Source organism: Myotis myotis, unplaced genomic scaffold, assembly GCF_014108235.1.
Source record: "Myotis myotis isolate mMyoMyo1 unplaced genomic scaffold, mMyoMyo1.p scaffold_m19_p_8, whole genome shotgun sequence".
Taxonomy (NCBI): Eukaryota; Metazoa; Chordata; class Mammalia; order Chiroptera; family Vespertilionidae; genus Myotis; species Myotis myotis.
Window position 1 is genome coordinate 6960754 of NW_023416390.1, and position 109679 is coordinate 7070432.

At 45.7% G+C, this 109679-nt stretch overlaps 5 protein-coding genes across 6 annotated transcripts; 2 read left to right on the forward strand and 3 right to left on the reverse strand.

Moving 5' to 3' along the window:
* Positions 1–4210: 4210 nt before the first annotated feature.
* Positions 4211–17392, reverse strand: LOC118661359 (E3 ubiquitin-protein ligase SIAH1-like). The gene is made up of 2 exons (XM_036319350.1): positions 17295–17392; positions 4211–5191 (listed from the first exon to the last, which is right to left on the reverse strand). Exon 2 carries the CDS (start codon positions 5143–5145, stop codon positions 4267–4269), a length of 879 nt encoding a protein of 292 aa, XP_036175243.1. The 5' UTR covers positions 5146–5191; positions 17295–17392; the 3' UTR covers positions 4211–4266.
* LOC118661355 (bromodomain testis-specific protein-like) lies at positions 5756–8636 on the reverse strand. Its single transcript, XM_036319344.1, has one exon. The coding sequence runs from the start codon at positions 8619–8621 to the stop codon at positions 5853–5855; it is 2769 nt and encodes a 922-aa protein (XP_036175237.1). The 5' UTR covers positions 8622–8636; the 3' UTR covers positions 5756–5852.
* On the forward strand, positions 16159–36319 carry MOB4 (MOB family member 4, phocein). Of its 2 annotated transcripts, none has more exons than XM_036319351.1 (8): positions 16159–16311; positions 20777–20839; positions 25059–25159; positions 27868–27910; positions 28090–28176; positions 32997–33076; positions 34043–34154; positions 34284–36319. In XM_036319351.1, exons 1-8 carry the CDS (start codon positions 16252–16254, stop codon positions 34413–34415), a joined length of 678 nt encoding a protein of 225 aa, XP_036175244.1. In that variant the 5' UTR covers positions 16159–16251; the 3' UTR covers positions 34416–36319. The 2 variants fall into 2 exon arrangements, with proteins under 2 accessions (XP_036175244.1, XP_036175245.1); XM_036319352.1 differs by lacking the exon at positions 16159–16311 and adding an exon at positions 17416–17541.
* An 8485-nt stretch (positions 36320–44804) lies between these two features.
* Positions 44805–87378, reverse strand: RFTN2 (raftlin family member 2). The gene is made up of 9 exons (XM_036320275.1): positions 86846–87378; positions 78484–78667; positions 76710–76824; positions 71654–71927; positions 68561–68764; positions 62009–62130; positions 60245–60348; positions 51978–52056; positions 44805–46219 (listed from the first exon to the last, which is right to left on the reverse strand). The coding sequence occupies exons 1-9, from the start codon at positions 86982–86984 to the stop codon at positions 45980–45982; spliced, it is 1461 nt and encodes a 486-aa protein (XP_036176168.1). The 5' UTR covers positions 86985–87378; the 3' UTR covers positions 44805–45979.
* Positions 87379–94239: 6861 nt separating this feature from the next.
* On the forward strand, positions 94240–97225 carry MARS2 (methionyl-tRNA synthetase 2, mitochondrial). Its single transcript, XM_036320243.1, has one exon. It carries the CDS (start codon positions 94277–94279, stop codon positions 96062–96064), a length of 1788 nt encoding a protein of 595 aa, XP_036176136.1. The 5' UTR covers positions 94240–94276; the 3' UTR covers positions 96065–97225.
* Positions 97226–109679: the final 12454 nt, after the last annotated feature.

Genomic DNA, 109679 nt, shown 5'->3' on the forward strand with positions numbered 1-109679 from the left:
TATGAGATCTACCCTCAATAGATTTTTAAAAAAATCCTCACCAGAGGATATTTTTCCATTGCTTTTCAGAGAGAGCGGAAGGGAAAGAGGGAGGGACAGAGAGAGAGAGAAGCATAGATGTGAGAGACGCATCAACTGATTGCCTCCTGCACATGCCCCCTGACCAAAGGGATAGGGAGCAAACCAGAAACCCAGGCACGTGCCCTTGACCAGGAATTGAATTCGAGACTCTTCGGTGCAAGGGCTGACACTCTAACCATTGTGAAAAACTGGCCAGGGCTACCCTCAACAGATTTTTAACTGTAATATTGTTGATTATAGGCACATTGTTGTACAACAGATATCTAGAACTTTTTCATCTTGCTTAACTGAAACATTATGTCTGTTAATTAACTTTCTGTTTCCTCTCCCCCTTCTCTGGCAACCACCATTCTACTTTTTGCTTCTAAGAGTTTGACTATTTTATTTTTTTAATAAATTTTTTATTGATTTCAGTGAGGAAGGGAGAGGGAGAGAGAGATAGAAACATCAATGATGAGAGAGAATCATTGGTCGGCTGCTTCCTGCACAGCCCCCACTGGGGACCAAGCCCACAACCCAGGCATGTGCCCTGACCTCCTGTCACCATTCCATTGGTACATAGGTTGGCACTCAACCACTGAGCCACACCAGTCAGGCAAGAGTTTGACTATTTTAGATACTGACCTCACGTAAGTGTAATCATGCAGTATTTGACTTATGATTGGCTTTTTTCACTTAGCACAGTGTGCTCAAGGTTCATCCATGTTTTCACATGACAGGGTTTCATATATATTTCCCCTAAAATGTATACACACTTTAACAGCTGACAGCTCAATTTTGAAAATGAAATGTATTTTAATAGATACTGCCATTATAATTATTCAGTGTGTATACATTTTTTGGGGCACCGTATATATATATTGGTTGACTGTTGACTTATCTGTATATAAAAAGCCAGCGACCATAATGCTGTAATAACCATAATGACCGGTTGCTATGAGGCCCACTGTGGCCAGTGAACCAGCCCCATCAGGTACATATGTCTCTGTTTTTCCCCATTGACCCAAGAGCTCTCTATGTGGTTAGCTGAGGCTGATCCCTGGCCAGCACTGCAGCTTTACTTATTCCTCTGCTCAAACCTGCTCTTTTCCCATTCTTCCCAGTTACTGTTCTCAAAAGTATCCTTTAATAAGTACTGCCTACTACCGGACTCTCCCACCTGGATCAAGGGCAGGGCCGGCTGGCCAAATGCCCCACCCTCTTCCCCCCAATCAGCCCAGCCCCCCATTGGCCCACCAACCGAGATAGGCCTGCAGCCCCTCCCCGCCAGCCAGCCCCCTGATAGCTCCCCCCCTCCCCTGCCAATAGGGGGTGGGGCTGGCCAGCCAATCACCTATGGCCCGTCCCCCAGGCCACAGGTCCCGATCGGCACCCCTCACCCCATTTGGGGGCAGGGCCAGCTGGTTCCCCACCCATAGCCCCTCCCCATGGCTGGCCCCACCCCCATTGGCCCCCCAACCCCAATTGGGGGTGGGGCCCAGAGCCAATTGCCCAGGCCAATTCCCCCAGCCGGCCCTACCCTGATTGGCCCCAATCAGGACAGGCCAACCTCCCACCATCACCTCCTCCCAACAGGCTCAGCCCCGATCTGCCTCGATTGGGGCCAGGACAGCCAGACCCCACCTGTGCACGAATTTGTGCAATGGACCTCTAGTCTATATAATAAAGCCTAAGTGACCATTATGGTGGAACCACCAGAATGACCGGTTGCAATGATGTGCACTGACCACCAGGGGGCAGGCGCTGTGCACTGACCACCAGGGGGCAGACACTCAATATAGAAGCTGCCCCCTGGTGGTCAGTGTGCTCCCACAGGGGGAGCGCTGCTCAGCCAGAAGCTGGGGCTCAGGGCTGGCGAGCTCAGAGGTGGTAGCAGGAGCCTCTCCTGCCTCCGCGGCAGCACTAAGAAAGGAACAGCAAGCAGTAAGTAGCAAGGGGTCCCAGACTGCAAGAGGGATGTCTGAGTGCCGGCTTAGGCCCAACCCTTGAGGAGAGTGGGCCTAAGCTGGCAGTCGGACATCCCTCTCGCAGTCCGGAACCCCTCAGGGGATGTCCACCTGCTGGCTTAGGCCCACTCCCCGTAAGGATCGGGCCTAAGCCGGCACTCAGACATCCCTCTTGCAGTCTGGGACCCCTCTCTCCTTACTTCTTGCTGTTCCTTTCTTAGTGCTGCCGCGGAGGCAGGAGAAGCTCCCGCTACCACCACTGCGCTCGCCAGCCGTGAGCCCCAGCTTCTGGCTGAGCAGCGCTCCCCCTGTGGGAGCACACTGACCACCAGGGGGCAGCTCCTATATTGAGTGTCTGCCCCCTGGTGGTCAGTGCACATCATTGCAACCGGTCACTCTGGTGGTTCCACCATAATGGTCACTTAGGCTTTATTATATAGACTAGAGGTCCACTGCACAAATTCATGCACAGGTGGGGTCCGGCTGTCCCGGCCCCAATCGGGGCAGATCAGGGCTGAGCCTGTTGAGAGGAGGTGATGGTGGGAGGTTGGCCTGTCCCATTTGGGGCCAATCAGGGCAGGGCCGGCTGGGGGAATTGGACTGCCTAAGCTGGCAGTCGGACATCCCTCAAGGGGTCCTGGACTGCAAGAGGATGCAGGCCTGGCTGAAGGACCCACCCCCCAGTGCACGAAATTCCTGCACCGGGCCTCTAGTTTTATTTTTATTTATTTTTAAAATATATTTTATTGATTTTTTCACAGAGAAGAAGAGAGAGGGATAGAGAGTTAGAAACATCAATGAGAGAGAAACATCGATCAGCTGCCTCTTGCACACCTCCTACTGGGGATGTGCCCGCAACCAAGGTAGATGCCCTTGGCCGGAATGGAACCTGGGACCTTTCAGTCCGCAGGCCGACACTCTATCCACTGAGCCAAACCGGTCAGGGCTGGGGCCTCTAGTTTTAAATATATTAGTATTACTATGTGTTAGGCAGTTAGACATGAGCAGAGCAAGGAGCATGGGCCAAGTACAGAAGGTCACCAGGTGGAAAGCCCCGGGTGCCGAGGGGCAAAGTGGGAAAACAAGGACCTTGTCTCCAGGAAAACCTTTCTTTCCCTAGCATATTGGCGGTCATGAGGTTTAGATCCTCTGACCTTTCACATCACTGGTCATTCAGTTCAGACCCTCCCCTGACCTTTCCTCCCTGCCATGTTGCTAGTCATGTGGGTTAGACCCTTAGAGGGGGAACCAACAAGGAGGCCAGAAAATAGTCCATAAACATTGAGCCCCCAAGACAATGAGATGTGGACCCACATCAAATACATCTAGACCTCAGTTGTGTTTCAGCTGCAGGCCCAGAAAAGCAGCAAAACCAAAGAAGCCAGGCCATGGCTGACGTCAGGACCAGCTGCATTGCCTAGTGACCCCCTCCCTGTCCTGGTGTTGGTCAGTCAGTGATCCACAGTGATCCCGAAAGGGCACACCGGGAAAGCTGATACATACCCTATTGGGATCCTCCCCAGAGGCCTCCAGATACTCTCAAGGAGAACCGAGTGAGGCGATCTTTAAGGAACACTCCCGGCCTTTCTCCACCCCCTTCACCCAGGTGCCATTTCCTTGCCTCTCTCTTTCTCCTACACTCCAAGTGCCCTTCTTTTGCCTGTGTAACTTGTTTTCTGAAGCCCATTGCCTCTACCTCTGTGACTTTCTAAAAAGAAACTGGCATAGTTTTGAGTCTTGCCTCTGAATTCTTTCTTAGCCAGAACTCAAGTAGGGAGGTTGCTGAACCAAGCAGCCGTGGGCTAACTGCGGCCCGCGGGCCGGATCCGGCCCGTTTGAAATGAATAAAACTAAAAAACAAAAAGACCGTGCCCTTTTATGTAATGATGTTTACTTTGAATTTATATTAGTTCACACAAACACTCCATCCATGCTTTTGTTCCGGCCCTCCGGTCCAGTTTAAGAACCCATTGTGGCCCTGGAGTCAAAAAGTTTGCCCACCCCTCTGGTCTGACTCCACCACCTAACGGTTAGGTCCTAACCCTTGGTGCTGTTAGCGCCGCCGTAATAACTGCATGCAACTGTTTCCTGTATTTAACAGCCTTTCGTTTTATTTACATTCATGCGACTGGCTCCACCTTCCAAAAGTTTCAGGTGGGCAGGCAGAAGGGTGCCTATTCTCTGTGAAATTGAACGCAATGGTTTTAAACATCGGCCAGAAAAATGTGGGCTCGCCATTTCAACGCATAGAAATAGTGACATGGATGCCTAGATTGCCATTTTCGGCAAAAAGCTGTGCGATTCTGGTGTCAAAGATTAGACAGTCGCTACTCATAATGGCCGTTGCGATGCCCTCATGAATCGATCGGGGAGTGTCTTCCCAAGTCATCCGCCGCCTCTGGCCGTTCAGCTCGAGTCGGTAAGCAAACTTTTCCGCTTGCTTGCGCGTTCCCATCAGCTGGACGATCGCGAAGAACTGCTGGTGCCCGTCGCACTTCTCCTGCTTCTTCAGGACCAGCATGAAGTGGAAGCCGAAGCAGGACTGCATCATCACCCAGTCCACAGACCCGGGGAGGTTGATGTCGGTGGCGAGGAACACGATGTCCTCCCCCTGCAGGGTGGTGATGGACTTGTGGTGGTGCATCAGGTGGGGCAACACGGCATCCAGGGAGCCCTGCCACCGACAGGCCGCGCCGGGGCAGGGGCAGGCGTACAGCCGGAACGCACAGAGCTCTTCGTGGTCGGCCTTCTGGGTGTGCGGCAGAGTGATCTCACACCCCGAAATGGCGTGTTTGCAGGGGAACAGGACTGAGTTGGCCACCTTCTCCATGGCCAAGTTGCGGATGGTTCCCAAAGGGCCCCGACAGGTCGGACAGCAGGAGAGCTTGGGGCGACAGTTGCTGCAGACCAGGTGGCCGCTCTGACACTGCAGAGTGGGGGGGAGCGCGTAGTCAAAGCACACGGGACACTCAAAGAGACTGGCCAAGTCATTGTTGGCCGCGATGGCGCCCGGCAGGGTGGGCACCTTCTGGGAAGGGGTGCACTTGGAGGTCCCGGTGGGTAACGCGGTGGACGTCCGGCGGCTCATCTGCAGGAACGTGGCCCAGGTGTTCCACATCCTCAAGGTGTAAGTCTGGGGGAGTCGAGAGAGGACCCCAAAGTACCTGAGAAGCGAAGCCCGGGGAAACCGAGGCTTATCACCAAAGGCCCGAGCCTCCCGGCCCAGCCACAGGCGCAGCCTCCTCCCCAACGACATAAACAGGGGAGGAGGCTGCATTCTTGCCAGCGCACAATGCAGGCGCGGGCCGGGGCGGGTGGGAGAACGCGGGCACCCGGAACCGAGCGGCCCGCCCGAGCCGCGGGGCGGGGCTGCGGGAAACGGCAGGCGGCCCGCGCCCAGCTGAGCTCCGCCGCGGGAGCCGTGTACCGGGGTCCGCGCCCTCGCCCGTGGCTTCCTTTGTTTGTTTGTAATTAATCGGAATAATATATACTATATAGTATATCGGAATAATAGAAAATTTTGTAAGTTTATACCACATTTTTTAAAAATGTGTTTTTATTGATTTTTTTTACAGAGAGGAAGGAGAGGGATAGAGAGTTAGAAACATCCATGAGAGAGAAACATCGATCAGCTGCCTCCTGCACACCCCCTACTGGGGATGTGCCCGCAACCAAGGTACATGCCCTTGACCGGAATCGAACCCTGGACCCTTGAGTCCGCAGGCTGACACTCTATCCACTGAGCCAAACCGGCTAGGGTGCCATATGCATCTTAATCTTTTATATCATTCATTTTAAGTTGATGGTTAATTCAAAAACTGAGTTTTAATCAAAGCTGTTTTCAAACATTGTCATAATGTCACGTTGAAGAGTCATATCAATGGTACCAGCCGTTGCTTCTCTCCTCCTCCGCGCTTGCTCTCTCTCCCTTGCTAAATGACCGTCTTTGAGAAGCCCACGGCTACTGTTCTCTTGGGCTTCCAGTGACTGCTGATGTTCTTTCTGCTCGTCTCCAAGGCACTTGTTTGGCATCTTATTTGAAAAAGATTCTAGGGTGGAGCCAGGGTGCCTTTGATTTTCTTGAAATACTTTGGGTTCCTTTGTATTCTGTTCCAGATGTTTCTGTATTAGTTCCTGTGTTCGAGCTTTTACTTCCTTCTCTATTGCTGCTTTTCTAAACTGGTTGAAGAGCTCATCTGAGGATTTCCGTACACCTGAAGTTTTAACTGGTTCGCCCAAACTTTTCCAAGAGTCAGCATTCTTGATTTTTATATCCTTCTGCACAGAAACTCGACATTCAGACTCGACCACCATTGCGTCATCCCCAGACTGATGCATCACAGGTAGGCCATTCAAGTGATTTTCAGAACCACCTGAAAAAGGCAGGATTTGTAAAGGTGAAATGTTTTCCACACTCGGTTTATGTTCTAATTCTTGATGATTAATTGCTAACTGGTGGTGGTCTGGTGCGGTTCCACTTGAATGTGTAGTCTGATGAAAAAGGGCAGTAGTACTAGAGGTTGTATCTCGCATAGTAGATTGTATCTTTACTTTCTCTTTAGAAGGAGTTCCATTCTGTTTCACTTCAGTAAATTTAGGTAACATTTCTGATTCGGAATCACTGCTGTCTGAAGTAACTGAATCACCGCTACTACTTTCAGACTCTGACGAACTGCTGCTGCTGCTGTCACTCAATTGGGAATCAATTCCAACAACAGCCGTGGATGATGGCGTTTTCTCAGATTTTGTTTGGCGTTTCCTGGAATTTAACTGATTATTGACATCTAGTAATCGCTTTTCCAACTCCTGTGTTTTCTGTGCATAAGGTTCTCCATTTGACTTCGTTATTTTCTTACCACTAGGTTTTAGTGGTCTTTTTCTTAGACAGGCAGCAACATATTTTTCTAGCTCTCTCAGTGTTGTTGTTTTCAGTATTTTCATGTCTATCTCTATCTCCTCATGGCTGGAATTTCTCAGTGAAGGTTCTCTTGAATGTATTATATGAAGGACTTTTCCAAGTTTATCTACAGGGAGTTTGCTTATATTCAAACTTAACCGCCTTTTCTCATCATGGCTCATAGGTTCAGCATTATCTTCATCCTCAGATTTCAGAGCCAACTCTGATTGTTGCCTCTTCTTTGGATCATTGCTCTTAGATTTCTCCTTTAATTTCATTTGCTTAAACTTCTTTCTTGGATTTTCATCCGTGTTATTAACCTTTCCTTTTTTCTTTTCCCGTTTAGATTTGTCATTTTTTTTCTTTAGCTTATGGAGTGGTACTTGGGATAGAACCTGCAGGTGCTGATGAATAGCTTTAACCTGCTTCTGAAGCTTTGCAACACAGAGAACTTGGTCATCTTCAGAATCACCAGAAGAGTTATCTTCAGAGGAAGTTTCAGTACTGCTTTCTCTGCCAAGGGACTTTGCGGTATCTGTTTTGATATTATATACAGGCTTACTCTCAACAGGTTCCTCTGGGATCTTTGCAAAATGCATTTCAAACACATCCTGGAGCATTCTTGCCATTGTCACTACTTCATGATCTGGAGGATTGTATCTGTAGCAATTCATGAACATTAATCTCACATCTGCAGCAAATTCATATGCATCCTTATATTCTTGGTTGTCCATTTTTCTCTTGATAGTTCCAAGATCCATTGGATTTTCCACAATGTCATAGTAGTTATGGAGTCCCAATGCATTAACATCGACAGGATTATAAAAGGGCCATGCATATGAAAAGTGCTTCTTTGCAAACAGTTCTTTCAGAATCTCACTACAGTGCCTTAATGGTTCAGTTACTTTAACTTTATATTGTTGCTGAGAATTCGGCAAAACATTCTTCCGCCCACTTTCTTTTACGGGTGGCCTTTTGGCTGGGTCTTTTTCTGTAAGTGCTGGGGAAGGTTCACCACTTGCTTTAACGACTGAAGTTGTAGGAGTTGTTGTATCTCCTTTCCTCTTTACACCCTTTGTAACCTGGGCCACTGTTTGTGAGGTAGAGTTGGGTGGAGCACCTTGTGCCATATTTAAAGGAGAAGTAGATGATTCAGGAAATACAGAGGGACTCACTTGCGGCTTAAATACTTTTTCTGATCCTTTAGGAGACTGTTGTTCTTTAACAGAAGAAACTGCTACATTCTGTTGAGTGCCTTTCTTGATTCTTTCCTCACCACCCACAACTTGCTCTTCTTTTGGCATCTGTAATAATTTCTGTTTAAATAAATTCTCTAGAGCTTTTACCATAAGAACAATGTCATCTCCAGGCTTGTTGTATAAATAACAATTTGAGAACATTGTTCTGAAGTCTTCTATGCATTCTGAAGCCTCCACATAATACTTATTTTCCAAGCGCTTCTTAATTGTACTTAAATCCATTGGGTTTTTGATAATGGTGTAATAATCGGGCAACTCTAGTTTCACGGCATCCACAGGCTGCTGAAAAGGCCAGGAAAAACTATGCTTCCATAAAGCCTTCAAGACAACTTTTTGTAGATACTGCAGCTGATTTGTCAATCTCCCATTTTTCTTAGTATTTATATATTCTGGTGGTGGAGGGTTAATAATAGCTATTTGTCTTCTTGGCAGAGACATTCTTAATTGCTTCAAATTCTGATATTCTAATGTCTACAAATACATGTCCTTTTTCTATACAAGTACTAGAAGTTGTTTTGTTATGTATGCCTTAGTTTTGGATGATTTAGGTTATTTCAATCTTTCACAGTATTTCTGTTTTTCTAAGACACAAATTGACGTCTTAGCAGGAAAAGTCTGTAAGTTTGTCTTCTAAGAAGGATCTTGTCTGATCGTCCCCTGGAGCTTGCACAGGATAATATGCTGCAGGCAGCCGTTCTCCACCAACCGTCACCACCAGCTCTCACCTCGATGGTGGCTGTTCTTGGGCCAGTTGTTGGGGTCCAACCCCAGCAGGTCCAGGGGTTCCCAAAGGTGTGGATGGAGTCGGCGAAGAAGAAATGATACGGAGACAGCGTTCAGTTGATCAGCAGCCTAGCCAGGTTCTCCAGTCAAGTTCTCCAGCCAGGTTCTGTCTGTCTTCTCCTGTTACATCTGTATTTATACCAGTTGATTTTAATCCTATCCATTCTATTCCAAAGGTTAGGGCGTCTGTTATCTCCATTCCAAGGCTACAACTCTATTGTTCTGTTAAGCTACAAGGGAGTAATTGAAGGAGATTATCCTAAGTAAAGATTATGTAGCTTAAGGGTGATTGTTCCTAGTTAAAGTGATTGATTACCCGCCTGGCACTTAGTTAAGGGGTTTTACTGATTCCCTTCCTTAGTCCTGTTAATCCCTAACTCCAGGGAAAAATACCCACCTGGGGAAACAACCTTTCTCAGGGAGGTGGTCCTGTTTAAAACACATATGCCATATACGCCAGGTCCCTTGAAACATAAGCTGTGCAGATGTTTCTTCCCTGCAGTGACTGTGTCAAGCAGCAAGGGTGGACTGGCTTCCGGCAAATTTTCATACCAAGTAATTTTCAAATATGTTGAAAATATATGTATAAAATTTTATATAGAGACTAATTTGTTCAACTATGAATATACATCCCCACGCTTCCCTACTGCTTCGACTTTGCTTGGCCTGGAATGAAATCTCCTGCATCTCCGTGATGGTTGATGGAGTCCCAGACTCGGAAATGTTCAGTGGCCGGACAAAAAGGACTGCAAGAAATTCTTTCCCCAAAGTGCTCCATCAGATATCCTTTCGTATTTCTTTAGGCTAAATTGGAGTCACATGTTTATTCTTTAAAAAAGAACAAACACACCCTGATTTTGGAGGAAGGAAGGGAGTGGGGGAGAGAGAGAGAGAGAGAGAGAGAGAGAGAGAGAGAGAGAGAGAAACATCAATTTATTGTTCCACTTATTTATGCATTTGATGGTTGATTCTTGTATTATATATGCCCTGACTGGGGTTTGGACCCACATCTTTGGTATATGAGGACGACACTCTAACCAATTGAGCTATCTTGCCAGGGACATGTTTATTCTTTAATTGAATATTGGTTTACACCAGCAATTTTCAATCGGTGTGCCATGGCAAGAATTTGTAAAACTTGAAATACCTGACTATTTTCCCTTAGATTGTTGTCAAATAAAAAATGACAATAACCAATACAACAATAGCCGCCCCATATGAATGACTCAAAATTATACCTATATTTTTGGCAGATCAGCAAAAATTGTGTATATTGGTGTGCTGCAGAATTTAGTAGTTTATGTGCGCCATGAGGTGGAAAAGGTTGAAAATCACTGGCTTAGACCAATAGGGATTTATAATTCAGCTGGAGATGGGTATACCTATCCCAGGCCCTACAGGGAAAAATGGATATTGAGCAAGATCAAAGGGGAAGGATAGCAAGCAGGCAACCAACAAGGGCTGCTTCAATACCTAAGACATTTTGCTTTGTAGTATAGTAGTCTACCGCTCCCCCTTTCCCATTACTTTTTATTTTTTGAGGAAAGTACCTTATACTTCTTATTCATGTTTCTCAGCACCTGCTCAGTGCCTTACTACACATAATGGGCATTCACTATTTTATTTGGATTTAAAAATTCCCCCAAAGAATTTCATATTGATAGATATTTTTTATTGATTTCAGAGAGAGGAAGGGAGAGGGAGAGAGAGATAAAAACATCAATGATGAGGCCTGGCTGGTATAGCTCAGTGGTTCAGCTTCAACCTATGAATCAGGAGGTCAGGCCACATGCCCAGGTTGCAGGGCGTGTAGGAGGCAGCCAGTCAATGATTCTCTTTCATCATTGATGTTTCTCTCTCTCTTTCCTTCTCTCCCTTCATCTCTAAAATCAATAAAAATATATTTTAAAAATCACACACAAAAACCTCAAGGATGAGAGAGAATTATTGGGTTGCCTCCCATACTCCCCCCACTGGGGAATTGATCCAAAAATCCTGGCATATGCCCTGACCGGAATTGAACCGGGAATTGAACCATGACCTTCTGGTTCATGGGTCAACGCTTGACCACTGAACCACACTGGCTAGGCTGAATAGATATTTTTGAAATTCCTTATGATACTATGGATTTATAAAATATTTTTTTCTAAAACTCTAAGAGACTTCCAGGAATATTTACTTTTATATTTACTTTCATACTCTAAGAGGTAGAGAGAGAGAAGTGCTCTGAACTATTTTCATTAAAAAAAGAAACTTTTAGCCCTGACCAGGTAGCTCAGTTGGTTAGAGCATCGTCGCAAAACACCAAGGCTGTGGGTTCCATCTCTGATTAGGGCACATGCAAGAATCAACCAAGTGGGTGCATCAGTAAACCCTGGGTGCGCGAGGGTTTACTGAAATGGTCGCCATTGTGCAAGCTGGGTCAGCCCAAGTGGAACAATAAATTGATGTTCCTTTCTCTCCCTCTCCCTCCATCTAAAATCAATTAATCTTTTTTTAATAAAAAAGGAAACTTTTATTTGATAGCATGTTCAAAGTCTTCTGGTCAAGAGGCAAGATAATCTAGATTTTCTAGTCCCAGCCCAGAGTTATTTTAAATTTTCTATATTGCCTTTGAGAAGACTACTTCTCCTTTAACCAAAATATATCAGTTTTTACATTATTACATGTAACTTATTATTGATCATACTCTGTTTTTCTTTTTCTTCTTCGCCCTCCAAATTAACCTTGGTTATAGAAAGATTTTTGTTTAAAGGTCATAATCTGCAGACACAGAGGAAGTAAAATGTGAAGGTTATGAGCTAGAAATATTTCAACCCTAAAGAACAAGGTTTTTCCTCTGAACAAGGCCAGAGTCGACATCATATGCAACTTTATTGGACTTTTCAACGAGATGAATGTGTACTTTGTTCCTGAATTAAAAACCTACTTATTCCTTTTTTCTCTTGTTCTTTTTTTTTTTTTTTGGAAGCTCTAAAGAAGTCAATTAATGGTCTTCTCTTGTTCTTATCAGATGCGCTGAGACAGTATAACAAATATGGACGTAAGAAAATATTAAGGTGAGCCCCTCAAACATAGGTACCTGATATTTACTGCTCAGGGGCACAGAACATGACCAATTTTAATTGAATTCTTGGAGATGGGTTGTCCACAGACTGAGAGACCTACTTAGGACTCTGCTCTCACACCCACCCCATGTCTCTTTGGGAGACAACATACTTTGGATTCTCACTTGTCTTAGATTCTCACTGTATCTCCTAAGAGAACTGGTGATTTGCACATGTCCCATTGCTAGACACTGAGCAATTTCTGATTACGGACTGGGTCTTTGCATACTCCTGCTTTGGTGCTGAACACATAGTGGGGATTGATTAATAAATATTTGTTGAATGAATAAACCTCTTGTATCTAAAAGATGGTGATGAAATTAAGAATTAAGTCTTTGCTCTTGAAAAGTTACCAGTCTATACATCTTCAATGAAACAGGAATCTTACTTAAGGCAAAAAAACTTCCTACTGTTAAAACACTCAGAGCCAAAGTTCCAAGTATCTGACAGTTACTCAGTTTTGCACACACTCAGTTTAACCAACCTCTCCTCCAGCCCTCACACCTTTGGGTGATGTCTGTGACATGGTTCTCTCTGCATTCTCAATGTACCTTTTCGTGTATTTGATGGGGTAGCTGATGTTTTCTCTTGGAAGTCACCCTACTGTATGCACTCTTCACCCACTGTCTCCTCATTAGGTATCTATCCTAAGGCCTCTCCCATCCCAGATCAAAGATTTAAAGTTTCTAAGCAGGGAACAAAAAAAAAGTTTGCCGCCTTGGCCGGTTTGGCTCAGTGGATAGGGCGTTGGCCTGAGACCTGAAGGGTCCTGGGTTCGATTCCCGTCAGGGGCACGTACCCGAGTTGTGGGCTCGACCCCCCAGTGGGGGACTTGCAGGAGGCGGCCGATCCATGATTCTCTCTCATCATGGATGTTTCTATCTCTCTCTCCGTCTTCCTTCTTCTCTGAAATCAATAAAAAAAAATTATATATATATTTAATATATTTTATTTATTTTTTACAGAGAGGAAGGGAGAGGGATAAAGAACTAGAAACATCAATGAGAGAGAAACATCGATCAGCTGCCTCCTGCTCACCTCCCACTGGGGATGTGCCCGCAACCAAGGTACATGCCCTTGACTGGAATCGAACCTGGGACCCTTGAGTCCACAGGCTGACTCTCTATCCACTGAGCCAAACCGGCTAGGGCAGAAATCAATAAAAATATATTAAAAAAAAAAAAAGTTTGGAGAAAACCAAGATGGCGGCACAGGTAAACACCGGAGATTGCTGCCTCGCACAACCACTTCAAAAATACAACTAAAAGACGGAATGGACATCACCCAGAACCACAGGAAGGCTGGCTGAGGGGAAATTCTACAACTAGAAGGAAAGAGAAAAGCATACCGAGACTCAGAGGAGGCGCGGTGCTGAAGTAAAATACAAAGGTGCGGAGTTACGTGCCAAGCAGGCTGGCGGCTGAGGGTGCAGCTGTCTGTTTCAATTGGGAGGGAGTCTCAGGCTCTGGGCTCCAGTTCCGGGCAAGTCTCTGGGGACCAAGACTCAAACGGGAGAAGTGGGACTGTCTGGCATCAGTCGGAACTCAAGGGCAGCTTTCTCTCTGAGGTTTGCAGTGGTTGCTGGGACTCTGAGAGGCAGAGCCTCTGGGCCGGGACTGAGAGCCACCATAACTGCTCGCTTGGCCCGCCCTGTTGATCCCCTGAAACCCGCCCTGCCCAAGCCTTGCACAGAGGCATTTTCGGGATAGCCTCAGGCAAAGGCTAGAATAGCACCTCCCTAGAGGACAGAAGATCTCCCACTGCAGACACAGCCAATTCTCACAGCCAGTTGGCCGGGAGGTCAAATCTCCCCCAGTATTACCCACAACAATCAAGGCTTAACTACAACAAGACTGCACACAAAGACCACAAGGGGTTGCACCAAAAAAGCATAAAAAATGCGGAGACAAAGAAACAGGACACAAAAGACAGAAATGCAGGATATAGAGTTCAAAACCACACTTTTAAGGCCTCTCAAGAACTGTCTAGAAGCCGCCGATAAATTTAGTAAGGCCCTCGAAAAGACTGGTGAGACCGCCGATAAATATAGTGAGATCTTCAAGAAATCTAATGAGACCCTCAATGTTGTGATAAAGGACCAACTAGAAATTAAGCATACACTGACTGAAATAAAGAATATTATACAGACTCCCAACAGCAGACCAGAGGAGCGCAAGAATCAAGTCAAAGATTTGAAATGCGAAGAAGCAAAAAACACCCAACCAGAAAAGCAAAATGAAAAAAGAATCCGAAAATAAGAAGATAGTGTAAGGAGCCTTTGGGACAGCTTCAAGCGTACCAACATCAGAATTATAGGGGTGCCAGAAGATGAGAGAAAGCAAGATATTGAAAACCTATTTGAAGAAATAATGACAGAAAAATTCCCCTACATGGTGAAAGAAATAGACTTACAAGTCCAGGAAGCGCAGAGAACCCCAAACAAAAGGAATCCAAAGAGGACCACACCAAGACACATCATCATTAAAATGCCAAGAGCAAAAGACAAAGAGAGAATATTAAAAGCAGCAAGAGAAAGAAACTCAGTTGTCTACAAGGGAGTACCCATATGACTGTCAGCGGATTTCTCAACAGAAACTTTGCAGGCCCTAAGGGAGTGACAAGAAATGTTCAAAGTGATGAATGCCAAGAACCTACAACCAAGATTACTTTATCCAGCAAAGCTATCATTCAGAATTGAAGGTCAGATAAAGAGCTTCACAGATAAGGAAAAGCTAAAGGAGTTCATCACCACCAAACCAGGATTATATGAAATGCTGAAAGGTATCCTTTAAGAAGAGGAAGAAGAAGAAAAAGGTAAAGATACAAATTATGAACAACAAATATGCATTTATCAACAAGTGAATCTAAAAATCAAGTGAATAAATAATCTGATGAACAGAATGAACTGGTGATTATAATAGAATCAGGGACATAGAAAGGGAATGGACTGACTATTCTTGGGGGGGAAAGGGGTGTGGGAGATGTGGGAAGAGACTGGACAAAAATTGTGCACCTATGGATGAGGACAGTGGGTGGGGAGTGAGGATGGAGGGTGGGGTGGGAACTTGGAGGAGGGGAGTTATGTGGGGGAAAAAAGAGGAACAAATGTAATAATCTGAACAATAAAGATTTAATTAAAAAAAAAAGTTTGCCAAAACAGCCATGATTTCATGACTAAAGAGAACACTTAAAACTTGCAACAAAGAAAATCTGAAATCCTGTGTGATGTACAACTCCCACCAGGAGGCATTCAGGTGCTCCTCCGGCTTTCTGACTTGCAACACGATTTCATTTTGTCCGCCTAACGCCCCCTACCAGGTGTCCACTGGGTCTCAGATCACTGGCATCTGGGGCCTTGACGCAAACCAACTTGTTATTGAAAAAGTCCTTGGGCCCTTGAGTCCTTTGGCTCAGTGGACAGAGCGTCAGCCTCAGACTGGGGGGTCCCAGGTTCCATTCTGGTCAAGGGCATGTACCTTGGTTGCGGGCACATCCCCAGTGGGGGGTGTGCAGGAGGCAGCTGACCGATGTTTCTAACTCTATCCCTCCCCCTTCCTCTCTGTAAAAAAATCAATAAAAAGCATTTTTTTTTTTAAAGAAAAAGTCCTTGGCTCTGAAGTCGGCGGATGGTGGAGCCATCCTTTACACTCTCGGCCCCGGTCTAGTCTGATCTGAGATTGGGCCGATGTCATGCGGGGTCTTTGGAGTTCCTGTAACGGAGTGTCTGTCCGTTTTCCCCTTTGCATGCCTGGGACGGTGGCTTTCGGGACGGAGTTATGCTTGCGCAAGGTCTACCGAGACGGTCGCCATGGTGCAAGCTCGGTCCGACTAATGTCACGAACGTAAGGCCGAGGAGATCCTCCCCACCGCTGTGGGCCCCGCCGCCGGGCCTCTCCCTCCCTCCCTCCCTCGCCGCCGGGCAGCCGCCGGCTGTTCCTTCTTCCCACCCCCTCCCGCCGCCGGGCAGCCGTCGGCTGTTCCTTTTTCACCCCCTCCCGCCGCCGGCCGGCCCTTCCGGGCCTCCTCCCCGCCCTCCCGCCCTGCCCCGCGCGGACGCGCTGTTCCGCCAGGCGCCGCCCCTCCCCGGCTCCCGTCCTCCGGGCGCCGCTCGGCCCCGCCCCGCGCAGGCAGCGTCCCCACATCCGGGTACCGACTCCAGCCGCCCAGACTCTGGCACTATGGTCATGGCGGAGGGGACGGCAGTGCTGAGGCGGAACCGGCCGGGCACCAAGGCGCAGGTACCATCTCGGCACCTTCCCTGCGGGGGCTCTCGGCGCCGAGCAGCGCCGCCGCGGGAGGTCGGCGGCCCCGGGAGGAGGCTGGGCCGGGCGCGGGCGGGGGCACGGTGCCGGCCTGCTCTTCCGGAGCCGCAGCCCCTGGTCTGGCTGAGCCGCGGCGGTCCGCGAGGCCGCGGAGCCCCTTAGGGGTGGGCGGAGCGGCGGGTGGGGGTCGCCGAGGCCGGGGGCTGGGACCTGTCAGGAGCTTCCGCTGGTGCTTGCCTCGCCCCTGAACCCCAGTTGACCTGCGTCGGAGGGCGCCGCCGGCCAGGAAACACCGCTGGGCTTTCGGGGAGGGTTTTGGGGGGGGTGGGGGGGGTCGGGATGCCAGGGAGAGAGGGCGTGGGAACGCAGCCTATCTGTCCTGGCGATTGGGTCCCACCTGGCATCTAGGACCCACCTGGCATCTAGGTCCCACCTGGCATCTAGGTCCCACCTGGCATCTAGGTCCTACCTGGCATCTAGGTCCCACCTGGCATCTAGGTCCTACCTGGCGACTGGGTCCTACCTACCTGGCATCTAGGTCCCACCTGGCATCTAGGACCCACCTGGCATCTAGGTCCCACCTGGCGACTAGGTCCCACCTGGCGTCTAGGACCCACCTGGCGTCTAGGTCCCACCTGGCATCTAGGTCCCACCTGGCATCTAGGTCCCACCTGGCATCTAGGTCCCACCTGGCGACTGGGTCCCACCTGACATCTAGGTCCCACCTGGCATCTAGGTCCCACCTGGCGACTGGGTCCCACCTGACATCTAGGTCCCACCTGGCGACTGGGTCCTACCTGGCATCTAGAACCCACCTGGCATATAGGTCCCACCTGGCGTCTGGGTCCCACCTGGCATCAGGGTCCCACCTGGCATCTGGGTCCCACCTGGCGTCTAGGTCCCACCTGGCGACTGGGTCCCACCTGGCGACTAGGTCCTACATGGTGACTAGGACCCACCTGGCGTGTGACACACCTGCCCGGCTTGCCCCATCAGCTGGTGTAGCCGGATCTGGGTGGCGGTCCTTGACTGCGCCTCCTCCTGCTGTTTGCCTTTGGCTACTTCTCTCTGCAGCTGTTCTCTGGTCCGGCAAGTGCTCATCCTCGGCTGCGACTGGTTGGAGGGCATTCCCTGTGAATTTCCTTGTTGTTATGTGGGCGGCACAGGGAATGAACTGGTGTTCGCTTTCAGGAGGGCAGTCGTTGGGTGAGTTGGCGCTTATTTAGGTATTGGTTCTTGGGATTTGCAGAAGAGGGATGCCTCACGTTCTTTAAAAAATCAAATAGGCCTTTAGACTCAGTCTGACGAACCTGCCAGCTGAATGGCTTGCTCTTGAGTAGATGCTCTAAACTTAGAAGAGGTGTGTTAAAATGTAGTTTTAAAGGAAGAGTGGTGCGAGTGGGCAAAAGACACACAACAAAACAAAACAGAAAACCATAGAGCTGTGACCGTATGCCGGAGAGTGGCTTTTCATATCTTGCACAGAATTTTGGAAAGGGGGTCCTTTCGAAGGAATCTTTGAGATCCAGACACCTTCCCAGATGCATGTTACAGATAAGAAAACCGAGGCCCTGAGATTCAGCCCCGAGAATCCTCTGCATTTGCTCAAGGTCCCATAGTTTTGCATTCTTAGTTCACTGGTGACTTTTTCTCCGTAAACAAGTTGCTTCTAGGATTGACTTTTAGAGAATTTGGTTTGGAAGTCCTTACTAGAGTCACTTTTAGCTGTCAGTTGCTCTGGCAGTTTTGTTGTCATGCTACTGGACATTTTTATTGAGGCTTTTTACCCTTTCCAGACTTTCTTTACCTGCAAATACTCTCTTAGATATCTTTACTTCTTATTCTGTGGAAACATTGTTGTTGTTTTTTTCTTTTATTAAGTGATCACCTTTTATATTTTATATTAAAAAAAAGTGAACTCACATTCTGGTAATTGTCATCCATTTTTATTTACTCAAAAGTTATGAAGTTTGAAAGAAAATAATATATTGTAAATTAATATTGTAATACATCTGTCTGCTATGAGTAAGTCACATATAAGAAAGCTCCTTTGCTTTTTCCACGTTGTCATAGATCAAGGTTGTTAAATAAAATGTGGCAGAAAAGATTAGGGTTAAAAAAAAAAAAAAAAAGACTGCTTACACAGCATGCTGCCCTGTCACACTAATTTCCTTCAGTGAAATGAGTCTATTCCAAGATGACTTATTTAGAGCTATCATAGAGTAGTGGAGTGTCTTCCTACTTTTTTTAAGATTGGTTAGATTGGGAATTGGCACATAGTTGGTTTTCAATAAGTGTTTATTGACGGAATTAGATGAGAACATTCATTAACCCGGATTTTTGGTTCCTCCTTTCAGTCTTTAAAGTATATCACAGGTGTGATGAGGCAGAATATTTATTACCAATTAACTTTTTTTTTACATCTTTTCTGTATATTACTATGTGTTTTCTAACATTTTAACACATTGCGTACCGCATAGAAATCTCTAAGACATACGCCAGGGACCACACGTTTTGGGCAAACTGCACGTTATTTAAATCCTCATAATGCACTTTAGGTGTTGTTTTTCAATAATTATAACATTTTTATTTACAAAAACAAACAATTAAAGTTCCTAGTACTTTTTTAACGTATGGTACTGCGTAAAACATTTTTCTCTATGAAGAGGGATCAAACAAAATTTACGTATCTAGATTCGCTCCTTTTTTCATGGGCATGAAAAACGAGAACACTCGTGAGCGGTACGAAATGTGTTAATAACAAATATTATATTGGCTGTTCTATTTTTGATGGAGCTCATATTTTGTTTAGATATTTAGAACATCATTAGAATTGGAATAATAGTTTATAATGTCTTTCTAAAAGAAAATAACACTTGTGCTACTACTAACACTAGCTGTTCTCTAGGTAAAAACTGATCAGTTTTATGGTTCCCTGAGATTTTTTTATTTTTATTTTTTTATTAATCCTCATCTAAGGATATTTTTCCATTGATTCTTAGAGAGAGTGGTAGGAAGGGGGAGAGACAGAGAGAGAGAATCATCAATGTGGAGAGAGGCATCTGTTGGTTGGGGCCAAGAATGGAGCCTGCAACTGAGCTACAAGCCAAGCTGGCAAATCTTCAGGTGCCTGGAGACTTTTAAGTGTAACTTTTTGAGAAGATACTTAACCACAATAAACAAAAAAGTAGTACTTATCTCCTCAAGTGATACATGAAAGGTTTATGGGAGCCCTATTGAAGGATTTGTGGTTGAAAAAAAGTAACTTGTAGTTCAATTAAATAAAATCTTGGTGTTCACTTAAAAACATTGAGTAAAATTACTTTAACTTATTTATGGAGTAGAGGCCTGGTGCATGAAATTTGTGCACTTGGGGGGGGGCGCATCCCTCAGCTCGGCCTGTGCCCTCTCACAGTCTGGGAGCCCCGCGATCGATGGCCCCAAAGAGGTAGTCCCCGTCCACCCAGCCAGGGCTCCGCGATGGTGGCCCTGCCCACCTGCCGCAGCCCACTGGTTGGCGGCCTGGGCCTCCCTCTGCAGGGTGGTCATGGGGAGATGGCTGGGCCCCTGACCAATTGCATTGCACCCACCTTGGCTGGCCTGGTGCCAGTGGGTGTCATAGTGTGGTCGTCCAGATGGTCGTTCTGCTGTTTGGTAGCTTGGTCGATTTGCATATTACGCTTTTATTATTATAGACTAGAGACCCGGTGCACGAAAGTCGTGTGGTGGTATGGTTCCTAGGCCTATCCTGTGATTAGGGCCATCTTCCCCTGCTGCCAGCAGCCGGCCCTGCCCCCCGCCGCCACCCACCCTGGTTCCCAGTTTGCCATTGGGCAATCGGAACCTGACGGCCAGGGGGCGAGGGACCGAGAGGTTGGCCGGTCCCGCCCGCTTGTGACCCTGTTCCCACTGTGGGTCGCCCTCTGTGTGTGGGGCGACTGGCGGGGCGCGGGCCTTGACCTGGCGCTGCCTGCATCCCCCACCACCCACCCCCGGTTTCCCATTCACCATCTGGTGATCGGAACCTGCCAGCCAGGGGGAAGGACCAAGAGGTCGGCCATTCCCACCTGCTCGCCTGCCCCACCCCTGCCACAGGTCACCCTCTGTGTGTAGAGCGACCGGTGGGGTGGGGGTCTTGGCCTGGCGTCGCCCACATCCCCCGCCACCCACCCCCGGGTCCCCATTTGCCATTGTGCGATTGGAGCCTGCGGGCGAGGGGTAGGGGCCAAGAGGTAGTCACTGCACCTCATAGTGACTGCTCGAGCGGTCATTCTGGTCGTTCTGCCGTTATGGTCGCTGGGCTTTTATTATATAGGATAACCACAATGCTTACAATATGAGCGCTTTTCCGCTCCTCTAGTATAACTTTGGATTTTATTAAGAATTGAAGTTAATCATAATGGTATTGCATCTTGTATTTTAACCATGAATTTTTTTATAGGATTTCTATAATTGGCCTGATGAATCCTTTGATGAAATGGACAGTACACTAGCTGTGCAGCAGGTAATAACAATAGTTTCTTTTGCAACACCAATAAACTAAGCAGTTGACCTTCCTTGAGATAGTTAAGTATTCCTATGTCTTTTAGCACAAACCAGAATCCGTGGAATTAATGGATGGCCATTTAAAACTTTTGTCAACCTTCATTTTGTTTTAAGATGGCATATTAAACTATAATCAAACTTAAATATATTTTAATATCTTAAAATATGTTAATCTGTACTATATTAGTGTACCAAATTTGATTTTACAGTGAACTTAATTCAAAATTAATTGAATACTAAATTAGAATAACATTAAATAGAAGTAGCATATTGATTTGGTGACTGAACTCTTGCGAACATGTACCTAAGCTTTACTTTTTTTTAACCATTTTTTAAAATCCTCACCCAAGGACATGTTTATTGATTTTAGAGAGAGAAGTGGAGGGCGGGGGAGAAACATTGATTGTCATTGGGCAATTGGAACCTGACGGCCAGGGGGCGAGGGACCAAGAGGGTTGGCCAGTCCCGCCCGCTTGTGACCCTCTTCCCACTGTGGGTCGCCCTCTGTGTGTGGTTGCCTCCTATATGTGCCCCTACTGGGAATCGAACCCTCAACCTTTTGGTGTACGGGATAACACTCCAACCAACTGAGCCACACCAGCCAGGGCAGGACATTCTTTTTTATTTTATTTATTTATTTGTTTTGGGGCGGCAGGATGTTATTAAATATTCTTATTGAGAATCACATTTTGTACTAGTTGGGTTTAAAAAAAACTACACACACCAGCTGGTCATTTTTTCAAAATGAATAAAATCTGAAATCTGGGGAAAAAATAATTTCCATAGCTAATTATTAAAAAACTAGAGGCTGGGTGCATGAATTTGTGCACGGGTGAGGTCCGACTGGCCCACCCCCGATTGGGGTGGGGGGGCCAATCAGGGGCGGGGCCAGCCGGGGGAAGTTCCGCGGGAGGTTGGCCGGCAGGCCCTACCCCCTGGTTGAACTACCGGTCGAGGGGACAATTTGCATATTAGCTTTTTATTATATAGGATCACACTTAAGGATTAATAAAAGGATGCCTGAAATTGTGTGTACTAGTAAATTGGACGAGGCATTGGTTAACTAACATTTTTAAAGAGAAAATGTGCAATAACAATAGGCTGTTTGGCTTTGTCTGATGGCCAGATAATAAAAGTAGATAGCTATTTGGATTTATTGTTATTTGAAGATCTTAAGGAATAAAATAGAAATACAGTTGAGTTCTTTGAGCTTTAAAAACAATTCATAATCATAAAAATCTTTAAAATGGATTTAGTATATTAGGTATTTAGCATAGGAAATGGAAGAGCATTCATGAATGGTTTTGTGCATTGCCTTTTTGTATGTGAGTATGACGTTATCTTTTAAAAAATATTTTAAAAGTTTTCTTCAAAGAGGGAGAGAGAGCGATAGAAACATCAGTGATGAGAGTGAATCATTGATTGGTTGCCTCCTGCACACCCCCTGCAAGGGATCAAACCTGCAACCTGGGCATGTGTCTTGACCGGGAATTGAACCTGATTTCTTGGATCATGGGTTGACGCTCAGCCACTGAGCCACACCAGCCAGGCTCTGGTAGTTTAATTATGTGCCTGGGTATGAATTTCTTTGGGTTTTCTTTCTCTTTTTTAAATATGTTTTTAATTAATTTCAGAGAGAGGAAGGGAGAGGGAGTTAGAAACATCAATGAAGAGAGATAATTATTGATGGGCTGCCTTCTGCACGCCCCCTACTGGAGATCGAACCTGCAACCCAGGCATGTGCCCTGACTGGGAATCGAACCGAGATGTGGTTCATAGGTCAATGCTCAACCACTGAGCCATGCTGTTTGGACTCTTTGGGTTTTCCTGTTTGGCATTCACTCTGCTTTTTTTTTTTTTTTTTTTTTTAATATATTATATTGATTTTTTTACAGAGAGAGCAAGGGAGAGGGATAGAGAGTTAGAAACATCTATGAGAGAGAAACATTGACCAGCTGCCTCCTGCACACCCCCTACTGGGGATGTGCCCGCAACCAAGGTACATGCCCTTGACTGGAATCGAACCTGGGACCCTTGAGTCCGCAGGCTGATGCTCTATCCACTGAGCCAAACCGGTTAGGGCCACTCTGCTTTTTTTATTGTGATAAAAAAATATATAAAATTTACCACTTTTTCCCATTTTAAGCGTACAGTTTTGTGGTGTTAAGTACATTTACATTTTTATGCTGCCATTACCACCTCCATCTATCTTGAGAATTCTTCATCTTCTCCAGCTGAAACTCTGTACCCATTAAACAATCACTTCCCATAAGCCTATTCACCTTGAATTTGTAGGTTTATGTCTTTTCCCAACTTGGAAACTTTTTAGCCGTTATTTATTCAGATATTTTTTTTAGCACCACATTCTTTTTCTTTTTGTGGGATGATGGTGACATGTCTCTTAAATCTTTTGTTATTGTCGGACAAGTTCCTGAGGCTCTGTTTATTATTGTTTTTATTCCTTTTAATTTCTGTTGTTCAGATTGGATAATATCTATCTATCTACAAGTTTATTGATTCTTTACTGTGTTATCTCCATTCTGCTATTGAGTCCAGTGAGTGTTTTACTTTGGTGGTTGTGTTTTCCAGTTCTAAAATTTCCATTTGGCACCCAGTTGGTGTTGCTCAGTGGTTGAGCGTCGAACTGTGAACCAGTTTGATTCCCTGTCGGGGCATATGCCTGGTTGCAAGCTCAGTCCCCAGTATGGGGCATGCAGGAGGCGGCCAATCAATGATTCTCTCTCATCATTGATATTTCTCTCTCTCTTTCCCTCTCCCTTCTTCTCTGAAATAAATAAAAATATATTTTAAAAAAAGAATAAAAATCACTATAGCAATAGAAAATTTAAAAAAAATTCCATTTGGCTCTTTTTATCTTTCTTTATTGATACTTTTGTTTCGAGTGTTTGTAATTTTACATTCAAGCAATTTTTAAGTAGCTGCTCTAAAATCTTTGTCAGGTAATTTCCAATATCTGTGCCATCTTGTCATTGGTGTCTAGTGCTTGTTTTTCCCCATGAGAAATGAGATTTTCATGTATTTTTGTATGCCAAGTAATTCTGGATTATATCCTGGACATTTTGAATATTATGTTTATACTCTGGTCTTATTTAACCCAATGGAGAATGTGATATTTTTGTTATAGCAGGCATTTGACTTTGTTAGATACAGGTTGCAAGTTCCAACTGAACTGAGGTTCCAATGTTAGTTTAGTTTTCAAAACCTTTTGCATCTGTTGTGTGTGTGTGCGCACCAATCTGTTGTCAGCCTAGTCCAGTGATGGTGAACCTATGACATGCGTGTCAGAGGTGACATGCGAACTCATTTTTTTGGTTGCTTTTTCTTTGTTAAGTGGCATTTAAATATATAAAATAAATATCAAAAATATAAGTCTTTGTTTTACTATGGTTGCAAATATCAAAAAATTTCTATATGTGACATGGCACCAGAGTTAAGTTAGGGTTTTTCAAAATGCTGACAAGCCGAGCTCAAAAGGTTCGCCATCACTGGCGTGGTCAGCAAACTTCGGCTCGCGAGCCACATGCGGCTTTTTGGCCCCTTGAGAGTGGCTCTTCCTAAGCCTTGAGTACCCTAATTAAGTTAATAACAATGTGCCTACCTATATAGTTTAAGTTTAAAAAATTTGGCTCTCAAAAGAAATTTCAATTGTTGTACTGTTGATGTTTGGCTCTGTTGACTAATGAGTTTGCCGACCACTGGTAGGTAGAGGTATATCCATTAGCTGAGTTCTCAAAGTCTGTCAGATATTAATTAGCATAAGATCCATGCATGCACTTGTGTACAGATTAGGATTGCACCCAGGAGTTCATAACCAGCTTTATGGGATTATTTACTTTAAAAAAATGTTTTCATTGATTTGAGAGAGAGAGAGAGAGAGAGAGAGAGAGAGAGAGAGAGAGAGAGAGAAAGAGAAAAAGAGAGAAAGAAAACCATGCCTCTTGCATACCCCCTACTGGGGATCGAGCCCCAAACCTGGGTATGTGCCCTCACTGGGAATTGAAACATGACCTCCTGGTTCATAGGTCAATGCTCAACCACTGAGCCATGCTGGCCAGGCAAGAGCAGTTTTTATATATTAAAAAATTACATATGTTTAATATAAGATTTACCATGTAGTATAATATTTTAGTTAACTATAAGAACCTCTTTGTTTATAGTATATTCAACAGAACATAAGAGCAGATTGTTCCAATATTGACAAAATTCTTGAACCACCTGAAGGCCAAGATGAAGGTGTATGGAAGTATGAACATTTAAGGTAAGTCCTTGTGATATATCAAAATAGTAATAGTACTTATTAGTAAAAAATAATCTTTAGTATTAATTATGAATTATAAATAAAATCATTATTAACTGCAGATCAAAAAGCAAATTCTAAAGTTTTTATATTTTCAGTGTTATAAAGTTTTCAACTTTGATATTTACTGATTATTTTTTACATTTATGGATTTGGGCCTTATGTTTTTACAGTTTTCCTTAATCACATCTGTTAACCACAAATGCATTATTTCCATTTACCTACTCATGAATAGCTATCTCTCTCTAGAGCAGTGGTTCTCAACCTTCCTAATGCCGCGACCCTTTAATACAGTCCCTCATGTTGTGGTGACCCCCAACCATAAAATTATTTTCGTTGCTACTTCCTAACTGTAATTTTGCTACTGTTATAAATCGTAATGTAAATATCTGATATGCAAGATGTATTTTCATTGTTACACATTGAACATAATTAAAGCATAGTGATTAATCACAAAAACAATATGTAATTATATATGTGTTTTCCGATGGTCTTAGGCAACCCCTGTGAAAGCGACCCACAGGTTGAGAACCGCTGCTGTAGAGGATCATGTCAAGTTCCTGGTATAGGCTTGGTATCTGATGAGTTACCTATTAACTACTGTGAGCTTTCAGTCTTCCCTTTGGAAAATATAGATTAATTGTAATCCTGCAATAAGGAATTTTGGAGCTTTTCATAATATCCTTTGAATGAGAAAATTGATGATGAGTGAAGGACTAGTTAACTAGAGTTAACTTTAGAAGCAGCTATATCCTGAAGTTACTAGATGGTTTCTTGAATTTATCAACTTTCTAATATAAATGGGAGTTGGGATGAGTTGATAGTTTAAATATGGAGAATGCAGAATGGATAATATGTTCATCGGGGTTTGTTACTTTTGAGTTTATTTTAAAATAATAAATGTAGTATGGCTTTTCCCCAGTTAATTAGACCACATTTTCTGTGATGAGTGCCTCAATTTGTAGATAAGGAACTTTTTAAAATTGATGTTGCAGGCATGTTGTCTAGATTTTGCAAAGACATAATGTCTTTTTTTTTTTTAATATGTTTTTATTGCCCAGCTGGCATGTCTCAGTGGTTGAGGTCACAGTTCGGTTCCCAGTCAGGGCACATGCCTGGATTGAGAGCTTGATCCCCAGGAGGGGGTGTGCAGGAGGCAGCGGATCAATGATTCTCTCTTATCACTGATGTTTCTATCTCTCTCTCCCTCTCTCTTCTTTCTTATGCACACCCCCCACTGGGGATCGAGCCCGCAACCCAGGCATGTGGCTTGATCGGGAATCAACCCTGACCTCCTTGTTTATAGGTAGACAATCAACCACTGAGCCACACCAGTTGGACTATATATTTTTTTAATTGTTGACAGTATTACAGATGTTTCCTACTTCCTCTTCTCTTTGTCCCCCTCCACCCAGCCCCTTGCATTTATTTTTTAAAAATATTTTTATTGACTTTTAGAGAGAGAAGGAGGGAGAGGGAGAGAGTGAGAAACAACCATGTGAGTGTAACATCGATTGGCTGCCTCCTGCATGCCCCCTATTGAGTGTGTGCTCTGACCAGGCATGGAACTGGCAGCTCTTCCTCCATGGGACTGGGACAACTCCAACCAACTGAGTTACACTGCCAGGACTTAGATCTGTGTTTTCAGGACTATAGTGTTCTTATTGGTTTGATGGGGAAACACAGGAGTAAGTAATTTGATAGAATTTTTAGAGGGAACATTTAGTATTTCATTTAGTTATGAAGTAAGTTATCTTTGTGTCATGGCAATATTTTTTGAGCACTTAACAATGTTCCAAGAATTGTTCTAGGCTTGTAATTCTCAATTTGGGAATTTTAGAAGGAAAAGATGTCATGAAAAAAATCCCCATGATCTGTTAAGTGACAAAATAGCAAGTTACAAAATTGTGTATATGATCCCAGTGTATTTAAAATCATTATACATAAAATCAAATTTGCTATAAACAGTAATTATCTTTTCAGAAGAGGTGGTGGGATTATGGAAGACGTTCTTCTATGTTATAATTGAAGGTTTTACAAAGACATGTTTGTAGTCATAACAAAACTTGTAAAATATGTAGGAGTATAAAAAGTGTAGTCTTTTTTGTATATCTGTTTGTATATGGATATAGAAACGCATATAATTTTACACATAACTGGAATCTTACTGTGAGTATAAACATATCCTTTGTATATCCTTTGCCAACATTTTATTACTCTTCAGTTGCTAATTATTTAGAATGTTAAAAAAAGTTTTTTATGTATATGGTTTCTGTGAACATCTTTGTACATATATCTGCATATAATTCTGATTATTTAATTAGAATTGGTTCTTAGGAGAATGACTTAATAAAAAAAAAAATACACTTTCTAAGTGTTCTGGTAAATTTTTCTAAAATACTTCTCAGTAAAATCGTATCAATTTCCAGTGTTAAGAGTGATCAAGTTCTTGAACTCTGATATTGAACTTTTTTATGATCATTTGTTTTGAATTTTGTTTATTAACCTGTATGTCTTTGTAGGAAATGTGCCATTTAAATTCATGTGGTGTTGATAATGTTGATGAGGGAGGATGGATGGTATTGGTAGGGTTCTGTATTTTAAATTAATATTCTAAATATAATGTGGAAAATACATAAGACTTTTCATTTATATATTTGAATTTTTAGGCAATTCTGTCTTGAGCTCAATGGACTTGCTGTCAAACTTCAGGTAATATTTTCAAGTTAAAGTTATAATAGAAGTTCTCATTTTTCCCCCTAGTTTTATAACTTAATGTGCTTATAAGACTTATGTAAAATTTCTAATTAGAATTGTACATGGAAATGTAGTAACCCAAATGATAAACTTTTTAATTGCTTTACATATTAAGAAATGTAACATTTTAACAGAGCGAATGCCATCCAGACACATGTACTCAGATGACAGCAACTGAGCAGTGGATTTTTCTTTGTGCAGCTCATAAAACTCCAAAAGAGGTGAGAATTTATAAAGTAGAATGACTAATAAAATGGCCATAACCTAAATTTCTACAAGACTGTGGTAGGCAAGTTTTTAGGGGTTTTAGTTCACTCTTTATTTTGCCAGTTGGTTTTGTGTTCTTTGTGGCAAGGTTATTGCCACAGTGCTGTTTTAGAATTTCTTTTTAAAAAAATATATTTTTATTGATTTCAGAGAGGAAGGGAGAAGGAGAGAGATAGAAACATCAGTGATGAGAGAGAATCATTGATTGGCTGCCTCCTTCATGCCCCCTCCTAGGGATCGAGCCCGCAACCTGGGCATGTGCCCTTGACTGGAATTAAACCCGGGACCCTTCAGTCTGCAGGCTGATGCTCTGTCCTCTGAGCCAAACCAGCTAGGGCAGGATTTCTTATAATTAGTATCATTTTTCATATTGGGCAGTTACATGGAGAATGGATAAACAGAATGTGGTATATACATACAAGGGAATATTTTTCAGCCATGGAAAGGAATGAAGTTTGGATATATGCTACAGCATGGATGAACCTTGAGGACATTATACTGAGCCAAATAAGCCAGACACAAAGGGACAGCTATTTTATGATTCTACTTATTTGAAATATCTTGAAAGGGTACCAGGGACTGGGGGGTGAGGAGTGTGGGAAGGTATTGATTGATGTTACAGAGTTTCTGTTTGGGATGATGAAAAACCTTTGGTTAGAAATAGTGGTGTTGGTTGCATGACACTGAATGTAATTAATGCCACTGACTATACATTTAAAAATAGTTAAAATGGCAAATGTTGTGTTCTATATATTTTACCACAATTTTTAAATTGTCACCGGGGGATATTTTTTCCATTGTTTTTTAGAGAGAATAGAAGTTAGGGAGGGACGGGGGGGAAAGAAAGAGAGAAACATCTCACCTGAACCTGGGCAGGGATTGAAACCTGGAAGCCAGTATCTGCCCTTGACCGGAAACCGAACCCAAGACCCTTTGGTACACCCTCTGCCCCAGGCCTTCACCACACTATTGTCTGTGTCCATGGGTTATGCATATATGCATATAAGTTCTTTGGTTGATCTCTTCCCACCTACTCACCCACACCTTCCCTCTGAGATTCCACAATCTGTTCAATGCTTCTATGCCTGGATTTATTTTGTTCATTAGAGTCCACATATGAATGAGATCATGTGATACTTGTTTTATTTTGTTTGTTCAGATTATCTTTATGTATTTACCATCACACTGTAATAAGCTATATTTAGTAGTGACTGATTTACATTTCTTCTTTTTTCTTTTTTTTAAATTAAATCTTTATTGTTCAGATTATTATAGTTGTTCCTCTTTTTTCCCCCCTATCACCCGGTTCCCACCCCACCCTCTGCCCTTACCCCCGCACTGTCCTCATCCATAGGTGTATGATTTTTGTCCAGTCTCTTCCCGCACTCCATAACCTTTTCTCCCTGAAAATTGTCAGTCTACTCCCTTTCTATGCCCCTGATTCTATTATATTCACCAGTTCATTCTGTTCATCAGATTTTTTATTCACTTGATTTTTAGATTCACTTGTTGATAGATGCATATTTGTTGTTCATAATTTGTATCTTTACCTTTTTCTTCTTCTTCCTCTTCTTAAAGAATATCTTTCAGCATTTCATATAATACTGGTTTGGTGGTGATGAACTCCTTTAGCTTTTTCTTATCTGTGAAGCTCTTTATCTGACCTTCAATTCTGAATGATAGCTTTGCTGGATAAAGTAATCTTGGTTGTAGGTTCTTGGTATTCATCACTTTGAATATTTCTTGCCACTTCCTTCTGGCCTGCAAAGTTTCTGTTGAGAAATCAGCTGACAATCGTATGGGTACTCCCTTGTAGGTAACTGACTTTTTTTCTCTTGCTGCTTTTAATATTCTCTCTTTGTCTTTTGCTCTTGGCATTTTAATGATGATGTGTCTTGGTGTGGTCCTCTTTGGATTCCTTTTGTTTGGGGTTCTCTGCGCTTCCTGGACTTGTAAGTCTATTTCTTTCACCATGTAGGGGAATTTTTCTGTCATTATTTCTTCAAATAGGTTTTCAATATCTTGCCCTCTCTCTTCTTCTGGCACCCCTATAATTCGGATGTTGGTATGCTTGAAGTTGTCCCAGAGGCTCCTTACACTATCTTCATAGTTTTGGACTCTTTTCTTTTTGTTTTTCCGGTTGGGTTTTTTTTGCTTCTTCGCATTTCAAATCTCTGACTTGATTCTTGCGATCCTCTAGTCTGCTGTTGGAACTCTGTATAATATTCTTTATTTCAGTCAGTGTATGCTTAATTTCTAGTTGGTCCTTTTTCATATCCTCGAGGGTCTCACTAGATTTATTGAAAGTCTCACTAAATTTATTGGCGGTTTCTAGAAAATTCTTGAAAAACCTTATAAGTGTGGTTTTGAACTCTATATCCAGTAGTTTGCTTTCCTCCATTTCTGTCATTTGTGACCTGTTTCTTTGTCTCCACATTCTTTATGCTTCCCTGTGTTGATAGAGTGGCTTTCTGTGCTAGGTGTCCCCAGTGGCTCAGCCTCCCCAATTACCTGAGGTGGACACTCTTGGTGCACCCCTTTGTGGACTGTGTGCACAGTCTTGTTGTAGTTAAGCCTTGATTGTAATGGGTATCACTGGGAGGAATTGACCTCCAGGCCAATTGACTGTGAGAATCAGCTGTGTCTTCTGTGCTGGAGACACCCTTCTGGGGCAAGACTTGCTTCAGTGGGGCTTTGGTGCCCACTGAGTTGCCCCCTGAGTGTGTCCCTTGTGGATTTGAGGAGTTGTGATCTGGATGGTCCCACTCTGACCACTGGGTACACTGGCTCTTGGATCTCTAAGGAGGTGCTAATTTAGCCTCTGCCTGAGGCTGCCCAGCAGGAGCCCAGCTGTGAAACAGTGCAAGCTGCTGTGGGGCCTTGGGCCTTCTTTTGGATGTTCTGGGTCTCTCTGACCCAACTGCAGTTTTTTAGGTAATTTTAGATTGCAAAGGGCCAGGCCATTCATATGCAAAAGCCTCCGTGCACAGCTTGGGTGGGGCAGGGCCTCAGGGAATCAACAGGGCGGAGCAAGCAGCTATGGCTGATCCTCAGCCCTTCCCTAAGGGGCCCCCGCGTCTCAGTGTCCCGGTAATCGCTGCAAGCTCCTCTGAGAGAAAGCCGCCCTCGAGTTCCGCCTAATGCCAGTCAGTCCAGTTTCTCCCTGTATGAGTCTGGGTCCCCAGAGACTCGCCTAGAACTGGAGTTCAGAGCAGTCGGGAGCTTGAGACTCCCTCCCGATTGAAAAAGACAACCCCCGTCCTCAGTTGCCAGCCCTTTCCGCATGCGCCTCTGTACCTCTGCACTTTACTTCCGCATCTCCTCTGAGTCTCAGTGTGCTTTTCTCTTTCCTTGTAGTTGTAGAATTTTCACTCAGCCAGCCTTCCTGTGGTTCTGGATGATGTCCGTTTTGTCTTTTAGTTGTATTTTTGAAGTGGTTGTGAGAGGCAGCAATTTCCAGTGTTTACCTATGCCGCCATCTTGGTTTCTCCAGCTGATTTACATTTCTAAATACCAGTTCCTTTTTCCCTTCAAGTGGATCCCTGGTTCATTCTCACTCTCCTGTCCTTTGTCCTTCTCCCTGTCTGCCTTCAAAAGAACTGAGTGAGGAGGCTACTTTGCAGTTTTATTTTTCCTTCAGTAGGTTTATTTTTCCTTTAGTAGGTTTGCTCATTTGCCCTGAGACAGGAGGTTTCATTGTTTCTGATAAATGGAATAGGATAAAGCAAGTTTATTAAAATGTAAAGATATAAATTTCATGTTAAATTTCAAAGGAGGTCAAGGAGAAAATTCTTTAGAAAGCTGCTAGGACAATAGGGTGGCAGACACAATAAAGGATGCTTTCTAGGATGTGAGCAGGCAGTGATCCCTCGAGGTATTTGTGAAGTGTGAGTCAGTGGACAGAGCGGTCAGTATATTCCTACTATATACATGTTTTTTTTTTTTTAATGTTTTTTTTTATTTTTTATTATTTTTTTTAAATATATTTTATTGATCCTTCCCAGAGAAGAAGGGAGAGGGATAGAGAGCCAGAAACATTGATGAGAGAGATCGATCAGCTGCCTCCTGCACGCCTCCCAGCAGGGACACGCCCGCAACTGAGGCACATGCCCCTGACCGGAACCGAACCTGGGACCCCTGAGTCCGCAGGCCGACGCTCCATCCACGGAGCCAAACCGGTTCGGCAATATATACATGTTTTTGAGTCCTTCCTAACTGTATGATCCTGCCTAAGGCATTCATGGGCCATCAGTCACTGATAGTCCCTGTTGTTGCACACCATTCTCCAGGCTCTCCGTCTTAGGCTGTAGAGCTGGGATAGTTTCATGCTTGCTTACCTAAATCTCTGTGATCTCTTCTGAGCTGGCTGCTTGTTTTGAAAGATTCCTTATCTTTGCCCACAGATAATTTTAAGACCTGGAAGAAGCCTGTGCAGACTACTGACCAGCTTCAGTTTCCTCATTTGTAAAGTCAGAGGGTTAATGAGCTAATCAGGTTTTCTTTCCAGCTCTAAATGCTGTTTTCTCCTGGGCAGTGGTGGGAGTGAGAAATTAGGAGATTGATTCATGTATCTTTTAGAATCTGATATAGTTCATAGGGATGTTAAAGTCTTATTTATTGATGTGACATTGAATTCTAGTCATTCTGATATTATAAGGCAATTCCTTTTTAGGATATATTCAGGTTTTTGGAATAAAACACACCTATAATAAATACACCTTAACTAAGAGGCAGAGCTCTCTGTTGATGCATTTTTATATCCTTTCTTTTATAGTGTCCTGCTATAGACTATACTAGACACACACTTGATGGTGCTGCTTGTCTTCTGAATAGCAATAAATATTTTCCCAGCAGGTAAACAAAACTTTTAAACATGGCATTAAATTTTTTGGATTTAATTTAAAAGATTGTTGTTTTTAAAATTAAAACTAGGTTCCTGGTTAATGCATTGTATTTTTTAAGCTTTATCTTTTATTCAAGTTTTGAAATTAGGGTTATAGTTAAACTAAAGGTAGCAGGACTTCCCGGCTGCTGTGTCCTTGTCCAGGGCTCTCTTTCTGACGCTTTAGAGTTGGGATATTTGCACACTTATTTACTGGAATCTCTGTGACCGTCAGCCTCCTTTTAGACAGCATGCCTCAGGAGCAGGCTTTTCTTAGCTGGACTGCTCGTCCTTGCCTATTACAGTCCTCATCAAATGAGATCTGGGAAGAAGCCCTGTGTATACTCTGTTATATTGGTGAGGTTTGTGACTGGTCTTTTATTCTATTGAGATATTTGTTATCAGGTGGATCAATTTGGAAATTTTATTTCCCCCCAAATATCTTTAACTCTAAAGAGCTCAGATAAAACATGTAAAAAATACTGGGTTTTGCCACAGTATCCAAATACATTAAAAAAAAGAAAAAAAAAAAAAGAATATCTGAAATATGCAGGCAGTTTTTATTTCTCAAAAAAAAAAGAATCAAGTTCTATGGAATAAAACAGTAATTCCTTTTAGCAGTTTTAATCATCTCTAGAGAACAAACAATGTTATATGTGTATGTTTTAGTAAGTTTTGATTTGTCAGGGATTTGTTTTAATTGCATTAAACTACAACGTTTCAAAGCATGATACTAAATTTCTTAGGCACTGTGGTTACATAGAAGGAGCCCTGGCTCAGGAGTGAGCAGGGGTTCTAGTCCTGCTCTTGCCCCTTACTAGCACTTTGACCTTTTCCCTAGGTGTCTGTTTTCACACTTGTGAATTTAGGAGGTTGGAATACCGTATATTTTTCATAAGCTCTGTCAAGCTCTGTGAATCTATGATTTCTGTTTCTAGGGTTAGCATAAAGGAATCATCTGTAGCAAAACTAGGATCAGTATGCCGTAGGATTTACAGAATATTTTCACACGCTTATTTTCATCATCGGCAGATATTTGATGAATATGAAGTAAGTATGTTTTACTAATTATCCTGATGCATTCTTATCAGAATGACAATAATATATGCTGATATTATGTCTCATTTTTGTCTTGTTTTGGTGGTATATTAAAATAACCTTTTTTCTTCTTCTCTACAGAATGAAACATTTTTGTGTCATCGGTTTACTAAATTTGTGATGAAATATAATTTGATGTCCAAGGATAACCTGATTGTACCAATTTTAGAAGAGGAAGTTCAGAATTCAGTTTCTGGGGAAAGTGAAGCATGAAGGGAATCATATAGAAAAAAATGTACTGATCACATAATTAACATTAATTATGTACTGTATATATATCATTTTAGACACATCAATCATGTATCCATATTATAGCCTCTTTGTTTAGTATAGGTTTTTGTATGCTGAGTGTTGCCTTTTAAAATGGGAAATACTTTTTAAGTTATTCATGAGCTGTATATTCACCGGTGTGGCACTCATGGTTTTTAAATAAGATTAGTATTATCTGTTTATAATGCCTGTTAATAAAAGAATTTACAGTTTGGTAAAATTGCTGCTAAACAATCATTGGATCACAATCCTCATCAAATAAACCCATCTATAAAAAGATGAGTAAGCTTGAGGTTTCGCACAAGCCATTTACTAAAGAAATAGTCATGTTTTCCTTTGGTTTTACCCCTGAGTTTAGGTAGTCTAGAAAATTCTGTAGCATATAGTTTAGTCTTAACTATTAACTTTTCAAAAATGAGCTAAAAATGTTTTAAAATTCTGTTTATAGTTTTTGATATACATATATGATTATGTGTATGTCCAAATATAAATCAAATGAAGCATTAGTAATACTGAATGTATTAGTAATACTGAAATAATCTTAATACTACATAAAGTAAATTCTAGACCCATATACTTGGAGAGGATTTACTTTTTGCGACAGTGGACTGTTACATACAAGATGGTGATGATAATAAGTGCGTAAATGATGTTCCCACTGCAAACCTACCCTGTCCTTCCCTTCTCATTTCCCTTCACTCCCTCCCCAACTACATTGGCTGAGTAGCTTTTCACCAGACTGATCTAGTGGTAGCTTATACCTATTTATATTGTATTAACTGCTTACAGACTATACCTCATAGTAGCAATGACACTACAGGAGAAATGTGTCTGCATAGGCTCTTGCTTATCTTTGTTTTGCTAAATTGCTCTAACTACTTGGAAAAGTTTTAAAGATAGTTTGACTCTCTCTGTTAGTAATATTATTCTTTTTATCTAACCATCAAGGCAGCATTTAAATTGAGTTGAAAAATATTGTAGTATTTATTTTATGACCCCTCCCTACAAAGTTTATGTTTGAATTATATGCACATGTGGTATTTTTTTGCAAGAATTTACAGGTTCCAGGGGTGCTGATGAACAGTCATACATATTTTGGACTTTGTAATAATTCAGTGTCTTAATAAGGATTCGACTGCAAATTTTACAATCTTACAATATACTGAATGCAGTTTTTAACAAGGCACTGGAGTTCTGATTGCTAAAATGGTTGTAATGAGGCACTGTGATAGGCTAAAAAATTGTATATGTAGTGAAGAAAATGTGTAATTCCATCTCCTGAACAGAGTTAAGCACGGGGAACTTTTTATTTAAAATGGTTATTTTGAAATGAAGATGAAAATGTATTCATCTTGGTTTATTTTTTTCAAGCTTGAGGACATATTTTATATCAGATAATGAGACGAGTATATGCAGCAGAAACGGGAATGGTAGCATTTTGAGGGTGTGTATGTATCGATGCCTTTCCGAGCTGCCAGTGTGTTTGGTTTTGGAGTAGCTCTGTCCTCGTAGCCAGTCATTCTTTTACCCCCATCCACAACTATCCTTTAAGAACTTTTACGGTCACAGTGAAAGGAATGTTGACTTTGAAATTATACATTTATATTAATGTCACTATAAACCTATGGGGATATTAATTTTTACACAAACTTGCTAAATATTGAGAGACTAAATTACTAAGTTAATAAATTATATACAGCAATGTAGCTGTTCTCTCTAGATGGTGTCTCAGTGGATTTCTGTTGCAGTGGCTGGGGTTGGCAATCTGGCTAAGTATTTTGAAATACATTTTGAATAAAATGGCTTAGTGTTAATGGGGAAATAAAATGTTTTTTTTAAATCACTCATTCCATCTTCCCTGTGCTGTGTTTGGAATCAGTCATAAAAAAGGGGCTGGGTGGTTAGCATCAGTTTGTCGCCTTGCTTTTGTACTCATTGACATCTTCATACTCATACTTGCTGCATGTGAGGTTGACTCACTGTACTGGGCAGATCTAAATGGAACAGTCACAGTTTTTCCTTAATACTGTTTACAGACTTTGGAAAATATACATGTATGTACCTAAGTGGTAGTGAAAAAATTAATGGCCCTGGCAAATGATTGATTTATAAAGTAAGTGTTCTAAAGAGAGGGGAATAGAGAACTCAGTTTTGTGTAATGAGGAAGTTAAGCTCCACTTTTTGTTTGGATTATCCAAGATAGAGCCCAAAGTTAAATTTTTCTTTGTATAAAGTAATTTTGACTATATAGTCAATTCAGTCTTCTCCTATCATATTTGGGAAAGTAGCTGACTTAATTATGTTCCTGTAAGTATCATAGTTCTTTTGTGAGTATATATTTCCTTTTCTCTGATTTGAGGTCAATTTTGCATTTCTAGAACAGTTCCTCAATTAAATTCTTAATGAGTTAACACTTTTAAAAAATCACAATAAGCCCTAGCTGGTTTGGCTCAGTGGATAGAGCATCAGTCTGCGGACTGAAGGGTCCTGGGTTCGATTCCGGTCAAGGGCACATGCCCAGGTTGCAGGGCTCGATCCCCAGTAGGGAGTGTGCAGGAGACAGCCGATCGATGAGTCTCTCTCATCATTGATGTTTCTGTCTCTCTCTCCCTCTCCCTTCCTCTCTGAAATCAATAAAAATATATTTTAAAAAAATCAGAATAACATTAAAAATCCATGATTACATTGTTAGTAAGGACTGTGTTCTGGTTTAAACACATTTAGTAATGCCAAATTTATTGTAATAGAACTAATTATCTGTTCCCTGTGTACTTTGCTCTAATCACTAAACAATGGCACCCTTTTGCCTGAAGGCTTCCTATAATTTTATTTTCACTGTTAAATTCTACATTTTATATGCTTTGTTTTTGCATACTCTTTGGATGTGCTAATGGTTTCTTTGTGTAGTTCTACCATGCTATGCAAATGTTTTAGTAAAAGTAGTTGATTTTCATTTCTTGAATGCAGCATATTGTTAACTACAGAGGTATTGGTACAACACATTTAGTAGCTTTAGATGGTCAAAATATCAAATTTGTTTTCTGAAAAAATATGTATTATTTGTAGAGTACACTATTCAACCAGATACTACCAAGCGAATCTGTCAGGGCAGCGATTTTCAACTGGTGTGCCATAAGAGGTACACTGGTGTGCTGCAGAATTGTTAAAACACGCAATACCTGACTACTTAGTCAGGGGCACTGATTTCTTTTCCCTTAGATTGTCAAAAAAAATGACAACAGCCAATACTACAATAGCTGTCTGGTGTGAATAAATCAAAATTATACCAATATTTTTGTCGGTGGCAAAAAATAATTTTTTGGTGAGCCACAGAATTTTAGTGATTAATTTCTTTGTGCCATGAGATGAACAAGGCTGACAATTGCTGTACCAGAGTGTTATAATACTTATCTGAAAGATTCAACGAGGAGTCCCTCTGAACACTTCGATGCATTTTTATAGGACACTTTGTGTGGCCTGGGAACCTAGTGTTTGGTGCTGTATTTATGTACAGTTATTTTGAAAATCTGAACATAACGTGATGATTTGAGGGAATTAGAAAAGAGGGACTTTTCAAGCATTGCTTGGAGCAGGGGAAATGTATGTTGAATGCAAATGAGCTTGTTAGCTATTAGTGAGAGGATCATGGGAAACGAATGAGCTTCACTAATTCTGAATAAGATGCCAACTTTTAGAGCAAGGGTAGAGATTAAGTCCTTGTTATTTTAATCAAATACCAGTGCCCAGATACAGTGCAGTCACTGTGGGAAGAACCCATCAATAGAGAGTGAGAAGCTCAGGTTTAACAGGATAATAAAAACAGAATATGACCCTACTGGTTGGTGTCACATTTCTGAGGCATTGGGAGAGGCCACAGTCACAAAGTGTCAGAAGGCGGGGCCTCTTGAGTGCGTCTTTCTGGCTGTCAGGGTTCTCCAAAGCCAAGGCCTCCGGTCCTCAGCCACTCCTCAGACTCCACTTGTTTGCAAGATTCCAGGGCTCACCAGAGCCGTAGAGCGCGTTACTCAGAAGTGAAAGTCATCGCTCAGACACGGAATGAATGGGGTGTGCAAAGGGGCCAGCGTGGTGGCCTGGAAATGTGATGGTGGAGGGGGGCCAGGCGGAGGGCCACACAGGAATAGATTTCTCGATGCAAATGTTCTCGACCTGCAGGAGAAGACTTTTCCATTTTGTGAGTTCCCTACTGCCTGCTCTCCCAATGCATGTGACACCCAGCCCTACCGCTGAGGACCCATCTGCACCCTCAGCTCGGCCTGACAGCCATCTCGGCAGGGTCTGAGGCCCTCTGCTCTGTTTGCCCTGCGATCTCATTTTCCCAATAACTGATTGTTGACAGTGTTACATAGATCTCCTTTCCCCCATTGACCCTACTGGCTGGTGTCACATTCTGAGGTGTTGGGAGAGGCCTGAGATCTTAAAATCAGACAATTTTAAGGTCTTCGTAGGCCCCAGATTCCACCCACATAAAGATTAAAATGTAGCCCCATTTCATATTAAATATAAAACAAATTTTTAAAAAAATATTTTATTGATTTCAGAGAGGAAGGAGAGAAAGAGAGAAACATCAATGATGAGAGAATCATTGATGAGCTTCCTCCTGCACGCTCCCTACTGGGGATCAAGCCTGCAACCTGGGCATGTGCCCTGATGGTGACCTGGTTCATAGGTCGACACTCAGCCAGTGAGCCACTGGGCTCTTTTTGTTTTTGTTTTGCAGTTTTTTTATTATTGAGTTGAACTCTTGTGTTTATTTGGTTGTTTATGTTTTTTTTAAAAAAATAAACTATTTGTGTCACTTGCAGTTTTTTTCCTTGGCTGTATATTGTTTTCTGTTAACATCTCTGTGTACTTAGAATATTGGCCCTTTGCCATGTAATCGTTTCTTGATTTCAGTTTTTGTTTACCTTTTGAGGGTGTTTATGGAGTGTTTTTCTGTGCAGAAGTTTTAAATATTCAGCCTTAGTATTTAGGCAGTCTCTGTGGCTTCTGTGGTTTGAATTATCTAAATATTTGCTCATACCTTATTGACTATTTTATAGTTTTATTGTTTACATTTAAACATTTCATCTGGCCCTAGCTGATTTGGCTCAGTAGATAGAGCAGCAGCCTGTGGACTGAAGGGTCCCAGGTTCAATTCCAGTCAAGGGCATGCGCCTGGATTGTGGGCTCGATCCCCAGTGGAGGGTGTGCAGGAGGCAGCCAATCGGTGATTCTTTCACATCATTGATGTTTCTATCTCTCCCTCTCCCTCTCTGAAATAAAAAATATATTTAAAAAATATTTCATCTGGAATGTATTTTGGAATGAGGAATGAATTGCATTCATTTTAACTTGGGTTGGGGTAATTCTCCTTACATGACGAGGTAGGAAGGGAGAAACATAAGATGTCAGCCTGCAACTGTCCGAGAAGCTGGAAGTTTTGAAAAATGGAATTCTGAGGTACTTTGGAAGGGGTTGCAAAAGGAGAAAAATCTTGAGACACATGGTTTCCCAGAAGAACAAATTTAAAAGAATGACGTGGTTAAGGATCAAATGTTCACAGAAAAACAACTGGAATGTTAAAACCCACTTTTTGTATGTGTGGCATAAACATTAAACTACATGCCTCTAGTCTGGGAAAGAAGAAGGAAATGTAAGTAAAATATCCAAATCTGGTCTTTCAGTTTTATTTAAGTCACTGCAATTAAAGACACGCTATTCTCTTGCTGTAAGAAATTAAAGTCATTTTACTTAGCACATCTGTGACAGTGGCCATTCATGTGCTGAGAACAACGCTGTCTCTGAGGATTTGTGTGCCCATGAAGGCACAAAGAAGATTAAATGTATTTAGTTTTGGTTTTTTTCATAACCAACAAAAGAAATTCTCACATTAGACTCCAGGTTTCCCAGCTGTCCATTTGGGTGGCTCTTGGCCAGCTCACGCCTGGGGCCAGGACTCCTCCTGGCTCGGCAGCACCAAGTCCGGCACCTGGTAGAAATGTGTGGTCGGTTCAAGCTTCCTTCCACCCAGGCACGTTTTCTGATTCCCCTCGCTGTTTGTTTACTGATTGCGTTTTTGATGAGAAAATCAGAATAACTTGATTTTCATGTCTTACTGGTTCGCTTCATGGACCTTCCAGGCCGTAGTGCAGTGGTTCTCAACCTTCTGGCCCTTAAAATACCGTTCCTCATGTGGTGACCCAACCATAAAATTATTTTCATTGCTACTTCATAACTGTCATGTTGCTACTGTGATGAATCGTGATGTAAATATCTGATATGCAGGATGGCCCTAGGCGACCCCTGTGAAAGGGTCGTTCGACCGCCAAAGGGGTCGCGACCCACAGGCTGAGAACCGCTGCCTTAGTGCTTCCCTTTGAAACGTTTTTTTCGTAGCAGTTGAGTTCATGGTTTTCAGGGAAGTGACTGGGTGAAGGGACGTAAGTTGCTCTCATGTTACTGGACTCATAAGTTTCCCGTGAAGCTTCTCTGTAGGAGAACAAGAAGGCGTGGCAGGCGCTGTGTGCGTGCCCCCCTCAGTGGGGCCCGTGCAGTCAGCACCGGTCCCATCCCCGTTTGACAGGTGAAGTGAATCTCAGGTTAAGCAACTTGCTCAAGATCACACAGCTGGCAGAGATGGGTGCACCTCCGACCGTTCCCAGCTGGGGATCTCCTGGGGCTATTTCTTTTAATGTCCTACATGTGGCCTACCCTTCGTTCCTTTCCTTTCCCTGCTAGGGAGTGACCAGTCACCTTGTCCTCGCGTTTCTTCCTCATCAGTCACACTATTGACTCGCTGTTGCGGTGAGTCTTGCGCTCCCGCAGTCTCGCTGTGGCCTGACGGCCTGAGGGAGCTGGGAGGGTCCCTGAGGTCAGGCTTCTGTGAACGTTGATCTGCAGACGGTGGTAGCAGCGAGGAGACCTGGCAGGTGAGTCAGGGCTCTGCTGCCCACCGGATCCCGCTGTAGCGTGAGCGCTGGGAGCAGAGAGGGCAGAGGAGGCGTTGGAGAGGAGAGACACTATTCTGACGGGGAGGATCCAGTCTCTTCTCGGTGAGCAGTGAGCTTGGAACCAAGCCGAGGTCTGGCCTGGTTTCCCCACGTGGAAGCTGTGCACCATCGGAAGGAAACATTCCGGCTGTTTCCCGCCTGTTTCCCGCCTGTGCGCGGGGACAGCCCCAGGCCTCGGTGAGTTTTGTGAGGACGAAGCAGCGTGTGTGAAAGCCCCTGGCCTGAGGCCTGCATTTGCCCCTCAGTGGCTTCAGCCTCCTGCCATCTGAAAACTGTAGGGTTTCCTACGACACCTGATAGCATTTGTCATGCCCTTTCGTGCCTTTTCCCCGCTCTAAGAGCGCCGGGTGGAAGAAGCAGGATCCTCAGCTGAGCTGGTGGGAGGGGAAGCTGCCCAGGCATGCCATCCCAGCAGCCACCGATGCGGGCTTTCTCCGTGACTGGTGATGTTCGCTCTGCTCACTGGTTAAGGCCCAATCAGGGTCTGCCGTGCGGCATAAAGGGGCACGTGTGCTCTGCTGGGGGCAGCTCGAGCCCAGCCAGTCTGCCTGCGGGACCCCATGCTCTCCCGAAGCGGCAGCACCGGGGCCCCATCTGCCCCAGCCGGAGCGCGAGCTCGCTTCGCCCACGGGAGGCCGAGTCACACGTAAGTCGTGAGCGGGAGGAGGCTGAGTGAAGGCGCCCGTTTTGCTGAAAAGGTGGCAGCAGGAACATTTGGGTCGTGGAGGGTGCAAGGTCCTGCAAAAAGTCGCTGCTGTGACCTGGAAAGGGGGCTCCCGGCAGCGGGCTGGGACTGGCCACAGCGGGCTTGTTCTCTTGTGTAGGTTTGCGCCTTGTTCCTGTCAGCTTAGCATTGAGCTTGGTCCTCTCACCAATTCTCTGAATTCTCCAATAAATATTTCTTCTATTAGAGTACAGTTTAGCCCTGGCTGGTGTGGCTCGGCTGATTGGATGTTGGCCCATGCACCAAAAGGTTGCTGGTTTGATTCTGGTCAGGGCATAGGGGGCTTGCAGGAGGCAGTTGATTGAGGTTTTGCTCTCACATGGATGTTCCTCTCCCTCTCCTCTCCCTCTCCCTCTCCCTCTCGCTCTCCCTCCCTCTCTCTCTAAAATCTATATCTATATCTATATCTATATCTATATCTATATCATCTATATAGATAGATATTTTATATAATGAAGGGCTAATATGCAAATTGATCAAACAGCAGAACAAGCAGTCGCTATGGCGAGCACTGACCACCAGGGGGCGGATGCTCAATGCAGGAGCTGTCCTCTGGTGGTCAGTGCATTCCCACAGGGGGAGTGTTGCTCAGCCATAAGCTGGGCTGACGACTGGCGAGCACAGCGGTGGTGGCGGGAGCCTCTCCCGCCTCTGCAGCAGCGCTTAGGATAATGTCTGACTGATGGCTTAGGCCTGCTGTTAGTTGGACATTCCCTGAGGGCTCCCGGACTGCAAGAGGGTGCAGGCCGGGCTGAGGGACCCCCCAAGTGCACAAATTTTGTGCACTGGGCCTCTAGTATATATATAAAATACAGTGTACACATAGTAAAATGTCCCTATCGTAAGTGTACAGTTCAGTGAGTTTTGACAATTGTATACACTTGTGTTATTTTCAACCAAATAAAGATATAGGAGATTTCTATCACCCCAGAAAGTTCCCCAGGCGCCTGACAGTTGCTGTATATGAAATGTGTCCCTCAGAAATGCCTGTGTCGACATGCTGATCCTCAGTACGATGGTGTCCAGGAGGTGGGGCCTTTGGCGGGTTTTTAGGTCACGAGGGTGGAGGCCCCATGAATGGGAGTCATGTCCATATAAAGAGCTCCTGAGGGCTCCCTTGCCGCCCACCAGGTGAAGTTATAGTGAGAAGACATGGGAGAAAACCAACCATTTGGAGACTGTTGTGATTCGGATTGACTACAGCTCGCCTCCTGCTTGTGTGGGTGTCTGAGGACCCCTGAAAGCCCTGGGGCCTCACAAAGAGCGACCTTTTTGTTTCTCTGTCATGCAGAGAACTGCAGTGACATGACGGAGCCTGTCCTTAGCTCAGGGGTGAGTCCCCGTGATTAGGTGTTAATGTGCATGAGGGAGAACAGGGTGACATTAGACCCAAATGGGATAGAACTAGGAAGGAGTTTCTGAACCCTAAGACAGCAGTGCCACAGCTGCTGTACCAGGGAAACGGCTGAACTTCACCGCCCCCTGCCCCCACCCCCCTCCCCCCACATCTAGGATCTGAGTCTTGCTCACCCTAACTTACAGGTATTAAACATTCAGATAATGATAAGGTGAGTCACATTCAACTCCTTAGGCATACAGAGTCCAAGTTTTGTTACCTTTTCTCAAAAGAATAGACTAAAGCTATATGTACTCTAGAACCACTTGGTCATTATTCGCTATAATACAAATGTGCCATGTTACTTAAGGGTAATTGTTGGAATAAATGCTTATGAAATAGAGTTTGAGGATATGACTGCTAAGTTTATTCTAATAAAACCTTATTTATTTATTTACTTTAATATATTTTTATTGATTTCAGAGAGGAAGGGAGAGGGAGAGATAGAAACATCAATGATGAGAATCATCGATCAGCTGCCTCCTGCATGCCCCCTACTGGGGATGGAACCGAAACCCGGGCATATGTCCTTGACTGGAATCAAATCCGGGACCCTTTAGTCCTCAGGCCAGTGGCTCTATCCACTGAGCCAAACCAGCTAGGGCAAAATGTTTTTTAATAAGAAGAAATAACAGATTAAAAGCAAACTGTACAAAGAAAGTAAACTTACACAAATCTAATAAAATGAAAAGTGATTGATGTATCAGTTTTCCTTTAGTCAAGGATAAATGTCTAGCCCTGCTCTTGATGCTGCGAATCCCCTCTGTGCGAGCAGTGTGACACAGGAGTCTGCCTCAGGGCACCTGGCCCTGGGAAGAGCTATCTGATGGTTCTGAGTCCCTTTTCTGGGTCTCATAACCAGCTCACGGCATGTCATGGGCTGCAGAAGGCATGCTTGTCTTTACCAAAAATTCAACTCTTGAATATGGAGCTTAGGTTCATCGAAAACCCGAACAAAAATATTTCTGCAAAGATTGTTGATAGCTATTTCCACAGAATAATTCTGAGCGGAATATTCTTAAGTGCCTTTATACCTACAAAGGTGAGGCTTCAGCATATGGTACGATTGGACTAACACCGTGCCAATCCTATCTGCAGTTCATGGAGAAGGGCCTGGTTAGTCACAGTAGGTGCGTGATAACACATAATACAGAAATATAAACACACGGTAAACACTTGCAGTCAATAAAATGATAGCCCAATAACAAATGACATTTTATTATTCAAGTGATCTTCTAATGTCAGCACCACTGCTAATAAAAATATAGAATATGCTGAGTTCATCAATGGCAAAGCCAGCTGTCCTTCCCTTGAAGGTGCCCACATTTCAAAGCCAGCCTTTCATGGAGAAATGCAGAGCCTCTGTTCTGTAGACTTTCCATCTTTACCTGCTGAAGTCGGGGCGAGGCACAGGCCCCCACCTCCCGCACCCCCCCCCTTGCAGAGCACGGAGGGCAGAGAGGGACCCGCGGGGCCACCAGACCCATCCCCGTCCAGACCCATCCCCGTGCTCTGGGCGCCAGGCTCTGGGGTCCCAGGCGCTTCCTGATGCAGCCGTCGAAGTAAAAGTGCAATTCACAGCTCGGCAGGCGTGAAGGCTTCAGTTTCCACTCAAATTGATGTCTCCCCTTTTCATACTATTTACAATGTAAAGGAAATAAGTCAATTCTTCCTGTCAACTAAGGTTTTTAAAGGCTGAGATTGGGCTCTTTCCACGGTGAGTGGTGAGGGATGCGCCTCTCTCTCTCTCTCTCTCTCTCTCTCTCTCTCACTGTAGACTATAGTGAAGCTCAGTGGGTTAGCACAGGGCAGGAAGATGGCGACCCTTTGAAAGCAACGACAACAAAAAGGACTTTTTTCAAAAGACATTCTAACCGGTGAGGGTTTGCCCTGTATATACACAGCATGGCTGGATCCATTGTTAGGTCCAGGAAGGAGGCGTTCCGTTCCTTAGCCCTGTGTGTGTGCCTGCGTGTGGGAGGGGCACTGTTCAGGGTCATTAGGACTCTCACTTCCTGAGACCCGTCCAGGGGGCACCGTGCCGGCTGAGACCTTCGGTCTTCTTGCCGGGAGGATGGAGAAGTCGCCCTGGTACCAGGTGCATTCGTGAGAAAATGACGCAGGGTCTCGGTTAGCAACCTAAGGCGGCATCTGTTCAAACAGAGGCGTTTATCTGAGAGGCGTGTGAACGTGCCTCGATGTACGAACACGCTGATTCCCCTCCCTGGCCTGGGAGGCTGAGCCCAAGAGTACGCGGATGAGGAGGAGCCTGAGCCTGGAAAAATCCAAGGCGTTAATACACGCCGACAGAGTCGCACAGGAAAGCCACGGCCGCGGTGGGAATGACCGTGGGCAGGGCCCTGGGCTGGGCTCCCTGTCACATGCACGTGACCTGCGTGACCCCGTCCTCCTGGTCCAGCTGCCCGTCGTCCAGGTCCCGCAGGACGCCCAGCCCCGAGAGCGCGGGCCCCTGCGTCCAGGGCTCTCTGGCAGGAGGCGGGGTGCCCTCGGGCGGGGCGCGGTGCTCGCTGGGCGGGGACGTGGCCGTGTCCAGGCCGATGCTCCGGCTGCCGACTCTGTGCCTGTCTTCACCTTTTACGTGCCGGCCGGCCTTCCTCTGGAACAGAGACGGGAGGCCAGGAGTTAGGAAGATGGTGCTCCCTGGCCCTCCGACCTCGCGCCCGCGGCCCTCCGCCCAAACGTCCTTTCCCTGCTGCTCGTCAAGGCCCTGCTCGTCTCAGGACCAGCTCGGCCCTTCGCGTTCCCTCCAGCCCCATCCCCGCTCTCTGTTTCACACCCTGGGAGCTTCCTGGCACATTATTCTCATCACTGGCACGTGGGTTGTCGACATGTCTGGGCCCCTAACGACACTTCAGAAGAGAGAAGCCTGTTGAGATCACCCCTGGGGGAGCAAAGAAGGGCAGGGATACATGAAGGGTTCCATTTTTCTTCTTCTTTTTTTTAAATATATTTTTATTGATTAAGATATTACATATGTGTCCTTGTCCCCACGTTACCCTCTACCCCCCCCCCCCCCGCTCATGCCCTCACACCCCCCCCCCCCCCCCCGTTGTCCGTGTCCATTGGTTAAGCCTATATGCCTGCATGTAAGTCCTTTGGTTGATCTTTCCCCCATACCCTCACCCTCCCCTACCCTCCCTCCAAAGCCCGACAGTCCAATCAATGCCTCTCCGTCTCTGGATCAGTCCTTGTTCATCAGTTTATGTTGTTCATTATATTCCACAAATGAGTGAGATCATGTGGTATTTATCCGCTCTCCAGTTCCATCCATGCTGTGGCAAATGGTAAGAGTTCCTTTTTCTTCTTCCTCTTCTTAAAGAATACCTTTCAGCATTTCATATAATGCTGGTTTGGTGGTGATGAACTCCTTTAGCTTTTTCTTATCCGTGAAGCTCTTTCTCTGACCTTCTATTCTGAATGATAGCTTTGCTGGATAAAGTAATCTTGGTTGCAGGTTCATGCTATTCATCACTTTGAATATTTCTTGCCACTCCCTTCTGGCCTGCATGGTTTCTGTTGAGAAATCAGCTGACAGTCGTATGGGTACTCCCTTGTAGGTAACTGACTATCTTTCTCTTGCTGCTTTTAAGATTCTCTCTTTGTCTTTTGCTCTTGGCATTTTAATTATGATGTGTCTTGGTGTGGTCCTCTTTGGATTCCTTTTGTTTGGGGTTCTCTGTGCTTCCTGGACTTGGAAGTCTATTTCTTTCACCAGGTAGGGGAAGTTTTCTGTCATTATTTCTTCAAATAGGTTTTCAATATCTTGCCCTCTCTCTTCTTCTGGTAGCCCTATAATTCTGATGTTGGTACACTTGAAGTTGTCCCAGAGGCTCCTTACACTATCTTCATATTTTTGGAATCTCTTTTCTTTTTTCTTTTTCGGGTGGGTATTTTTTGTGTCTTTGTATTTCAAATCTTTGACTTGATTTTTGGGATCCTCTTGTCTGCTGTTGGATCTCCGTAGATTATTCTTTATTTCAGTCAGTGTATGCTTAATTTCTAGTTGGTCCTTTTTCATGTCCTCCATGGTCTCACTATACTTATTGAGGGACTCATTAAATTTATCGGCGGTTTCCATAAAATTCTTGAAAAACCTTATAAACGTGGCCTTGAACTCTATATCCAGTCGTTTGCTTTCCTCCATTTCTGCCATTTGTGACCTGTTTCTTTGTCTCCGCATTTTGGCTGCTTCCCTGTGTTGATAGAGTGGCTTTGTGTGCTAGGTGTCCTGTAGGGCCCAGTGGCTCAGCCTCCCCAGTTACCTGAGGTGGACACTCTTGGTGCACCCCCTTGTGGGCTTTGTGCACAGTCTTGTTGTAGCTATGCCTTGGTTGTTGTAGGATCACTGGGAGGAATTGACCTCCAGGGCAATTGGCAGCGAGAATCAGCTGTGTCTGCAGTGGGAGAACTTCTGTGCTGGAGACACCCTTCTGGGGCAAGACTTGCTTCAGTGGGGCTTTGGTGCTCACTGAGACTGCACCCTGAGTGTGTCCCTTATGGATCTGAGGAGTTGTGATCTGGATGGTTCCCCTCTAACCACTGGGTACAGTGGCTCTTGGATCTAAGGAGGTGCTAATTTAGCCTCTGCCTGAGGTTACACAGCAGGAACTACGAAGAGAACTGCAGATTCCCCTTCCTTTTTTTTGGAGTTTGGAAGTGCCCTGATGATGCTCAGCTGTGTAGCAATGCAAGCCGCTGTGGGGCCTTGGGCCTTCTCTTGGAAGCTCTGGGTCTATCTGGCCCGGCTGCGGTTAGGTAATTACAGGTTGCAAATGGCCGGGGCATTCATATGCAAAAGCCTCTGCCACAGCCTGGGCGGGGCGGGGTCTCAAGGAATCAAAGGGCGGAGAAAGCAGCTATGGCGGAGCCTCAGCCCTGCCCTAAGGAGTCGTGAGTCCCAGTGTCCCGGCAATGGCTGCAAGCACCTCTGAGGGAAAGCCGCTCTCAAGCTCGCCCGCTGCCAGACAGTCCAGTATCTCCCCGTATGAGCCCTGGGTTCCCAGAGACTTCCCGGAACCGGATTTCAGAGCCGTGGGGAGCTTGTGTCTCCCTCCGGATTAAAAAAGACAGCCGCGTCCTCAGGTGCCAGACCCTTTCCGCGCGCGAGCCCCCGTACCTCTGCACTCCACCTCCGCAGCTCCTCCCGCTCGCAGTGTGCTTTTCTTTCCTTCTAGTTGTAGAATTTACACTCAGCCAGCCCTCCTGTAGTTCTGGATGGTGTCCACCTTGTGTTTTTGATGCATTTATCGATTGTTGTGGGAAGCAGCAATTTCCCGGTGTTTATCTATGCCGCCATCTTAGTTTTTCTCCATTTTTCTTCTTGGTGTTGGTTGGGATCTAACAATAGGAAGTGTTCGAGATGCCCAGCCAGGGTGGCTCAGTGGTTGAGCGCTGACCTATGAACCAGGAGGTCTTGGTTCGATTCCCGGTCAGGGCACATGCCTGGGTTGTGGACTCGATCCCCAGTAGGGGGCATGCAGGAGGCAGCTGATCAATGTTCTCTCTCATTATTGATGTTTCTATCTCTCTCTCCCTCTCCCTTCCTCTCTGAAATCAATAAAAATATTTAAAATAAAAAGAAAACTAAAAGGGATACATTTTAAAAATATTTATTTAGCCCTAACCAGTTTGGCTCAGTGGATAGAGCGTCGGCCTGCGGACTGAAGGGTCCCAGGTTCGATTCTGGTCAAGGGCATGTACCTTGGTTGCGGGCACATCCCCGGGGGGGGTGTGCAGGAGGCAGCTGATCGATGTGTCTCTCTCATCGATGTTTCTAACTCTCTATCTCTCTCCTTCCTCTCTGTAAAAAAATCAATAAAATCATTAAAAATATTTTAAATATATTTAAAAAAATAAAAAATAAAAATATTTATTTATTTACTTTTGTAGAGAGAGAGGAAGGGAGAGGGCGCGCGAGAGAAACATTGATGTGAGAGAGAAACACCGATCAGTTGCCTCCCGTATGTGCCCTGACCAGGATCAATCCAGGACCGGAAAGACGCTCCCACCACCTGAGCCCACACTCGCCAGGGAAAAGGGACGCATTTAAAAAGCACAGTAATCTCCCAGTTCACAGAGAAGTTATTTGCTGAAAGTTCATTTATATGTTATTTGAGAACTAGGATTACATTTTCTTAAATGTAAGAGCTAAAATTATAAAATTCTTAGGGGAAAAAAAACCCCGGAAGTCAGATGCCTAGGCTAGTCTTGCAAAAGTTGGCTAACCCATAGGTGTGTTGAACCGTAGTGTATGAACTACACAAATATTTTCTACTGATTTTCAAGGCAAATACATAAAGCAAACAGCTTTATTAAAGCGGACTTTGTGGGCTCCTGGGGAATGTAATGGCTGTCTAGGGGATGGTTTGGGCAGGAAGATGAGCCCTCGGGCTAGTTCACGGGAACAAGCCCACAGCAGGCCCGATTCCCCAAAGAAAGGCCCAGCTTCGCATCCGAATCAGACGCAGTTGGGAGGTGCGGACATGCCCCAGCGCCCCCTCAAATTCATCCAATCAAACAGTAGATTGCAAACCCTCTTCCTTTTTCTTCTCATTCACCAAATGCATTGAGTTTAATGCACGGAGCGGAGCTGGCAGATTTCCTCTTACGGGGCACAGGGTTTGAGAATGGCCTGTTCTCCTGGCGCTGGGCCTCCTGCTGGCCGGCGAGGAGCCAGCCTTTAGGCTGCAGGCAGCGCGACGGGCCCTGCCAGACGGGCCTCCTTTCTCAGGCCTGGCTGCGGCGCCCTTTCCCACGTGCACAAAGCCCCATTCACTCTGGAACGCCCTCCCAACGCGGAATGAATGCAAATGGAGGGCGAGGGCCGGGGCACTTGGCACTTGGCGGTGATCCTTTCCTGCCTCCTCAGCACTGAGCCAGCGGCAACTTCTGCAATAAGCTCCCGATTGTGTCCCCGCCACAGAGGCCAGCTCTCACACACCAATGCGAACTTCCTTAGTGAAACCGGGTACTATTCAGGGCCATGCGACATTCATAGCATTCACTTTTAGGTGAGTGTTAAGTAAACGGCCACCACATGTGAATGCCAAGTGTTAGAAGGCGACAAGTGCCTCCCATGGGACTCGACAAATGATTTAGAACACTTCCCCTTTTTACCCCGGGACTCTTAGCAAGTACATCTTCAGCAGTGACAGTTCTCCCCCCACCCCCCCGCCCCCCCCCCGCCCACACACACACACTCCATGTGAAATAACAGCTTTTCCAAGCAATCCAACCGCAGGGTCTGAGGACTGAGCGTGCAGGAGTCTGCAGCCCGGCTGGCCTGGGAGAGCACCTCCTCGAACCCCTCACTCGACAGAGGATGGACCTGGCCCAGAAAGCAGGCGGGGCTTGTCCACGGGCAGGGAAAGGCTGGCCTGGAGCTGGAGTCCCAGCGTTTCACCGTATTCTCTCCACACTCATCTCACCCACACCAACCCACAATACGAGGCGAGGTAACCTGTGTGTTCCCAAAGGAACATTTCCAGGTATTTTACCGAATACACGTGCAGCGTGGAAAGCCTGGCAAAACCCACCCACAACCCCATCTTGCAGAGAAACCACTGTTAAATGTGGTGGGTTTTACTGTTTTCTTCTCTAAATAGCTATGTATTTGCATTTGCACACGGGTGTGTGCAGCTCACCTTTCCACTGAGCACAATATTTCTTGTTTTATCTGCTTTTAATATATATATATATTTATTATTGATTTCAGAGAGGAAGGGAGAGGGAGAGAGAAACATCAATGATGAGAGAGAATCATTGATCGGCTGCCTCCTGCATGCCTCCTACTGGGGATGGAGCCCACAATCTGGGCATGTGCCCTTGACGGGAATTGAACCCGGGACCCTTCAGTCCGCAGCTCTATCCACTGAGCACCCAGCCAGGGCGCATGTGTAGGCCTATTACTGTCTTGGAAACATCTCTAAGACACGGCGTGGAGGAGAGGGCTATGGAGGGAGCTTGTTATGCAGACTCATCCGTGGGTCCCCAGGGATGGGTCACCTCTGGCCATGGTCTTCTCCTGGTCCTGGTGCAGGAGAGGGAGCCGCCCCCACACAGGGACACCTGCTCCTTGTCAGAAAGGAGGGGGTAGCGGTTCCTCCTCCGTCTGCTGCCGCCTGATCGCCTTCAGCTCAAAGTGACCCTTGTGCCACAGTGGCCCGTTCTGAGTGGCCATCCCAGACCCTGGGAACCGGCTCGGGCGGGCAGCCTGCACTCGCATGCCTCAGGTGAGCAGACTATTCCATATCCACACCACACCTCCCACCTGTGCTCCCCATCTGGCATTAAATGGGTGTCAGGGTTAAATGCTCCAGCGTCACATCCAGCCCACAGGGCACCATATTACTCACTTCCGGGGTCTGAGCCGCTGAATTCCACAGAGCGGGTCTCTGAAGAAACACCACCTGCTTTGTAGCCAAATTCCCTTCGCTGCAAATTAGAACAACAGCGTTAGTCCTTGTGGATTAGTAATTCTTTTTTTTTTTTTTTTTTAACTGTAAGAGAACATTTATTTGGTTAATCACAGAGGTATAAAAAGCAATTCCTGGAAGATGAGTTTAGGAAACAAGTTGCTCAAGAGGTCGCCGGTTCGATTCCTGGTCAGGGCACACGCCTGGGTTGTGGGCTTGATCCCCAGGAGGGGATGTGCAGGAGGCAGCCGATGGATGGTGTTTCTCTCTCATCCATGTTTCTCTCTCTATCCTCTCCCTTCCTCTCTCTCTAAAAATCAATGGGAAAATATCCTGGGGTGAGGATTAAAAAAACAAAACTGAATGTGGTCATTACAAAAGGAAATGTGAATGTTGAAAACTTGTAACCTCACATGCTAACATCACTATTTTCATCTCCATGTCCCCTTCTAGTCCTTATCACATATGTGCTTCCATGTGTCTGTAACCGTCACATATTTACATTTCCTATGCTCTTCCCGTAACACCCTTTCGTTGTTTGCGCACTGTGATCAGATTCTTAGTCGCTGCACAGTGTCTACAAAGACTTAAGATACCGAAATGTACTATCTTTTTTAAAAAAATTTTTTTAAAATATATATTTATTTATCTTTTACAGAGAGGAAGGGAGAGGGATAGAGAGTTAGAAACATCGATGAGAGAGAAACATCGATCAGCTGCCTCCTGCACATCCCCCACTGGGGATGTGCCTGCAACCTAGGTACATGCCCTTGACCGGAATCGAACCCGGGACCTTTCAGTCCGCAGGCCGACGCTCTATCCACTGAGCCAAACTGGTCAGGGCCGAAATGTACTATCTTTCTGTATTATTGAAAAATTAGGTTGTTTCCAGTTTTCTGCTAATTATAAACAATGCTGCGTAGAAATATGTCTCATCCTCGTCTTATGACTCATGGAATCTTGAAGTACATTCTCAGAAGCGGGGTTGTCGGGTCACGAATGTTTAATTAAAATGTTTGTTTGCATCGTCAAAGCTGCCTTTTCAGACGAGGCGGCGAATGCGGGCCGCGCGCGGGGAACTGTACGTAGATTTTCAGTCGAGGGGCTGGGGCCGGAGCCAGTTTTCTTTCCAGATGCTCCTTTGTGGACAGCTACTCAGTATTCTCCTTAGTCCACTGCCCTCGTGTGAAGTGCCCTTTGCCAAGGCCTACGTGGGTTTGGGTTTCTCTGAAGGGTTTTCAGAGTCTCCATGGGTTTAGGGCAAGGAGTCTGCAGCTAATGTTGCTCAGTTACGACTTTTATGATGCAAAAAAACAAAACCAAAACCAAAACCTCACTACGAGCTCTTTTTTTTGGAAAACAAATGCAACATTGAAACTCTGGGCCCACCCCATTGAGTGCCCCACGCTTAGCGGTACTGTTGAATTTTGAGAAACAAGCAAATCTTCCGCCAAAGTGGTCTTGGGAGTCCTCCTCCTCCTCCTCCTCCTTCCTCCTTCCTCCTTCTCCTCCTTCTCCTTCCTCCTCCTCCTCCTCCTCCTCCTCCTCTTCCTCCTCTTCCTCTTCCTCCTCCTCCTTCTCCTTCCTCCTCCTCCTCCTCCTCCTCCTCTTCCTCCTCCTCCTTCCTCTTTCCTCCTCCTCCTTCTCCTTCCTCCTCCTCCTCCTCCTCCTCCTTCTCCTCCTTCCTCTTCCCCTTGTCCTTCTCCTTCTCCTTCTTCCGCCTCCTTCTCCTCCTCCTTCTTCTTCTTTAAAAGCCTCACCCAAGGAGTGAGGTTATTTTTCTCTCTCTCTCTCACACACACACACACACACATCCAGTCTTGAATTTTGGGGTTTTAAGTTAGGAGAGGTCTTTAAGAATTCATTTACTTGTACTTCCTTTTAAATTCCTTCTTATTGCTTCGAGAGAGAGAGAGAGGAAGGTGGGATGGGGGGAGGCGGACCTGTTGTCCCGCTCATTTATGCACTCATGGGTCTACTCTTGTATGTGCCCTGACGGGGATCAGAACCACAGCCTTGGCATTGGCGTTCGGGACGATGCTAGGCCCACGGAGGACCCGGCCAGGGCTGTGCTCACTGCCCCTGCCCGCGCTCTCCTGGCTGCGTGTTGCTTAAGGTGGCCCGAGGGAGGAAGGGTCCGTGGTGTTCATACTTCCACTTGCCACCTCCGTGTGCCTAGGGCATCACTAACTGACAGCACGTTCTGGCCTCTGAGCCTGCTGCGGGCTCAGGGCCTTCCTTTCGGAGTCCAGGGGCCACTGTGGGACCAGCCCAGCCGCGGGAGGGAGGCCACGCTGCCCGCCAGCCCCGCCCGCCGCCAGGAACATGCTCTCTAAACCTTCTCTGGAAGCTCTGTTCTCTTATGATAAGGCACCACGGCCTTCACACACCTGCTCCCCTCCTCACCCACATCCTTCACCATGTTCCCTGCCTCACACTCAGCTCTGCTTCCGCTGGGAGCCTTTTCAGGCCCCCTCCCCCCCTTCCCTCCCCCTCAGATGTGCACACCTGAGATGTGCTGCGTATCTGTTGTGCATTGTGACCTTTTGAAGGAACACAAGTCACTATAATGTCTAAGGTGCTCTTGCCCCACCGTAGCTGATTCTCACCCTCGGGGCCCAGTCCCCTGTTGTGTGGGCCCCCTGGCAGGACCCATGGTCTGTTCTGCATGAGTTATTTGTGACTGTTTTCTCTCCAAGCAGATGAGTCTCCGGGAGCTGGAGTCTGTCCCTAGAGCGGGTAATATATTGCCTGTGCACACCAGGCACTCAGTAAACATTTAGTTGAAGCGAAAAGCCATGCTGTTTCAATAAGATGCAAGAGTGAGAATCAGGCTGAATGTAAGTGAGCTGGTTTCTGACAGTGGCTTGTTGGCAGCTGCTCAGCCACGTGGGACAGAAAACCGCTCTCACAGGAAGCTGTCCGCACGGCTTCAGCATCCGTCAGACCAGAGGGAGTGGCGGGTCGCGGTTTCTGATTAGTTTTGCGTCACCGTGTACACTCGTGAATTGCCGTGGTTTAATGATTGCCGCTTGGAAATGAGATATGAAATCAAAATTGACTTGTTAAAAGCAGAAGCATGAAGTTAAATTTTAGCTTGCCCCTTTGTAGTTGGCGGGTGTGTGGCCAGGAAGTCCTGTGCCCTGTGACCCTACCGTTTCTTGGGTATCGGTGTGTGTGTGGGAAAGCCACAAGGGCACCACCACCGTTCAGCTCCTCCCAGCCCTTCCCCCGGGACAACGTGCAAATTTAAGTTCAGATGCGGAAGAGTGATTCCTGCAAGTACATGGAGTAGACAAAGGGGCTATTTTAGAAAACTCAGCCTTATCAGAATGCTGCTCACTGCAAGGTAACGCTGATTGCACAACACTGCACAGAGCTTCAGTCGGAGCGGGAGGAGGGGTGGGTGAGAGGGCTGGTGCTCAGGGTGAGGAGAGGGTCTCAGACACACCAGGCCCTTCGCTGCTTCTGGCTGGGGGTCATGAGGCCGTGAGCCTTTCTTATAGGGGAGCGGGGTCTGCGTCACAGTGCAAGGACAATTTCTCTTTTGTTGTTTATCCCTTGTTCTTAAGGAGCAGAATTTTATATTCTCAGTATCACTTGATTCTAACATTCTTTTTAGGAAAAAAAATTTTAATTGATTTCAGAGAGGAAGAGAGAGACAGAAACGTCAATGATGAGAGAGAATCATTGATCGGCTGCCTCCTGCATGCCCCACACTGGGGACCGAGCCCACAACCCAGGCACGTGCCCTGACCGTGACCTCCTGGTTCATAGGTCGACGCTCAACCACTGAGCCCCGCTGGCCGGGCTCTCTTTCTCTCTTACTGTAAGGTTATAATTCAGTGCTTATGAAAGTGCATTCTAATTACCTTGGATTCTTGTTTAATTGCACCACCCTGCCCCTCCCCCACTAGTACTTGGGGTGAGGGAAGCAACTGTCGGTTGAGGTAGCCACACAGACGGAAGTCTGGCTCAACTTCCACTGTACTCCTGGGATTATGTGAAGATCAGCAATATTAGCTCCTCGTTTGGCTAATTTGATCCTCTACCAGATTTGCCCTAAAGAGATCGTCAATTTTCACCTCGTTTTTTTTTTTTTGCTTAAGGTAGCCCGAGGGAGGAAGGGTCCATGGTGTTCATACTTCCACTTGCCACCTCCGTGTGCCTAGGGCATCACTAACTGACAGCACGTTCGGGCCCATTTGTATAACTGCATAGCGATAACGATTAAGAAGGGATTCTGGTAAGTTCTCTGGGCAGACAACAATCATCTTGGAACGATGTAGTGATATCAGATGACCACGCTGAGGTTTCCATGGTAACCAGCTTTGACCGTTGGTGGTGTGATAATTGCTGAGGATAAAGAAGTAACAACCTTCACCTGGAAACCCGCTGAGAAAGTGCCTTCTTGCAATCTGATAACGGGGTATGTTTGAGTAATTAAAGAAAGAAGGAGAAAACACCTTATGAATAGACCATTCAGGTAGGGCTTAGATTTTGCGACCCCTTTGGCGGTCGAACGACCCTTTCACAGGGGTCGCCTAAGACCATCCTGCATATCAGATATTTACATGACGATTCATCACAGTAGCAACATGACAGTTATGAAGTAGCAACAAAAGTAATTTTATGGTTGGGTCACAACATGAGGCACTGTATTTAAAGGGCCAGAAGGGTGAGAACCACTGGCTTAGGTAATAGAAGAGAAGGGAAAAGCTGACATGGTTTAAGACAACGAATGTATCTGAGACAAAGATCTTTGAGGAAGAGCGTTTCACTGGTGTCTGCACAGACAGGTGGGCTCCCAAGAAAGATGGCGACAGGTATGGTCTTTGTGGGTGTGAGCATGCGTGTAAGTGTACGTCTTCACAGTGTCCTTAATTCCCGCTGTTTCTTCTACTGGCTTGTAAGCCTCAGTGCTGATTTCATATAACGTGAGCTATGCTATTGATGTCGGCTGAAATATTATGATTTCGGACAAGCTGGGTTATCATCCTTGCCCAGGGTTTCAACTTCGTAGGGACTTTGGTTCTGCTAAAGAATTAGGTCCTGCCCTAGCCGGGTTGGCTCAGTGGGTAGAACGTCAGCCTATGGACTGAAGGTCCCGGGTTTGATTCTGGTCAAGGGCACATGCCCGGGTTGTGGGCTCAATCCCCAATAGGGGGTGTGCAGAAGGCAGCCGATCAATGATTCTTCCTCATTATTAATGTTTCTCTCTCCCTCTCCCTTCCTCTCTGAAATCAATAATATATATTTAAAAAAGAAAAAGAACGAGTGTCCTAGAGCTCATTCCTGGTGATGCTGTAATTACAATGAGTTTTGTTTAGTTCTGGCCCGAGGGATCAGTTGGATAGAGTCGTCCCCTTACGCCAAGGTTGTGGGTTTGATCCCCAATCAAGGCACCAAAAAAGAAGCGATTCCTTAAGCTCAAAGCCTGGACCATTCTTCTAGTTTCAGAGACTAAACTCTTCCAGGCTCTATCGCCCACCTGGACCGAGTTGAACTGCACGTAGTATTTTTCTTTCTGTGAAGATGACACGGCCAACAGTCAGTGCTGTCTGTGTGGGCACCGCGGCAGCGAAGACCAGCAGTGACAGGCACCGGGACAGCACATTGGACGGGACCCAAAAGGCAGAGGATAAGCAGGTTTCACCCACAGTCTTGGTGATCAGATCCCAGCGAACCTTTACCTTCATCCTAGATTGTCCGCCTTGCAGCCACTTACTAAACACAAAGGAGCAAAGTAGGTGACATTGCAAGATGTTCCTGGCACCTGGAAGCACAGTTGGCCCTGGGGCTGTAGTGTGCCTCGTTGCGTAAGGGCGACTGCTGTTAACATACATTTTTCTGCCGCCTTCTATCCGGGTCAACAGCAGATTCCTGACTGGGGCCCTGCCAACGGGCGACTCTGCCGTTTAACCTCATTACTCCTCAAGGGTTCCATCTAACTGTGATAGTCTGTGTACGCTCTCTTATTTACTTTTTATAAACTAATTTTGTTTTCTTATTGAATTGATTGGGGTGACTTTGGTGAATAAAACCGTACAGATTCAAGTGTACAGTTCAATAAAACATCATCTGCCCACTGCCTCGAGCACTCGGCACCCAAAATCAAGTCTCCCTCCTTCCCATTCATCCCCGCTTCACTACTTCCGCCTCGCCCGCCCCACGCACCTCTGCCGCCACACTGTTACCCGTCTCCGTACTTTCTGTTGTTGAATCCCTTACCTTTTTCACCCTGCTCCGCAACCCCCACCCCTCTACGCTCTCTTATTTTTAATACGACCGTGGAACTTAGAGACCAAAGTACTCCATAGCCCTTGACTAGGGACTGTATCACACCACACAACACGCAACCCTGAGCTGGCCCAAGCCGAATGCAGGCCCCTGGTTATGCACGGAATGTGGGCTGCACCAGCTACAAGCTCCTTCATATAGAAATCTTTTCACCCACTGATCGATTCTTCGCTTTTCATTTTCTTGTTGAACTTATTGGGGTGACATTGGTTAATGAGATGTGCACTGTACTGTGTGTTCATCATCCTAAGTCGAGTCCCCTTCCGCCACCATTATCCCCCCTTTACAACCTCTCTACCTGCCCCCACCCCTTCCCTCTGGCATTCACCGTACTGTAGTCTGTGTCCGTGAGTCTTTTCCTTTTCTTTGCTTAATCCCTTCACTCTTCTCCCCCAGCCCCCACCCCTCCCCTCGGACAGCTGGCAGTGTGCTCTCTGTTCCCCGAGTCTGTATCCACTTGGCCAGTTTGCTTTGTTCACCAGTTGCCACAGAGAAGTGCATCCTATGGCCCTGGCCCTTCTCTGACTAGCGTAAGTCACCTAGGGCCTGGTCATGTGGGGGATGTAAGCGTAACCAGCTCCCGACGGCCCTCTGGGCGTGCTCCCCAGTGACTCAGGTTGCTGGGCTTGAGACAGAATCCTGAGAATTACTGCCGTCCTGCGATCTGACAGGCATGTCACAGCGTTTGAAAAGATGGGAAATAATGCTCCGGGGAGCTGCCACTCACAAGTTGAGACGTTACCAACGGATCTCTGAGAAGAAAAGCAGGTGAATTGCTCTGATTACTTCTAATCCCCCCTCTCAAAGCTTGAGCCGGCTCATCTGTATCCGCCTCTATCCCTCTCCTCACCCGAGGAAGGGCTGGCTGTGTTATAAAGCCACGTCAGTCAAATGCCTTTCAAGGGTGGGGGACCTGGGACGCGGGTGCGCTGCTAAGCTGGGAACACCAGAGACGCAGGAGGCTGGGGGAGGCGGGAGGGGGTTGCCTCCCTCAGCCACACAAGCCGATTACAGCTCAGGACAGCCTGGCCCAGGTGCAGTGCGGCCCCTGCAGGTAGCCACTGGCCAAGCAGGAGAGCCCTGCCGTCAGTCACTTTCTCGATGCCAAATAGGGCAGAGGGCACGTCTCCGAGTTCAGGGACAGGAAAGCACGTTACACAGAGGACTTAACAGGTCTCTCTCTCTCTCTCTCGCTCTCAAAAAAAAAGAGTACAATTCATTTTTTCCTTCCCGGGAAATAGGGAAAATTTGTAAAAGGAGAAAAGGACAAGTTGGTATCAGTGAAGTGATGGCATTTTGGCTCTAACATTCTAACGTAGTCACTTGTTTCAGTGCTAACAGCTAACAAGCCCATGCTCAAGGGGAAAACTATCCCATCGCACTGCGGGATGAATGGAGGCAGAAACGCCTCCTCCTCCATGCTGGCCTCCAGGGTTCTGCAGTCCTAGCCCCAGCTGTGTGCTGGGTGAGGGCAGCTTTGCACGGGCAGAGCAGAAAGGCAGGACCAGGGGCCCTACAGCGTGGGCTGTGCTTCTCCGTTTGCAGATTTATGTCGACTCAGTGTTCACTCTGGGGAAGAGCCAACCAGCACCCTGCGTGGGAAAAGGGAGTGCGGCCTTCCAAGGGGTGCCAAGGCTGTGCGGGGCTGGGAGGCAGGCTCTGGTCCCTGCCCTGGCCGCCCTGGCGAGCCGGCCTGAACTCGTGTGCCCTCGGGAGGAGGCAGAGCCGCTGGTACACACCTGACACCAGGGGATTAGATCTGCTCCTCTCCAAGGCCCGTGAAATGAGACGAGAAGTTCAGGGAATGCTTTCTGGAGGCATTGCATAGGGATTTCTCAAACGGAGTTAGCGGACACAGAACTCTGATTTAGAATGAGGAGAGAGAGTGCGAGGAGACGGGGCGTTACCTGTCATGTCTCAGGACAGGTGTCGGCAGCACGCTGGTCAGGAGCCACCCGAACTCCGCCAGCGTGTGCAGCAGGGGCGCGTAGTCCGTCTTGATCTCGCAGCCCTGCGGGACAACAAGAGCTCAGGTCCACGGCTGGCCCCCTGAGAGAGTGGGTCAAGGGCGTGGGCGTTCTGATGGGTGTTCCCCCTCCGGCAAGTTCACTTTCGCTGGTGCCGGCTTCCCGGCCTTATGCTCTGCTTCCTGCTGCCTCGAGCCCTGGCCCAGTGGAGACACTGGCGCGGGGGTGGGGGGGGGCGTCAGGGCCTCTGGCTGCTCCCTAGAATTTGGGCTTTCCTGGGTCCCATTCCCTGGGCCTGGTCTGGCCTCCAACACTAATGGGGGTGGGGAGTGGGAACCTGCGTTTTAAATGAGCTCCCAGGTGAGCTGGATCCTGGTAATCTGCAGACCTCACGTGCAGAAACACGCGTCTGGGGCCCGGACTGAGGGCCGGAGCGGAGAGTGTGGCCCTAGTGAAAGGTGAGAGGGGCTTGCCATGGGTTTTGATGGATTTTGAGCTTAAAGCTGGAATGGATTTTTATGTGGCGCTCTCCCTCTTCCCCCGGTCCTGTCCCCTCCTCTCACTGGGGTTCTGGCTTCCTGGCGACATGGGCTACGTCTCCGCCCTTGGTGAGGCCAGGGAGGCAAACGCGTCCACAAAAGAGCCTGCCAGCCAGGGCCTAGGCGCAGTGGTCGGCAAACTCGTTAGTCCACAGAGCCAAATATCAACAGGACGACGATTGAAATTTCTTTTGAGAGCCAAATTTTTTAAACTTAAACTATATAGGTAGGTACATTGTTATTAACTTAATGAGGGTGCTCCTAAGGCTTAGGAAGAGCCACACTCAAGGGTCCAAAGAGCCGCATGTGGCTCGCAAGCCGCAGTTTGCCGTCCAGGGGCCTAGGGCTGCGGGCCCACACGATGTGCCTGAATTCGGCCTGTCCCCCTCAAGTGGCCTGTCCCCCTCGGGTGGGCGGCCTGTCCCCCTCAAGTGGCCTGTCCCCCTCGGTGGGCGGGCTGTGAGTCCAGGGCACACGGCAGCCAGGCCTCCCTGGTTAGGAGGCAGTGCATGGAGGTTTGGCTGCTGGGAGAGAACACCTTTTGTTCGGATGCCTTTGCCTTTGAGAGGTCACAGGTCAGAAACCAGGTCCTTTGGTTGCTGGAGACAAACGCCAGCTACCCTCGGAATTTGTTCACGTTCACCCAGGTGCCGGGCGTTGCATAGAGAGGCTCGGGCCAGGGGGCTCTGTGGGCTCGAGGGCCAGTCTTGGGGAATTCGCTGCCATTCATGCACAGGTCATTGTGTTGCTGTCTTATCACAAGTTGGGCGTCACAGGCACTGCTCCCCGCCGCGCGGAGAGAGGTTTGAGGCTTGTTCCTGCGTCTGAAGGCTGCTCAGACGGCGGGAGGGGCTCACTGTGCGAGGCGGTGAAGGCCGTTAACATCATATAGAACGAGCCTGGCCGGCGTGGCTCCGTGGTGGAGCGTTGACCTATGAGCCAGGAGGTCACAGCTCGATTCCCAGTCAGGGCACATGCCCCGGCTGTGGGCTCGATCCCCAGTGTGGGGCGTGCAGGAGGCAGCTGATCGATGCTTCTCTCTCATCGATGTTTCTAACTCTCTATCTCGCTCCCTTCCTCTCTGTAAAAAATCAATAAAATATTTAAAAAGCGTATAAAACTAAATATGAAAGTAAAGCCCAATTGTCAGCCAACGGCAGCTTACCTCGATAACAGTCCATTGCTCCACCACGATGGCGTCATTTCCTGTTCGGCTGGACCCTGGCACCCCGGAGCCTTCCTCTTCGTAGATGAAGAACCCGTCCAGCGCTTTAGGCACGTGGTCCCCTGCGAGGAAGAGGATACAGCTGAGAAGAGTTGCAAATACGAAGTGTTTCTTAAGAGCGTCCCCGTCCTTAAATAACCCTCGTAGGAAGCAGAAAGGCAAGCAGGTCCCTTTGTAAACATTTGTTGTGGCTCCATCAGCAACGCCCTCCTCCTCTCTGAAGGTTACATTGTTGTTGCCAAAGTCAAGACCAGGGGTCCTCAAACTTTTTAAACGGGGCCAGTTCACTGTCCCTCAGACCGTGGGAGGGCCGGACTATAGTTTAAAAAAAAACCTATGAACAAATTCCTATGCACACTGCACATATCTTATTTTGAAGTAAAAAAACAAAACGGGAACAAATACAATATTTGTATTTGCATGTGGCCCGCGGGCCGTAGTTTGAGGACCCCTGGTCAAGACAGTTTTATGCGTCAGCCCGTTAAAATCAAACTGTGAACATGAAAACGATGATAACCAAAACAAGATAAAGTAATATCCTACTACACGGAGAGGCCAGCCGATTTCCTAAGCCCAAGGAGCACCCGGAAAGAAACTGCACCTCGAATCGTGGTTTCTGGCCTGTAGGTTGTCTGCATGTTAGTTCTACTCTTGAGAGAAACGACATCAGCACTATTAACCCTTGACATGTACAGGTGGGACAGTAACACGAATGTGAGGCAAGATGATGTCAAAAATGCAAACATGGGCCAAAACCGGTTTGGCTCAGTGGATAGAGCGTCGGCCTGCGGACTGAAGGGTCCCGGGTTCGGTTCCGGTCAGGGGCATGTGCCTGGGTTTCGGGCATATCCCCAGTGGGAGGTGTGCGGGAGGCGGCTGATCGATGTTTCTCTCTCGTCGATGTTTCTAGCTCTCTGTCTCTCTTCCTTCCTCTCTGTGAAAAATCAATAAAATATATTAAAAAAAAAATGCAAACATGGAACAATGCTTTACTTCAGTGATGCTTGAAAAAAAAATGAACGGTGACAGGAAGGTCCTAGACAGAAGTCATTGTTGAAAGGACGCCTGCTGGGCAGGAAGTTTCCAGGGAGACCTTTTCTTGAACGGCTGACAATGACCATCTGGCCAAAGCTAAACTGATTTTATGGATGTTCTTTTGTCTCCAATTTTGCAATCGCAGACAGTTTTCCCACGGTCACATGTGGGTTGAACAATGTGGTTTTCATGTGGCGCAGGGTCACCTCCACGTTGGCCTGGCTGACAGTTGTCCAAGTAACAAAGGCCTGCGAAGCTTTCAGTGCTCTGCTAAACTTAAATACAAACGAGGCAAGAATGTTTTCCGTGTGATTTGTAGTTTTAGTTTTTATGAACAGGCTTCTCCACCGTAAGAGGAAATCATGGTGCCATCATTTGCACATCGCTGACAGTGAAGACAGACCGCCATGAAGAACTTACGCTGTTCGAGTGGCGTCCAGGAAAGTTTAACTCGTTGGAAATGGTTTTCTAAGGACAGCAGATGCCCTATTTCCTTTTAAATGTACCTGACCTTTGTCACACCAAAGTGACCAGAAGAATCAAGTCTCTTTCTTTTTTTAAATATATTTTTATTGATTTCAGAGAGGAAGGGAGGAAAGAGAGATAGAAACATTAATGATGAGAGAGAATCATTGATCGGCTGCCTCCTGCATGCCCTCTACTGGGGAGCCCACAACCCAGGCACGTGCCCTTGACTGGAATAGAACCCAGGACCCTTTAGTCCTCAGGCCAACCCTCTATCCACTTAGCCAAAGCTAAGTCTCTTTCTGATTGTAAGTTCAGGGCATCACTAACCACCATAAAGAATGGCTATGCCCTAAGTCCTTTAGTTAGAACGGGGGCGTGCATTTTAAGAATAATGATGTGCTTCGATAACAATGTAGCTATTTACGATCTGCGTCCTCGGGGGTTCTGTGGCGTGAGAACCACGGGTTTTGTGGCTCTGCCTGTTTTCTGGTTCCTGGCACCAGGGTTCCCCGTACTTGTACGCTTCTTTTAGTTTGAGAGAGAGAACGGGGCCCGGGTGCGCCAAGACCCGGGGCGCCGCCTGCTGCCGAGCAGCTGTCTCCGCTTGGGCCGTGTGCCCGGCAGCATTACCACCTTCTCCGTGTGCCTGATATGAAAAGGCACAAAGCCCTGACCCGCCGCTTCTCAAAAAACCCTTTCAGAAGCCAGTGCCACCCGTAGCAACGGAACGTACACGGTGCGGATGAAGGGTGGGCTCCCGGCGCAGTCCGAAGTGGATGCAAACCTGGCGTCCTTTCCCGCATGTCCCTATGGTGTAAGGAAACGGGGCCCCCTCGGCCCCCCTGAGGTGAGGACACGCGGGAGGAGGTTCACCTGTGAACTCTGTACCCCCTGGCACAGGCCACACCCCAGGGGCCCCGGGCCCTGGATGGAGAAGCACACGCTTAAAGGGTCCCAGGGAAGAGGCTACGTGTCGGGGCAGGATCTGACACATTCAGTTCAGCTACAGGTCGATGCCACGTCTAGCGGGACGGGAACATTCCACGGCCGTCTTTCGGTGCACGCGTCACTGTGGGCCTTAACCTGAGGGCGGTGGGCCCAGGGCAGGGGCGGTGGCGGGCAAGCCCGTGGGGACTGTGTCTCCTTCGGGAGCTCTGTCTCCAGAAGGAATGCCAGCCTGTCTCTGCCCTCACCCCACCGCCCCTCCCTGCCGTCACGGCAGCAGCTCCCACGCCTGCTCCCGCCCACCCCCTCTGTGACCCACTTCGCAGGATGAGCCAGAGCGGTTCTTCCAGAAATGCACCTCAGGCCAGATTCCTCCTTTCCATGTTCAATGGATGACTTGGAATAAAAGTCCTGACCGATGGCAAATGCCTAAGAGCACCCACTCCACGCTGGTACCCCCGTCTAGCTGTGGGAGGGGCACATGCAGAGCTCTGTGCCTCAGTTTCCCCATCTGTAAGCGGGGAGCAAGCAGACCTAGCTCATGGCGCTGCCGTGGGAGTGACCTGAGGTAGTGAGTGGGAGCTGCTGAGAGCAGCGCGGGCACACAGGAGGCACACAGTAGGTGCGCACGCGTAGACTCTGCGAGGAGGGGCTGTGCTCACCTCTCCCACCCCGTGTGCGCCATTCTCCCCAGCTCCTCTCTCCCGCCCTAGAGCTCGCTCCCTGCCAGCCTTCCGTCTAGTGGGCGGTTACAGACTCCTGACACCTCCACGCGGCTCTGCCCTGCACTCTCGTCACCTGCCGGGCCCCATGACAGCACTTTGCTCGATTAGGAAAGTCAGGCTCTTTGTTTGGACACCGGTCCCTGCCGGGCGCCGCGAGGCCGGCTCCGCGAGAGCAGGGAGGGCATCCCTGCCCTCGTCATCGTGAGCCCGGGGCCTGGCACACACGTATGTGAAGGGAGTAAATCCACGTGGCAGCGTTTTTACCCCCCTCCTTGTCCTGACACATCCCCCGATTCCACGCGAGCCTTTCCACGGGGCGAAGGGGGCACTGGGTTCCGAGGGAGGCCAACGGGATCCATCCAGACGGAGCTGTAGCCTGAAGGTGCGGGTGGTGCTAAAGCTGGGAGGAGGCTGTGCTCGGAGGACGATGGGGAGTGTGTGTGTGTGAGTGTGTGTGTGTGTATGTGTGTGTGTGTATGTGTGTGTATGTGTGTATGTGTGTGTATGTGTGTGTATGTGTGTGTATGTGTGTGTGTGTGTGTGTATGTGTGTGTGTATGTGTGTGTGTGTGGGGGGGGGGGCGGGGGTACCAGTCGGCAGAGCTGCCGTCTCACCCCACGGCGCTGCCCGCAAGCCTCTGCTCCGGAGGACCAAGCGCCTGTGTCTGTTGGCCCAGTGGGTGGCGCTCCTGGGTCCATCTGGGGGTGTTACCCACCGGTGTGTCCCCCCAGAGTGTGCAGGGGCCCAGCTGCGGACGCTGGCGGAGACGGCAGCGCTGGGCCTGGGTGCAGGGCCGGGCAGTGGGAACCCTCGGCCGCAGGGATGGCAAGAGGCCCCCATGCACCTTCGGAGGGGGCGGGGGGGGGGGCTTTCCCGAGAGGAGGCGTGGAGGTTGGGGAGGGCCCTGGAGAGGCCTGGCACACCCCGCCAGCCTTCCACCACCCGCCCGCCCGCCCGCCCATGGGGGAACCTTGTGAAGTTCCTGGTCCCTCTCTGACTGGAGGAAGGGGTTCATGAAACGCCAGCTATGGGGGGGCATTTCCATTCCTGAGCCATGTCTGCTTTGCACCTCGTTCCTGTGGTGGGCTGACTCCTGATGGTATCTTGGAAGAGGGTGGAAGGGGACGAAGGAAAGGTGCCCTGTCCCGGGGCTCCCCTGTTGCCCCAACAAAGCCACCAGCCCAGCCCTGCTCCCTCCTGCCCTGCTGCTCAGAGCCACACAGGCCCTGGTCCTTGGTCACCACCCCCTGCAGCTCCCGGCTGCTCCCAGCAAGTCAGGGTGACACACCCAGGGGCTGCGGGGGTGGGGGTGGAAAATGTCCTCCCACCCCCAGCCCCAGGATCTCTAAATAGCCTGGGAGCTCTAAGAACAAAAGCCCCCCCTCCCCCCCAGCCTGTCACTGGCAACTGCTGTGGCTAATTTTATCTTCATGGGCAAGTGCCTGAAAGAGACGTGAAAGGAGTCTTTTTTGTTTTTCCTGCAGCAGTTAGTCACAACCCCAAATTTGAAATGGCTCCAACTGAGACTCTTTGGAGGGAAAGAGAAGGAAAGCAAAGGGGAGAGGGAGGGGGCGAGGGGGGAGGGAGGGAGAGGGGGTGAGGGGGTGAGGGGGTAGAGAAATATGAAGCATGACCGACCCCCAAGTAGGAGACCCGCGCTCAGAGCACTGTGACTGCACAGGACCAGCGTCGGGAAAGAAACTTAGCCTCAGACCGTGACCACCCAGGGCGAGCGGGCGCTGGGGGGTCCCTGTGCACAGGCTGTAGCTTATGGAATTCTCACAACGATCAAGTGGGAGTATTTTTTAAGTTTTCATTAGTTGATTTAAGTACAGTTGGCATACAATCTTATACGGGTTATGTTAGTTTCAGGTATGCAATACAGCGATTGGACATGTTTATGTGCTACACCCCCCCCCAATTCTAGTGACCATCTGACCCCGCGCAAACACATCACAGTGCTATTGACCATTTCCCCTTCACTTCCCCCTCCCTTCTGGTAGCCTTCCCTTCCGTTTCTGTTTCTATGGGTTGAAGTAAGACTGTTTTTATCTCCCTTCGAAGAAACGGGGCTCAACTGCCTTCTTCAGATCCCACAGCTAATCAGGAGAGGAGATCGGATTTAATCTGGTCTGTCTGATCTTAAGGCCCATGCTCTTCCCTTTAGACCAACTTGGAAGAAGTTTCCAAGAACCAAAAAATCTTCCTTGAGCATCTGCTCTGCCCAGTGCTCCTCAAGCAGCCGCACTTCTGGGGCTGCCGTGGGCTCGGGCCTGAATCCTGGTTTCTGGTTAGAAGGGTCCTCTGGAACATGTGACTCTCGATAATTCAAAATATTCATCCAAAGTCTTCAGTTGTATCAGTGAAGTTATCACTGCACCGATTTAATGATAATAAGGTATACTGAGATCTCATCTTATTTACTTCTTCATTCTTTTCTCTAACCTCATTGAGTTAGGGTCCCCAGCTATTCTGTTTTTCATTTAAAAAAAATGTTTTTATTGATTTTAGAGAGAGAGGAAGGAAGAGGAAGAGAGAGAGAGAGAAACATGGATGAGAGAGAAACATCAACATTGATCGGCTGCCTCCTGCACACCTCCCTGCTGGGGATCGAGTCCACTACCTGGGCATGTGCCCTGACCGGAATCGAACTGTGACCTCCTGGTGCTAGGTCGACACTCAACCACTGAGCCACATGGGCCGGCCCTCTTCTGGTTTTCATGGCCTCCATCCTTCCATGTTTCCAGCTTCCTTAATGTCTATTTTTCTTTTCTTTTAGTGCTAATATCTTTTTAAAAACACTTTCCTTAGAAAGTCATTTTTGGAGTTCTGTTTGTTTCTTTGTGGTTTTTGTGATGTAGATGGATGACTACAGATTCCTTTGTAACTAAAAGAGGAAGGCTGGAGACAGATGAACGATGGGGGAAGGCAGACAGGAACATCAGATCAATATCATTTTCTGAAGCAAAAGTTATTTTTCAGGACAAAGTAGAGAAAGAATCAGGTAGGTAGTCCCACATTGGGATAGTGTCCTCCGTTTGGATAGTAATCCTCAAATGCCGTCGTCAGACCCCGGTTGGGTTGCTGGAGGTCTGTCTAGTCCTGACAGTGACAACCCAACAGCAAACATCACATTAACTTCTCCCACCGGGATGGTGAAGCTTTCACATTAAAGCGACAGAGCCGTGCAAGGACTGGAATCTATTTCCTCAGGAATAACATCTGTCCTTTTAGCCACAGATCTTGAGAGGCAAACACATTTCCACCCACTCTAACATAAGGTCAGTTTTTAAAGACATTATCACAACTGAAAACTTACCTCTAGGGGTTTCCCAGCACACAAAAGAGTCAATTAAAGACAAGCCTTGCTTATAGTAGAAAGTCGTTAACTCCAGCCAATCAGCATCAAGTGTGCTAATGACGGGTCCTTTCCTCGTGACTTTCATGGACAGGACGCCCTCCTGGTAGGTCCAGCCGGTGGACTCATCATCAAACACGTTGAAGACTATATACAACTTGTTATCTGAGGACAGGCATTCAGAAAGAAAGAGGGAAGAGCTATAATTTCACTGAAAAGATTCTTAAAATATTTTTTATTAATCACGAGCTATTTCAAGCACATAACAAGCATCCTATATAATAAAAGACTAATATGCAAATAGACCGAATGTCAGAACGACCGGTCTCCATGACGTGCACTGACCACCAGGGGGCAGACGCTCAATGCAGGAGCTGCCCCCTGGTGGTCAGTGCGCTCCCACAGGGGGAGCGCCACTCAGCCAGAAGCCGGGCTCACGGCTGGAGAGTGCCGTGGTGGTGGCGGGACCCTTTCCCGCCTTCAAGGCAGGTGGACATCCCCTGAGGGCTCCTGGACTGCGAGAGGGCACAGGCCAGGCTGAGGGACCCTTCCCAGTGCACGAAATTTCGTGCACCGGGCCTCTAGTAGAGAATAACAAAATTACCTACCACTCAACTTTATCGAATCTTAACATTGTTCCGTGTTTGCTTCAGACTTTTTTAAGTGGTTGAGAGACGGAAATAGTTGAGGCTCACTATGAAATCTTCCCTTATCCCATGCTCCAGAAATAGCTACTATAATGAACTTGGTGTTTACCACTCTCATGCAAGCTTTTATTCTTTCACTATAGATTTATATGCCCACAGATGATATACAATGTTTTACAGTTAAAAAACGTCTAAAAAATGGCATCATGCTATACATGCCAATCTTTAAGTTGATTTTCTTGTTCAATATTACGCTTCTGCCGTATAGTTAACACTTCACAGATCTTAGTCATTTAGCTCACACAGTATTCCAGTCTACTGTTCTCTATTGGAGGACACATACACTGCTTCCAGATTTTTGTTACTACAATTATTACTCATGTCTCCTTGGACACGTGTGGGAGCCACCCTAGAACCCGTACTCAGACGTAGAATTGCTGGGTCGTGTCTTAGCCTTTACTGTAAGTTGGCAAATTCTTCCTTTGGGCGGACGACGGACCCACACCCGTGACTGTGTTAGAAAGTCTACCACCGCGTGCGGTACAGACACCAGGACTTGGGTGTGTGTGTTGTGTGCGTTTTTCTGGGTTGAGTATCATGAATTTCATCCGATTCTCTAAGAGGTCTTTTGTAGGTACCTGCTCGCCCCCCTCGCCCCCCCTCAGTGGTTCTAAGAGCCCCTGCCGCAGAAAGTTATTAGGAACGGTATGACTTAAAAACAAGCCATTTAGAAGGTGGAATCTAAAGGTGGACACACATTAAGTAGGTAGCCTCCTGGTTTAGAACTTAAAGACCTGGAAACAGACATCTAACCAAGGGGAGGCTGGGCACCAGCAGCTGAAGGGCAGCAGTGGGTGGACGTGAGCAGCGTCCTGACCACAGCCCCACCGCTCGCTCCCTCTTACACTCCTGAGTGTTTCACGCGGCAGGAAGCCGGCGTGGTGGTGAGCTGGGGACCGGTGGAAAGGGCAGGGTGGTGGTGGGGGATGGGTGAGAGCGGGAGTGGGAAATCCTCCCGGTTTTGTAAAGGAGATGGCGCTGACCAGGGTCCAATGGGTGTTTGTTAGGTACAGGATTTCAGCACATCTCAGAGACCACTCAGGATGCCCTGTCACACTGTGAGCAGCTGCAGCACCAACACTGATGAAAGGGTCATGTCCCAGCAGCTAACTTGGTGCAGGGTTTACACAGCCAGGCCCTGGGCTCAGCACTTGGCAGACTTCCCTTCCTTACTTCTCACAACCCCGTCCCATAAGGAAGGCAGTCTTATTCTCATCCCAGAAGTTAAGCATATCCCTAACCCTAAGGTCATACACAGTCTTTGATTTTCTTAAATAGTGCTTTTTTTTTTTTTTGTTAAATATTTTTCCATTGATCTTTTAGAGAGAGGGAAAGACAGAGAGAAAAATTGATGTGAGAGAAACATTGATTAGTTGCTTCCTGCACACACCCTGACCAGGGCCCAGGCCGGGGAGGGGCTGCAACCAAGGTATGTGCCCTTGACCGGAATCGAACCTGGGACCCTTCGGTCTGCAGGCTGATGCCCTATCCACTGAGCCACACTGGCTAGGGCTCTAATCTGCTTTTTGAAACATGCCTGGGAAGGTGCCAGAAAACGTTTAACAGTCCAAAAACAGAGTCTCCGTTTCTCCAAAAGACTTGCCAGTTGGCTGAGAACAATAAAACGATGGTTTAAAGATATTTTAGGATGCGGGCACTATTGTTACAGGAATTGTTTCACCATGACGGGCCATTTTCATATTCTAAGTGATGATCAAAGAAAGGGATGAGCTTCAAGGGTGAACGCCATCCACGCAATGGGAAAGGCCCCAACGAAAATCCTCACACGCTGCTGACAAGGGAACACGCAAGTCAGAGCAGCTTTCTTCAGAGGATCGCTCTCTCGACTCACAGGCACAGCCTGGCTTCCCAGGGAGCTGGTGAGGGCCTAACTGGAAAGCAGTGTTCAACACACAGTGTCCTTACGTGGGCGGCACTGTCAGACCCGCCAGAGACGCTGTTTGGAAAACTGTCCTGCCTTACTTCTGACTGTAATAATGTTAAAGAATAAGACGAGTTTATATTCGTTTATGTCGTCCCCGTAACCTTTAGAAACTTACTTTGCCTAAAAAACTTACTTTGTTAGCCCTGGACAGCGTGGCTCAGTGGTTGGAGCACTGGCCCTCATACTGCAGGGTTGTGGGTTCGATCTCTGGCCCTGGTTGGGGCCCATGCAAGAGGCAACCAATCGATGTGCCTCTCTCACATCAATGTTTCTCTCTCTCTAAAAAAAAAAAAAATCAGTGGGAAAAATATCCTTAGGTGAGAATTAACAACAAAAACCAACAACCTGTTTTGCTAAGTTTAACCTAACAGATGTCCTGTCTCTACTCCTCTGGTCTATTACCTTCTCCCCGTGTTGCCTCGGAGGCCCTGGGGCTGCCGTGTGGCTCCCTTTGGCATGGCCCGCTCTCGGGGTGGAGCTCTCCCTCCGCCCCACTCTCCGAGGGCTGCCCGCCCAGGGGGCCTTCACTCCAGCCTCTCCCGTTGTCCTCGCAGGAGTGGCGCCCCGGCAGGGCGGGCTCTCCGGCTCCGTCCAGGTCGGTCCCGTTGCAGAACGGCGCAGAATGCTGGGCCAGGAGTCCCACAAACCTCCGTCCTCGCTTAGAAGCTTCATTGATCTGAGGTTTCAAAAGAGACGGTGGGACAACATAGGAATTTCATGTCAACTGATTGCCAAGTAATCAATTTCCTGTAGGCTCATTAAGGAAATTAGCACAGGGAATGCATTTGCTGGTGGCTAAAGACTTATTCACGAACAAACCAGCGACCTGTGATAGGGCGCTACTCCCGAGACTGCCACACCGTGAAGGTGACTTCTTCGAGCAGTTCAGGCAGCTAGGAAGGGTGCAGGCAGGAGTCCTGTGTTTCTTTAAAAGGTTACCCTTTGGGAAGGGCTAGTCATTCCATAGCATGATTTCTGCAGACCTGGTCACCATGGTCTCTCTAGTTGAGGCAAAATGAAAAACTATTCTGAGAAATCCTCAAAAATAACATTACCAAACACATCTTAATGAATACAGAAGACATTCATTAAGAAACAAAAAAATATACAGTTGTTCAAAAATAACATTTGACAACTCGTTGTTTGATGTGGGGAAGAAAAATGTTAACGGGCAGATTCTTGGCCACGTGTGTGATGCATAAACCCAGTTCGCACTGCCTGCCTGAGGCAGCTTTCTGACTGCGTGCACCTGGTGCCACTGCCGCCCGCCTGGGCCAAGGAACACGCTTAGATTGCTCTGTCAGGGCAAGAACGGGGCCAGAGCCCGTGGCATGACCTGTGACACATTCAGACACGAGTGGCCGTTTCAAAGCACTTCTCCTTCCTCTGCCTGCGCTTCATTTCTCTGTTCCTTTTATTTTTTTAAAATATATTTTATTGATTTTTTACAGAGAGGAAGGAGAGGGATAGAGAGAAACATCGATGAGAGAGAAACATCAATCAGCTGCCTCCTGCACACCCCCTACTGGGGACGTGCCTGCAATCAAGATACATGCCCTTGACTGGAATTGAACCTGGGACCCTTCAGTCCGCAGGCCGATGCTCTATCTACTGAGCCAAACTGGTCAGGGCATTTCTCTGTTCCTTTTGTGCCCGTGTCTCTTCCCGGCCCCCAGGGTGTGACTGGCAGTTATGTTGAGAGCAGGATGAGTCTTATTCATCTTTGTATTGTAATGTTTTGTACCTATAGGTGCCCTGTAAGTACTTGTTAAATAAGTTAAAGAAAGAGCAACCTCTTTTATGTGGTCACTGGTCTAAATATGTACATTACAGTTTTATTTTTTAATTATATATTTATTGATTTCAGAGAGGAAGGGAGAGGGAGCGAGAGATAGAAACATCAATGATGAGAGAGAACCACTGATTGGCTGCCTCCTGCACGCCCCCTACTGAGGCTTGAGCCCACAGCCCAGGCATGTGCCCTTGACTGGAATCCAACTGGAACCCTTCAGTCCGCAGGCCGACTCTCTGTCCACTGAGCCATACCAGCCAGGGCTACATGAAAGGTTTTAAACGTTACCTGGGAGAGGAAGGGTAAGTCATGATGGAGGTTGCAACTGTGGACATCTAGAGTCAGAAACGAAATGGCAGGAAGAAGGGGGCTAACCCAGAGGGTAGTGTCCATTAGAGAGGGCGCCTAGCCCTGGCCGGTTTGGCTCAGTGGATGGAGCGTCGGCCTGCGGACTGAAGGGTCCCAGGTTTGATTCCGGTCAAGGGCATGTGCCTTGGTTGCGGGCACATCCCCAGTAGGGGGTGTGCAGGAGGCAGCTGATGGATGTTTCTCTCTCATCGATGTTTCTAGCTCTCTATCCCTCTCCCTTCCTCTCTGTAAAAAATCAATAAAATATATTTTTAAAAAAATTAAAAAAGAGAGGGCGCCTGTCCTGTCGCTCCCGCTGACGGAGAAGACGGCGGAGCAGGACGCGTGGGTGTGCGAGCTGGACAAAGGACTCTGCGGACACAGTGCCATCGATTGACTCCTGTAAGTTAGCACTGACGGTGTGACTGTGCTCGAAGCCTGGCCATCATCACAAGCTGTGCTTCACACCAGGGCCGGGGCGGGGGTGGGGGGTGGGGGGGCACCCTGCAGGGGGAAACGGTACAGTGACTGCCAGTGCTTTCTCGAGTCTTATATGTTGATTTGGGTGAAAAAGTGAAGAAGCCTTTTCCTATTACTAGAAAGTTTCATCTGGAAAAGTCTGGTAACAAATAGATTGTTAATTAGTGTTTTCCATTTTTAAGTTGGAAGATCGATGTTTTCCAATGTTATTTTTATTTAAAAATCCTGGGGAAAAAACACTTGCGAACCTACTTTTAAAAACAGAGCAAACATTGCTATAATGTTAAAATGACTTAAAATCTAGCTGTTCAACCACCAACTCTTTATCCAAGGCGGCCGTTCCAAGCTGACGCCTGGCGTCCATCCACTGCTCCTGTGCGCACACGGGCGACGCTCCATGTCCCCTGCGCGTTTCCTGAAGCGGCTCTCTTTCTGAAATAGCCGTTCCTCTAATTGCTGGAATAACAGCACTTTCCTGTTTAAGTGGGCCTGTAACTGTCTCCAGGAAGTCAGATGCAAAACAAGAGCTCTGACGGCGATCCATTAAGACTGAACTAGCCGTTATATTCTTGTTTTCAACAGAAATTTTCTGGAGTGGATTTATCCCCAGAAAAAAAAATGTTCCCAGAATAGTAGTAGTAAACAGCATGCGTACGTCGTTTATAAAAGTCTGTCTCCCAGCCTGTTCCTGAAAAGCCTTCTGAGTGCCGGTGACCTTCACAGAAGTGGCGACAGCAGCGGCGGCTGTCCCTGGCTGTGCACAGGCCACAGCTGCTCGGACACAGCCACTCACAGCCTGGGCACAGGCACAGGAACAGTGAGCAAGTCCCACCCTTTCTTCCTGGAAAGGAAATGTCTTAGTTTTTTGGTTCTATTCATGTAAATAAAAGCTACAATCTTACAAGTATGCCAATGCAACACAAAAGAAAACTTCAGTGTAAAACCCCATCAGTTTAGAATACTTATAAGTGTAAGTTTTTTTCTTGATTTTAATCAACATGCATAGTGTTTACTTTTTAAGTTTCAATTAGGTTATACTGTATAGACTGCCGGTCAATATAGTTGCCACGCTCAGGAACCATAAATATTCTATGCAGTGGTCGGCAAACTGCGGCTCGGCAACCCGGGGCTCGCGAGCCACATGCGGCTCTTTGGCCCCTTGAGTGTGGCTCTTCCACAAAATACCTACTTCTGCACACGGGCCACGAAGTTTCAATTGCACTGTACATGCGCGCCTGCACGTGGTATTTTGTGGAAGAGCCACACTCAAGGGGCCAAAGAGCCGCCATGTGGCTCGTGAGCCGCGGTTTGCTGACCATGGTTCTATTGTCTTGATGGGCCCACTGCCTCCTCAGTTTGCCAGTTATTGAGAATTTGGCCTCTTATTCGCTATTTGTTAAAATATTTTTGTCTAGAAATGACTTTTCCCCTTCTCCATGAATCTCTTGGAATAGATTCCTACAGAGGAACTTATTGAGTCACCAAATAAAACAGGATTTATAATTTTTATTACCAAACTAATATTCAGGAACACTGTACTAAGTTATTACAATGCCAGTTGCAATATATGGATTTTTCTTAAAGCTCACCCAACACTGGATTTCACACTTTCAATGTAACTTCTCAGTGAATCCTGGTGTGGCGGTTGTTCTCAGCTTCTACATTTACACTAAAAATGATTGGTTAGGTTGAACTGTTGGCCAAATGCCTCTTTGTAACTGTTTCCTTCTGTATCCACTGTTCATGGATTCTGTGTCCATTCAAGACTGGACACCGCTTTAATGCATTTTACTCACTTCATATAGATTCTGAAACCAAGTTCCCAGAGGACACTTGTTGCAGAGTTCATCTGGATTCTTTAAGCTTAGTTTTAAGCTTAGTTTTCCTAGTATTTGCTATATCTATATATGAAATTCAAAGTCCTCAATCTATACTAATAATAGCCTAGGTGGTCGTCACGCCCTCATGCATCACGCCCTAATGTTGTCACAAGATGGCCGTCATAAGATGGCTGTCACAAAATGGCCATGCACACAGGGAGACAGGGCCCAACAGAGGAGGCGGGTTGTGGCAGGGGAGGGCAGTTGGGAGCGATCAGGCCAGCAGGGGAGGGCAGTTGTGGGTGATCAGGCCGGCAGGGGAGCAGTTAGGCATCAATCAGGCTGGCAGGGGAGCGGCTAGAGGGCGATCAAGCTGGCAGGCAGAAGCGGTTAGGGGATAATCAGGCAGGCAGGCAGGCGAGCGGTTAGGAGCCAGCAGTCCCGGATTGTGGGAGGGATGCCCGACGGTGATCCCCCCCTGTGGGATCAGGCCTAAACCGGCAGTCGGACATCCCCCGAGGGGTCCCAGATTGGAGAGGGTGCAGGCTGGGCTGAGGGACACCCACTGCCCCTGTGCACGAATTTCATGCACTGGGCCTCTAGCCTATTTATAATTGACTACATCTACTCTTTCATTTTCTTTCAGAATTTTTATACTTAAAAATGACCTCTTTATCTCATTGGAAACATGTGGCATGTGCTGCTTACAGAAGAGCTGCCCACGCTCCCCATGGCACTTGCTAAGTAATGTTGCTCCCCTTTTATTTCCTCAGGTTTGTTATGAAACTTCTATGTGTATAAGTTTATTTCTGGCATTTCCATCTGTTTCATTGGCCTCCATGTCTGTTTTCATACATAAAAAAGTATAATACGTTTTTTAACACTGCACAATTTGGTATATGGTAGAATAAGTCACCTATTATTTCTCTGTTCTTTTTCAAACAAGAAAGGAAACTGATGGAGAAGAAATACCAATGACGTCTCAATATCCCATGAAAAAAATGTATACATTTAGTACCTTTTCTATCAGTTCTTTTGCTACGTCATTTGCTTGCGTCTCATGCATTAGAGGACATTCCTCAATCACCAGCCGTGGGCGTCTCTGTCCGCTGGGTGCTGCTGAGAGCTTCGGGCTGCAACAGAGAATAGTTCAGGGTCAGAAGCCCGAAGCCGGTTGCTGAGTTTAAGCGGATTTGCTCACGTGAAAATGCATGAGCAACAAGGAAGGTCCAAGCAATCATTTCTTTGCTTTGTCATTTCAAGCCTCACGGTTGTCTTCTTGGGCAAAAATACCAGAAAAACAGCCACTTTTATTCATTTAAATTTATTCATATATTAATTTCCAACTTAATATAGAAGAAAAGTTTCATGACTGTTGTTTTAACAAATGTTCTGAGAAGTGAATTGGGATGACTAGCAGACCTCGCTATGGTACAAAAGCACAAGTGAAAATCTGATTCAAATGCAGGTCAATATTGGCCCGTGTTTTTCCTTTTTCTTCTTCTCTGAGTTTTCCCCCTTACTTAGTCTTCGCCTTGTGAGGGCACCACTGAGTCTATTTTAAGCAATGCTAAACGAGAAAAATACTGTATACATGGTTAGTAAGGTTTGTAAGTAGGAAACGTGCTCCTACTGTGTGGTAAGTGGCGTGTTTCTTTGGGCATGCCCGACGAGGCTGCTGCCTGCGTGCACCCCCTTGGACACGGACCAGGGGGCAGTTACTCGGTAAGGACAGTGTCCCTTAGAAGCACACCTAGAACAGTTTTTAAATGTTTACTTCCTTCAGTTTTCCCTCTTTTCGTCTTATTCCATTTTTTCTTCTCTGCTTAGCCCTTTCATAGTTAAGGGGGTTGATTATTAGTCTATTCCTAGAAAGAGAAAACACAGGTTTTACCTTGGTCTTTGAGATGGTTTTGGTGTAGTTGAAGAGTGGTTTAAAAAAATGGAATGCTAATCAAAGAAAATGGGTCTGGTTATTTTCATCACTGGAAGGAACAACAGTCTTTGAAAACGTTCAAACTTACAAGCTAGTCTGGCAAAAAATGGTTGCAGTATTGTTTGGGAAAGTAACTATTTCAAAAAGTTTAAATAATAAAATAAATGGCTTTTACTTATTTTTTTTAAAAAAGCTGACAAGCCCAGCTGGTGTGGCTCAGTGGTTGAGTGTTAATCCATGAACCAGAATTCCTGGTCAGGGCACATGCCTGGGCCCTGGGCTTGGTCCCCAGTGTGGGGTGTGTCAGAGGCAGCTGATCAATGATTCTCTCTCATCGTCGATGTTCTTGCTCTCTCCCCCTCCCTTCCTCTCTGAAATCAATAATATATATATTTGATAAGAGCTCTATCCACTTTGTAAGAACATGGCATGTAGGCCTTTGGGAAATAACCGTTTCAGAAGGGAGACGGTGTCTGTGCCCTGTAACAGAACAACGCAGGGCAGTTAAAAATGCTCACAGAGAGTCCCTGGCCCAGGCCCCGAGGACCTGGAGCTGCGGCTACCCTGTCGGCTTCCACGTGCGTCTCCAGGCTGCTTCCCTTCCCTTTGGCACAGTCTTCCTCACCTGGGGCCTGTTGGTCTGCAGGCTCTAGACTCAGTGAGGCCTCGCAAGGGAGGAAATGTAAGCTTCCTTCCTCAACCCGGGGTAACCACTGGGAAACATGCCTTAACCCAAACTCCTACTGATCCTTCATTTCTATCACGTTGTTCGAACTTTCTGTTCTTTCAGCCAAAGAAAACTGCCCGTTAGCAGCTCCTCACTCAGTGTGACTGCCTCCTTGGGCAGCAGGCTCACCTGAACTTCAGGCGCCACAGCACCACCCGGTACAGGTGGCTGGCGGGCAGGGGCCTCCGCTGGCGCACAGGCTGAAGGACAGGGTGAACCGCCCCGACAACGTAGCCTTTGCGATAGTACTCGTCCACTTTTGTTACTATGTCTGGGATGGAGCTGATCTTGATGACTTCCGGGTTTGGTGACGCTGAAATAGCAAGTGCAAAGAGAAATTTGCACATCCATAAAATTGAATTATTTATTACTTCTATCTATGTGGGATAATACTAATGAGTAGGAAACCTATATTTTCCAAATTTATTTAAGAAAAAAGCAACAGTAACTTTATGAGCTGGTAGATATAGAATTATTACCAATATGTCTTTTTTGTTGTTGTTAATCCTCACCGGAGGATATTTTTTCCATTGATTTTTAGAGAGTGGAGGGGGAGAGAGAGAAACACCAACGTGAGAGAGACACCTTGATTGGTTGCCTCCCACATGCACCCCAACCTGGGGGCCAGGGAAGGAGCCTGCAACCAAGGTACATGTCCTTGACTAGGAATCAAACCTGAGACCCTTCAGTCCAAAGGCTGATGCTCTAACCACTGGAGAAAACGGGTCAGGGCATCAGTATGTCTTCAAGTAAAAATATAACGCCTTAGCTTTTTTTTTTTCAATTAAGCAACTTTATTTCTTAGGATTTCATTTGACTATATTTCCATTCATAGATACCAAAGACACAGACACAAGAGAAACAATGTTAAGTTGAAAAGTCAGCTGTTTTTATGATTCTGAACAAGATGAGATGCATAATTCTTAAGAATAAAATTCATACACACCTAAAATTCAGAATGGGAGAAATAGTATTTGTTAAGCAAGAATTGTCATTTCCAATTACACTTCTAAAGCACCGTGTTCGCTTTGTTTTTTAATCTTCACCCGAGGATATGCTTTTATTGATTATACAGAGAGGAGAGAGAGGGAGAGAGAGGGAGGGAGGGAGAGAGAGAGAGGGAAAGATCAGTTGCCTCCCATACGTGCCCTGACTGGGGAAGGAACCCAAAACCTAGGCATGTGCCCTGACCAGGAATCGAACCCGCAACCTTTCAGTGTATGACGCTCCAACCGGGCCCCCTCACCAGGGTTAAACCACCGTGTTTTGTTTCTCTGGGAAACTAAAAATATGGTTTCTTAAGGCACTTATGTAAATGGTTGAGTAAAGGAACTGAAAAAGTAACGGAACCCAGAAGTTCCTTTTAAAAAGTAAGAATTCCGCCGAGGCCGGTTTGGCTCAGTGGATAGAGCGTCGGCCTGCGGACTGGGGGGTCCCGGGTTCGATTCCGGTCAAGGGCATGTGCCTGGGTTGCGGGCATATCCCCAGTGGGAGATGTGCAGGAGGCAGCTGATCGATGTTTCTCTCTCATCGATGTTTCTAACTCTCTATGTCTCTCCCTTCCTCTCTGTAAAAAATCAATAAAATATATATATATTTTTTAAAAAAGTAAGAATTCCAAATGCACAGGAAATTTAAATGTAAAACTGCATGCCCCTCAGGCCTCCCTCTGAGGCTGGGCAAGTCTGTCGGACCTACACGGCGGCACAGTCTGTGCAGCAGTTAGTCCGGGGAAAAGGGTGTGTTACTTGAGACAAGGTTCTTGTGTTCCAGCGGTCTTAACCTACAAAACAGCGCTCCGTAGCGACATTTCCCATTTCCTGGAGAACAATCAGGAGTCAATACCTAGAAGTAGACCTGCAGTTTGAGTGCCTCTCGAGTAAGAAAACATCTGGAATTGACTCCAGGTGTGGGCAGGGCAGTGCTGGCGGCTGGCCTCCCTCAGCATGGTCGGTGGCGTCCAGCAGAAACCACTGCGAATGGCCAGAGGACAGGGAGGAGGCTGAGGAGCGGACGAGGAGGAAGGCCGAGCGGACATCCCCTCCTCGCACATTAACATCCAGGCCCTGGGACAGAAGTGCACCCTCGGCGGGTGTTCGTGCCAACTTCTCACACGAGAGGCCGGCTCTCAATAGAGCAGCCGTGTGAACCAGGATGGACCCATTTCCTCCAGTGCCCATCCTCGCTTGGATGGGAACGGATCTATTCAGAATCCGCTTCTTCCTCGCTGTGAATAGGAAGAAAGCCGCACGGCCCTGGACTCTGAAGCAACAGCTGGGCTTCATTGTGCAGTGACCCAGTTCTGCCTGCTGTGTGGCCGTCGCTCTGTGAGTCACTGGGTTTTACCATGTTCCAGTATTTTCATTCCCAACCCTGAGTTCCAAACAAAGGAACTGAAAAACCATGAAACAGAACAAACTGTTAAGACTAGGAAACAAACATTAACCCCAACGTCTCTTCAGAACTGTATACACAGTTTTAAAGCAAAGTTCAGGTTTTAGGGAGTCTCATGGCTCCCTGTAGAAAGTGGAGATGCGTTTGCAGGGCACGGAAGACTCCCCATCGTCTGGCCTCCGCCTGTGCTCAATATATTTTTATTGATTTCAGAGAGAAAGGGAGAGGGAGAGAGAAACATCAATGATGAGAGAGAATCATTGATGGGCTGCCTCCTGCACACCCCACACTGGGGATCGAGCCCACAACCCGGGCATGTGCCCTGACCGGGAATCTAAGGTAACTTCCTGTTTCACAGGTCGATGCTCAACCACTGAGCCATGCCCGCCGGGCCCTTTATGTTTTCAATGCAAGCTGCCATTTTTGTAGTCGCTCATTAACGTATTTAATTGAAGCAATATAACTGCAGTTCTAAAATACCCTAAAACTCCACTGAGCTCCGTGGCTCATGATTACAGGCAGATACAAGACCAGATTCTGACCATTTGAACCTCCGGCTGCCTCGCTGTGTGCTGCTCCCATCCATCTGCTTCACCAGGACTTCCCAGACAGAACCTGACGCTTTCCCTGACTGCTGAGTCTGTGCATCGTCTTTCAGCCTTGCTTAACCATGCTTCCTACTCAATCTTTTTAAAAAATATGTTTTTATTGATTGATTTTTTTTTTTTTTGAGAATGGCAGAGGGAAAGAAAGAAACTTCAATATAACAGCAAAGCATCCATCAGCTGCCTTCTGCACACCCCCTACCGGGGATCAAGCCTACAGCTCAGGCCTGTGCCCTGACTAGGAATCGAACCAGCAACCTTTCGGTGCGCAGAATAACATCTAACCAACCTAGCCACACCAGCCAAAGTTACTCAGTCTTTTTTATAACCTTTTAAAAAATTTTGAGTGGGGGTAGATATGTACCATACCCCACCCCCCAAAAATGCACAAAACATACTTAAAACTGCCACCACCTGGGCCACCACCCCATTCAAAGACCAGAAAACGGGGCACTCCAGCTGCCCCCCATTTCACCCTTCCCACCAACAACCCCCTCTCCCTCCCTGCGCTCCTTGAGCGTGATGGTCATCCCTTCCTTGCTATTCTTTCTAGTTGACTGTTGAGTATGCAGCCAGGAACACTATAGTTCAGTCCTGCTAGTTTTCTGAGCTTTATAGACGTGGAATCATACGGTGTGTGCTAGTGCTTTTGTGTCTGTCTTCTTCCACTCAGCGTGATGTTTCTGAGATTCGCCTGGTGTAGCTTGTGTCACTGTAGGTCGCCCCTCGCCATTGCAGCATAGCGGAGGTCGGCAGAGCACTGCCCATGGCCTGCTTGGTTACATGAGCTGTATTTGCACAACAAGGCCAGAGACGAGTGGCTGTGACCAAGACCACATGGCTTGCAAAGCCCACAAGACTTCCTGTCTGGCCCTTTGCAGAAAATGTTTGCCGGCTTCTGCAGGGTGGTGTTCCGTTGCGTGAGTCTCCTACGGTTTATGTGTCCTGCCTCTTGTTCCTGGATTTCTGAGTTGTTCACACTTGGGTTGTTACAAACGACGCTTCTATGCACATTCGTGGATGTGCCTCGGGGTGCACACGTGCCCACGATTCTGTTGGGTGTATGCTCAGCTAACTAGGTGACGCCAAAGCCTTTGTCCAACAGGGTTGCACTGATTTACCGACACCTGCAGTCAGCAGTCTTTACAGTTCAGTCATTTTGCATGATGTGTAGTGGTGTCCCACTGTGCTTTTAACACGCATTTTTCTCATTACTAACAAGGTTGAGCACAGTTTCGTGTATCTGTTGACCACTTGGATTTTCTGTTTTATGAACCATCTGCCCACAGTCCTTGGCCATTTTCTATTGGGTTATCTCTTCCTTCCTGGTAATGTTTGTAGTTATATTTATACGTTCTGGACACAAACCCTTGCCTAAACCCCACTCATCCTTTAATCTCTGATGAGGTGGCACTTCTTTAAAGGGTCCTCCACTCAGGGGGTGCTCTCCTTTCTGCTTCTGTGGCCCTCACGCCTCTAGCTCGTTCCTCGGCCACCCCCATGCAACATGCCTGCAATGAAACTGCCCATTCACCACCCGCGACTCCTTGGGACGCCCCTGCTGCTGTAAGAGGCACCGCCATTCCCACAGTTACTCAGGCTCAGAACCGGGAAGTCACCCTGGATTCCTCATTCTTTCTGTCCCTTCATGTCCGCCAGCCACAGGCTCCGTTCCGCCTCCCCAATGTCAGTGATATCTGCCCCTGCATCCCACCCTGTGGCCGCCCCTCATGTGCAGGTCCGCGTTGGTTAGCCTTGACCCCGGCAAGCAGTCTCCTAACTGCGCTCCCTCTTCCCACCTCTCCCTCTCGCTACCCCATATGGATCTTCTGAAAACACGCCTCTGTGTCTATTGATTACTTGTTCAAAGCTTCACAGCTATTGATTCCTCGTAGAATCAAGGAATCGCACCTTAGGCAAGTCAGGGCGTCTTCACAGAAGACATACATCATATGTGTTTACTGCTGTCACCAGGTTTGATAAGACAAGGCTGGGTTCTAGTTCTAATAAAAAGGAAGCAAGCTAGTGGCCAGCAACATTTTATTTAATATGTTCTACATAAACCTACTGAATTACATCTTACGTAGTTCACCGAGGAACCTGCCACCTGTCCTGTGGGCTTTTAGCATTGCAGACACTCCTTTTAGCCACAGAGCTATCCATGCTCTAAAAATCCTTCAGGCTTTATCACTTAGACTAGAGGCCCGGTGCATGACATTCGTGCACTTGGGGGGGGGGTGTCCCTCAGCCCGACCTGCACCCTCTCACAGTCTGGGAGCCCTTGGGAAATGTCTAAGCCGGCAGTTGGACATCCTTAGTGCTGCCATGGAGGCGGGACAGGCTCCCACCACCGCCACTACACTCGCCAGCCGTGAGCCCAGCTTCTGGCTGAGCGGCACTCCCCCTGTGGGAGCACACTGACCACCAGGGGGCAGCTCCTGCATTGAGTGTCTGCCCCTTGATGGTCAGTGCACATCATAGCAACTGGTCATTCCACCATTTGGTCAATTTGCATATTAGCCTTTTATTATTTAGGATTTTTTTCTAGGATTGGACAGAGAGGTAAGCTAACCTGTTGGATAATTTGCAGAGTTAATTTAAGTTTTCATTAATAAAGCATATCTAACACACTCCTATAAACATACACACTCTGATACGCATACACATATAGGTTAGACCAGTGGTCGGCAAACTGCGGCTCGCAAGCCGTATGCGGCTCTTTGGCCCCTTGAGTGTGGCCACGAAGTTTCAATCGCACTGTACGTGCCTGCCCGCACATGGTATTTTGTAGAAGAGCCACAGGGGCCGCAGTTTGCCGACCACTGGGTTAGACAGTAAACCAGAAAATTTATCACAAAAGTGCACTGAAACCTCACCAGAGCCGTTGGTGGACCTGGCATAACAGGAGGTATAAGACTAGTTACCTTTGAATCAAGTGCTCACTCAAGTGCCAGGAGCCTGTTCAAGTAGATGATCTCCTTTCACCCTTAGCATGTCTCTATCGCGTCAGCACCATCAGAGCCCCCGTTTTACAGATGAGGGGACTGAGGCAGAGCGACGTTTACAGACTTGCCACAGCGAGTGAGTGATAGCGCTTGCGTTCAGAAGCTAGGAGCGGGGACTTCAGAGCCTTATATGCTTAATGCCGATGACATTATTTCTCCCATAGAGATGGAAATAATGGTTCAAAAAAAAAAAAAAAAAAAAAAAGACCAAGTATGGGGAGAGAGAGAGAGGAGAGAGAGAGAGATGTGCTTGAATGGGAAAGAAATAAGTTGTTCAAGAAATCACAGCCCCATAACAGGGCCCTGGGCATTTCTCCTCCTCTGGCCCCACTGGGACTTCACGCTGTCTGTGGCCTGTGTTTGGAAAAACAGAGGAAGACAAGGTAGGAGACAGGCTGATGGCGAGCGCACAGCGGCCGGCCGCCCGTGGTGCCTCCTGGAAGCCCGCTCACGGCGCCGTGGCCTGAGGTCCTCCTGATGGGAACCCCGGGGCAGTCGCTGGTGCCAAATGCAGGGGGAAGGCTCCCCCGCCCTGACTCACGGCCCTGATGGGAACCCCGGGGCAGTCGCCGGTGCCAAATGCAGGGGGAAGGCTCCCCCGCCCTGACTCACGGCTCTGAGCGCCGCGGTGGCAGGTGGAGGTCGGAGGAGAGAGAGGAAGGTGGTTTATGGAGCTGGGCTGATGTCATTTTGGCTTCTGAGTCAAAGCCAAGAACAAAACATGTAGGACAACATGGAGAGGACAGGGCGCCGGGACCAAACAGGAACCAGGTGCAGCTCGAAGACATGTGCCGCTTGGTGTGACATCTGCAAACCATGCCCACACTTACCCTCTGTCTACAGTGTGACAACTGCTACCGCCTCCAACCCCCCAGTGTGGAAGCAGGGATTACATTCCTTCCACAGACAGCACTTCCTGCTCTAACTAAACCAGAGTGACTTCTGAAAGCGCTGTCGATGCTTCTGATTTGAGGGCGGCTGCATTTACACAGGTTTGCCCGAGATGGTTCCCGCTGTGGGGAGGAAATCAGGAAAGAGCTCCAAGTGCCTCTCAGCCCTGCGATCCCACGGGGGCCCGTGCAGCAAACCTTCAAGCGCGGCCCCAAATGGCTCTGGCCTGCGGTTTATGAACAGACAAGGGCTTACGGTTAAGGGGAGAACACGTCTGTGTCCTGTGGGTTTACAGAAGCGAGTCCTAAGAAGCCATCCACGGGACGGTCTGGGGAGAAAACAGCACCGCATCATGGAAATTTCCTCCAGTCATGGTCTTTGGAAAAGTATGGACACAATTCATCTGATGGTTACTTCCTTGCTCACCATGATCTTAATAGACTGTTAACTTTCCTGGTGAAAAAGGAAGCGAGGAATGCTGACATTCCCTCCCCCGGCGGCCTTGGCCTCGGGTGGGAGTGGACGTGCGGCCGCGGAGAAGCAGACGTGGGTGCTGTGCGCCCCTGGAAGGCGCTTGCTGGCCGCCGGCTCAGTTTTTTGACAAAGAAAAATGGGCTGCCCTGCCTCTCGCACAAAGATGCTCTGTTCAGGGCAGCCGAGAAGCGCGGAGTCCGCGGGGCGTTGGAAAGACACGAAGGAAATGCCCAACGGGACCCCATGCCCAGCACAAACTTCCCACCCACCCGTACAGTGTGTGGCTTTTTCAAATTAAAAGTATAACTTTGTGAGAGGAGCTTAACGCAGGGACATCTGGGAATGCCAGCGGCTGGCAGGACACGCTCGCCTCCACGGTTAGCCGCCCATCGTTAGAGACACGGTGCAGTTTGAAGCCTGGGGTTGGCAGAGGCCGATGTACAGACCCCTGCGTTCCAGAAAGGAGGAGGCCAAGTGTCTGTGAGGTCCGGCCCCTCCCTCCTTCCTGGGGCTGCCATCTGGGCTTGTTTATTTGTGTCCCAACTTTCTGGAACAGGGAGGTGCTCTGTTAGGGATGGGGCACCGAGCCTCACAGAAAAGGCTGTCTGTTCTCCCTTCTTACTGCGTGCTCAAGCTCCAAGGTCACTTTGGTCAAAAGACCCGGTAACTAGCACATCACAACATGTAACTCAACTGGGGACCTCAGAGCTGGCTGGGCAACACGCTCCCGCAAGATGCCAGGAACCTTTCCCGCAGCTACCTGCTTGCGCCTTTCCGATCTCTTTCAAAACTCGCTGTCATGCAGGCCCTAGCTGTTTGGCCTGGAAAGCAAACCTGTTTCCCGGATCCTTCTACACATAAGCATTGGATTTAAGAATGAAAAAAATAGTCCTCAACAGTGCTCCTAACTTCATAAAGCACATATGTTACCAAAAAACAACAGAGCAAAATAAAAAAAAATCTTTCCGTATGTAGTTAAGAGACAAAGCACTCTTGTCGGAGTGATTATGCAATCCGGTGGGAAGAACACTTCAAGCATCACAAACGGACACTCACATCAAAACCCCGGGGCCCTCACCTCTGACACATCCACCGAGCGAATACAGTAGGAGGGAAAGGTACCTTGTAGAGTAAAGTCCAGCAACACATACTCGTAGGCAACTTCTGTCTTTGTTTCCACTTGCGGTCTCTTCAGGGTGGAGAAGATCTTCCCAGGGCTGCTGTCCTCGGGGTCGCCCAGCTTCCGGAGCCCGCACCCCATGGCCACCCCCAGGAGCTACTCCGCGGGGCCCGGCTTCTCCAGCCAAAGCAGAGATGCTCAGGGGAAAGCGTCCGCGTCCGGGGAGCGGAGCCGCCGGCCGGTCCTACCCATGTCCCTGTGCCGCCGCCGGGCCGTCAGGACTGGGCGGCGGGCGGGGGCTGGGCCGGGTCCCGGGGCGCGCGGCTGCCCAGCCCCGCGGAGGTTTCCATGCCACGTCGGTCCCAGCCCCGCGCCCTGCGCCCTGCGCCCTGCGCCCGCGGCTTTGTCTGCTCGGGGCTGGAGGGGGAAGAGGTGTCCCGGACGGAAACAAGAGGCCAGGGCGCAGAGCGGGTGGAAACAGTTACAGGCGAGGATCCCTGCAGCCACAGGGCATGCGATTCTGTTTTTTTTTCTCTTTTCCCCTTTCCTGTGCCCACCCCCTCCTTCCTCCCCGCTACTACCAAGGAGAGAGAGAGAGGGAGAGAGAGAGAGAGAAGGGATGAAAGAAAGGGATTCTCAACATGATTGGAAACAAAAATCATTTCCAGAACGGAAGTCAGCTTTATGAGGAAACTTTTCTGGCGTCTAAAAGCAGAAAAGTAAAGTTTTTAAAAAAAATTTTTTTAAACACACACAGACACTTTAGCACTTTTGAGAATTTCTTCCGATATGAAGGTTCTTTTTATGCTGGAAAAATTATATACTAATTAAAACTGCCAAATAGAAAATAGAACAACATTGAAATATTTTCATAACAAGACTATTTAATTGCAAAGGGGAGACAGATATGTGGATAATTAGTTTTCCCAACATCCTTAAAATTTAAAATCCTCTACTATTAGACGGCCTATGGTGGTAACTAACCACACTTGCAGGTCCCCCAGTATCTGTAATAAGAAACCCCCACACAACAAGACTGACAACTTGATTCATTCAGTCTTACAAACTACCATTTACCTCAAGTCAAGCACAATTTAAGGCGGACCTATTGTAATGAGTGTTTACTGCGTTTCCCCATCGACAGGTCAGGGGTATGAAGCACCCAAGACCGAGAGCCCTGGAATCGGACGGCTTGGGTTCAGTCCTGCTTCTAAGGCCTCCTCGAGATGCGATCTTGGGCAAGTTACTTGACCTCTTCAAGTTTCGACTTCCGTCCTCACGAAATGCAGTTAATAATAGTACTTACTTCATAGTCTTGTTATGAACGTTGAATGAAATAATCTTATCTCACATCCTAGCACTATGCCTGCCTAATAGCACAAAATAAATTTGTTAATGTGCTTACATTATGCAGTAGGGTTGAGAGTAGTAATAGGAAGGAAGTGATTCTGCCACCACTCCCATTATGTACAAAATACACCCCCATCACAGTTCAGATCCTAGAAAACACAAGCCGGAAAAGATCCTTTCAGTCACGTTGGAGAGCGCAGCGAAAACTCTCATGGGGGAGGGAGGAGGGGGGATGGCTGATATAGTTTGTAGATCACTATGACCTCTTGTCTTTAAATAGTTTACTTCTCAGAAGTGGTGTTAACAGAGGAAAATTCCACAGTCCTTCATTCTCAAAGATGAGCATAGTTCGTGGTAAGCCATTTCTGGGTAAATCCGGCTGGAAAGACAGCAGGCTCTGACCCAGTATGACCTGCTTGACTATTCACAGTGCTTTCATGCCTGTCATTTTTCATGTCTTCTTTTGTATGATGGGCTGTGAGCCCCTGGATGGTGAAAAATGAAACATTTGAAGCTCACTAGTGTTTATTGCAGTGCCTAAAGATTATTACGTACTCACTGTATTAAGTGCCTGCTATCTTCCAGGCACTGAACTGGATGTGGGCTGGGTATACAAGATGACTAAACATGCCCTAGAGCAGCGGTTCTCAACCTGTGGGTCGCGACTCCTTTGGGGGTTGAACAATCCTTTCACAGGGGTCGCCTAAGACCATCAGAAAACACTTATATAATTACATATTGTTTTTGTGATTAATCACTATGCTTTCATTATGTTCAATTTGTAACAATGAAAATACATCCCGCATATCAGATATTTACATGACGATTCATAACAGTAGCAAAATTACAGTTATGAAGTAGCAGCGAAAATAATTTTATGGTTGGGGGTCACCACAACATGAGGAACTGTATTAAGGGTCGCGGCATTAGGAAGGTTGAGAACCACTGCCCTAGAGACTTATGGTTTAATGGGGATGGTAGACTTATAAACAGATCATTCCATTTTGACTTGGTAGCTGCTGAGATAAAGCATGCATGGGACACTGTAGAACCCACGAAGAGGCCTCCAGCTCAGCTTGGAGGAGGATGTATGAACTGTCCTGAAGGATGAATGGGCACAAGATAGATGAGGAAAGGTGGGGAGCTCCCTGGCCAGATGGCTCAAGTGGTTAGCGTGTCATCCCGACTTGTGAAGATTGCAGGTTCCATCTCCAGTCAGGGCACATACAAGAAGCTAACGCTGGATGCATAAATGCGTGGAACAACAGATCAATGCTTCTTTCTTTCTCTTTTTCTCAAATAAAAAAGAAGGTGGGAAGCATGCGTCAGGAGAGTAAAGCATAAGCAATATCGCAGAATCATGAAAGAGTATGGCATACACTTGAAAACCATGAAGCAGTCAAAAATTATGAAAATATAAAATTTGAAAGAAGACTAAGCTGTAAGGGAGGCCAGAACTAAGCTCTAATGGGTCATAAGCCACACAAAGGGAACTTGGACTTTGTTTTGTAGGCAGCAAAGGAGAATCAAATAATCAAATGGAAAAAAATCGAAGGAGGAGTTTGAGGTAGGCAAGCCACATTGGTCTGCATTTTCTAGGAGTCACGTGGGCTACTAGAAGAAGGTGGTCACCCTGGGAGCAGGAATGGAGGTAGGCCAGCCAGTCAGGAGAGCATGCAGAAGTCTGCTTGAGAGCTGATGAGTCATGAAGGCTCTTCAATGTGCAGAGACTAGATATTAATCAGTAGATGACATTTGTGAAATATCAACTTGGTATTGTAAAGGAACAGTACCAAGAATACATAAAGGCCTCCTGCAAATAAAGAGAGAGACAAGCCAATAGGAAAGTATATACGTATGGGCACGTCGCAGGCAAAGAAATATGTATAGTTAATAAACATATGACGAGATGGCTCAATTTCACTTCTACTTAAGGAAATGCAAATCAAGACCACAGTGAGATAACATTTTATTGTTATAAAATATACATAAAAGTTACCATTTTAACCACTTCAAAGTGTACAATTCAGGCATTAAGTACATTCACTATATTGTACAATGATCATCACTATCTAGCCCCAGAACTTTTTCATCACCTTAAGAGGAAAGCCCGTATCTTTAAGCATCCGCTCTCCACCCCAGCGTTCTCCCACGTCATGGCAAAAACTAGTCTCCTTTCTGTCTCTCTGCACTTGTCCATTCTGGATATTTCATACAAATGGAATCTACGGTATGTGGTCTCCTGTGTCTGCTTTCCTTCGTTTAGCGTAATGTTTTAAAGGGTTGGCGATGTGGTGGTATGCATCCGCATCCATTCCTTTTTATGGCTGAGTGATACTCCATGGTATGGCTATCCTACACTTGATGATCTTTCCATCAGATGGAAGACGTTTGGGTTGTTTGCACCTTTTGGCTATTGTGAATAATGCTTCTATGAACATTAGCAAGAGAGCATTTTATACTTTTTGGGCAAAAAATTAAGAAGTAGATAATATCTAAGCATTAGATATTTAAGGGTATGCTGCTGATGGGGATGTAGATTTGTTCAACCATGTTGGAAAACAACTTGGCATTATCTTTCCGAATTGAACACCCACATCTCTGTGATCCAGCGATATCACCCCTAAGTATATATCCAAGATAAACGTGAGCATATAAGTACCGGGAAACAGATATGAGAAAGTTGCACTCGTGTTCCTAAGAGGAAAAACTTGAACCATGTGTGTCACGGAGTTCTGCTATAAAGCGAAGGAAAGAAATGGAGCAGCAGTGGGGGTTGAGAATTCTTTTCAAGATAGGGGAAAACAGCATGTTTGTACGCTGAAGACAGATTCCACGGAAAAGGAAGGGGATGGGGGAAGAACTGTTGGAGAACCTGATTTGTTTCCTAGTTCTGGAGGGTGGACGTACCCTCCAGTTCGAACTTCTACCTATCCTTCACTGGCCCTTTCTAAATGGCTGGACCAAATAGGGCACTTCAGCTAAATACCCAAAGGATGTTTGCTGTGCTTATCGTAGCTCTTTGGAGAATTTGATTGGCCCACTATGCATATCACCACAGAAAGCAGATCCAACGTACAATATGCCCCCGTTCGTAAATTATTATAAGGCAGTCAAAATGAATTGAGTTACAAGCAAAAGCACGGGTGAATCTTAGTAACAAAAGGTTGAGTGAAAAAGGCAAGTTGAAGACTACATGCAGTATGATATCCTTTTAAAAATGTTTAAATACAAGCAAAATGAAACAGTCTGTTGCTTAGACATACCATATATGTGATAACATGAATGCAAAAGTACCAAATTCGACAGTGATTATTACCTCTGGGAGAACCGGAAAACAAGGAGGAAAGGAACACATCTAAACCACTGGTAATCTAGTTGAGTGGCTCTCAAACGTTGGTGTGAATCAGGATCGTGGAGAGCTCATTAAATCTAGATTGCAGCCTGGCTGGTGTGGCTCAGTGGTTGAGTGTCAATCTTCGATTCCCGGTGGGGGCATGCAGGAGGCAGCTGATCAATGATTATCTCTCATCATTGATGTTTCTCTCTCTCTCCCTTCCTTTCTGAAATCAATAAAAATGTATTAAAAACAGCAACAACATCCTGACTGGTTTGGCTGAGTGGATGGAGCGTTGGCCTGCGGACTGAGGGGTCCCGAGTTCGATTCCAGTCAGGGGCACGTGCCTTGGTTTCGGGCACGTCCCCAGTGGGGGGTGTGCAGGAGGCAGCTGGTTGATGTTTCTCTCATCGATGTTTCTAGCTCTCTATCCCACTCCCTTCCTCTCTGTAAAAAATCAATAAAAAATATATAAAACAAATAAAAACAACACCTATATTGCTGGGCCCCACCCCAGAGTTTGATTCAGTAGCTGGGGTGGGGGAGCCCAAGAATATGCATGTCTAACAAGGTCCCAGGTGTTGCTAATGCTGCTCTTCTGGGACATTTAAGAGACCCACTTCTTTATTTAAAAAATTTTTATTATTGAAACTATTATATCTGTCCCCCTTTCCCCCCCATTGACCTCTTCTAGCCTGCCCTGCCCCCACTCCAGACCCTCACCACCCTATTGTCCGTGTCCATGGGTTATGCATATATGCATACAAGTTCTTTGGTTGATCTCTTCCCACCCACCCACCCAGCCTCCCTGGCCTTCCCTCATAGGTTGGACAGTCTATTGGATGCTTCTATGTCTCTGGTTCTATTTCTGTTCATCAGTTTATGTTGTTCATTATATTCCACAAATGAGTGAGATCATGTGGTATTTATCTTTCTCTGACTGGCTTATTTCGCTTAGTATAATGCTCTCCATGTCCATCCATGCTGTTGCAAACGGTAAGAATTCCTTCCTTTTTACAGAGGCATAGTATTCCATTGTGTAGATGTACCACCGTTTTTTAATCCATTCATCTGCTGATGGGCACTTAGGCTGTTTCCAAATCTTAGCTGTTGTAAATTGTGCTGATATGAACATAGGGGTGCATATATCCTTTCTGATTGGTGTTTCTGGTTTCTTGGGCTATATTCCTAGAAGTGGGATCACTGGGTCAAATGGGAGTTCCATTTTTAACTTTTTGAGGAAACTCCATACTGTTCTCCACAGTGGCTGCACCAGTCTGCATTCCCACCAGCACTGCACGAGGGTTCCTTTTTTCTCCGCATCCTCGCCAGCGTTTGTTGATTTGTTGATGATAGCCATCCTGACAGGTGTGAGGTGGTACCGCACTGCTATTTTTGTTTTGATTTGCATCTCTCCGATAATTAGTGACTTTGAGTAAGAGAGCCACTTCCAGTTCTTAGTTCTTAGGTTAGTGCAGGTTCACAGGTGTCCTATTCCATTTTATTGCTAAATGACTATAGTATTTAAATGAGAGAGAGAGAAAAAAAGATGGCTAGTCACAGACCAAAGATGAGAGCATGCCTGAAGGAAGGGTTTAATTAATCCAATTCTGGCTCCTGAAGCCTCCCCTACAACAGAGCTAGAGTTCCGTTAATGAAAGCAAACGGGAAAACTGCTCTAGGAGCCCCAGGACCATTTAAGAAAATTACTATAACCACTTTGTGAGATAAACTGGAAGACTGATTCTTCCTTATGTGCACAGTGACCACGTATGACCTTCCCTCTCCTGGATCTAAATAATTGTTGGCAAAGACTTGCACATTTCAAATCTACCTTTTCTGTTGATTCAGCCGCGCAGTGGTTCTCAACCTTCCTAATGCCGCGACCCTTTAATACAGCTCCTCATGTTGTGGTGACCCCCCCAACCATAAGATTATTTTCGTGGCCACTTCATAACTGTAATTTTGCTACTGTCATGAATCGTCATGTAAATATCTGATATGCGGGATGTATTTGCATTGTTACAAATTGAATATAATGAAAGCATAGTGATTAATCACAAAAACAATATGTAATTATATATGTGTTTTCTGATGGTCTTAGGCGACCCCTGTGAAAGGATCGTTCTACCCCAAAGGGGTCGCGACCCACAGGTTGAGAACCTCCGATTCAGCGACTACTGAGCATGCTTACAGATTTCCTTTCCCTTCCAGTTCTTGCCCCGCCCTCAGGCGCTCCGGGTGACTATTTTCCTTCCCTCCTTCCCCCCCCCCCCGCCCCCCGCTTCCAGACGTGTCCCCCAGGATCGGAGGGGAAATTTATGTGCTTCGGACCCTGCGGTGACCAGGCCCGCGTGTAGGGCAGGCTCTGTCCCGCGATGTGCCAGCCGCTGGCCGGCTAGAGAAATGCTCGAATACCAAATTCCTGCCCACGTGAGCTCGGCCCAGAGAGGAAGCCAGACCGTGAATATGAACTTAAGCCCAGCCGGGCAGACAGGCGGTTACGGAAAGGCAGGTTTACCGCTCTCAGAGCCTCCGCTCAGCCCTCCGAGCCAGGCCCCGTTCCCGCTGCGGCGACTCACAGCGGCGGGTCCAGGCTGAGCGCCCGCGGGACGGTCCCGTGCGGGGCGGGGGTGGGCGTGGCCTGGGCGACGGGGGGCGGGCTCGGAAGCGGCGGCGGCCCGGCTGCGCATGCGCGCCTCCCACGTGCAGCCGCGCGCCTCCGCCGGCCGGGCCGTTGAGCACCATGGTCCCGCTGCGGGTTTGGGCCGCTCGGCCGCTCGGCCGCGCCGTGGCCCGCGGGCTCCCGCTCCCGGCGCCCTCCCGCCCCCGCCTCTGCAGCTCCGGCCCCCGCGGCGCCCGCGACGAGGCCCCCGAGGCGCGCGCCTGCTTCACGACCCCCATCTTCTACGTAAACGCGGCGCCGCACATCGGGCACCTGTACTCGGCGCTGCTGGCGGACGCGCTGTGCCGCCACCGCCGCCTGCGGGGTCCCGGCGCCGCCGCCACGCGCTTCTCCACCGGGACGGACGAGCACGGCCTGAAGATCCAGCAGGCGGCCGCCGCGGCGGGCCTGGCCCCGACCGAGCTGTGCGACCGCGTCTCGGCCCAGTTCCAGCGGCTCTTCCGCGAGGCGGGCGTCTCATCCACCGACTTCATCCGCACCACCGAGGCGCGGCACCGGCGGGCCGTGCAGCACTTCTGGGCGGCGCTGCAGGCGCGGGGGCTGCTCTACAAGGGCCTCTACGAAGGGTGGTACTGCGCCTCCGACGAGTGTTTCCTGCCCGAGGCCAAGGTCAGCCGGCAGCCCGGCCCGTCGGGGGACCCGGGTCCGGTGTCCGTCGAGAGCGGGCAGCCCGTCTCCTGGACCCAGGAAGAGAACTACATCTTCAGGCTCTCGCAGTTCCGGGAGCCGCTGCAGCGCTGGCTGCGGGACCACCCTCAGGCCATCACGCCCGAGCCCTTCCAGCGCACGGTCCTCCAGTGGCTGGAGGAGGACCTGCCGGACCTGTCGGTCTCTCGCAAGAGTAGCCACTTGCACTGGGGCATTCCGGTGCCCGGGGACGACTCGCAGACCATCTACGTGTGGCTGGACGCCTTGGTCAACTACCTGACCGTCCTCGGCTACCCCAGTGCCGAGTTCGAGGCCTGGTGGCCCACCACCTCTCATGTCATAGGCAAGGACATCCTCAAGTTCCATGCCATCTATTGGCCCGCCTTCCTCTTGGGGGCCGGCCTGAGCCCGCCACACCGCATCTATGTCCACTCCCACTGGACAGTCTGTGGCCAAAAGATGTCCAAGAGCTTGGGCAACGTCGTGGATCCCAGAGCTTGCCTCGACCGCTATACTGTGGATGGCTTCCGCTACTTCCTCCTCCGCCAGGGCGTCCCCACCTGGGACTGCGATTACTATGAGGAAAAGGTGGTGAAGCTGCTGGACTCCGAGCTGGCAGACGCGTTGGGCGGCCTCCTGAACCGATGCACTGCCCAGAGAATAAACCCTTCGGGGACCTACCCGGCCTTCTGCGCCCCCTGCTTTCCCAGTGAGCCCGGCTTGGCGGGGCCGGCGGCTCGCGCTGGGCCGGAGGACTACGCTCTGGTGAGCGCAGTGGCCACGTTGCCCAGGCAGGTGGCAGACCACTACGCGAACTTTCAGATCTACAAGGCCCTGGAGGCAGTGTCCAGCTGTGTCCGGCAGACCAATGGCTTTGTCCAAAGGCACGCGCCGTGGAAGCTGAGTTGGGAGAGCCCCGTGGACGCCCCCTGGCTGGGCACGGTGCTTCACGTGGCCTTGGAATGTTTGCGGGTCTTCGGGACTCTGCTCCAGCCCGTCACCCCAAGCCTGGCTGACAAGCTGCTGTCCAGGTTAGGGGTCTCTGCCACAGAGAGGGGCCTTGGAGAGCTCTCTTTCTTGCCTCGATTCTACGGACATCCTTGCCCTTTTGAAGGGAGGCGGCTGGGACCTGAAACTGGGCTCCTGTTTCCACGCCTGGACCAGTCCAGGGCCTGGCTGGTGAAAGCCCATAGGACCTAGAAACTCAGTTCTTACGGTTTCTGGCTTGTGGTAAAAAGAGCAAGTGTGTTGTTTTGCATTTTCAGGAAAGCTATATTAATGTTTTCTTAAGTGTTGCACCAAGTGAGCACATAAGCGATGTCCCTGTGAAAAGAGGGTTAAAACGTTTCAGGTGCCCAGCCCTGAGTCTTGTTTCCTCTGCCCACTCATTAACCACTGCCCTTTGTATGCCAGTGTCTCTACGGTGTCTCTAGGGAAAGATGGGTAAGAGGCGACTCTGCTGAGACCATTCTTTCTTCTGGTGCCTCCTTCCAAACCAGTTATACCCGGACTACCTCTCATGGCTTGTTTTCCATTGGCTGCCAGCCTCTGCCCCGGGAATCGGAGTTGGGATTGGAGGTCTCTACCTCAGCTTTAAGCCCTATTTTGTTACATATGTTGGGTCTCCTGTTAAAAAGAGATTCTTTTATTAACCTTTAAAAATTCAGTGTCCTAGACTAGATGTTTATATTTTCGGTTCTTAAAATCATGACTAATGATTAATATTAGCAGTCCAATAGTTGTGCTTTGTAACACTACACTCCAACCAGTAGATGGCTCTAGTCTCACATGTGGAATTAAGATGGAGGTTCAGAGTCTTTAGAAGAAATTTGTTTTCTGCTTTCTAATTTTGCAGAATTTAAGAAAATTTTTATTGCTTTTCTTAAAATGAGGGATAACTGCAACCACTGCTGTTTTACAGAAAGCCATAAAAAAGATCAGAATCCTCAGCTTTCTTCAGACTACTGAAAAAGGACATTTAGTCTAATTAAATATTTACTATGCTAATAAGTAAATATATCAAGTTTGTTTGGACTATCTATGATAAATTGTAAAGCTCTCTTGAGGTACTTGGTATGTTAAAATTTTAAACTTTAATAACAGTAAATTTAGAGGTATGATTTAAAAAATCTTAAGTTGTTCAAAAGGGCAGTATTTTCTTTATATTTTTTAGCCATCATTTTGTTATCCACATACATAATTTACCTTATATTTCTTTTGGTCAATCAGCATTGATAACACAATACAGAAATTGTACAATAGTTACTATAAATGTTAATACATTTACTTTTAAGTAGTTTTTACTGATTATTTATGCTCTTTTAACTTGTTATTAAAGTTTAAAAGTTTGTAAGTACCTTATTCAGATTCATACTGTTGCATTTGTTGAAGGTGGTGGTGAAGGGAGGAGTGGTCAATGCTCCAAGAAACTCAAACTGGATTTAAGGAGCTCTCCAAGGCCCCATAACAACACAGAAAAGATGTTAAGGTATCAGTTATATAAGGTATCACTGACTACAACACTGAGCCAGCATTGTATCTGGTAGGTGACTGACTGGACAGCCAGGCCAAAGTTGAGAACTTGCCTTGAAATATCCATTCTAAGCATGGTAGCAAGCAGAGAGGGCTCATTATGAAGTAACTTATTAGGTTGCTAGTTCCCCAGATTTATTCTGTGTGCTTCTGTTTAGCTCCAGTTTCCATTGAGAGGTTGTTTGCTTGGGAACATTACTTAAAAAAGAATGCTTGAAGGTATTCTAAAGTGGAAGGATGGTTTTGACAAATGTTCCTTCAGACCTGGACTTCCCATATGACGTATTCCAGTTACCTGCTGGGATTCGTAGGGCAGATTACAGGGGCCTAGGATTGAGTATATCTCCTAGGGCTGCACGGAGCAGAGTAGGGAAAGACATGGGGTGTATTTACATGGTGAAGGAAAACACCTACAGCCAGTGGGATGATAACCTCTGCCTTTGCAGTGTCCTGTGAACGGTCTTCCAGTTCCCATCACGAATGGAGAGACAGTGTCTTCCACTTGACTGAGCTTTCCTGTGGCCTAGTGCTGGTCCATACACTGGATCTTTGCTTGCTGGGTGTTAATGGAGTTCCTTTTGTGCAGTCTGTCACTTGTGCAGGCATTTTAACTGGCTACCAGAATATCTGTGCTACTAGAGGGCACAAAAAATAGGGGATTCAGAGAAGAGGGTATTACAAAAGACAAGATACTGTGAATAAAAGGTGTGATATGGAAGATGAACCAGTTTGATTTTCTGTAGGAGGTAAAGCAGATAGCCTTTGGGTACTGGATGTATTCAGTTTGATCCAGCACTTTAAGAATGGCAGGTGGTGGATAGATAAAACTTAAAACCGGAGGACATAGCATTTCCAGGAGAGGGCATCCTAACCACTTGGGAGAAGATGATAAACTTGTAGACCTCTAAGAATCCCACTACTCCAGAACTGTTAACAGCTTATCTGGCATCTTTGGCTCCCCTGACCAGAAGTTTCTCCCAAATAATACTCCTGAGGCTCAGATTTTCATTGTAGGAGACATTCTTGGAGACAGTGTTGCAGGAGGGTATGACAGAGCACTGATCAGGTGTTCATGGGATGTCCGTTACAGTGGTAACAGGCCATCAATTTGGTAGACTACATTCCTGTCTATGAAGTCATGCAGGAAGTTGTGGGCAATGGACAGTATATGTTAAGTGGCACCATTCAATATTAGAGGGCTATTCCACAAGTGAATTCATAGATTAGGCACCTCTGAAGCCAGGAGACCTGTGGCTATACAGAGGTTAGGAATAGACAGGAATGCTCAGCTGGCGTGGCTCCGTGGTTGAGCATCGACCTGTGAACCAGAAGGTCATGGATTGATTCCCAGTCAGAGCACACGTGCAGGGTTCAACTCAGTGTGGGGTGTGCAGGAGGCAGCCAATCAATAATTCTGTCTTTTCTCTCTCCTCCCTTCCTCTCTGAAATCAATAAAAATACATTTATAAAAAAGAACAGGCAGGAACAAGAATAGATACAATCTCTGATTTCACTGAGATCTGTTATTCTGGAAGTAGGCCTCATTTTTCTTAAGGACCCGTGTGACTATAGGGGCTGAGAAGAGCCTGAAAACCTTCCTGTTAAGTTGATAAAGTACTCAGGAAGGCCTAGGCTGAAATATGGGCCCTGAGGCAAAGGCCAGTTTATTGTTTTTGCAGCTGTACCTGTGAGTGGAACATAGCTCTTGAGATTTGGGAAGTTCTAAAACCAAAGTAAAGCCAGTAGTTGGTCAGGTTGTGGGGCTCCAAATTGGATGACTTATGATCATAAAGCAACAGGCAGTACCAGGCATTCAACAGATTCCTCCTTGGGCATTATGGAGGGACGGTCTCCTGGATCTCTGATTGCCCAGCCCCTATTGAGCAGAGTTGCAGTGTTGGCCTGCCTTAGTGCAACCTTGAGTGATTGGGGAGGCCATGGCTCTCGACTAAGGTTTGGTCCGTAAAGCTGCTGTATAATCTATAATTGCCTCCTGGAGGCAATGCCCCAGAGTTATGGAACAACTGTCCTTTTCCTTTTTTATATGTTTTTATTGACTTTTTAGAGAGGAAGGGAGAAAAACATGGATGAGAGAGGAACATTGATCAGCTGCCTTTGCACACCAGTGACATGTGCCCTGACTGGGAATACAGCCAGTGACCTCCTGGTGCATAACTATTCTTGCTGGAATAACTATTCTTGTTGGTGAGGTCTAGGGTGCTGTGCCAGAGTAAATAATATCAGTGGCCCTGAAAGGGTGTGGCCATACTGACAGCCATGTGTCTGTTTTTGCAGCAAGGTTTACTAGTTCAGAGAGCTTGGGGGGAGCTAGGGCACAGATTAGGGTAACCAAGAGCACAGGTTAGGGGAATCAGTTCTAGAAAAAAGCCTCTTGCAAAACTAAGTATCAAATATGTAATTTCAGCACAACACTGTTAGTCCTGCCCCTTCCTCTAACAGAAAGTTGGGATAGGATTGGTTAACTTTTCTCAATAGTAACACACGAAATTTAAGGTTAATATTGCTGGAAGGGCCAGAACTAAGTTAATTCAGGTTAATTAGTGGGGATTTTAACTTTTTAGGAAGGGTGTCATTCTTTTCTGAGACAAAGGAGCCCAGCCTACGCTGCTTTCCTCTATGGCACTCACCCACCTGGAGATGAATAGGCTCTTCCTTCGAGTTCAGGTAGTCCCGGTTAACCCAGTAGAGATCCTCTGAATTAAAGAAGCCATCTCATAGGAATCATTGACCACATTTAAAATACCTGCTTAAAATCCTATGAAGGCAGTGGTTTTACTTATATTTTCATGATAAGGAAGGGGAATTGGGAAGAGCTATCTGCGAAGAAGATCTTTCAGTGCTTTGACAACTAGAAATGATATACTCTGTACTGTGCTTCTTCCCAGGAATAGTTATTGGGAGGTTCAGCCACCTTTGAATCTTTACCGAAGTAAGGTGAATTTAACTTCCATTTGGTGTACAACACAGTTTAACTCACCATGGATTTTAAAGTCCACACTTCCTCACTAAGAACAAGATGATATACAATGTCAGGATGTTTCAGGAAACCAAGTGTGCCATCTGCAAGAAAATTCTAGCTCCAAGGGGAGGGGAGCCCTGCCTTCAAGTCATTAAGGATTTTGGGATGAAATGTCTGCAGGAGGCCTGGAAGACTCACTGGGTAAACTGGAAGGACAGCTTTGGGAATACCTGTGGAAATGGACGATGCCACTTTTCTTAGCGTACGGTATGGTGAAATGGTGCTGACCTCCTTATGCTAGTCCACTCCTAAGGATACACTTGTGCATGTACCCCCCATTAACTGACAATCACTGGTCTGTGAATTTAACGTGAAGATAAGCCCTCAAAAGCTAATTTATGATTGTTACAGATTGGATCATAGTTCTATTCAATACATTCAATAAAAATATGACCAATTACACATTTTTTTCCTGATTAAAATATTTTTTAAAGGGTAATATCTTTTACATTGGAACACATTAAGATCGTTTCAGTACTTCGGCTTCCTTTGAACTAGTCTATAAGTGTCTATTGATTAAAAAGCTATACGTTAAAAAATATAAAGTTCACAAGTGTGTTATATATTTTAGTTAATCATTAAAATACAAGTAGAATGTATTTCTTTCAAGCCATATGAAATGTTAGAACTCAATCCAATACACACAGGAGAAAAAAAGAGCAAAGAAAAATGAAAAAATTTGGTAAGAGAAAGCCTATAAGATGGTAGAAATAAATACGAATATATTTGTAATTTTAATAAAATAAAACATCATAGGATGAACCTCTGTCAAAAGACAGCAGCAATGTTCAAGCTTAAATGTAAAAAGTTAGTTACATGTAGATAAAAAGTATATACTTAAACATAACAGAAGATAAGACATGAAGAAACATGAGGCATATGTTAACCGAAGGAAAGCTGGTATAATATTAGTAGTAGACAATCTATATTGAAGGGAAAATTGTTACTAAAGATAAAATGAGAATATAAAAGGAGTAACACCAACAAGTTATAAGAATTATGAACTTGTATGACCTAATAACGGCCTCAAAATGTAAAAACCCAAAGCTAAAATTGAAAATGATAAATGTTCGTCTGCAAAAAAACCACAAAACAAAAAACCAACAAAAAACTGCCTTTCATGAATTCAGAGAAACCATGCAACGAGAAAGTAAAGATAACTCTCACTAGATGTTAACACTGCAGCCTAATGCTCACTACCAAGTGGATCACTGCTGTGAACAATAAGTTTTATAGCAGAAAAGGTTTTGTGATCAAGACTGACTTTTTCCATGCATGTCTCTGTGAAAATAACTTACTTTTTGAATAGAAATGTCAGCAAATATACTACCTCTTCAGTAAATCCTCCCTAAGGATTAAAAAGGGAGACACTCCTGGCCATAACTTTGCTATTTTTAAAAACTGTTGTTTCAGGAATAAGCGAAGGTGAAGGGAGAGAACTGCAAGTTCTATGTTCCTTATTGGTGCTCTCTCACTCACTCTCCCCATTAATTTTGTGAAGTAGTCTTTCTGTTTAACTGAAAAACTGAGGCACAGAGAGATTAAGTAACAGACGTGGCTAAGGTTATGCAGCTTGTCTCCATGCCAGAGCTTCAGCACCGTCCGCAGCATCAAAACCAACCAATCAGTGAGGACATACTGAAGGCATTGTATTGTGGGGAGGAAGTAGCATAATCAGGTCCAAGACCTAAGGATGAAAAGTCTACTTAAGAATCCTTAATTGAAATATATCAATGATTGTTTCAAAATGAAGACTTAGTTCTTGATAGCTAGATTCTGAAACAGATGACTGCCAAAATAGAAACTTAGAAAAAATTCTTACTTTTACCATAAAATATATTTCTCTTTTGCTTTCAATAGTTTCCTTTATTATTCTAAGCCTGCTTATATGTGCTGGTGTAAATTTTAAAAAATGTTAATAACTATAGTTTCTATTTTTATTTTTCCTTAAGATTATTTTGTTTCTTATTTTCAAAACAGTGTCCCAAATTCTTGGCTCCAACAGTTCTCTAAGTGAAAGTATATTATCGTATCCATGAAGCTAAGTATTTTGAAATAACATTTTAATATTTGATACTTAAAATAAACATTTATCTCTATACATGGAAACATCAATATTCAAAAGTTTTATTTGAATTAACTATTATAGTAACAAGGCCAGAGAATTTTATTAGAGGTTACAAACACTGAAACTTTTCCATTTCATACATACAGTTTTAATACAAATGAACTTACTAAAAGACTCATCTACTTACTAACAATTTAAGTTTTATGAATTTACTGAACATTTATTACTATATTCTTGTGACATCTTTCCTAATAAGCCTGCAGAAACCAGATTAAACACCTTCTGACTCCGGTTATTACCAAAGCATAAACCACCCCATTAGCTAAAATGACACATACTGGATTAATTCCTGGCAAAATATGATCTTATATATATGACAATCAAAACATATGCTAACTTCCCCAAATTAGAGACTTTATTGTGAATTGCATAGAAAATACTCTGTCATATTTTACATGTTTTATGAAAGGTAGCTATTATGTTGGCCATGGGCTACACCTTAATGAAGTATAAAATTTATGTTTATATAAAACTTAGCTATCATCTATATTGTATTTTAGAAAATGTATCAAAAGTTCTTGTTAACTTGGAAGGCCAAGAACACCTATATCTTTATTCTATGTTTTAAATGATTTCATCAGAACTCTAAATTCAAGCTACACAGTCCCATAGTTAGCAAGTCACAATGGGCACTTTTTCAGTATTTTTTTGCACGGCCGTCAATTTCTTGTTAATAAAATCACACTGATATATGTATTATAAATAATATATGACATTTTTTATTATCTTCAAAAATCACTAAGAAAATGAATTTATGAAGGCTTTCATAAAGCAAAGAATCTTCAATTCTGGCAAACTGAAATTACTGCACTAACTTTATATTTAACTTTCAATAAAACTTATTTTATGGGAATTCCCTACATTGTTAGAAAGCAAAACTTTTTAGTCCTGAGTTTAGTTTCATTTATAACTCATTACTGGAATGCATTTAAGTAAATCAATTTACAATGTGTAAGAAGCCCATTTTGATATTACAGAAGAAAACTGTAAGTACTAAAATAAAATGAAGTATTGGAGATATGTATGGTTAATTGTATGAAAGCTGATGGTTGGATTTTTACTCCATTTTAGGGTTTGGAAGGAGTATTTTTTGTTAAACATAACAAAATATTTTTAACATTATAATATTGTCTGACCTACTATAAAAAATTGTTAGTTAATAATTGATCTTCAAAGTAGAAAGTTTTTTCTTATTAAAATGTCCACATTAAGTCAACCTCTAGAAAGTAGTTAATTCATAACAGATTTTAAATAAAACGTTTTTGATGTAACTGATGCCATTAAATTAGTTTTCTAGCCTAAGGAGAGTCTGTAGATAGCACTTCTTCCTTTTCCCATAATTTATGGAGACCATCTAACAGTGGAGCTATCCGTTCTGGGGCACAAAAACCAGTATAAATGTGTAACTGTCTGTACCTAAGCATAGAAATTTGACACTCAACCTGATCTCAGACAGAAAAACAAAGGAAATAGTGAAAACTTAATGTTTAACATCAAGGGTAGTGAGAAGGGCACTAGCCAAGTTCAACCAAGTTGTCAAATCTCATCATTGATACATTTGTAGAGGTAGATGTTTTTTAAATATTCAACATGTGAAGGTAGGTAAGTCTGAACTCAACAGTTTTCAACAAGTCATTCTCTAAAGGCAAAACACAGCTAGAGCACAGGCATAAAATCTATTGGTAAACATAGGGTTGTTGCTGACTTTATTTTCATTTTTCCCTTGGCATAGACATTAGGATAGTAAGTGTATTATTTTAATTGAGAACTTCTTACAAATAGTTGGAATTAGCCTGAATAAAATAATCTCACAAACTAAGACCTGAATAGAAGCTAAAAAGGATTACTGACAGTGTCACTGTGTTTAAGGGAGAAATATGTGTTGAATTTGACATGATATATGCAGCGAATGCTCCTACTTGCTAAGATGCTATAAGAACCCTTATACTTCTTGTGTGAATGACAAAAGAGGGCCAAAATAGACATGGAGATATCTTTAAGTATAGTTAAGAATAGTGTCAACTTTGTCCATAGTAACTGGTATAAAATAAATGGTCATAATATGACAGATTTCCATATGTTATATATACAAATTATTTTTAAATGTATTAATGTCTAACAAAGTTTCTAATGTAAACCTAGAGTTTATAAAAAACATTTAATATAGGTAAAACATACATTAACCTAAATACAGTGAAGCCAAAATAATGTAGAAGCTAGAATCTTTCACATATTATTTGAATTTTCCATATTACAACAAATGACCTGTTAAATTCTCCATATTACAAGAAATGGCCTGTTGCAATGTATATTCTGTATATGCCATGACTGTGTTTACATATATGAAACATCTGGAATAAAAGTAAAAAACCCAAACACCAAAGATGTTTTTAAGTAGTTGTTTTTGACATTTTCATGTTGATAAAGTAGCCAGATAATGACTGAATTTTTTAAACTTTATCAATATCTTTGTTTTATACATATTTTTTGTTCTTGTTACAGATTGCAAATCTATGTTACTTAAGTGTGTGTGAAATAATAAAGGAAACCACAATTTTATCCCGCACTTCCAATGTTCTCCTACTAAGATTTCCTTAATTTACTTCAAAAAAAAGACAAAAATATTTAACCGTAAGCATATCCAAAACCCTCATATTGTTATCAGACCAAATATGGGGCTGGTTGTTTTCTATTATTGGATAAAATAGTTATCCAAGACTCTACTTAACAGAGTCAATAGAGGAAGGTGGAGTAAGAATTGAATCCTTTGCTCTGAAATCTTTTCTAAGAAGAAAGTGTGGGCTTCGAGAATATTGAGATTGCAAATCTACAGATGAAGGTTGAGAAAAGCTGCTTCTTACAGAATGTAACCTTGGTTCCTACTAGAGATTTAAAGGAAATTAGGGTTTAATGCATTTTAAATGGGTCTTATTTTATAATTACTTCAGGGGAAGATTTTAATAGTAATATGAATTGGGCCTGGATTTTGAGAGGCTAGATGTGCGTTAGGAAATGACCTGCTGTTGGATGGGGAGGCATTCTAAGGCAATAAAAAGACTCACTAAAAGGGACCTGAGAAGAGTCATATCTAATAGTATTCCTCAATTATTAGGCTATTCCTCTTTTGTGCTATCTCTGAACTTTAATAAAGATTTGTTAAAAAGAAGATTTATGTAGTTAGTGATATACAAAATTAGAGTCAGATCCTAGGGTTGAGAAAGCAACTATGCAGAGAAAATCAGGGATTTATTAATGAACTTTCCTATTAACAGGGTAATATTTTATCCTATTGTTAAGTAAAACATCCAATGAATACCCTGGTTCAAGAAGTGGTTTTTATTTGATCCATGGCTGAGTGTAAGGATTGCTGGAGATACGGCTTTGCTCAAGACACTTGAGTAGGAAAATTATACATTTTAACTAATGCCTACTTCAGAGCATCAGTGTTGAGCCAAATTATTTTGCCTGAAAATCCCATCATTTGCTCTGCCTGCTTTAAATGATTTGAGTTTGAATGTTGTTGTTCAAGAAAAATGCAAGCATCATGGAGCCTGAGTTTATTTCATAAAGTTGAATAGAACTTTGGAAGAAGCATGTAGGCCAAATCAATTGCCCAGCCTGAATCTGACAACAGAAATTTAATACCAAATGTTCTGGTAGTTCTAAAAACTAGCAACCTCTATATAATTAATGGCAATGAACTAAACTGGGCAAAATAAAAAGCGAAGTTATTTCTGTAAAAAGGGATGTCTAATAATACACCATTGTACTTTCCATGATTTGGGCACATTTGACATCTATTGATCTACCAAGACTCTGAGCATGCCTACTAACAGTCAATGAAACAACTTGCCAATGCTAGGGTAGGTAACTGTCAGGAGTAATTCATAAAAACAACGGGTGAATTTTAATGAACTATCAGACTTTGATGCCTCTAAGGTTAAAAATGTTTTAAATAGTGCAATTATACAGAGTTTATTCACATCACTTCAGGATACTTTGTGAAGTTCCAAAACAATCTTCTAACCAGAAAAGAAACATTTATGAATTACTGTAAAATAAGATAATTATCAAATGAGTGTTATGAGAAAATTCACTCCAATGACACGAGGCTATCTTTAACCTTGGGCACTGTTGCAATTTTTGAGCTAAGGAGACTTCAGTAGGCAATTCTGTTATTAAGCCACTCATCTTAAAACCACACACATTTTGTCAGTATAAAAGGTGGCATGAATTTGGTACTTGTCATTAGGATGTTAAAAAACTCCTAAATTATAATAATCTTTCCCCCAAATAGCAAACCCTACATGGAAGGTTTATACAAAAACTGATAAATACCTACATTGCAGTTATTAGCAAGAAAAATGGAAAGAAAGAAGAAAAGCAACCAAATGTTCATTTGTTTTTCTTGGTGGACTTTATGCTTTAAAAAATGTGGAAATGTGCCATGTTCCCAAAATATAAAGGGTAGATGGCACCACCTGTAGCTATCTTTTGCTATCAGAGGGATTAATGTTTTTCTGGATAATTTAGAAGGTCTTCCTTAACTTGTCTTCCTTCTTATATTTCCCAGAATACTGAGTTGTATAACTAAATTCTAGGATAATTCTATTTCTACTATTTTGGTTAGGAAACTGTTCATACTTAGGTTATTTGATAAAAGCATGATTAAACAAATTCATGTTTATCACAATTTGCTTATTTTAGAATTATCATACTTTATTTTACAATTGAAATAATTTCTGATTCAATCTTCCAGATGCTTAAGGGATTAGAATACACATTTTATTTGTGTCTAAGATTTAATTTGTATTCGATTTAATTTTAGTGTCCAACAAAAGATAACTCTTGGATGAGACAAGAATTATTTCTGAAAAGTGCTGTGTTCTTTAAGATCTTTCCCTCTCAGCCTCCCCATTCCCTTGGCTCCTTACAGGTGACAATTAGTAATTAGAGGTTTTTGGTTTTACCACTTAATAGCTATGTCATCGTGGGCAACTCTCTTAACTTTTCTAAGTCTTACTTCTCTCATAAAAATCTGCCTGATTATCTCACAAAAACATTAAGTGGATAAAATGAGATAATGTATATGAAGTGCTCATAAATTATAAGGTTGCTAATAAACATAAGGTATTATTTTTAACTTGGAATAATATAGTAAGCAAAAATGTGATATTCCAAGTATGTGTTTATAACAGATTATCATCATCAACAAAGTTAATACAATTTTTATTGGGAATATTATCATGGACTCTAAACAATCTTCAATAACTTAACCAAAACTTTTCTTTAGAACTACCTAGTAATTATATAGTAAATTTAGTTACAGGGTTGTTATCAATATATTGACTAATATCTTAATACTATTTCCCAGTTGTAGACTCTGTAGTTCTTAAGTATATGATTCTATGATTTTATGTTTATAACATAGGGAAACAGGCTTATACCTAAATATAATTCTATTTATATAGCTGTATCAGTGGCTAAAACAGAAACCATAATGTTTCAAGGGTTGAAGTAATAGAGGAGTTCGGGCCTATCTCTTATGGCTTAATCCCTTCTAGACTATATATATATTTTTTAATCTCAGTATAATGTTACATTCATTTTGTAATATATTAATAGGGTAACCTATTAATTTTCCTGGGACAGTATAGGTTTCTGCCTATAGTATTATTAGAGTTTCATTTTTGAAAAATAGTCTTTGAATAGAATGATTTTATAGGTTTATTAATAAGATAAACTTCTTTGTTGGTCAATAGTATATATTTCAGGAATTAGTTTAATTATTTTTGGTGCCCCCTTTCAGTCTCAAGTATCCTGATTTGAAGGGTAAATATATAATTTCTGCAAGAAGAACTTGGAGCAGAGATCAGCAAAGTAAAGAACTTTCTGACTACTATAAGGAGCAGCAGTCAAAGCAGAACTTGCTATGATTGATAAACACCAAAGGAATCTGTCTATAGGTAAGTAGCCTTGATTTCTATAAAGAAAATCATATCTAGTCTGTCTGCTGTTTATCAGTGAGGATGGGAGTGAAATTCAAGAAAAATGTGCTGGAGAACAAGGACTCCTAACTCTGAATCCAAATACTCATATTTCAGGTACTAATATTCATATTGGAACTTGGCAAGTCTCCTCTGAGAAAAGATGCAGTTACATTCTTACACACGACCCTATTCAGACATACCCTGATACAAGCTTGCCTTACTATAACAAACTGTACTTTACTAACAATAGATACAAGATTCTCTTGGAACTGCATGATCTGAGATTAAATCATGTCAGTGAAAACTATACCCTTAACCTAGTGTACGAAGATGTTTAGTTTGAAGGATGTTTAATAAAAAAAAGTAGATGAACTAGATGATTTTTATGAAGAAATGATCGTTAGAATAAATTTTGGATATTTTCCCCAAACAATTCAACATTTAGAAAAAAATAAGGAAAGCTAAATTCTCTGTAATGGGTATGCAAAATGTAAGCAAAGGTGACGAGTTAGAAAGTTACTTTCAAGAAGCAAGTAAGTGGATTAAGTGCTCTCAGGATAGTGCTATTAAAAGAAGATCTAACATCAGTGGTTAATAATTTTTACTTATAAACAAAAATTTTTGAAATTTCATTGTGGAATTTAGTCTATTTACATTTCTAAAAACAGAAAATAATGAACGTATATAGAATCTTTATATGCTAGTATATGTTCATATGGCCTATTGGTCTCATGAAACAATTTGACAAACGTGTTCATTATGGTTTCAAAAGAAACATCCTATTTGGCTCACCAGGAACAACTTGGGGGTCTAGGTCCTGTTATTTCTGTTGCTGCTGCTGAGCACGGAAGACATTTGGGGATGGAAGAGAGAGATTTACTAAGGTAATACCAATACTTATGGATTTACCCCTTCTGTTCTAAATTAGGAAGTCAGTGAAAGAACTGCAAATGTATGTAAGAAGGTTTTTTTTTTATACTAGTACAGAAATTTTAGTGATAACACTGTGATTTGCTCTGTAATTTTTGAACAATGGCTTTTCCTCCCTACCTATTTCCCAATTTTATAAGACTTGGTTTTAGAATCAGAATTTAAAGTTTTCCTTTGATGTAAAAATAGTTTTGC

Excerpts from the sequence above, each read along its gene's own strand:
- LOC118661359 (XM_036319350.1), bottom strand. The coding sequence starts at position 5,145 with ATGTGGAACACCTGGGCCACGTTCCTGCAGATGAGCCGCCGGACGTCC.
- LOC118661355 (XM_036319344.1), bottom strand. The coding sequence starts at position 8,621 with ATGTCTCTGCCAAGAAGACAAATAGCTATTATTAACCCTCCACCACCA.
- MOB4 (XM_036319351.1), top strand. The coding sequence starts at position 16,252 with ATGGTCATGGCGGAGGGGACGGCAGTGCTGAGGCGGAACCGGCCGGGC. Across the intron at positions 16,312-20,776 it reads GGCCGGGCACCAAGGCGCAG|GATTTCTATAATTGGCCTGA; the intron begins GTACCATCTCGG and ends ATTTTTTTATAG. Across the intron at positions 25,160-27,867 it reads TGGAAGTATGAACATTTAAG|GCAATTCTGTCTTGAGCTCA; the intron begins GTAAGTCCTTGT and ends TTGAATTTTTAG.
- RFTN2 (XM_036320275.1), bottom strand. The coding sequence starts at position 86,984 with ATGGGGTGCGGGCTCCGGAAGCTGGGCGACCCCGAGGACAGCAGCCCT. Across the intron at positions 76,825-78,483 it reads CTGTGGCGCCTGAAGTTCAG|CCCGAAGCTCTCAGCAGCAC; the intron begins GTGAGCCTGCTG and ends TCTCTGTTGCAG. Across the intron at positions 46,220-51,977 it reads CAGCGGCTCAGACCCCGGAA|AGGAAGGCCGGCCGGCACGT; the intron begins GTGAGTAATATG and ends TCTCTGTTCCAG.
- MARS2 (XM_036320243.1), top strand. The coding sequence starts at position 94,277 with ATGGTCCCGCTGCGGGTTTGGGCCGCTCGGCCGCTCGGCCGCGCCGTG.